Source organism: Desmodus rotundus, chromosome 3 (assembly GCF_022682495.2).
Source record: "Desmodus rotundus isolate HL8 chromosome 3, HLdesRot8A.1, whole genome shotgun sequence".
NCBI classification, from domain to species: domain Eukaryota; kingdom Metazoa; phylum Chordata; class Mammalia; order Chiroptera; family Phyllostomidae; genus Desmodus; species Desmodus rotundus.
In genome coordinates, this window is record NC_071389.1 from 69,533,367 (window position 1) to 69,677,545 (window position 144,179).

Consider the following 144,179-nt stretch of genomic DNA (forward strand, 5'->3'; position numbering starts at 1 on the left):
TGACTGGGAATTGACAGGCAACACTTTGGTTCACAGCCCATCCTCAATCCATTGATCAAGCCAAGGCATAATTCTGACAGTTTCTTCATGGAATCTTTGGGGTTCTGTATGTACACTATCATGTCATCTGCAAATAAAGACAGTTTTACTTCTTCCTTTCCAGTTTGGATACCTTTTATTTCTTCTTCTTGTCTGATTGCAGTGGTAGGATTTCCAGTATTATGTTGAACAGGGGATGTGAAAGCGGGCATCCCTGTCTTGTTCCAGTCTTAAAGGGAACAGTTGTAGTTTTGCCCATTGAGTATGATGCTGGCAGTGGGTTTGTGATATATGGCCTTTATTATGTTTAGGTATGTTCTCTCTATTCTCCCTTTGATGACAGCTTTTATCATAAATGGGTGCTGGATTTTATCAAGTGCTTTTTCTGCATTTATTGATATGATCATGTGGTTTTTATCCTTCATTTTGTTTATGTGGTGGATCACATTTATTGATTTGTGAATGTTGAACCAACCTTGCATTCCCAGAATAAATCCCACTTGATCATGGTGTATTATCTTCTTGATGCATTGCTGTATTCATTTTGATAATATTTTGTTGAGGATTTTAGCATCTGTGTCCATCAGGGATATTAGCCTATAATTTTCTTTCTTTCTTTCTTTCTTTCTTTCTTTCTTTCTCTCTCTCTCTCTTTCTTTCTTTCTTTCTTTCTTTCTTTCTTTCTTTCTTTCTTTCCTCCTTTCTTTCTTTCCTTCTTTCTTTCTTTCTTTCTTTCTTTCTTTCTTTCTTTCTTTCTTTCTTTCTTTCTTTCTTCCTTCCTTCCTTCCTTCCTTCCTTCCTTCCTTCCTTCCTTCCTTCCTTCCTTCCTTCCTTCCTTCTTCCTTTCTTCTTTCTTTCTTTCTTTCTTTCTTTCTTTCTTTCTTTCTTTCTTTCTTTCTTTCTTTCTTTCTTTCTTTCTTTTTGTAGTGTCTTTATCTGGTTTTGGAATTAGAATAATGCTGGCTTTATAAAATGCTTGGGAGTCTTGCTTCCTACTGAATTTTTTGAAATAGTTTGAGAAGGAGAGGTGTTAGTTCTTCCCAGAATGTTTTGTAAAATTCACCTGTGAAGCCATCTGGTCCAGGGCTTTTGTTTGCTGGGAGTTTTTTTTTTATTATTGCTTCAACTTCACTAGGTATAATCTGTTTATTCAGATTTTCTGATTCTTCCTGATTTAGCTTAGAAAGATGGTATGTTCCTAGGAATTTATCCATTTCATCCTGGTTGTCCAGTTTGTTGGCATATAGTTGTTCATAGTATTTTCTTACAATCCTTTGTATTTCTTTTGTGTCAGTTGTTATTTCTCCTCTTTCATTTCTGATTTTATTTATTTGGGTCCTCTCTCTATTTGCTTGATGAGTCTGGTTAAAGGTTTGTCAATCTTGTTTTCAGAACCAGCTCTTGAATTCATTGATCTTTTGTGTCATTTTTTAAGACTCTATTTCATTTATTTCTGCTCTGATCTTCATTATTTCCTTCCTTCTACTTACTTTGGAGTTTGTTGTTCTTTTCCAAGCTCCTTTAAGTATGAAGGTAGATTGTTTTTTAACCTTTTTTGCGTTTTTTTTTTTTTTTTTTGATTTAGGTCTGTAATGGCTATGGATTTCCCTCTTAGGATTGCCTTCCTTGTGTCCCATAGATTTTGGATTGTTGTGTCCTCATTTTCATTTGTTGCAAGGTATTTTTTATTTTTTCCTTGATCTTGTTGTTGACCCATTCATTATCTAATAACATGTGATTTAGCTTCCATGTCTTTGTGTGTTTTTCAGTGTTCTTCTTTTGATTGATTTCTAGTTTCATAGCATTGTGGTCAGAGAAGATGCTTGATATGATTTCAGTCTTCTTAAATTTATTGAGACTTGTTCTGTGTCCCAACATGTGGTCTATCATAGAAAACATTCCATATGCACTTGAAACATATATATATTCTGCTGCTTTGGAGTGAAATGCTCTGAAAATATCAATTAAATCCATTTGATCAAGTGTGTCATTTAAGGCCACTGTCTCCTTGTTGATTTTCTGTCTGGAAGATCTGTCCATTGAAATCAATGAGGTGTTAAAATCCCCAAGTATAACTGTATTTCTGTCGATCTTTCCCTTTATGCCCATCAAGATTTGCTTCACATATTTAGGTGCTCCTATGATAAGTGCGTAAATGTTTACTAGGGTTATATCCTCTTGTTGGATTGTTCCTGTTATCATTATGTAGTGTTCTTCTTTGTCTCTTACTATAACCTTGGTTTTAAAGTCTATTTTTTTGGATATAAGTACTGCTACCCCAGCTTTTTTCCCCTTTCCATTTGTATGAAATATATTTCTCCATCATTTTTGCTTTTAGTCTGTGTGCATCTTTCAATTTGAGATGGGTCTCTTGGAAGCAGCATATATATGGGTCTTGTTTTCCTGTCTATTCAGCTACCCTATGTCTTTTGGTTGCAGCATTTAAGCCATTTACATTTAAGGTGATTATTAATAGGTACATATTTAGTGCCATTTTATTGTTTGGCTATTTTCCTCTGGTTCTTCTTCTCCTCCCCCTCCCCTCCCCCTCCTCCCCCTCCTTTTTCTTCAAGCAAGCCCTTTAACATTTGTTGTAGTATTGGTTTGATGTTAACAAGCTTCTTTAGCTTTTTCTTGTCTGGGAAACTCTTTATTTCCCCTTCGATTTTAAATGATAGCCTTTCTGGTAAAGTAGCCTTGGTTGTAGGTTCTTGCTTTTCATCACCATGAATATTTCATGCCCCTTTCTGGCCTGAAATGTTTCTAATGAGAAATCAAATGATAGTCTAACTGGTGCTTCTTTATATGTAACCACCTGCTTTTCTCATGCAACTTTTAGGATTCTCTCCTTGTCTTTAAGCCTTGTCATTTTAATTATGATGTGTCTCCGTGTGGGCCTCTTTGACTCCAAGTTACTTGGGACTCTCTGAGCTTCCTGGACTTAAGTGTCTTTTCCCTTCACTAGATTAGGGAATTTTTCAGTCATTGTTTCTTCAAATAGGTTCTCAATCCCTTGCTCACTCTCTTCTCCTTCTGGCATTCCCATGATGTGGATGTTGTTATGCTTCATGTTGTCCAAAGTGTTTCTTAAGTGCTTCTCATTTTTTAAAATTCTTTTCTGTTTGCTGTTCTGCTTGGGTGTTTTTTTCTACCTTGTCTTCCAAATCACTGATTAGATCCTCTGCTTCATCTACCCTACTGTTTATTCCTTCCAGTGTGTTACTTATTCCAGATACTGCATTCTTTATTTCTGACTGGTCCTTTTGTGTGGTTCTATGTCTTTTTTCATGCTGAGTATCCTTATGATCATTACTGTAAACTCTCAATGTGACAAATTGCTTTCCTCCATTTCATCTAGTTTTCTTCTGAAGAATTCTCTTGTTTCATTTGAGGTATGTTTTTTGTCTTCCCATTTTGGCTGCTTCTTTGTATTTGTTTCTATGTATTAGGTAGATCTGCAAAGACTCTGGTGCAGACTTTTTGTCAGATGATGCTTGTGACTGGCCCTGGGCAACCTGTTTGGAGCTATCAGTGAACCACAGCATATGGCTACCTATTCTGGGCCTGTTTGTGTGCAAAAGAACCAGGCTGCACACTTTGGCTGGCTTTTATCAGTACCAGGCCCAGTGGAGAGTCAGCTAAAGTCTCAGAACTCCCAGATACCGCCTTAGCTGTTAGATTTAATCAATGATATAGCCTCAAGCTGTAATCAGCAGCCCAGCCCAGTTTATGCTCCACAGGGTGGGGCAGAGTAATTCCTGTGGGTGGAGCTATTGCTTCTCCTCAGGCTGATGCTGCTTGGAAGGGAGTGCTCTGCCTGAGAAAGATGGCCTCTGCAATATGGGGAAGGACACAGCATAAGAATTCTGTCATCCGTTCCTTCAGTTCTCTCTCCTCACATGTCTCTAGTCCACTCTGCCCTCCCTGTGTTAGAGACCAGGGTAAGTGGCTGCAAATAAAATTTTGTGTGTTGGCCCTTTAAGAGGCTATTTGAGTCTCCAGCCATTTCTCCTTGGTGGACAGAACCCCCACTGCTTTTCACAACTGGTTATTATCTGGGTTCTTTTCCTGGCTCCAGTGCTGTGGGCTGTGGAGCCTAGCTTGGTGTTTAGACCCCATACTTCTTAGGGGAACCCACTTATCCCTTTGTCACTTCAGCTGCCACCTGTGGAAGCCCAACCAGCCCTCTCACATCTCTGCACTCCCTACCAGTTACATTGTGGTGAAGTGGTTTCTTCCATATGTTCTTAGTCATTAGGCTTCTGTCCAGTGAGTATTCAATTGGTTATTCAGGATGATTTCTCTACAATTTAATTGTAATTCCAAATTGGTCCCAGAAGGAGGTTAGTGTAGCCTCCACTTAATCCTCCACCATCTTGGGTCTCCTCAATGTTGTTCATATTTAAAAAAATTTTTTTTAATTGATTTGAAAGAGAGAGAGAGAGAGGGAAAGAGACTTGTTGTTCTACCCATTTATGCGTTCATTGGTTGACTCTTGGATGTGCTCTGACTAGGGATCAAAACCGCAACCTTGGTGTATCAGAATGATGTTCTAACCAACTGAGCTAGCCAGCCAGGGCGATGCTGGTCTGAATATTTTATTCAGACCTGGTGTAGCCTGGAGTCAGGACACAACACAAGAATCAAGGAGATGGCCCTGAGTAAGCAGAAGAGCTTGGATGAGATTTTTAGAATTCAGTTAAAGAAAAATAAAAGACTCTTGGAAATGGACCTTCAGTACTTTTCATGGAAATTATAGTCACAGTTGCCTTGTTTTCACCATAGCACTTCTTAGTCCCCTTGAATAAGTCTTCCAACCTATGCCAACTCCCACCCCAACCCTGTGGAGGAGACAGTGTGAATGTTTATGTATGCAAACATGTGAGCAGCTGTGAGTAAAATTTGGTGAACGTAGAATGCTGTATCTATGATGATTTGTTTGAAGTATTCTATTTAAAACCGAGCTTAAGGAAAATAAACACCACTTGTACTTTAATTGAAAGTCAGGACATATGAATTTACTGAATTTGCCCCCCAATATTTTTTTCAATAATTTAGTTACACTGCAAACAGTTTAAGAAAAGCTATTTTGACTTACATTTTAGGAACATCTATGCCCTTTAGAGAAAAGAGTCCAGTATTGTAACACCATCTTAAGCATTTTCCTGATGAGAGGGAATAAATTCCTTACTGTGTAGCACTTGGGTAGGGTTTACCCAGGTAGTTAAATTCTATGTGCAGAGTATGAATGCAGTGAAATAAGCTTCAGGTTATGGAATTTGGAACAGAGAAGGGAAACAAGGTAGTATTTGGGACAAAGATGGGTCTAGGAACCAAAGTAAAAGACCTAAATATTAACACATATGCTAAGAGAAGAGTCTTGTGGGAAAGGAGGGAGCTTCTAAAGTCACAAGTCAGACAGAAATACCAGAAATACTTAATCTGCTTTTTAATACAAAGTAAATATTATCTTTCTCCTTTTGTGAAAGCAGTTTAATAGGAGATCAAGCATAGTATTTAATCACTGACATCTGCCAAGGTAAAGAGTCAGGGATAAAGATCAGCAATTGCCCCTAATCTTGAATGTTTTGTGTGTGTCTTTGTCATTGTTAACGTACTTACAACTTGCTTCCTGAGGCCATAATCTGTAAATCTCTCAAAGACAAAGCCCAAAACACTAATATTTCAATAGGAACAATGTCTTTTACCATGCTTTACAAAACAGTTGTATGAGTAAGCACCATACATATTTCAGAATACTGTAAGAATGTTCTAGATTTGCTTTTAGATTAAAGCTGATCCTGTTTCTAAGAGTTTTAACAGATACTCTGCAATGAAATTATTTTGCTTATGTGTTGGAAAGTGTGTGTTGACTTTGGAGCAGATAGACCATAGTGATCTTGTACATATTAGGCATGTAAGTTCAACCTCTATAAAATCATTCTAAATGGACAAAGAGAAGAATGCTATTTACCCTGGAGGATTATTATGACTATTCAATGAGGTGAATTCTGATTAACAAACATTTATTGATCACCCATTATGTGCTAGGATCAGTTTGTCCAACACCAGGAATAGACTGAAGGCAACACATTGTAAGATAGTCGCCTTCCATAGCACAGGAACTGAGGATCTCACATGGCTTAGTTTAGAGCTCAGAGGGAATAAAGAGATCATCTTGATGAATATCTTCACTTTTCAGATGCGTAAACAAGGCCAGGGGAGGTTAAATCAACTGAACAAATCACAACCAAGTGAGCATTAGAGCAAGAATTACAATCTTGGCCTCCTTGTGCCTAGCCTTGTTTGTTCTGCTGGATCCCGGCACACTATGTCCTCTCATTGGGGGTAGTGCATGGGCACATTGCTGTAAATAAAGACAGAACTGGGAAACATTTACTCCACACTTCCTGTTCTTTTTCTCAAATGGAATAGCATTTTATTAATGACCAGTTAAACATAAAAATTAAAAAGCTGGCGAGTTTTAAAATTCATCAATATACAGCCACTGTAATATTTTATCTGTTTCTTTTGTCCCTGACTATAGATACATGTATCAATATAGATCCAATTTTATTTATTGATCTTTTTACTTAATAAAAATAAACATCTCCTCTATGTTTCTAGAGTTTCATAAATATACTTTAAAGAATTAAGTTTATTGGTGTTTTCTATTGTAAAAGATGCTGCTTGGCCCTCTGTCAAAAATATCTTGACAGAGATATTTTTCATTGTAACATATTTAGTGATTGTTTGAGATTTCTGGAGGGAATTATGGCTTGGATGGGTTGGTAGAATTCATCTATGATGGTGATTAGTGCTGCTCAGCAATATTTCTGCTTCTCCTCCAAGGCATAGGGCAGAATTGTACTTCTTCATCCCCTTGAAGTCAGCTATGGCTTTAACCAATGGAATATTCATGGAAATGACATGTGTTAGCTCCAGGTGGAAGCACTTAAAAGCCAGTGCACAGTTGGCTATGTTTCTTTCCTCCTGCCATGGGGACCTGCAAAGGACCAGATGGTGGAATCTCCATCAGCCTGAGTTTTTGTGTAAGGATGATGCAGGACAGTGTCCATATATGTTTACTCATAAAAATATATGACATGAGTAAGAAAGTATATTTATTGTTTTAAGCCAGTGAGATTTGGGAGTTGTTTATTCCTGCAGCATAACCCTCGGCTATCCGGTTTGACGTTTGCTTGAATTTCTGAAGCATTCTACCCATCTCGCATTGAAATGACTGCTGGTTATAGGATGATCTGACTTTGACCCCTGCCACCCCATTAGTCTTCAGAAGTCATGTGAGTGTACCTTCACTCTGTTCGAATTTCATACATATCCTTTCCAAAAAACTAGAGTTCAGTGGGAGAGGATAATGTCAGATAGAAGAGGATCATTTTTTAATAAAAATGATAAAAATAACTGCACATTCTTTTAAAACCTGAAAACAAAGCAAATTTGGTTTTTATAGAGATTCGTGCCCTTTGTTGAGGAATCTGTCTGGAAAAATTCTATTACTTCCTATCTAAAGAACTCCAAGAATAGAATGCTTAGCACAGTCTCTGGCACATAAGAGATGCTAAGTATGCACTTACTCAGAAAGAGAAAGAGTAAAGTGGAAGAGAAAGAAGAGGAGAAAGGAAAGACAGACAGGGAGAGGGAGAAGAAAGACAATGAGGAGGAGGCTGAGGAAAGACACACACAGGATGGGGCAAGAGTAGGTTTATAGTCGTTCACATGAAAAATAATGAATCAATGATAATACAAGAATAAACTTTGTGTTTTGTGTACTCACAACTGTAAACCTACTTGTTCCCCCGCCATATATATATATATATATATATATACACACACACAGACACACACAAACACACACATGTATACATATACACCTATATATGTATATATATGTTATTTATGTCAGTATAAAAATTTCTAAATCACTAAATATTATAATAATGATTCCAAAATGCAGATAGTGGTTGAATATATATAAACACACACACATATATATTTTCATTTGGAATAATTTAACTTGCAGAAAGAGTGATATATCCACATTGGCATCACCTTAATCAACAACACAGAAATGTTCCCAATACCATTGGGCCTAGATAGTTATAAGGCCCCAGTAGCAGGACAACTTGCCCTGCAGCGGAACCTACAGAGTCTTTTCTTGCTCTGGACACCACTCAAAGCCGTGTGCTTGTTGTGTGTTACCTGCTAAAGAAGCATGCTCATGTATGGTATAGGTTGCCTGCAACATCCAAAAGGTCTTTTCTTTGTGAGAGCAGGTGCTAGGTGCAGTAACTTGTTTGTAATGTTTAGAGGATCTATGAACATGCCTTATACCACTGGACCCATAGAAACTCACTGGTGTGCCAGGCCTCCGAACCCTCTCAGAATTCATCTTCCACCCTTTGGCAAACATGTGTTTTTCTAAGGCATCCAGGGTGCTTGCTTCTTCCTGCTCACCAGATACAATTAGCATAATGTTATCATGTAATGGACAAGTGTGATAATCTGTGAAATATCAAAATAAAAAATTTCCCAGTGGATTCTATTATGACAGGAAAGAGGGGAGTGACGTAGTCCTGAAGTACAAAAATGATGGTGCACTGGGGACACCTTGTAAAGTATATGATTGTCTACCCACTGTGCCGTACGCCTGAAACAAATGCAAAATAATATTAATGTAAACTGTAATGGAAAAAATTAAAAATTAAAAAATGTAAAAAATTGACAAATAAATACACAGAATTTTTAAAAAGAAGGAAAATGATGGTATACTGTGCTCCCTGCCCTGTAAAAATAAACCACTTTTGATTACTTTTGCTAATAGGAACTGAATAAGAACATTATTTTATTTTATTTTAATTTTTTAATTTTTAATTTTTTTTACTCTTGTTCAAGTATAGTTGCCTCCATTTTCCCACCACCACTCTCCCCCACCCCACCCACTCCCACCTCCCACCCTCAATCCTACCCTCTTTGGCTTTGTCCATGGGTCCTTTATACATGTACCCTTCCCTTTCTTTCCCCGTCCTCCCTCCCCTCTGGTTACTGCCAGTTTGTTCTTTATTTCAGTGTCTCTGGTTCTATTTTGCTTGCTTGTTTGTTTTGTTGATCAGGTTCAACTTATAGGTGAGATCGTATGGTATTTGTCTTTCACCACCTGGCTTATTTCACTGGCCAAGCCCAACTGGCAACCTAGTTAATACCCCAGGTAGAGCCAGGACCTTGGGGCATAGAACAGAGTGTGAAAAGATGGCAAATGGTACTGAGAGAGCAATAAAGATCCTGTCCTCCAGTCAATTCCCCCTCTCCCCATTAGCATCCACTACAACTCTTTCCTTTTTTTCAGATGAAAAGCTAATTTCCCTAAAATATGTTACACACACAAATTCCCATCTGCTACTATTAGCATCCTTGGGTGATATTGATTCAGTTATAATTTCACCTGAAACCTAAGACACCAGCTACCAGAAGTGCTTTTCATGTAGTTTTGTAAAAAAGAAGAAAGAGAAATAATCAATTACACTGAAACATTGCTGCTATTGTCTACAATGGATAATATCCAGCACAGTGGTATTTTCCTCTGGCTCCTTCACATCTGTGTGACTCATAATTGCTGTGCTCTGACTATGAGGCAATTAGAGCTCCCTGGGAGAGAATGGTTACGAGGTGGAGATGAGGCCAAGAAATAATTATACACCAGGACAGCAGGGGCAGAGGACCCACCAGAAGACTCTGAGCTGGGTTGTATTCCATCCCAAGATCCAGTTTCACAGACATCAATCCTGATCAGCATGCTCTAGCCCATTTTCAGAGGAAAGTAGATTCCAGATCCATGTAAAGACCTAGTAAGAAGTAGGGTGAGGGGGTGGGTAGAACTCCAACCTGTCGAGCTGGTGTTCAGGGCTGGGTACTAATTCTATCTGGTAACATTACAGAAGTTGGAGTGCTCATGTGGAACCCTTTAATCAACAAATAATGAGTATTATTAGGTGCCAAGTACAGTCCTGAAAACTGGAGATGTGATGTTAAAAAGAAAAAGAAAAAGGAAAAAATCCTTGTCTTTGTGGACCTTAGGTAGACGTAAGGAAGGCAGAGTTCAGCAAAATTCGTTCCAACGGTTAGTTAATCACTACAGTGAAACACGCTGTGGAGAGCTGTGGGGTGACAGCGCACACACAGCAGGGGACCCTACCTAACACAGAGTCGGGAAGACTTCTCAGGAGACGTTCACCTCAGGCTGGCTCGTCGGTTGTTGTGAGAGCAAAAACCCACTTCGGTGAAAAAGCTCCCAGTCACTATCCTACTAGCCTGGCCTCTGCCGAGTTCCAGGCCTGCACGGGAGAGTCAGAGGGACAGCTGGCCCTGGAAGAGTCTAGAGGAGACAGAACTGCTGCCATAGGTGGGTGTGGTTATATGTGGTGGCTCTGAGTCCATTTCCTGTGTGAGTCTAAGATCTGCTCCCCGCCCCCCGCCCAAACACACACAGAGGGAGGGCGTGAGAGAGAAAACACTTTGCCTTTGTCTCCTTGCTATTTCCTTGTTTGCTCCAATGCCGGTTTTTTCAATCAGAAAACTAATCCCATCAACCATTAAAGTGAATCTCAGGTCCTTGAGGCAAATGCTAAGTTCTCTCTCAATATTCCTGCCTATATTCCTTTTCTTTCTCTTCTTGGTTCCTGCATCTGCTCAACTTTGGACTCTTTTTGTGTTGTGGCTATAAACTCGAACTCTGAGGTCACACAGATCTAGGTTCCAGTTCTGGCTTCCCCAGTTACCAGCTGTGAGGCCAGTTCCCTAATGCCCCTGAGCTTCAGTTTTCCCAGTTATAAAAGGAGATTCATGGTAATACCTACCTCACAGGGCTAGTGTGAGAATAAAAAGAGATATGCCACCACACATGGAAACTTTAGTTATTATATTGTCTTTCCATTTTCACCCCTGGGACCTGGCAACACCTCACTCCTGAGCGTGAATGCTCATCCTCCACTAGGACACAGACTGCAGGGCTTCTCACTCAGGGCGGCTTCACATAAACACCGCCCCCCCCAACCTCACTCCCCAGGTCACCGGAAGAAGGTTCGCCACAAAGTCAGCACCTGCTGGGAGTATCAGGCAGCTTCTCCTCAAGTCCCTTCCTCTCCCCTCTTTCTTTCATTTCATAAACTTCTTAACGTGGATAGTGTGTTTTTTGTGTTTTTCATATTTGTGAAACAATGTTATGTAAACTCTTCTTAATTTTAAAATCACCTGAATATAATGTCACACATTTCTATCTGTGAAAACCCCCCCACAAAAAGTAACAGCTGAAATGGCATTAAATTACTTTGTACTACTGCTAATGTTTCTCTGTGGGCTGTGGGCCTGGATGGGAACTAAACGGTTCCCTGGCCTTGGACGAGATGATCTCTCCAGGTTCCTTTAGAGAAATGAAAAGCAAGCTAATGACAAAATAATGAGCTGTAGCCTTATGCAATGTACCAGATATGTGCCCAGTCTTTGTTGATAGGTCTGAGATGTTGTTGGATGGTACTTCAAGAAAAAGATAGGAGTTGTCTGTATTTCTTTATGTTTAAATCTTTTTAAGGATTTATTTATTTATGCTAGTTTCTTAATTGATTTCTGGATTCAGCAATAAGGCTACTGATTAGACATGCATATTTTTAATTGTGACACTGAATACATTTTACGATCACATTTTCCTAACGTTTTTATTTTGAAACAATTTAGATATATAGATAAGTTACAAAGATAATACAGAATTCTTGTATATCTTTCATCCAGCTTCCCCTAATGTTGTTACATTATCTAGTATATTTGTCACACCTAAGAAATCAGCACTGCTATGGCATTATTAACTAAACTACAGACTTTATTTGAATTTCACCAGCTTTCCCATTTCAGCTCTTCTTCTGCTTCAAGATTTTGTAGTGATGACCACTCTGCAAGTTGTCATCACTTCTTAGTCTCCTCCAATCTGGGACAGCTTGTCTTCCCTCGTTTTTCATCAACTTGGCACTTTGGAAGAACACTGCCAGGTATTTCATAGAATGTCCCTCAGTTTGGGTTTGTCTGATATTTTCTCACAGTTAGACTGGGCGTATGGATTTTTTAGAATGCTGCAGAGATGAAGTGCCTGTCTCATTGCATCCTGTCGGGGATGCTAGTCAGCCTGTTACTGAAGATGGTAACCTTGTCCACGTGGTTAAGGTGGTATCTGCCAAGCTTCTCAACTGTAAAGTTAGTACTTCTTCACTTTTCATATTCTATTCTCTAGAAGCAGTTACTAAGTCAAGTTGATAACACTCTGCATTCCAGCTTGGGGTTCCCTGACATCCTGGTTTACTTTTTAAAGCTGCATGCAGTAAAGTTTGCTTCTTGTGGCAAAGAGTAGTTTACTAAATGCATGGAGCCATGTATCACCACTGCAGCCCCTTTGCAGTGACTCCTTCCCCTGCGCTAACACATTATGGTAACATTTTCAATAATAAATACTTTTAACTCTTAGGGATATCAGGAATCAACTTGTCCAAAACTTTTCTATTTTGAAATTTGGGGTATTTTAAAAATGTATAAAAGTAATACATATATATTTTTGTTTAATGGTAAAAAAAGGTAAAATATGAAAAACAGTTCTCTCTCAGTTGTTTGCATGTGTGAGTAAGTAAAGGTTTGCCTCCTTCTGTGATACTTTTTGTCCCCATCAGCATGTCCTTGTCTGGCCCAGTGTGGACTTTTAAAACTGGAAGTCTCTCCCAGTAGCTAATGGTTCCAAACCCCATTCTAGGAAGTAACTAGTATTGACCCTTTTATTTCACGTATAAGAAAGTTGAGAATCAGGTACTAGGGTCACACAGTTACTTATGATAAAACGTAAGGTGGAACTCAGACTCAACTCCCAGCCCATTGTTCTTGCTACTTCTTGGTGTTTTTGTTCAAAGGCATGTAGCCAGATTAATCTGCAACCCAAATATGGGTGCACGTGAAATGGAAAACTTGCAAAACACCCATGAGGTGGTAAGCAGGCTGCTTTGACCTCGGCTGCTGCAGCCGTAGATAAGAGACATTTGTGTGTTGACGGAGGGTCTTGATCTAGATGATTTTTACTTTCCATGTTATGCCGTGGATGGCTATAAAAACCTTTCCCCTCTGGCTGTAGCAGGCGCTTAGTAGGGATTTGTAGAGAAGCTCAGACACAAGGCATTAGTGAAGATTTTCTTACGGAAGTCCCTGTTTTGCAGTTTTGAGGGTTAGCAGTTAGAAGCATAACGTTCTAGACCAATAAAAGAATCATTGATAAAATCTGTGCCCTTCAAACTGAACGTTGACGAGCTAAAAAGAATGAGAAACTTCAGAATTTGTTACTAGCCAAGAAGCAATCCCACGGCCGGACCAGGTGGCACTCTGAAGCCAAAGAGGTGGGGAAAGAATCCGGGTGCTAGCCTGAACAAAGGCATGGAGCTGCCACAGGACCACACAGGACCTCACTGACTATCCTGTGGCTGGAGCTTCATCAGCATCCAGAGTAGCTGCCGCAGCTGTAAAACTCTGCTATCATTATAGCTGCAAGTACCCGCAGCATAGCACAGGTATTTAAACGTACATTCTTTCCACTGTGGAATTTAGTTTTTCTGAACTAATCCTTTTACCGCCTGAATAAAATGAACTCCATGTACTGTTAAAGATAAATGGCACTGGCCTGTGTGGCTCAGTTGGTTGGAGCGTCGTTCTGTAACCAAAGGGTTAGAGGTTTGATTTTTGGTCAGATCACATATCTGCTTTGCATGTTTAATCCCTGGTCAGGGCACGTACAAGAGGCAGCCAACTAAAGCTTGTCCCTCACGTCGATGTTTTTCTCTTTCCTTTTCTCCCTCTCTAAAAGCAATGTTCTCAGGTGAGGATTAAAAAAGAGAGAGAGAGAGAAATGCCTGAACTGGGTGGAACTTGCTAACGTGTGTGGTCGCAGCCCTGGTTGGTGCCCAGCATGGGCAGAGCGGGACAACATGCCCAGCACAGGATGATGCCCAAACAGGCCCTGATTCAATGAAGACATGCCACTCCTTACATGCGTGAAACAAACCCCAAGTAGCAAAATTTAGACATCCTTCCAGGAAGTGTAGCAATATATGCATCTTTCTGGATTACAAACTGGTTAGTTATGTTTTGAAATTAACTGTACATCTCACAGACATTCTAAATATTCTAAAGGTTGTTTGAGGGAAGGTTAAGATAAATGATTTTCCTGCCATGTTTTCAGGTATCTTAGGTCTTCTTAAAATACATTATTTCCCTTTCACAATTTTAGATACCTCCGGTTTTTCTGGATAGTATTAACACTGGAACAAATTCCAGGAACGTCTAAGTAGGTGCAGCTTCTCTTTCAACCTGAATTTACCTTAAGGAATTTTCCTTTAAAAAAGCAATTAGCTTGTTTGTTTATTCATTTAGTTGTATTTATAACTTTCATTCCCTAAGAGGCATAGATCTTAGTGTTCAGTCTGATGAGTTTTGACATTAATAAATACTCATGAAACCACCACCGAAACAAAATACAGAACATTTTCATTAACCCCCAAAAGTTCCCTTATGCTGGCTTCTCGCCAATTTTACTCCACTTTCGAATGCAATCACCTTTGGACTTCTATAATACACTTATTTTGTCTGTTGTTGCACCTCATTTAATCCTGTGTGTTTGTGCATGTATGTGTGTGTATGTGCAAGCACATCTTTCACTCTGTGTTTCTGAAATTCATCCATATTGCTGTGCTTATCAATAGTTCTTCCTGTTTATTGCTGAGTAGTATTCCATTGTATGGATATTCCACAACCTGTTCCTTCTCTCTCTCTTTTTTCTTTTTTCTTTCTCATTCAAGGGCATGTTTATTGATTTTTTAGAGAGAGGACAAGGGGAGAAAGAGAGAAAGAAACATTAATGTGAGAGAGAAACATTGACTGGTTGCCTCCCGTACCTACCCCAACCAGGGATCAAACCCACAACCTAGGTTTGTGCCCAGACTGGGAATCAAACTGGAGATCTTTCAGTGTGTGGGACAAGGCTCCAGCCAACTGAGCCACACCAGCCAGGGCTACTCCCTCTCTTGCTGATAGATAATGGAGTTTCCAGCTTTGGGCTGTTATGAATAAGGTTGCTGTGGATATTTGAGTTAATCTTTAATTTTTCTCTTAAAAAATGTATTATTGCGAAAGAATTTCAAACTTACAGAAAGTTGCAAAATTAAAAAGCACAGAACACTCATACTCTTTCTCCAGATTTATCTAGTGTAAATATTTAGCCTTCACTTTATCATATGTGTGTATATTCTTTGTGTGTGTGTGTGTTTCCTAGAACCATTTGAAGGCCTTTTACTCCAAAATGTGGCCCTTTACTCCTAAAGTTCAGGGTATATTTCTTAGAATATGGATATCCTCTAATATAATCATAGTATAGTTATCAATTTCAGGGAATTTGTCATCAATATAATATTCTACTCTACCAATCATATTCCAGTATTATCAGATATTGACCCAATTATTGACCCAATGATGTCCTTAGCAAAGTCCCCTACTCCCCCTGCCCCCCAATTCAAAAATCCAGTTTTGGGTTAGCTCTTGCTTTTAATCGTCTCCTCACTTTAGCCTTCTTTAATCTAGAATATTTCTAAAGCCTTTCTTTGTCTTTACAACATTGACATTTTTGACAAATACAGTACCCCCTCTTTTTTAAGAAAAAATATCCCTCGTATAGGTTCTGAGTTTCCTCGTGATTACATTCACTTTATGCCTTCTAGGTCAGAATACTGCGTAAGAGCTGTATCATTTTTTGTTTGTTTTTTATTTTCACATTTTTTTAATTGTTGTAAAGTACAGTTGTCTCCATTTCCCCCCACCCCCACCCCCTCCCAACCCCGAGTGGCTCATTTAGGGACATGAGATGTCCACCTGTCCTATATGATATTAATGTGGACTGTCCAGCCAAGATGTTGTCCATTTTCTTCACTATAAAATTACTATTTTTTCTCTGTTGCAACCAATGGGTGGCCTATGGGGAGATAATTTAGGATTATAAAAATATTCTGTTTCCTACCAAAACTTCCTCCTAGAGTTAGCATCTATTGGTAATTCTTGCCCAACTCAATCCTTACTATAATTGTTGCAAAATGCTAATTTTTCATTTGCATATTCTTCCATGTTTTCCAATTGGCCCTTGGCATTCAGCTGTATCTGCATTACTTATTTGTTATAGGTATGAAGTTTAATTTCTATTTCTTCAATGGTTTTTAATTTATTACTGTACTTATTTTGGTGCGTGAATTATCCCAGATTTGGGCAAAAGGAGTCTCTCGTAGATGGCTCTTTTGTTTGTGTGACACATCCCCATAATTTTTAAAATCATTTCCTTATTTTCTGGAATAATTAGATGTTCCAGGCTCATCTTATACTTACCTGTGCTGTCCAAGGAATTAGCTGAGGGTTTTTTTTTGACTAGCCCTGGTTTGTCTTAGTGAAGAATGGTATTAAAGAGCAAGATCTAGGTTTTAGGCATGATTTTGCTACCAGAGTACCTTTGCCTCTTGGCCCTTCCAATGGGCAGAATGAAGAAATACATAAATGTATCACACATATATATATAAATATACACCTATGTTGGGGTTCAGAATGAGTGACCCCAAGATGTGCCTCTGTGGTACATAGATTATTTTGAGTTAAAGGCAACTATGAGCTCAAAAGAAACTCTGCCCCTCCCCAACCTTAACTACCTAGAAGGATTTAAATTAGAGGCCTTGCACATAATAAGAGATTATCAGAGATAAACTTTCAACCTCTCTCTATGGCAGAGAAAACTACTAATTACTGAACATCTGCTCTTCTTATTGTTCTGCAAATGACCTTCCTCCCCTCTAAAGCCCCAAGGTTCTTTACCTCAGAATGTCATTGTTTTTCTTTTTATCTCTGAACCTCTCATGTATATGGGGCCTCTGACTCTCTTACACATACATATATAATTAAATTTGGTAATTTTCTCTCGTTAATCTGCCTCATGTAGATTTAATTATTAGACCAGCCAAAAGAACTTTGAAGGGTAGGGGAAAGTTTCTTCCTCTTCAAAACCTGCAAATACATATACATACATTCTTATTTACATCTACTTTCTGCACACATGCCCTACATACATGTGTTAGAAATCATAACTTCACACCTGAAATCGCCAGTTCCAATCCATCCCTTCAGAGTCCTTTCTTGTCTTCTTCCATTACATGTTTCTGTCTTTCTTTTCTACAGTTGTCCCCATTTCCCCCTCTCTCTGCCCCACTCCATCCAGCACCCCCTCTTGGCCCTTACCACATTGTTGTCTGTGTCCACAGGCTCTGCATATATGCACGTATGTTCTTTGGCTAATCTATTGCAGTCCCCCCAACTCTTGTCCCCTCTGAGATCTGTCAGGCTGTTCCATGTGTCCATGCTTCTGGTCCTATTTTGTTTATCGGTTTATATTGTTCATTAGATTCCACATATAAGTGAGATCATACACCATGTCCCTTCTTCCTCTTGAGATCTGTAGTTCCCAATAACATCAATACATTTACCGAATTCTATAATGTAGCCTAAAATAGCTTCAGAATCACTTTGCCTATATTACTAAAATAAACAAATTTCTAACATAAGTTCTAGATTCACTTGTAATACCCTCCTACCCTTCACCCTGCCAAGAAGACTGAGGGTGTATCGTCAAATATGTGTTTATAATTTACTTGGCTTCCTTCTATCTTTTCTTCATTTCTTAGCTCTTTTCTTTTTGTTTTTCCTCCCAGTTTGGGTTATAATATTCATTTGAAATACAATTAGGTTCATTTGCTTTGTTTTCCTTTCAGTTTTTCATCTCCCCCTCATTTTTAGTGGCTTAATTTAATTTTAGAATATGGAGAACATAAATGTTTCAAGAGTCAGAATTATGCAGAAAGATACTCTCAAAGAAGTGATACTCCCTTCACATCCCCTTCCACCCTGTCTCCCCCACCCCTGTATACCACTAATTTCACTGTTATCTGTTTTCTACTTCAGTGTTTCTTTTTAAATGATAAGCAAATATATATGTATGTATCCTTATTTTTCCCTTCTTTTGAACACACAAGGTAGCATTCTATGTAAGCTCTTCTGCTTTTTGAAACTTAATGATTCCATCTGAAATGACTTCATTTCAGTTTACAGGGAGTTCCTTTATTATTTTTTTTACAGCTGCATTAAGTTCATTGTATGCCTGTACCAAAGATTTTTTGATCATGTCCTATGTTTGATTATTTGATCGCCATTATTTTGTAATTTCAAATAATGCTGCAAGAAATAATCTTAAATGAAATTGTTTAATGAAACATTATCTATGGTGTCATTTTAAATTTAATTTGAAATAAGCCTGTTTTGATTATTAAAGCTTCAAGTTAATGACTTTAAGCAGAAATATCCACATCCAAGTGGGTACCAATATCGACTACATTACTACTCTGGGTCTGTCTTCCTGTAATTATAATACAGAGGAAGGAAGTAAGAAAGTATGAGGACAAATGATGCAATAAGAAAGGTCTGCCACAGTTTAGTCACAAAATATGGCCAAGTCACTTCATCTCCTCCTCAGTCAGTTGTTTCATCTGTAAATAAGGCCATGGGTCTGGATGTAAAGGTCCACTGTAGCCCTGAAGTCTGCTCATACTTGTCTTGTTATAGCTTCCCCCTCATAGTTGTCATTATTCTTTAAATGATGGCACCTGTTTCACAGAACAGGCACCAAGTAAATGTGAGAATAGATACCAAGGTGTAAATAAAGTAAATACAGTAAACAAAGTCAGTTGAATAAAGCACAATACTTAAATGTTCGTGGTAATTTTCCTTTTAATTAGTGCTAGCTTTCGGGCTTTAAAGACTGGCTCACACAAGCAAGGATCATGAGCGTACAACCAAGGATTATTAGACATCTGAGAGAAGGTTCTTACGTGGAAGATAAAGGCATGGTAGAAATAGCAACTAGGGTGAAAGAGACCTTATAGAGAGAGGACAACTTAAAAATAAAGAACTACCACGCATAGCCTAAGGGTAAGATTCTATAAAGGGAACATCACAGAGCAGAGAACTTTCCCCCATACTAATTCCACCCATATTAATCTGCTCCTTACTGTAACTTCTAAGGCATTTTGCCTGTGGGCAGTTTTACACTAAATCATAAGTCACCTCATAGTTTTAGCTGTTTTATGTTTCAGTCTTTTCTCCCTAAAGATCAATCATTGATAAATCTTTGATACATTTATAGTAATTAACACACTATAATATGAATTAATTTAGGTCCATATTTTTATTATAAGCCAATATATGTTTTTATTATTTCAAAAGTTATTACTGTAATATATAGCTATACTGGTGAAACTGCTCATTGCAGTCTTTTAAAAAATATTTTAATTTAATTTTAGAGCTAAAGGGAGGGAGGGAGAAAGAGAGAGAGAGAAACATCAGTGTGAGAGAGAAGTATTGATCAGTGGCCTTTGGCACGCACCCCAACAGGGGACCGGCCCACAGCCCAGGCATGTGCCCTGACCAGGAACTGGACCCGCGACCTTTCGCTATGTGGGATGATGCTCAGCCAGGTGAGCCACACTGGTCAGGGCTCATGGCAGTCTTTAAATAATTATATAAATGAAAATAATATAGACTCCATTGGTCTTTTTATAGCTGTTTTAATTTTAAAACTTCTGGCATTATTGTGGTTTTTCTGACTCACCAGGTTTTAGCAGCCTTTCTAAGTTTTTACTCTGGTGGATGGCATACAGCAGTAGAGAATCCAGGAGTCAGACAACAGCCAATTGTCACACAAGGGGACCAGGGAGAAGGATCCCAAGCTGGCCAAGTTATTGTGCAGTTCTGTTTCTGAGAAGGAAGCCTGATGGGCTCAGGAAAGTGTTTGACCCCGGCTGGGATCATTTTAGTCCCAAAGAGGGGGATGGTGGTATTGAGCTGAATAATGAGTCAAACCAGGCTTTATCAAGGCCCAGGAGCTCTGACTGGTTAACTGGACCCCATGTACGGTGAATGACTGAGCATTAAACCTGCTGGACAGAGCAACAGACTGTACCTACTGTCAGGATTTGCTTTACAATGCCTGGAACTGAGCATGATGTGTTGGGCACAGTAGACAAGAGAGGAGCCGCAGTAAATCTAAATGTAAAAGTAAATGTAGTAATACACAGAGTCAGAAACTTGCCTCATTGTAACTGCCTAGCCTGTATTAGCGTTTATATTGTTAATTTTAAGAGATTGCATACTCTCATTTACTGTCCAATTTCTTGTAGATAGGTTCCCAATATATATGCAGCAGGATAATTTCTTGAGATATCAGTTTATGTTTTCTCCCTATATAAGGTCTGTCTGGAAAAAGTCCAGGTATTGTGAATATAAGGGAATGGTTTGCGTGACATCGATGTAACCTGGCAGCCAAGGATAGTGGACTGAATGCACAGGTGTGAACAATGAGGACTTCACTGTACTAGTCAGTGGGGGTGGTAGACATGGTGGAGTGTGGCCGTCACTTTCAAAACGACTGAGTGAGTAGAGCAATGAATCTGCATCAAATTTTGTGTTGGGCTTGGACATTCCTCTGCAGAAACTATTCAGATGATTCATAAGGCTGCAGCTATGGGCAACTGGTGATTGGCAGCTTCATCACAACAATGTGCCCACTCATGCATCATGTCTTGTGCCACCCAGGTGACTCAGCCCCACTACAGCCCAGATTTGGTTCCCTGCAACTTCTGTTTTTTCCCAAAACTAAAATCACCTTTGAAAGGGAAGTGATTTCAGACCATCAGTGAAATTCAGTAAAGAATGGTGGGGCAGCTGATGGCGATTAGGAGAACTGTGTGAGGTCACAACGCGCCTACTTTGAAGGGGACTGAGGTGTCATTGTCCTATGTACCATGTTTCTTGTATCTTGTATGTTCTTCAATAAATGCCTCTAGTTTAAACATTACATGGCTGCATACCTCCTGGACAGACCTCGTCATTTCCCTCATTCAATGAGCAAACTCCGTGCTTCATTACCTCAGTTGGACTTGGTAGGAGGGCCTCATGATTTTTGATTGTTCAGCTTAAACTGAAACTGGAGTTTCAGGAGAATGAAGAGATCCTGCCAGAGACTGGAAAACAGAGGGATTCTTTAGTAGCATAGTGTGCCAGCTCAGCCGCATGCTAGGTTAGAAGATCCAAGTCTCATCCAAGATCTGCCCACATGGAAGAAACTGTGCAGGCTGAGGCAGTGATAAGGGCGGTTATAGCCAGTGCAGGCAGGGGACTGATAAATGGGGCGACCTCTACAATGCCTTAGTGATTTATCAGACTCCAGAACTTTGATGTCCTTGAGAAAACTAAGTTTATTTCTTTTATATTTAAATTTTATTTTAAAAATATAATAGGTTCAAAAACAGGGACAATTGGATATTCACATGCAAAAGAATGAAATGAGACAACTACTTCATTTCATATGCAAACATTAACTCAAAATGGATCAAGATCTCAATGTAAGAGCTAAAACTATAAAACATTTAAAAGAAAACGTGGTGGTGGTGGGGGGAGGGTGGGTGGGTGGAGCAGGGCGCGGTGTCTTTATGACCTTGGATTTTGCAATGGGTCCTTAGACATATCACTAAAAGCACAAGCAAAAAAGAAAAAGTAGATCATTTGGACTTGATCCAATTAAAAACTTTTGTGCAGTGCTCCCCAACCTTTTTGGCACCAGGGACCAGTTTTGTTGAAGACAATTTTTCCACATACGCAGTGGAGGGTAGGTCAGGTACGTTTTGGGATGATTCAAGTGCCTTATGTTCAAGCTCACCTCCGGCTGTGTGGCCCAGTTCCTATGAGGCCTGGACCAGTACTGGTCCACAGAGTTTGTGGATCCCTTCATTAGGGGACATTATCAAGAAAGTGAAAAGACAACCTAAAGAATTGGAGAAACTATTTATAAATCATATATCTGGTAAGGATCTACTATTCAGAATATATAAAGAACTTTTACAATTTACAAGAAAAAGACAACCCAGTTTTTTAAATGTTGAAGGACTTGAACAGACATTTCTCCAAAGAAGATACACAAATGGCCAACAAGCATGTTGGGAAATCATTACCAAAACAAGATACTAACCATGCCCTGGCCACAAGGCCCAGTTGGTTGGAGCATCATTCCATGCACCAAAGGGTTGCCTGCTAGATCCCCAGTTGGGTCGAGCATGGGAGGCAATGGATCAATGTTTCTCCCTCACACTGATGACTCCCTCTTTCTTCCTCTCTCTCTCTGTCTCTCCCCATCTCCCTCTCCCTATCCCTCCCCCTTTCTCTTCCTCCCACTCCCTTACTCTTTCTCTAAAAATCAATGGAAACCTGTTCTTGGGTGAAGACAAAAAAGAAAAAGATACCAATTCACACTCATGAGGATGTTTATAATAACAAACAAGGAAACAAATAAACAAAAACTAACAGGTGTTGGTGAGAAGGTGGAGAAATTGGAACCTTCATTCCTGGTGGGAATACACAATGGTTTAGGTGCTCTGAAAAAGAGTTCGGTGGCATCCCCCCAAATTTAAACAGAATTACCATATGTTTCAGCAATTCTACTCATAGGTATGCACCTAAAAGAATTGAAAACAGGTACTCAAGCAAATAATCGTACATACATGTTCACAGCAGCACTATTCATAATAGCCAAAAGGTGGAAACAACCCATTAGCTGACAAGTGAATAAATAAAATGTGGTTCACCCATACAATATAATATTACTTAGCTATAAAAAGGAGTGAAGTATTGATAAATGCTACAATGTAGATGAACCTTGAAGTACTGATAAATGTTACAATGTAGATGAACCTGCGTGAAAGAAGCCAGACACAGAATGTCATATTGTATGATCACACGTATATGAAAAATCTGGAATAGATAAACCCATAGTAGTTGCCAGAGGCTGGGGGAGGAGACAGTGGTGGGTGACTGGTTAATGGACACGGGATTTCTTCTGAGGCAATGAAAATATTTTTAGATCTAGGTAAAGGTGGTAGTTGGACAACATTGTCAATGCTACCAAATGCCACTGAATTGTTGGTTTTAAAATTTTATGTCACGTGATTTTTACTTCATTAACAAATGTTCTTTTTCTAAAAAGGTTTATTTTGTTCTCTTTTGAGAGAGAGGGGAAGAGAGAGAGAATCAATGGAGAAAGGGACACTGACCTGCCGGTTGCGCTCCCCCAACTGGGGCAGAATCGAGCTTGCATCCTGGGCGTGTGCCTTGACCGGCACTGACATGGCAAACTTTTGGTTACTGGATGACACTTCCACCAACTGAGCCATGCCAGCCAGGGCTAAAAATGTTCTTAAAAGTAATAGATGATATATTCACATGGTTAAAAATTTAAAATGTACCCATTTACTCAGTGCAAAGCTTTTGTTCTGCCTCTTACCCCACTCAGTTACTTTTCCTGCAATCAGTCAATATTATCAACTTATTGTATCTTTATAGTATCTTTATACTTATAGTATCCTTCTAAAGATATTATATTCATCTATAAGCAAATAAGTATATATTACTCCCCCTCTACTCTTTTTACGAATGGTAACACTTTACATACTAATATGCTCCTGGCTTTTTTCTGCTTCACATTATATTCAGAGGCTATTCCATATTAGCATATACATTCTTTTAATGGATATATAATATTGCATTACATTTGGTTAAACAGTTCTCCACTGATGGGGATAACAGGATGTTCCCAATTCTTTGCTTTTACAAAAATGCTTTATAGCTATGCCATTTCACTTATGTGGGAGGTGCATCTCCAGAGTCAATTCCCTGACAGAAACCACTGGGTCAGAAAGTATATGCATTTGCAAGTATTTTAAAGCTATTGATCAATTGTTCTAGAGTTTGTACTAATTTACCTGCCTCTCAGAAATATTAATAAAATATTACATATTATATGATTAAACTTTGGGATAGTTGTCCATCTGGTAAGTGAAAATTGTATTTCAGTGAAGTTTTATTTTCTACCTTATTATGTGTGATGAAAAGCACCTTTTCCTATGTTTGAGTCATTTTAGATTTTTATTCTATGCATATTCTTACATATTCTGTACGCATTTTTCTATTTAGTTTGTGGACTTTTCCTTACTGATTTGAAGGCTCTCTTAGGAAAATGCAACACTTGTCTATGAAATGAAGTGCAATTTTCCCCTACAGTTTTCATTCTGCTTCGTCTACAGTGTTTTTATTTTTGTCATGAGTAAATTATTTTTTAACAAGCCAAACATCAACTTTTTTTTCCCCTGTGGCTTCTGCATTTCAGTATTTGTAAAGGTCTTCTCCCTGCTAAGGTTGTGATAACTATTTGATGAATAATAACTCTTCACATGTTCTTCCAATAGTTTTATGGGGTCTTTAAATTTTGTTTTACTTTGTATTCTTTTTTGGAGCAATTTAGAAATCATTCTCTTCATTTTATTTAAAGCATAAGGTGTGGATCCAATTCTTTTTTTTTCTTCAGATAATGTGGGATTAAAGAAAAAGACTTAGACACTTCCCTTGTGATAGTTGCTGACATTTAAGTAAAGAAGCATTACAGGCACCATGATGGAAATCCGAACAGGATACAGTGGGGACACCAGGCAGAGGTAAAAGGAGTCCAGAAAAGGTTTCACGGAGGACAGTATCTCCAATACTTACTGATAATCTGATTTAAGATTCTTACACTCTTCTGGAAACCCTTCCCTCTTGACTGCCATGGTCCTCATGCCTCCAGGTTCCCTTTTAACCAGTACCCATTTCTCTCTGTCCTGGCTCCGTTTCCTTCCTCCGTCCTTCAAAAGTTGGGGTTTCACATGGTTGCATCCCTCTTCTCACCTGTCTGTTCTTTTTCATTCTTATTCAGTTCATTCAGTTCCAAGGATTCACCTATTTTGTATACCTGTAAGTCTTTCTATATTTTTCTAAATGTATATTCAAAGTTCTTACCACATTTGGAATTTTATATTTATTTGATTAATAACTGTTCTCCGACTAGACTGTTGTGGGAGGGCACTGTACTGTTTTCCTCACCCCTGCCCCAGGTCCTGGCACATTGTAAATCACCAACAAATATTTTCATATGAATAAATGTTTAGTATGAATCCTCTTTCCTAACACCTAGACCTTCCTTTTCTTACCTAGTGGACATTTTCCACTGGGCATTCCTCTCAGAACTTCAGAATCAATTCATTTAGTTTAACAAATATTTACTGAGTGCCTGCTATGTGCCAACATGCCACAGGGCTTGAGGATGTATGTACACACTGTAAAGACACAAGAGGCACAACTGTGTGTTCATACATTTTTAATCAGTATGACCTGCTTTATTAGTCTGGGGTGAAAGTCACATAACATTTCATATTTATTTGAAATTAATTTCCCAATTAATTCCCTTATGAGGAAATCCAGTATTTTGCTCCTGCCTCTCTCATCTAATTCACCAAAAACTATGGGAGCTAACTCAGCCCAAAGAGGTTATTAGACTTGTTTCCAGATAAGAGAGACTTCCAAGTAGTTTGTTGGTTGAATTTAAAAAAAAATTATTTATTTGTTTATTTTTAGAGGGAGGAGACGGAAGGGAGAGAGGGAGAGAAACATCAATGTGTGAGAGAAACACTGATCAGTTGCTGTTGGGAACCGCCCTGCCTGGTTTCAGAAGCTATAAACCCCCCATGGATAAGGCCAAGTCAAAGACCTTGGGACCATAAGCCACTAAGGAGACAAAGCTTATCTCCTTGGCAGGGGCGCTGCCCCTGCCCACTTTACTTTACCCTGCTTGGCCCGGAGCCTGACCAGTTAGCCAATGACGGGTAAGATTCCTCAAGGAAAGGATGACCAAAGACAGGCATGGTTACGAGGGGGCCCTCAGGGAAGGACTTGGGGGGCTATAGAAAAAGGGGGTGATGGACCCCTGCCTCTCAGTTTTGACATAGCCTGAGTCCTCATTCTATCTGCAAGAAGTCTCCTAATCTCTTGGCTGCCTTACTTCCCCTGCCTGACTTAAGCCTGAAACAATGACAGAGGGCGGTGCAGCCCGTTGCTGGAAAGGGTGGATTCCCCTGGGCAATCAGGCCTAAGAAAGAATACATAAAACCCTGTGAAACCTGCTTTGCTAAGAATGTCCTCAGTTTTCTGATAAGGGTCCAAGCATGAAATGAGTTTGTTTCCCAAAGTTTTAAGGCCCTTTAGCTAACTGACCCTGACTCAGAGTAAGCCCTCATAGTTCTTTGTATGTTATCTAGTGTTTGATCCTTACTGCCTGAATGATTGATGAGCTTTACCTGTATTCCTGTGCAAAATGAACCCAATAAAAGCCCATCGAGGAAAAGGCTCTTGGTCCTTCTCCTTTGAGAGATCGGCCACCTTTCCTCCCCAAGCAGATCATGTCTTGGTAGATTTATTTTTATCCGCGGTGGATGGGGGGCTCTGCGGGCAAAGCTCCCCTACAAGTTGCCTCTCTCGCATGCCTTAACTGGGGACCAGCCTGAAACTCAGGCATGTGCCCTGGCTAGAAATTGATCCAGTGACCTTTTGGTTTGTGGGAAAATGCTCAGCCAACTGAGCCATGCCGGTCAGGGCTGTTGACTAAGTTTTTGGCTAATAAAAATCTGGCTGCTAGCTGGTGTTGTCATTCCAAGTTGGCTCTCCTCAGTCCCAAGCACTCTTGTTTCACTGCTGCAGCGTACCAGGTGCACAGGTTGTAGAGTGGCTGTAGCATGGACTCCCCAAGGTTCTCTATGCTGGGACAATGTTCCCCGAAATACGGGTAGTTCCTAGGTGACTGAATTGGGATGGCCTTCATAACTTAACTCTACTGGTGGCCTTGGGGCTCTGTTGTTGAACTAGTTCATCAGCCCAGACTTCCTATCCCTCTTGAAGAGTTTCTCTTTAGGGACCTGTGCTAGTGAGACAGGACTATTTCAGTCAATCAGGAGGTCCTAAAAATGTTAAACCTCACAAAGAAAGGTTGAGATCACCATCTCTTTCCGCTTAGGAGGCTCTCCTATGCAAACTTTCCCCATTCAGGTTTGGGCTGAAAGTAGGGCTATTTGGAGGAGCAGTCTCGGGATGTCTTGTGGCATAGTTTCCCTGGTGCAGTGGGTACCTATCTATTCTTCCATTTGTATCAGTAAGGGGGACTTCTCAAGTGACTCCTTTTTAAGCAAAGATGATCTGTTCCTGGTGACTTGACATGTTTACCTTGTCAAGGTAATGAGAAACGATTGGCAGTTTCTCTTAAAAAAAAGTTTTAAGACCTGCTTTTCCAGATTCCCTACTATACATTAACAGAATGATATATGATACAGAAGGAGCACAAAGGAGGAAGTGATTAACTTGGCAGGAGTTGGGGGGTAGGAGGAAGTGGTCAGAAAAGAGAGTTTGGAGTAGGAGGCCATTAATACCTCACTTTAAAGGCTGAACTGAGTTGAGAGTGAGGATGTTAGGGCAGGAAGAGTTTGGTATTTCAGGCAGAGGGAAGAGCATAATCAAGGAAAGACAACAGAGGGGAATAGCAGCGTGCTTTCGTCTCCTGGGGCAGAGGTAGAACGCATACATCTATTGGAGGGGAGGAGTGCCAAGATAGGAATTCAAAGAGGTAGGCAGAGCTTATATCATAATTGCCTTTGTGTAAGATGCTAAGGATCTTGGAGTTGATCTTGGTGTTGAGAAACTAGTGAGAAATTTATTCATTTGCATCTCATTATCTTTCCCAATAAGCACACATCACGTTTCTGCCCCTGACCTCAGGTAAATATTATCATCCTCTCAGGCACTTGACCAGGAAATCTCAGAGTCGTTTAGAAATATTGTCCCCATTAAATAACTCACCCCCATCCAGTTTGAACCCAAAGTCCTTTCTTGTTTGGTCTGTGTTGTCCTGACTCAGATGCTTAAAACCTTTCACTTAGATTATTTCAAGAGTATTCAAACTGGTCTCTCTGCTTGATGTTTCCTCTTCCCATCCATCCTACTCACTGCCACTAGCATGGTCTTCCTCAGCTAAAAGCTGAGGTTACTATTCGTCCCAAACCTGAATTAAATATTAAACATTTACCTCCACTAAACATTGACCTCCATTACACATTTCAACGTTTTCTCCCATTTCACACCCTTCCTTGAACTTCCATCCAGACCAGACTTAATCATCTTCCTGCATCTGCTTTGCACCTGCTTGTCTCTGTGTCTTTGCTGTTATTATATCTTCTCTTAAAGCCCCTTTCTTCAGTCAATTTTTCAAAGCATGGCCTAAATCATATCAGCTACATAAAAAAATACCCCAAAATTTAGTGGCTTAAAACAATGATAAACATTTATTAACTCCTACAGCAGGAGTGTCAAACTCATTTTCACCAGGGGCCACGTCAGCCTCGCGGTTGCCTTCAAAGGGCCAAATGTAATTTTAGGACTGTATGAATGTAATTACTCCTTAACTGTTAAGTGAGAGCTTGGAGCTGCCGCAGGGTAGAAACAAAGGGCCTGGTGGGATAAAACAATGTGGAGGACCGGATTCGGCCTCCGGGCCTTGTGTTTGCCACCTGTGCTCTAACATGTAGGCTACTATAATATGTGTGTATATTATACAAGGTTTTGTGCTCATATTGACTGACACGCACTGCTTTTCTCCAGTTTCCTTAACCGAAGACAGGAACTCCGTTACTGTACATATGCCAGTCTAAACGCTAGGAATAACGATTTCTGCATAGTTAGGGCCAGACAGGAGAGGAATGCTACAATCTGTAATGCTCTTCAGATCCTGGGAGCAATGCCAGCTTTAACACAATGCACAATTGTTTCTAAATGTCTCTTTGCATAGAACAGTGTTTCTGAAACTTTTTGTTTGATAAGATCCACGTAAAGAAATACATTTCATGTCACTTACTCGGGCCACATACATACAAAAGACCTGGATAAAAATTTCAAAACAACTCCTTTACACGTGCATTCTGAGATTTTATATCGTGTTCTATTCTTTACAATTTCATTAAAAAACAAAAAGAGGTGGTCTGGATCTGCCAAACTCATTTCACTGTCCCCTGGAAATTATAACCCACGGTTTGGAAAACACTGGCTTGGAAAAAGGTTTTCGACTTGTAGTCATTCTTTCCAGATCTCCCTACATTTCCTCGGAGTTCCCGACGGTTGTTTTCATCTTTGATTGCCGAGCCCACAGTTTTATGTAAATGTTCTGTGATGGGGCCACGCCCTCCTTCCGGGCCCCTTTAAGAGGGTGGTAACGGCCCATCACCCGGCGTGGAGTGGCAGGTCCCGTAAAACCCCCGGCGCAGTCCAGGCCCGCTTTTCCAGTTCTTGTGAAAGCCTAGGCATGTGTGTGCGGAGGTGGGAGTAGGGGTGAGCCTGCTCCTGCCTCGAGCGACCAGGCCTCGGAGGAGTAAAGCAGCGCAGAAAAAGGTTACTTGACTTCTGCGCGCCCCCGCTGCCGGAGACTCTGCGGGGGTCCGCGCCTGCGCAGAGAGCACCCGGGACTGTTCCGGCCTCTGTGGCGCTGGCGCGCGCTCCCGCCGAGCCAAAACCCGAGGTGGGCTTCGGCGGCGGCGGCGGGAGGCGCGGCGGCGCGCGTCAGGGGGCGGTCCTGCGCGGCCCGCACCGCCCTCCCTTCGCGCGCTCCTCTCCTCCCAGTCACCCTCGCGCTTCCTACGCTAAGGCAATCAGCGCCGCGGCCCCTTCCCTGGCTCGCAGGCTCAGGCGGTGCCATGGCGGCCTTCAGCAAGTACCTGACGGCGCGAAACTCCTCGTTGGCGGGGGCCGCGTTCCTGGTGCTCTGCCTGCTCCACAAGCGGCGCCGCGCCCTCGGCCTGCACGGGTAAGAAGGCCCGTGGCGCGCCGCTTTCCCGGGCCCCTCGCGCGCTCTCCCGCCCCGCCTGGTGGCAGGCGGACCTGTCCCTTTGCCCGCGGGGTCAATCGCAGAGAGCGCGGGCCGCGGCTGCTGCCAGGCTCCAATGTCAGGGTGTCCGGGTGTGTCCGCGGCGCCGGCGTCCTTCGTGCTCCCTGCGCCCTTGCGGGCCGCACCGGCCCCTTACTCGGCCGCCCAAGTGCAGGTATTTCCTCTGCGCCCGATGGAAAACCTGTGCCTCTGTCTCCAGGCTGTCGCCCCCCACTCTGTCCCCAAACCACCTCGTTTCTGTTACTAACTTTCTGGGTGTGTACTAGTTTTGCCATCTCATCTCCTGCCACACGATGGCTTTGCTTTGTGGACGTGTGTTTGAGGATGGGGATTGGAGACTGTTGTCTAAGTCACTCGGACGATGTTTGGCACGATTCCCTAGCAGTTGCTTTTGAAGTCGCGAGAATGGTTCCTGTGAACTATCCTGGATCCACTTGGCAGAATTGCTTTCTAAAGTGTGTCGTCTTGGAGTTGGTCAGTGAACGCCCTGACATTTCATCGCGAAAGCAAGTTTCCCTTCCCTGGCTCTGCAGGTGTGATAGGCGAGGATCGAGATCCTTTTTGGTTATACTCCTCTGCTTCCCCCCTCGAAAGAATTTTAATGTTTAGGTTTAATTTAGGGAGGCTATAAGATTAGAGGAAGGCGGAGAATTGAGTTACTGTTGCGGGATTACAGACAACTTTTTATTTGCTGGGAGACCCTTGCTCTCAGCAAATGAATGAGGTTACTTCCCAAGCATTCTTTCCAGTCATTGGATACTTAATATTAACTTGGCATACTGCTTTCATGCATTTTATTTCATTCATCTCTCTGGGCAGGTACCGTTGCCTTCTGTTTCTGGTTTGCCTAAAATATCTGATTAGTAATAGACTTTGGACTAAAACACTGACAAGTGGCCTTTTCCATGAAGTTCTTAACCAACCTTCTGCTATCTTCTTTATCTTACTAAAGCCAAGCGATGGTCTTGCTCTTCCTTCCTAAATCTGCGTAACAAAGTTGAAAATGATTTGCATGTTCGAACAAAAGAGCACTGTACATTTTCAAGTTTATTTAATTTGCTTTTAAAAGGATTAATTCTGAGAAATATAAGCAGATTTTTCTGTTAGATTGTATACTTTGAGTCCCCAATTGCAAGTGTCTGATAATATGCCAATAGAAAGTGTTAAATGCTGTAAAATCACTTTGAATTTCATTGTTGCAGAGAAGTATTTCAGTACATAAAACAGGTGTTCGGTACTGGTGCGGGAATTTGAGGACAACCCTTAAAGTTTTGCTTACTTTTATGATTAAAAAAAAACCTTTGCTTTACTGGACTATTACTTATATGTAGAAAAGTACACATATCTTAAGTGTAGAGCTTGAAAAATTTTCACCAATAGAACTCACTTGTCTAATAAGCACTTAGGTCTGTACCCACATGAGAATATTATCAACTTCCCGGAAACTCTTTATGTCTCTTCTACTTACAGCTAAGGTAGCTACTGATTTATAAGACCATATATTATTGGTCTTATCTATTCATAGATTCAAAGCTAATCTATGAATAGCTCTTCAATTGCTATCTTTGGTATCACAGTTTGAAGATTAGAAAATTCTAACTTTCTTATTTTTAAATTTAAAAAAAAGATTTTATTTATTTATTTTCAGAGAGGGGGGAAGGGAGGGAGAAAGAGAGGGAGAGAAACATGAATGTGTGGTTGCCCTTCACATGCCCCCACTGAGGACCTGGAGAAACATGAATGTGTGGTTGCCCTTCACATGCCCCCACTGAGGACCTGACCTGCAACCCAGGCATGTGCCCTGACTGGAAATCGAACCAGCGACCCTTTGGTTTGCAGCCTGCTCTCAATCCACGGAGCTCCACCAGTCAGGGCAGAAAATTCTAACTTTAAATTTTCGTGGATTTTTGGGTGTATTTGTTAACAGGGCTAATTAATTTTATTCTCTGGTACTTAATTAAGGAACCTGTAACTTTTCAGCCTTCTTTTTTTTTTTTTTTTTTTTGGTCTATGCTATCAACAGTAGGTCTGCCTTAGACAATATTTCTTGGAATTAGGTAGGCAATAGAGCCAGTAAAACCACTTTAAAAGTTACAATGTCAATTACTTCAAATATTAAGAGAAGAGTAACTGAATGTTCTGAGTTACTTTTTGTTAATGCAGTTTTTTCACCCTGTTAAGTATTTTTTACACACACACACACACACACACACGACTATTTATTATGGAATTTTTCGCATATTACTTTTTAAAAAGTAGAAAAGTAGATGCAGAATAATATAATGAACCCGTCTATATTTTACCTGACAAGTACCATCAATATTCTGCAAGTCTTGTTTTATCTACAGCTCCTTGTTCCCAACCCCTTATTTTTACAGACTTTTAGGTAAAATTTGTATATACTCAACTGTACTAATCTTAGTTATATGTATTTTAAATAAATGGGTACAACAGTCTAACGTGTACATTTTATAAATTAGAACATTGTCATCTTCCCAGAAAGTTCCCTTGTATTCATTTCTTGCTGACACTGCTAATTATTTCACCTTAGTTTTGCCTAGTGATACATTTTATTTTGTTCCTCATTTATGGGGACTAGTAGAATATTTTTGTTCATGGATGAAGGAGACCAGGTGTTCAGTTCAAAGGCATTATTTGTTTCAGCATTTTGTATTACTATGCTAGGTGCTATGGGATGAAGAGGGTGGTATGTGTGTATTACACAAACATTAAAAAATTTTTTTTCCCTCAGGGAGCTTACATACTTGTTAGGGAGAAGAGATTTAAATGCAAATTAGGCAAAAATGTAAATTAGGTGATGACACAATGCAGTGTACAGACGGGTGTTCCATAAAAGTTCTGAGAAAGGAAAAGATTATGTGTTTGGGAGGAGTTAGGGAAGGCTTTATGAAGGATGCGAGCTAAGCTTAGAAAAGGGGTAGGAATGGATAACTAGAGATAAATTGAATGTATAGCAGCCTTTATCGGATTTTTGTTGTATTTTATATTAGGAAGAAAAAAAGCTTTGTGGTGCCCTTTCAATCCATCTTCTATTTTTTAAGAAACACAAATATGATCATGTTATTTTTTCCCATTAAAATCTTTCAGCTATTCTAAAATACAAAATTCTTAGCATGAGAGAATGGTGTTTATGATGTGGCATTTTACTACTTCTGTTCATCCAGCCACAAGGGATTAACGATCTCTGAGGACAAGGACCTGAGGACGGGGACGGCAGTCTCTGCCCAGCCCTTGCAGTCTGATGGTACTCACTGCCACCCCCAGGTCTTCTCCCCACCCTTTGATGTTTCTTTTCCTTTAAGACTCAGGTCAGTCCACACTTTCTCTTACGTGTTTTCTACCTTTTCCTGATCTCCAAACTGATGTTGTTGTCCTCAGCTCTCCTGATACTGTAAGCATCCTCTACTCTAGAAGCTACCACTGTGTATTGTATTAGATCATTTTTGTGGCTTCTGCCTATTTCAGACTCAGTTTCTTGAGGGTACAGATCGAGTCATTTTTAAATTCCTTGTTTGCACATGGCAGGGGATAGACCAATGATGTGGGATAGTTGAAGAACTTGCAGGGTGCTTGTTTGACAGGCATTTGGAGATGGGGGATCAGTACAGACATGAGTAGAGACATTATCTTCATAGACTTGATAGTTTTGTACTCGGGGTATGTAATATGAGCTGGGTAGTGGGAAATCAGTGGACCAATTTTAGAAGGCAGGAAAAAGGACCCATTGACATTGCCAAAGTATTTTATGATCTTAAACAAAACAAAAACTAAAAAGAGAACAAAGCAGTTCTTTTCCTTCTTATAAAATGCTTGTGAAAGTTCAGATTTCTCATCCTGGATTTCAGATCCTTTCTCCATCTGATCTCACCTTACCTGGCTAATCTTCTATGTCACTGCCTGCCAATGGGTAGTCTCTGTTCCAAACAGGCCGGTTGCTGCAATGTTCTCTGAACAGGCCACACTTACTCCTGGCTTTGGAGCTTTATTCATGATATTAGTGATACCTGGAATATCTGTATCTTCTGCTCTTCCATTCTTAACCTTTAAGGGTTAGGTCAGGGTCACCCCTCCCATGAAGTAATATTTAACAACTCTTGAATGATGATAATCCCCCTTTTCACCTTCTGAATCATGAATTTAGATACCTTTCTTGTTTTATCGATTACTTGCTTGACTGGGTGTGGTCTCTCTAGCTGTCAGTTATCAGGGGGTAGCCAAGTCCACCAGCTCATGGGGTGATCCTTCATCCTTTTCAAAGCTCCAAACTGTAGATGATCGGAACATAGTCTCCTCCCCCAAGTATTTCAGAGGAGTTTCAGGGAGCTTGTGTTTTTCTTAGACCCCCCTTACTTCCCTTCTTTGCTTCTGCTCTGTTTTAGATTCCACTTACATTTTGTCTTTTCAGTCTGTCTTTTTGATATCCGTCTTCATTCTTTTAAAGCATCAGTCACAGACAGGTATTTGTAGTAGAGTTTTATTGAAACTTTGGGAGTACTGGCAGGGATTATATTTCAGCATACTGAATAGCTGAAAATAGAGACATTCTTTTATTTACAAGTTCTTTAAACATTCCCACTGTTGGAAATCTGTTAACTGTTTTTCCCTGAGCCTCTCAGCCCTGTGGCCTGTTACTGGGCCTTCTTGGATGTTCTCATATCTGTAGCTTCTGTGCCTCGCGCTTTCTCCCCACTGTCCTCTCTACAATTTTCCTACATAATTTCCTTCCTGAGATCTCTTTTCAAATCAAGCTCTGGAAGGGGGTTCCACTTTTCTCATTTCCACAGTCCCACTGAATGTTTTGCCAAGTACAGGCATGAGTCAAGAGAGGGGCTTGTAGGTGCATGAGACCGTCAGGGTAGTGAACGGAGAGTACGTCTTGTAGGGGTGGGCTCTGGCCCCATTCGGATCCTCAGAATAAAAAGGACATGCTTAAGCAACCATAGGTGAAGAAGGCCTTAAAATATTTGCTAGGAAAAGCAGCTGTGTACTGAAACCCACTAATGGCAGCTCTGGTCAGCAGCAGTGTTCTCAGAACTGTGTCGCTGTGTGTGGTCTACCGGTGGGGGGAGGTGGGTACAGAATGTTCGATTAATCACACTTCTCAGTTTTGGGCACATTAGCATCATTGGCCAGGCATTCTTTTTCAGGGCTTTTGTACTTGCTGTTCGCCTGCCTGGAATGCTCTTTGCCCAGAAGTCCCCACTGCTTACTCCTCCGCTTTTCAATCTTTCATTAGACATCTCACAGCGAGACCTTCCATTGCCATTAAGTTTAAAATAGCATCTTCCACACATGTACTGTGCCCACTTTCCTGGCTTTGCTTTTTTCCTTAGCACTTCTCACTATCAAATGTGCTATTTATTTTACATATTTACCTTGTGTGTTGTATGTCTCTGTTAGAACTCATGCTTCATGAGGGCAGGAGTTTTTGTCTGTTTTTTTCATTGTTATAGTCCCAGTGGCTAGAACTGTGATGGCAAATAGTAGGCTCTCAAAAAATGTTTGCTCAGTGACTTTTAACTATGAAGTGTTCCCTTCTTAGGGCTCTGGTTAGTGTTGTTTTAAATAACACATTTTTCTTAAATGTTGTCACCTTAAGTATATTTCAAGCTCTTTAAGAGCTGGGCCCCTCTTACATGCATGGGTAAAGTAAGTCTTAGAAATTTCTAAAAATGGTATCATTATTTTGTAACTTGCTTTGACATTTAACAGTAGAGTGGAAACATTAAAGGCAATTTAAAAAAATAAAATATCATCTATCATGTCATCACCATAACACATGTTGTTTTATCTTTATTACTTTTATTCCTTATTAGTATCTTATAAGGTACATGTTTTGCTGTTTTCATTTAAACCGTACTTCCCTATGTTTTTACATGAACTTAAGAAGTATACTTTTAATGAAATACATAAATATTCCTTTGTGCAACTATATCATAAGTGTTGAGCATCTGTAATTTTTATAGGTAATATTATATATTTTTGCAAATGAATATTTCTGCTGAATTACTTCCTTGGAATATATTACCAGAAATAGGATTAATGAATGGAAGGTTATGAACTTCCCTTAGTGTTTGTGGAAAGTGTGTGAACATTCTGAGCTACAAAAATTCCACAAGAATTGTGCCTTAGAGTACTATGAATGAGTGCTACTTTAATACTGTAATCATCATTAAGGGATGTTTTAATTTTTTGACTAATTTAGTGGTGTAAAATAATGTTGCAAGATATATTTGCAAGAATGCACATTTTTAAAGAATATTTTATTTGTTTATTTTTTTAAAGAGAGGGGAAGGTAGGGAGAACGAGAGGGAGAGAAACATCAATGCACGAGATGTACATCATAGTTTGCCTCTCACATGTCCCCCAGCTGGGGACCTGGCCTGCAGCCCAGGCATGTGCCCTGACCTGGAAGTGCTGGGGACCTTTCGGTTCACAGGCCAGCGCTCAATCCACTGAACCACACCAGCCAGGGTGATTGTTTTGGAATGATTTTTATGAAGTATTAGAGTAGTTTAAAAATGGCATATTGTAGTTATTTCTACAAAAACAATTAGGCATCAGGTCTTTGCCTAAGAACATGGCTTTCATCAAAAAATTATTTTTATGAGGAAATCACTGTTGTTTTAGGCATCTCTGTCAAGAACATAGCCTAAGGATAAAATGCTTTGGATAACTGTTGGTTGTGCTCTTTAGGGGAACTATTACACATATTAAGATGATTTGAAGCCTCGTTAGATAAACTGTAGTGAGTATGTTAAAAGGTGTTTTTTAAAAATATGCATATGTTATCCTCTTGCTAGATTAGCAGTCCTGAATTAATGCAATTAAATTAAACTATAAAGTTGAAAATAAAGCTCATCAAATCATCATTATCTAATTGGATATCTGTGAATGTATCAGTATATAGCAGTGTCACATGCCACTGTGATGGTACCACAGTACTACACATAAACATAGATTATATGGTTTACTCTATGCTTAAGAAGTTATCTGTTGCCATTGAAAATGGATGTGCTGTGTGGACAGAGGCAGTGTCTCTTGGTAAGTTATAATTTAGTCATTTAATCATCATGCGTTGTTTCTATGTCACTGCATATCACTGTTTAAAACATTTTGAAAACTTTCATAAACCTGTGAAGTAAGCAACATGAGACATGGTGTCTCCACAGAAAGAAAAAGTATGGTCCTATAAGGTATCTTTAGTGAGTAGGACTAATTTGTTTTAAAATTAAATACTTTCATGCTTCAGTTTTAAAAATTAAATATTTTTGCTTTATCTGAAAAGCACACACTGAAAAATTTGAATACTAGAAAAAAGAAGGGACAAAACACCTGTATTGTTACCTGTATTGTGATTATTGTCATATTTCATTGATTCTAAGATGCCCTTTTTCACATTTAAATATATTTTTTTTTCACATTTCAGCTTCTCTGAAATTAGGATGTAATTTACAGCTGATGCATCTTAGCTTTGATTAATATGGCATTAGCATAGTGTTGCATTTCCTTTTTATGAGGCATATTTTAAACTTGCTTTTAAAAATACTACATGCCAATTTACATCAGTCTTCTCACTCCAAAGTTCAGTGTTACTGTCCTTCTTCAGTATCTCTTGAAGGTGAACTTAAGGTACTGGAAAGGAAGAAATTGAGGTAGAATCAGATTTTTCCTCATTCCAGAACAAGGATTGGAGGAAGTAGATTGGCCTGGGAATCAGTGAACCACTCAAAGAAAGGAACCCAAAGATCAGGCTGTGACTCAGAAAACATTGAGTGCCCTTCTGTGTGTCATATGATGGGTTCAGCATTTCGTGCTAGGTGCTGAGGACACAGTGATGGATAAGATAGGTCTCCTTCCTAGATGGATTGTATAGTGGGAGAAGACAGAACTGTTGAATGCTAGTTTTGTATTGGACACTTGGGAAGATTAAAACTTAAACAAGTTTTTGTGCAGTTGAGAAACTCACAGACTATTGAAAGAAAGAATCCTATGTTTTGACATTTCACACCAAATTTCTGGTTTAAAAAAAATCTGGTAATATTTTATTTACAATATTGTTCTCCATTGACCTATGAGTACAGTTTTGTTGCATCAAGAAATTAGATTTAAGGTGTTTTCAACTATAGTATCAATTTGCTTCCCCCCTAATAATGTCCAGGGTCTTTGTTGCTTAGTAAAGGAGTGGGGTGGTGGTGGAAACAAACATGGGACAGAATGAATGCATGGTATGGTCCCATGTTTTACATAAATATCAGATAACTTCCAGTTTCACAATTGATGGGTTAATATATTTCTGTATGTGTTTTATCACTGATTCAGCAAACTAGCTACTTTTTCTCCCCCCACTAGAGAAAATATCAGTGTGGGAGAAACATAACATTTATCCTTACCTTCTGTTGAATGTTTGTTGTGTGTCAGTAGGCGAGGCATTGAGATACCAAATTGAATGAACTCAAGTCTGTGGAAATACATAGAAAATGTGTGCAACTCAGTATGACTGGATGTGTGTGGTCGGAACAAAAGTCTGTGTGAGGGAGCACTGAATGGGGAATGTTTAGTTCTTCAGGTTGTTACCTGAAGAAATTGCACATTTACGCTTGTCCTTAAGAGAGATACATGTATATAGTGTTGTGGTGTGGGGTAAAAGGCATTCTAGGGAGGGAAAACAGCTTTAGCAAAGACGTGGAGCTGCAGGAGTTACGATTTGAGAAGGGACTGCAAGGACAGGGAGCTGGAGACAATACTGTTAATTGTTTCTTGAGCACTTATTCTTTTTTAGACATTATTCTACATAGTTTACATTTATTCCTCACAACAGTTTTTTGAGATAGTTGTTTTATAATCTTCATTTTACCAGTGAGGAATCAGGAAAATGGTACCTAATTCTAAGACTTCTTGAATTTGAAATAGCCATGTAGAAGGTAAAAGACAGAAGAAAGCATTTTAATCAAATCTTTCAGATAGAATTACATTAAAAAGAACAGTCAAGAATTATTCAGGGGTTAAAAAGTCTTACGTTAAATTCAAAGTGAAATTAATTGTTAAAATTTTATTGTAGTGAATTAATATTAAAATATATAGTCATGCTGTAATGCTCTAAGATTTTTAAACCTTTTTATTGTATATTATACCACAAATACAGAAAACTAAATAAAACTTAAATAATTTAATGACTTTTTTTAACTTGTTTTTTTTCCTGAAGGTTTCAATGTACTTTATTTCTGCAGTCATGCCATGTACTAATGGGTACACAGTGCTTTCACTTGTTTTTCTATGTTTCAGATGTATTTTAATGACTTTTTTTTTAAACAAAACAAATACCCTTGTAACTACTGCTCAGATCAAGAAGTAAATCTTTGCCATCCACTCTAGAAGCCTTCTACATGCCTCTTCCCGATCATAGCTCCTTCCTCTCCCCTAGTAGTAACTGCTATCCTGACTTCTAGAGTAATTGCATGTGTTTAGTTTTTTAAATTTTACTGCCGAAATGTGCATTCTTAAACACTTTAATTTAGTTGTGCCTGTGTTTTTGTTTTAAATCTCAATCTTCATGTCCCAATGCCATCTCTTCCTCCCTCTACCCCCATTTTACATTTTATTTGTTGAAGCAACCAGGTATTTTGACATACAGATTCCATAATCTGGATTATGCTATTTGCATAATTTTTCTTCATTCTTTGTATTTTCTGTAAATTGATAGCTGGATCTAAAAGCTTCATCAAGTTCAGATTATGTTTTTGGGTTTTGGACAGAAATGCTTCCCAGGTGCTGATGTGGTCTTTACTTGCATCAGGAGATGGATAGTGTGTGATTGTTTGTCTTTTTGTGATTTTAGCGACCACTGATGTGTGATGCCTACTAGATCAATGAATTTACTAGGGATTACAGAATGGCGATATTTGAGTGCTGTTATTTCTTTATTTATAAGGTGGAATGAGTCCATAAAAAACCTTTTTATCTACTATTTGGTTACCCAGTGGTACAATTCATTTAGAAAAGGCAGGGTAGACATTTGCTTCTTTACCAGTTTTTAAAATAATACATTAGGCCCTGACTGCTATGGCTCAATTAGTTGGGCGTCATCCCACAAAGCAAAAGGTCACTTTCTGATCAGGGCACATGCCTGGGTTGCAGATTCGGTCATGGTCCGGTGCGTAGGAGAGGAAAATGATTAGTGTTTCTTCCCTCCCTCTCTCCCTTCCCCTCCCTCTGAAGAAAAATAAATAAATACATATTTTAAAAATAATACATTAGTTCCTCTGGTAGTGACCAGTGAGTTCTTCATAAGTATCATTGTGAACCAAGTAAATAAGTATTTAATGCTCACTATTTTATAGATGTATTGGAGGAACCCTGTTTTATGCATGCAGTGACTCTTATAAATAAAATATGAGAAGTACCTTACTTATCACTCTTGCATTGGTATTCTATATAAATTTTAGAACCAGCATGTTGAGATTTTGATGAGGGTTGCTTCTAATCTATAGATCAATTTCTAATATTGTTTATATTGCCCTCTTGCTTTTTAAATTTTGATCAATCTTGCCATGAGTTTATAAAATGTAATTTTTTCAAAATCCAGCTTTTAGCAGCTTTAACCTGAGTCTTGGCTTCTCATCTTCCTCCCTGAACAACATGAGCTTCAGTACATGCTCCAGCTTCGCCACAAGCTACCGGACCCTGGGCTCCGTGCAGTTGCCCAGCTACCGGGTCGGGCCAGCCAGCAGCGTGGCCAGTGTCTATGCAGGCACTGGGGGCTTGGGCTCTGGGATCTTGGTGTCCTGCTCCACCAGTGTGCGGGGCAGCTGGGGATCCAGGGGCCTGGCTGCAGGGATGGCCGGGGGTCTGGTGGGCATAGGGGTCATCCAGAGTGAGAAGGAGACTATGCAATGCCTAAATGACCACCTGGCCTCCTACCTGGAGGGATCGAGAAGCCTGGAGGCTGGGAATCGGAGACTGGAGATCAAAATCCAGGAACACTTAGAGAAGAAGGGACCTCAGGTCAGAGACTGGGGGCATTATTTCAAGACCATTGAGGACCTGAGGGCTCAGATCTTTGCAAATTCTGTGGACAATGCTCGCGTTGTCCTGCAGATAGACAATGCCCATCTTGCTGCTAATGACTTAAGAGTCAAGTGTGAGACAGAGCTGGCCACATGCCGGTCTGTGGAGAATGACATCAATGGGCTCCGAAAGGTCATTGATGACACCAAAATCACTTGGCTACAGCTGGAGACAGAAATCGAGGCTCTCAGGAAGGAGCTGCTGTTCATGAAGAAGAACCACGAGGAGGAGGTAAGTGTTCTATAAAACCAGATTTTCAATTCTGGGTTGACCGTGGAGTTGGATGTCCCCCAATCTCAGGACCTTGGCAAAATCATGGCAGACATCCAGGCCCAGTATGATGAGCTGGCTCGGAAGAACCGAGAGGATCTGGACAAGTATTCGTCCCATCAGATTGAAGAGAGCACCACATGGTCACCTTGCAGACTGCTGAGATAGGTGCTACTGAGACAACACTCAGAGCTGAGATGTATGGTCCAGCCGTTGGAGATTGACCTGGACTCAATGAGGAATCTGAAGATCAGTTTGGAGAACAGCCTGAGGGAGGTGGAGATGTGCTATGTCATGCAGATGGAACAACTCAATGGGATCCTGCTGCATCTGGAGTCAGAGCTGGCCCAAACCCCGGGCAGAGGGGAAGCACCAGGCCCAGGAGTATGAGGCCCTGCTGAGCATCAAGGTCAAGCTGGAGGCTGAGATTGCCACCTACCGCAGCCTACTGGAAGAAGGGGAGGACTTAAGTCTTATTGACGCCCTGGACAAGAGCCCCTCCTTACAAACCATCCAAAAGACCACGATTCGAAGGATTGTGGATGACAGAGTGGTGTTTGAGGTCAACGACACCAAAGTTTTGAGGTGTTAAAGGCAGCAGAAGTGGGGCATCCCTTGGCAGGGCAGAAGGCCAATAAAAGTTCATTGAAAGATTAAAAAAAAATCCAGCTTTTAGTTTTTCTTTACTTCTATTGAGTGTATGTTTTTAATTATTTGCTGTTATCTCTATTCTTTTATCCTTTATACTTCATTTAATTTTGTTGTTTTTCTAATGTTCTGTAATAGATTACAGATTTTTAGCTTTTTTTCTAATGTATGAATTACAGGTTTTAATGTTTTCTCTAAACACTGCTTTAGTTGCGTCCCTTGGGTTTTTTGATATGTAAACCATATCATTTTACAAACATAATAACATTTGATATAAATATCAGTCGTTCCAACATATATTTTGATTTCTTTGACCCATGCCTTTTCACAAGTACATCTCTTTATGTCAGTTATCTATAGTTGTGTAGCAAACCACCCAAATACTTAAAAGAACTATTACCCTCCTTAAGTCTGTAAGTGGCTGGGCAGTTTCTCTGCTGGTTTTGTCTGGGTTTGTTTATGAGGTGCATTTAACTACAGGATTGGCTACACTGGAAGGTTCATATCTGGTGGTTGGTGCTGGCTGGTGACTGGGATCCCTTGGTTCTTATCTATGTGACATTTTATCATCTAGCAGGCTAGACCAGTCCCTCACATGGTAGTCTCAGGTCAGTGTTCTAAGAGGCGAAGGGGGAAGCAGAAACCCTTTCACTACATTCTGTTGAATTAGAACAAGTCACAAGCCTGGCCCAGATTCAAGAATGGGAAAATAGTTTCCTCTTTTTTTAGGAGCAGCACAAACAATTTGTCTCTGTATTTAATCTACCACAATTTCCAAAAGTTGGGAAATTTTTCTTGTACTATTTTCTTTTTTTTGTTGTTATGGAGTCTAGTTTGCTAGAGTTGATTATGGACTGGACATTTTATTTAAAATTTCTTACAGGGATGATTTTGAGGCTTATAGTAAACATACTTTGTGTTTAAGAGGAAGGTTTTTCTTAAGGTGCCTGGAAGCCATATCAGCCAGGAAACTACTTAAACCAAGTTCCCGTAGAGCACGTGCTAACATTTTTAGTATAGCATCTTAATAAACAGATACAAGATTCATATTTCAGATTTCATATTTTTGTTTCTCAAAGGAGTTATATCAAATGTCTTTCAAATCAACATGTCTGCTTTTGAACTTTATATTCAAAATTGTCTTCTGGCACTTAAAATTTATTTTACTAGAAGTTGAAATTTAATACTTTTATAATGAGGCCATTAAAAAGAAACATTCCCTTGAATGCTTCTTTACTGTTATTCTTTATTAAGGTTATTGGACTCAATGTCCTCTGGTCACTCAGGGTGCATTCTATTTGTGAGACCTTAGGAAAATGACCTTTGCCTTTCAGGGCATCAGTTTCAGCATCAGCTGAAGGTTTCTTTCTTTCTTCTTTTTTTACTATATTTTTATTGATTATGCTATTACAGTCATCCCAGTTTTTTCTCTTTGTCCCCATCTACCCGGTACACCCCATTCCCTCCAGCAGTCCCCCCCTTAAGTTCATGTTCATGGGTCATGCATATAACCCATGGAAACCCTTTGGCTACTCCATTTTCTATACTATTTTTTTAAACACAAGTTTTATGTAATTATTTTTAGAGAGAGGGGAAGGGAGGGAAACATTAATCTGTTGCCTCTTTCATTCCCCCAGCAGGGGACCCTGCCTGCAATCCAGGCATGTACCCTGACTAGGAATCAAACCAGTGACCCTTCTGTTTGCAGGCAGGCACTCAATCCATTGAGCCACACCAGCCAGGGCATTTATTATACTATTCTTAACAACCCCCTGTCTATTCTCTGCCTACCAATTTGTACTTCTTAATCCCTGCACCTTTTCCCCCATTCTATCCCTTCTGCCTCCCAACTGATAATCCTCCAAATGATCTCCATTTCTATGACTCTGTTTCTGTTCTGCTTGTTTGCTTAGTTTGTTTTTTAGATTCAATTGTTGATGTGTATTTATTGCTATTTTAATGTTCATAGTTTTGATCTTTTTCTTAAATAAGTCCCTTTAACATTTCATATAGTAATGGTTTGGTGATGATGAATTCCTTTAGCTCTACCTTGTCTGGAAGCACTTTATCTGCCCTTCCATTCTAAATGATAGCTTTGCTGGATAGAGTAATCTTGGATGTAGGTCCTTGCTTTTCATCACTCTGAATACTTCTTGCCAGCAAAGTTTTGAGAAATCAGTTGATAATGTAATGGGAACTCCTTTGTAGGTAACTCTTTTTTCTCTTACTGTTTTAAAGATTCTCTCTATCTTTAACCTTGGCCTTTTAATTATGATGTGTCTTGGTGTGGTCCTCTTTGTGTCCATTTTGTTTGGGATTGTCTGAGCTTCCTGGACTTGTATGTCTATTTCCTTCACCAAATTAGGGAAGTTTTCTTTCATTATTTTTTCAAATAAGTTTTCAATTTCTTGCTCTTTCTCTTCTCCTTCTGGTATGCCTATGATTCGAATGTTGGTATGTTTGAAGTTGTCCCAGGGGCTCCTTAGCCTATCCTCTTTTTTTTTTTTTTAATTCTTTTTTCTTCTTGCTATTCTGATTAAATGTTTTTTTCTCCTTTATGTTCCAAATCACTGGTTTGATCCTTGGCTTCATGCACTCCACTGTTGATTCCCTGTAATTTTCCCTTATTTCACTTAGTGTAACCTTTATTTCTGCCTCAGTCTTTTTTATGCTGTTGAAGTACCCATTGAGTTCTTTGAACATCCTAATTACTAGTGTTTTGACTTGCATCTAATAGATTGCTTATCTCCATTTTGTTTAGTTCTTTTTCTGGAGTTTTGTTCTTTTCTTTCATTTGGGCCATATTTCTTTGTCTCCTCAATTTGTCAGCCTCCCTGTGTTTGTTCTGTGTATTAGCTAGAGCTGCTTTGACTCCCTGTATTAGCAGCTTGGCCTGTTGTAGAAAAGTGCACCTGTAAGTTGGATGGGCAGGCCTTAGGTAATTGCCAGGGTGAGGCAACTTGTGTTGCCACTCTGTGGCGCTCTATGGAGAGGGCTCAGAAGGGGACAATGCCTCTGCCTGGCCTTTGGAGTTTTATACAGGAAGAAGCTGTCTCAACACTTTCCCTGATGCCAGTCACTTAAGTTTCTTCCTTTACGCCACTGGTGCCCTTCTAGTTGTTGCCCTGGTGCTGAAGACCAGAGGGAGTGAGCCTGTGTAAGTCTCAAGTCTGTTGTGGGCCCTTTAAGAGGGGACTCCTAAGAATCCTGAAGTTTCTTCTGCCACCCCAATCCCCCTGATTTTTACAGTTAGAAGTTATGGGGACTTATCTTCCTGGTGCTGGAATCCTGGGCTGGGTGGTCTATTTTCGGGCTGGGATCCCTCACTCCCGAGGTATCCCTCCTGATTTTTATCCACCACATGTGAATGTGGGACTGCCATTCTGTGTCTCCATGCCTCTCCATGCCTCTGCCTGCTCCCCTCCTGTCTGAGTGAATGTGGCTTCTTTAATTCCTTAATTGTTGGACTTCCATACATCTTGATTTTCTGACGATTCTGGGTGATAATTTGTTTTGTAGTCTAGTTGTAATTTTTGCTGTGATTGTGCAAGGAAGTGAGCTGTATTTACCTATGCCTCTATCTTGACTGGAAGTTTGTAGTTTTCTGATACCTCCTCTACCTTTATATAGTTCTTTAAGTCTTTGCTCCTCTTCTTTCATTTTCATATTCAGTTCCCAGCTTGTATCTATTTCCTCATCCTGTCATTTCTAGCAATTTTTCCTGAGTCTTTCTTTCCATTCTCATAGCCAGTGCCTTTGTGCAGGTCTTCATCATCTCTGGGCCCAGATTGACCTCAGTTGTGTGAACTCCAGGCCCACTTTGTTTAAAACCATGATACCAGTTAGGACCTATACCCTAATGACTCCCCAAATCTCTAGCTCCCTCTTTTTTCCTGAGCGCCTGACTTAAATATCTGTTTTTAAAAGTAAGGTATCTGTATCTGGATCTACTGAAATCATTTTAAACTGGACATGTCTTTGCCTGAATGTACCTTTATACTCCAAATCTTTTTTTACAACTTCTTATACTGAACATGGGCCCTAACTTAGTGAAGGCATCTTTAAGGCCTGGAGAGGCCTAGAGATAAGGGATCTAACAATGCATTATATAGGGTCCTCAAGTTGTATGAGAATTTTCTAATTTTGTCTTTTCCTTGTAGTGGTAAAGTATAAATAAATTAGTAGGAACACATTCTGAGTCATCTACATGACTACCATACTATTAAGAAGTTTGTGCCTATATTTACAGCTGAATTGTTGCTAAGTGATCATCTAAAAAGCCGCGTGTATGGTAAACAAATCTACTGCATTAGAACTTGCATTGGGCTAAAGCATAGCAATGTAAAACTAAGAAAATCATATTCAGCTTTTGTACTTATACTGAATTATTTTGCCATTAAATTTTTTTGTTGTTGTTGTGGCAATCTTTAGGTTAAAGATGTTTTTATAGAATTTGTAAGAAACTGAAATCGTGTAAGGAAGCTTTGGTTTGAAATCATGACAGTGACACAGAGCAGCAGTAAAGTACCATTTTAATTGTCACAGAGTGGTAAAAGAATAGAACTTACATGTAGATTATGAGTTCAGGCCAAGAGAAGGCCTTGTAAGAAGTCACAGTACACTCTGAACACGGTATGTCACAGAAGCTTGAAGAGTGAAAATTGATGGGAGAGCTGACTGATCATGTAGCCCTTTGGGAGTGTGTGTATATGTTTATACCTGTGTATGTGTGGCTGGGTGTATGTATGTAATGTATATGTATATGTGTCAAACATAAAGGTAAATACTTTTGTGAGCAATTGCATTACATAGATCCCCATTTGTCTCTATAAATATCAACTTTTAACATTTATTAGCAGTAAGTGCTGTCAATTTTCATTGAATATTTTAATTTTTAGGATTTTGTTTTAGGATATATTAATAAATTTAATTATACCATCAACATTAATAAAGCAGTGATTTAAAACCATTTTATTGTTTATAAAAAATGAAGATTATAACAAAATCTTGGATATCAGCTGCAACATGTAATACGTAATTCTTTCTTTTACCCTAGCTGGTGATTAGTTGTAGCAGTGTTATCTTACATATCACTTTAAATGAATGTTGATTCCATTTCTATTGGCTTTATAATTTTTGCCTGTTTTTAAATGATGAATTTTATTTTATGATGTAGAAGAGCTGTAAACAAAAGTTATGTAGTCTTAATTTTATGCTTATGTTGGGTTGGCCAAAAAGGCCATTACAAAAAGGCCGTTTTTTGTGTATAGTGGCTCTAGTAGTACTTAGTAGTCTTTAACTTCATTCAAAACAATTTTGTTAGATTGTAATGTGACAGCTGTCATATCAGCATGCATTTTAAAGAAAACTTATCAAAATTGGTGAATTTTTGTGCAGCCATTTTAATACTGAAGATGGAAGAAAATATAATATTTTCAGTGTATTATGCTTTATTATTTCAGGTAAGGTAAAAACTCAACTGAAATGCAGTAAACAATTTGTACAGTATATGGAGAAGGTGCTGTGACTGATCGAACATGTGAAAAGTGGTTTGTGAAGTTTCTTGGTACTGTTGACACTTGGCAAATTAATTCTCTGCTGTGGGACTGGCATGCATTTGAAGATGTTAGCAGCACCCTGTCCTCTACCCACTAGAAGCCAATGGTGGAAGATAGCTGTCATACTCAAAATATCCAAATCAATAAAGTTATTGGTGAAAGTAAAAATTGTCTTTTATTTTACAGAAAAAACCATATGGACTTCTTGGCCAATCAATACATATTTAAGAAGGCACCAATTTAATTTAAGGCAGTGCTAGGGTCTGTAGGAATTTTTTTCCTTCAGAAGAGGTTCATACATTACCCTGAGTCTGGGAAACACTGCTTAGAAAAATGAACTGAGGAAAGCATTGGGCTTAGAGTTACTGTCTGGTTAACTAAATTTTGATTAAAGTTTTCAGAATTTTGTTCTTTTTTTAGTTAGTCTGAAACTCTAAAAAATTCTGTATTTTAAGCCTTGGCAATTTCTTATTTTAGTCTCATAGTTTATCTCTACCCATCTGTAGGGGAAGTTCTTGCTTATTAATTTTACATATCTTGTTGGTATTATTAAGGAGCAGTAAACTCCATCTCTTTCTCCCTCACACCTCCAACAATAAACAACAAACAAAACATACAATTCTATTAGGTTTTTAGGAAAAAGCGTTTCCTAAGTTTTGATTAAAATGTTTTTTACAGCTTTATTGAAGCACTATTAAGGTACAATAAACTGCTTGTATTTAAAGTGTACAACTTGAATTTTGACATGTGAACACCTGTGTAACCGTCACTGTAATTAAACTAACGAACATTTCCAGCACTCGGGCCCCTTTGTAGTCAGTCCCCTCCCTGCCACCAGCTGGAGCAACTGCTGATCTGCCTCTGTAACTACAGGTTAGTTTGGGCTGCTCTAGATTTCTATATGAGAGGAATTATACTCTGTATACCTTTTTGCCTAGCTCCTTTCAGTCAGCATAATGATTTTGAGATTCATCCATGTTGTGTATAACAGTAGTTTTATTTTAACCCATTTCCCATTTGCCCAGACAATACTCACCAGCAGCCCTTGAGGCTGCAGCTTTTACCCCAAGATAATTTGTGGATTACAGTCCTAACCCACAAAATATCTTGCTTTTATTATTATTTTTGCATCACTCTAGTATACTGATAATCTTTGGAGACAAATCTTTGCTCAGAATTGCTAAGATTTTCTCCTAGAAATTTTAATTTTCTGGTATTTAGGTCTGTGTTGCATTTCAGATTGATTTTTGGATATGGTGACCAGTAAGGGTTTTTTTTTTTTTTTTTTTTTTTTTTTTTGCTTATAGATATTCAGTTGACCAGTAACATTTGTTAAAAAGATTATCCTTTCCCCCTTGAATTGCTGTGGCACCTTGTCCTGAATCAATTGGCCATATGTATGTGGGCCTTCTTCTGGACTTTTCTGTCTCTTTGATCTATATTTATACTTCAGTATCAAAGTCTTTATTACTATAGCTTTATGGTAAGCCTTAAAATCAGGTACAATTCCTGCAGCTTTGTTCTTCCTTTTCAAAATTTATTGGTATTCTAGGTCCTTTGCATCCATATACAGAATTTAGAATCAGCTCGTCACTCTCTACACAAAAACAAAACAAAACCTAATAGACTTTTGATTGGGGTTGCATTAAATTTCTAAATAAATTTGGGGAGAATTGACATATTAACAATATTGAGTCTTGTGATCCATGAGCATGCTGTATCTGTCTAATCTTTAATTTCTCTGCAGTGTGTTTTTAGTTTCCAGCATGCGGATCTTGCACATCTTTTTTCCTCCAAATTTATCGCTAAATATTTAATATTTTTTGTGGTTTTGTAAAGGGCATGTTTAAAATTTCAATTTGCAATTGCTCTTTTCTCGTATGTAGAAATGCAATTAATAGTTATGTATAGATGTTATATCCTAGAACCTGGTTGAACTCACTTAGCTTTTTTGTAGATTCCTTAGGATTTTTTGTGTAGATGTTTATAAAATCTGCAATAAAGATAGTTTTACTTCTTCCTTTTAATTCTGTGTACCTTTTATTTCTTTTACTTACCTGACTGCACTCTGTGTGTCCTCCAGTAACAATACTGGATAGAAGTGTTGAGAGTTGGCATCTTTGTCATATTCCAGATCTTACAGTCTTGGTGTTCAAATTAGTAGTGTGGTGGTGATAGGTTTTTGTTGATGTCCTTTAACAGATTGAGGAAGTTTCTTGTTATTCCTAATTTGATGAGAGTTTTTATGATGAATAGGTGCTAGATTTTTGTCAAAGGCCTTTTGTGTATCTATTGATATGATTGTTTTTTTTCCTTTTTTAGGCTGTTAATGGGATGAATTACATTGATTTTTTTCAAATGTTAACCTGACCTTCCGTATCTTGATAAAACCCTTCTATACATTTTATAAATAGTTGGTTATTGGTCTTTTCTCTTTTTTTGTAATGTTTTTACCAAAGAAAAACGAGAAGTTCTCACAAAGCAGTTCTTGCCACATACCAAAGTACAGAGGTTATCTGGAGGGAAGCAAGCACTTGCGTGATTGTTGAGTTGTGAACTGAACTCCTGCCACTGTTTTTATGGAACATCAGTTTTACTTGAAAGAATGACTGAATAACTGGTTTTTCAGCCTTGAATATTGCAGACATTTTCTGCAAGGCCTTCAAGCAAAAACAATTGGCAGTGCTTGTAGCTAATGTTACAATTTAAGTTTTCAGGTGAAAGTTAAAATTTGGAAGTCTCTGCTTCTGTGAGCTTGATAGCTTCCCAGTGCTTAAGACTTTTCTGGTGAGATTGGTGGCAATATTAACAAATGTAATTTTACAGAATATTGTATAATAAAATGTATTACATTAGGAAGGTCTACTACATAACTCATTGAACCAGTATTTTCCAACTGACCAATGCACGATGTTACCAAATTTTACGTGGTTACAATCCATTGAAAGTATAACATAGACCAATGGATTAAATTGTATCAGAGTACAAAAGTTCATTGATACGGTTTCAGACTGCATTGAAACATTTTAGTGTCACAGAAAAATATCCACAATTATTAAAATATTCCTGTTTTGCAATACCTACTTGTATTGCAATAGCTAGAAAGAATGCAGAATCAGATACGAGAGTCCATTTGTCTTCTATTAAGCCAGACATTAATGAGATTTGCCAAAATATAAAAACAATGCTACGTTTCTTATCTAGTTGTTTTGTTTGGAAAAAATATAGCTATTTTTAAAAAGTTTATTTTATATATCAGTTTTCTGTGTCTATTTTCTTTAAATGAGCAAATAAATACTTTAAAAAAATACTGAGGTTGGATTTCCACATGATGAATATCCATAGATATGATACAAATAAATAAAAGCTTTTTGGAATCTTGAGACCACGGTGTTTAAAAGATGCTGATCTAGAATAGTACCTAGCATATAGTAAGCAATTAGTAAACATCTGAATGATTCTTGATCATGTCACATTTAGAATTTACCTATCTTTTCAAGAGCACATGTATTTGATGTGTATCTTTTCTATGTACCTTTCTTTTATACTTTAGCAACCAGGTTTTTCCATATCTTGTCTTGGTACTGTGATTCTCTTTTCCTTGCCTTTGCTCAGGCAGGACTGTTGGGCAGTGAAAATCAATTCAGGGACTGCCATTATATTTTGGAAAATCTGGTGATTTACTGAACAAGAAGAAAATAGATTAGCAGCTCCCGACTGAACATACATTGCAATTGGTATAGACTGGTTATATAAATGGTCATGTTTCACATAGTCACAAAATTAGGCTTTATAATTGTTTCAGTTGGTTATACCATGAAATATAAGAAGGCAACTGATATTTAGTGATTGTTACAGATATTACAGGTACCTTGTCATTAATATGCATATCAATAATAGAGTTCAAATATGTTGAATACCTTTATTTTAATCTATTTAGCTGATAAATCGATCTTTTTTGGTAGCCAAAAGGAATACATAAATGTGGAAGACATGTTTGTTTGTTGTAGAGTCTTTTTAGTTTCATAGGATAAAAATCAAGAAAAGTATTGAATTTTTGTTAGACTTGAATCTGCCTGGCAGTAGATCATGTTTCTGCAATTAAATTAACTTCTCTCTAGTCTTTAGCATGACATTTCAAGTGAAAAAAATATGTAACCGATTAAATGGGATTCTAGTATACTGCTCTAATTTATCCTAGGTGATCTCTGTATATTTGTATAGCGAGTATCTTTAAAATTGAGACCATCTGTGGAAAACATTTAAAGAATTCCTTAAAAAGAGGATTTTAGAAAGCCTTATAAAAGGGGGCTCATAATTAACTGGGCGTATGTGAACATATACATAAATGAAAGGCATTTTCTGAAACAGTTTTGCAATCTCATAAAAATTTAAAAACAGATAATCCTGTAATACAAATGAGATTAGAAACAATAATAAACCTAAGCACTTTTAAAGTAAGAGCATCTACTCTTATTGTAGTTAAATTTGGCTTTCTAGCCTTGTTCAGTGACCTAGTATCTTATTACTGAAAATGTTTATTCTACAGATTCTTGGAGCTCAACTAGATGTTGAACACAGAGGGCTGAGTAATGTATGACCCCTCTATTAGGCACGGAGATATGCTACCCCGATTCCCCTTCAAAGAAGGTCTAGTCCAGCCATGAGGAGTGCAGACCAGGTAACCCTTTCTGCCCACACTTTAGGATCTGCCTTAGCTGCAGAGCTACCTTCCTAAGGCCGTGACCTCCCTGGAGCAGCATGCCTTTATATACTGAGCAAGGAAGATAGAATAAAGACCTGACCATTTTGGCCAATCACAGAGCACTCTGATGGACAGAACTTGGGGTGACAGCTTCCCACGTTTTTGGGTGAAATTTTGTTGGGCCTGCATCACAGTTTAAATTCTGCCCAAGCTTGCTTTTGTTACCTTCCTTTCACAGGTTTTGATGCCCAGTAAACACATTGTGCTCCCCACACCACCTCACCTATAGTTGGGAGAAGCCAACCTGCAATAGCTCTTAATCTCATGGAACTAATTTATTGGGAGGAAATGTATATTAAAGAAGAGATTTGAAATGTGATCATAACATAAGATGCTATGGTAGTGTATTATAAACAGAGCCTAAGCCTGGTCATTATATTGCTTAGGGGGGTGGCCTGGATCAGTAGTCAGGCCTGGGCTGGTGCCAGACTAACTACTTTGAGTAGCATGAATCTTGGACATACTACTTCCTCTTTTCCAAGCCAGTTTTTTCATTTGTTACATGGGAATGGAATATGGTCTCTGATCCTATAGGCAACTAACCTGGGATTACTTAACATTGCTGGGAAAAGATTCCCAGCATCAAGAGAGAGGGTCCAATGCACAGACATTTTCAAGCCCTTGCTTGCGTCAGTTGGCTAATGTTCCATGGGCAAAGCAGTTCACACAGTCAAATCTTGATTCAAGGATGGAGGGATAGACCCCACCTCTCTATGGAAGAATTTGAAAAATAAATGTGAAAAATTACCAACATAATGCCTGATAGTAGTTAACATTTATTGAACACCTTCAGTAAATTATATTTATTTAATAAGAGGTAACTTTACTATTATACTTAATATATTCTATGTATGATATGTGAACATTTGGAGAATATGGTATGTTCTTTTGATATCTGAAAACAATTTTTATGGTGGGGAAAGTTTGCAAATAAAGTGCTTTCTTTTTTCTTTTTTTCTTTGCAGTAAGAAAAATGGAAAACCACCATTACAGAACAATGAGGTAAAATTTCAAATCATTAACTCTTTAGAATTTTATGCATTTATTTGTTTTGTTACATAATTTTGAATTAGGACAATAATCATAGAATTTTAGAACTTGGGGGGTTTAATGTCATCTGGAATCCGCTAGATATTATAGGACTTCTTTCTGAAATGGGAATCCTTGGTAGGTGACTTCTGGTATTTGCCTGAATCTGTTCATTTGTTGGAGAGTACCCAGGAGGCAGGTAACTGTATTACTTCTAGCCCATGATGAGGCTCATCTTCCCTCTGTGGGCACTTAGTGATTGACCATTTTGTCTTTTGTTGCAACACAGGACAAGTCTACTCTATTTTCTCTGATAGACTGTCAGGCTGTTTGAAGATAGTTGTGTCTTCTGAATCGTTTTCCCCATGCTAAACAACCCTTATTTTTTCAACTGTTTCTCAGGTGATAGTGTCTGGTCCTTTTTCAATTCTGTATTTATTCCTCTGGACCCATACTCATTAGTTTCTCTAAACATTATATTTAGTACAGAATGTAGTTGACCAGACAAAGTCCTGCTGGCATCTCTTAATCTTTTTTTATGGTTATGTTTTATCTAGCTTTGACTATATCCAGCTGTAGCAAAAATCTAGTCCTTATTTCTCCATTAAGGCCCACTAATTTTATAAGAAACATCAAATTCCTTGATTAATTTTTAATTGTTATTAATTTTTCAAGAAATACCAGTTGAGCTCTTCATACATGCCTGGTATTGTGTTTGGCTCTGGGTGTATAGCAGTTATAAAAGTACATGGAGCTGACATTGTACATGCCCCCAATATACTAGTACGATACCCTCAAAAGGAAGAATATTAGAAGAGCTTGACATACCTCATTCACAGTAAACTCATGTGGGCTTATAGTGGTTAGTGTTTCTTAAGTATCCCAAATCTTCCATATTAATATCTATTTTCTGAATGTTCTAGAGATGGACATCAGAATTGCTCTTCTTTAGTTTCCATAATCTTTTCCCCAGGCTTTGAAAAATGGGACCAGATGTTTTTATCTCCAGTTGTCTGGCTTATCACCGTCTTCATAATTTCTTTCTTTTTTTTCATAATTTCTCATATCTAAATTATATGTGAGTAATCAAACCTTAGTTGATTTACAGGGGGTGGGCAAAAATTGGGATTATCTTTTGGAGGGTGGGCCCCCTGTAGTATAGGCTTCCCCCTCTAAGTAAGTGAGTGTTCTAGGACCCATCTGTGTCAGTGTACCAGCTAGTGTTGTTGTGAGAGGCTGTGTTTGGCTTCAGTGAATTTTTTTTGAAGACTCAACATGTTTGCCCATTTCATGATGGGTGATTTACAAGCCCCCACTATGCTGGGGGTCAGCAGTTTTTGACCAAAACCAAGCTGCACGTTCAGCAGTTTTACCCACCCTCCCTATTCACCCGATCATGCCCTGAGTGACCTTTTAATATTTTTCTGGATGAAAAAAGTCCTCAAAGGGAAACTTTGTTGATGTGGTAAAACTTTGGTGAAACAAAAAAAATGGCAGGAGCACTAAAAGGTATTAAAAAAATGAGTTCAAAAACTGTTTTGAGCAGGTGGAAAAAACATCTCGATAGGTGTATAGCATCCAATGAAGAGTACTTTGAAGGTGACTGAAGTTAAAACATGTAAGAATAAATACACAATTTTTAATAAATATATTCTGGGTTTTGTTTTTTATTCACCCTCCTTGTATATCAAACCTTAGACTTATATCTACTGCCTGCGAATTATATCTGCAAGTTTTAGGACATCAGTGAAACTTCATCAGTTAGTACAGCTAAGTTCATTCACTTGTTTTTAATTTTTTTGTACAGTGTTTTTAGCATATACTTATTTGCTGGTCATATTGTGTGAGCAAGATAAATTTAGGTTAGATTAAATGGTTGGCCCAAAAAAAGATATAAGGCATTATGTACACTGATACCACATTTGTAAAATTTATTAGGGGAACACACACATGCACAATTATACATATGTGCTAGACTGAAATCTGGTTGGATGTACGCTAGTTATTACAGTTGATATCTCTAAATAGTAGGTGTAGGCTGCTTATTTTTGCTAATCAGAATTCTCTAAGTTTTTTTCAGTGAATATGTTCCTTAAGAGGAAAGCAATTAAGAAGGAATTTTTTTTCCTGTGGAAATTTGTTATAATCTGTTGTAAGATGGGGTGGGGTGAGACAGTTTTCATAAGACATGAGATTTAAGAAGGAGAAAAAGATTTAATATAGTTAGAAAATAGTATAAAGAGATTCTTGACTTGATTTTAAAATACTTTTTCATTTAATTTTGTTGTAATGTACATGGTATAAAATTCAAAACATATAAAGGTAAACACTGTGCTGGGTTTGGTGATTGGCATTCCCATGTGCATTTTTGTACTTTTGAAGTATAGCTATGAATATCGCCACCAACAATATGAGTAGAATTATTTTGCATTTGAAATATCATATAAATTGAGTCATTGTATTTTTCATTCCACTTTTTTCCAGCATGTTTTTTAGATCTATGTTGATAGCTATAAACTAATTTAACTGCTCTGTTGTATTCTGTTGTTTGACTATATGCTGCTTCCTTTATACAATTATGTAGATTTTTACATAAATTTACTGTGAGGTTTGTAGTATCTTCTATTGATGTACATGTAAGTTTTTAATTTTATGGTATAAATATTGTGCAGGTTATTTTTTTACTTATGTGTTTAAGCATATATGTAAGAGTACTTGTAGAATAAGTCCCTAAAAGTAAATTTGATAGGTTGTTTTACATTTTATAGTCAGTGTACATTTTACATTTGATAGATGCAGCAGAATAGTTGCACCGGTTTACATTTTCCCCAACAATATAGAGGAATGCCTACACTCTTATCAGCACCATATGGCCTTTTTATTTTATTGGCTATTTCAAACATCTGTCTTTTTGAGTCCTAGTTCATCTCACCTGTCTAAGTGATTGACACATTAATAGGAACTTCTCAGTGCCCTTTGACCTTGTTCCCTCCTGAATATTAGCTACATTTTTTCTGGTTGCATTATTACTTCAGCTTCTTATTTCTGGTTGTATTATTACTTCAGCTTCTTAAGTGGTCTTTACCTAATGGTTTATTTGCTTTTTCTATCATTTAAATGTTAATTTTATAGCATCAGAGTGGTTTGATGCTATAAAAACTTGTCTTTGAATTTATGAAGAAGAGAGAATGAACTGGCAGATTGCATATTGGAAATGCTAAATGATAAATTTAGGCATCGGAGAGTTCCCTGTAATTAATAACAGGGAAATTCGTGTTCAAGATTTAAAAAACAAAAAAAAACCCTTACTGTTTTGGTAACACCCTGTTTTGTTGAAAATATGTTTGAGTATGAAGAGCAGTACAAGTCTTTGTTCTCTAAATTTAATATCATCTTGATAATTGTTTATATTGACTTAAGTGATACATGGTTCTTTAATCTTATTTGTTCTAGATTTGTTATAGCTATATTAAAAGCTTTCTTTTTTTAATGTAGAAAGAGGGAAAAAAAGAACGAGCTATGGTGGACAAGGTGTTTTTTTCAAGGCTCACAAGGATTCTTAAAATCATGGTTCCTAGAACATTTTGTAAAGAGGTAAGTCTTATGAAATTATAATGTTAAGTGTTAAACTTTAGAGGTTACATGTAATAAGAACAATAAAATTATAAAGCAAGACTACAGGTCAAATGTTTTCACTGTAGGTAGTGAAGACTACAAAATTTTTGTCTTAAATCATTGTCTCTCATGCAAGTAAGTACCCTTGTTATTCAGTGCCAGTTTTTAAATAGTTTTTTAATGAAATATTATTTTATTATTTTATGTGACATTCTAGAGTACTTTAGTGCAGCTCACCTAAGTGGTGTTGCTTTATTATAATATAATGAAAACAACCTTAAGTTTACAAAGGAAAATTTTTTATTTAATTAAGATGTTAACAATTCACATTGATATGGGTTATATTTAGGGGCTACTTCATATTTAACTGAATATGTTTTAAAGATACCAAAATGATATCTAAAGTTTTCAAGTATTTTCAGGAAGTGAGCTGGTTGTTGGAATAAAGTTTAAATAAAACTTTATCTGTATTCGATGTGTTTTTAATTATTAAAAATCAAATCACCTCAATATTCTCCTTTTATAGAACTAAAAATATCACCTTTGACTCTTTCTTCTTCCTGTACCTATCCTTTCAGTCACTGGGATCTGACAACTTTTTCTTCTAAATATTCTTGCCTGCATGTCACGGTGTTCTTTAATTAGTCTCACTTCAAAGAATCTCCCCTTCTAATCTTTTATGCCAAATTTGTTTTCTTCAAATATAATATGTTTCCAGTTGTACAAATTTAAAAAACCATTTGCCTTATAATCTATTAATAGCTAGAAAAGATAAGATGCCTCAAAGCGCTGTAGTTCTCGGATGAACGCTCCCCCAGCACGCTGGACTGCCTTTCCTTTCCCCTCACTTCAGATCATACTGCGGTAATTCCGCCCTTACGAACCTCCAATAAATAATAACAGTTGTTTATTTCTGATTAGAGATAATATGTGTTCCTTAAAGAAAAATTGAAAATCGCAGGTAGATGCTTTTTTCTTTTTAGTGCCAGCTAGCCTCCCTCTCAGAGAGTATTCATGTCATTATTTTGGTGTGTAGTCTTGTGTGTGAGCACATAATAAAAGTGAGGTCACATTGAAACCTTTAAAATTTGCTCTCTCATACAGGGTGGGGCAAAGGTGGGTTTACAATTGTTTGTATGGAAAAGGACAGTAATAATTAATAAACAATAATAAAGAGTAAACTGTTTCATGTACTCACAACTGTAAGCCTAGTTTTGCCCCACGCTGTATTTTAAATGTTTTTTTCCAAGTATCCTTGAGTTTCTCTTAAATCAGTCTCTTTCTATTTCTACTGGATTATTATAATCTCTTAATTGGTCTTTTTGCTTCTTCTCCTTTTCTAACAAGTCTTCTTTCTAAAACCCTAATAAATATATTTTACTTCTTTTTTCTTATAGAGTAAATCACATCCTGACTTTGACCTTCTTTTCAATACATCTGCCTAGAAGATTCTTTGCTGTTTTTCAGTCAGTGTGCTGTCATGACGTCATGTTTATGACAACCTGACCCCACCCCCAGCAGAAACAGATGTGTTTAAAAAAAAACCTTGATGCTCATTGTCTTCTTTGTGAAGGTTTCCCGTGACTCTTTGGGCACAATTAATCATTTTCTCATTCTATAACCCACCTGACTTTGGAGAATCCTTGTATAAAGTACAAGCTTTTCTGGAAAGATTTATATATTACTCCCCTTATCAGTTAACAGCATAATGACTTGGCCAACCTGCCAGTTTTGTTTAGGTGAAGCCATACCACAGAGTCATGAACCATTTTTGAGTAATATCAAAATCCAATTTTAACCCCAGTTCAAGAAATTGAAATAAACGCCTATAGAAATCACAAAAGATTGGAGGTCGAGATAGATTAACTGATTTATGAAATAGAGAAATGAACATATTGCATATGATGAATATATATGGAGTTCACATATGTCACAAGGCGAGGGCGAGCCCAAATCAGTGCAAATCTTTAATTTCTGTCATAGTCTGTGAACCCATTACTAATGAGAGTACTGGTGATTCTAATGACATCTTTTGTATGAAGGCATTTCAGGACTGTCAGTAATAAAAGTTTGCCAGATTTTGGTAAAGTGAGACAAGTAAACTTGATACTTTCTTTCAGGATAAATTAAGCCAAGAACATAAAATGAAGGAAAAAAAAAACTATCTTTGTCTAATGTTATCTATATATACCTCAGATGATTAGTTTAGGGTTGAGACTGTATGTAAGGTCTGAATTAAAAGTTAACATTTCAGTTAAAGTGACATATAGACAGCATTTATTTAAATTAACAGATCGTTCTGTTTTCAATTGAATGCCTAACTTTGAGATGATAGGGTGGGGTAGAAAGATGGTATGTTTCTTGCCAGGAAACGTGGGGGTAGCAGCTGTCCTAGCACAATCACGGATTTTCTTTGACACTGTCCTCTCTCTTACAGCTTCATTTACTCTATGTATATTTGTGACTCCCTGCCTTGTCTTTCACTTAAAGAGCTGTATTTTCAGTACCTTCACCTTTTGTTTTTATCTCATCACATTCTTTATTCTTTTGTAGACTGGAAGGTTATAATGACTCTATGTTGTATGAATAAAACATACAAAAGGTGATTTTTTTAATCACCTTTTTATAAAACAATATTTATTTTGCAAAAATTATATAAGTATTAGATGCAGTTGTCCCTCTATTCTGTAACTTTGAAATTAAACACATTATTCAAATGTCCTTCCTGTCACACACCCTCTTCTCTGACTTCAGCTTCTATGTTACTGTCAAAGTCTTCCAATTTAGAAAGTTTAAGGTCAGCTTTGAATGTGTGTTGGAGGGTGGAGGGTATTCTCATTTTGCGCAGAGAGATGATTGATTCCTAGCCAGCCACTCAGCGCCTCTTCTCTTTCCCCTTGATAACCCATCTTGCACAGCATTATTTAAGTAATGTTTCCTAAACAACACTTTTGAACATTTTGTTCTACCCAGAAGCTTTCGGTAATTTGATATGGTCTGTACTCTGCTGGATATGCTATGCTTATAATTCATATGGTTTTAATCCATTTCTTATTTTCCATTGAATTATTCATCTTACCTGGTCTAGTTAATATATTTCTAACGTCATAATCCTCTTTTGCTACCCCAGGCCTTTTCCTCTTGTTACTTAGCACATGAAGTAATGCAAATATACCTGCGTTGGTCTGTTTTCTTATATTTTTAGTATAAATCTTGCCTTAATAACTAAAATGAAAGCCCTGTGAGTACAGGGGCACTCTCAGAGATTTTCCTGACAAACTGAACCAAATTTATTCTACTTAGGTAAAATTTTAGGCTTCAGTATTTGTTGTTTAATTGCATATTGACAATTTTATTGTCATTTTTCTTTATCAGTCATGTATTAAAAATATAAGACAATCACAGTACATGGTGATTCAGGTAATCTAAGATATACTACTGGTTTCTCTCATTGACCGATTGTATGAAGGCAAGTCATTCGACCTTTTTGACCAAGTCATTTGACCTGGGATTCACTTTTGAATTCTGGATAAGAAAGTTAGAATAAATGATCTATAAGGCCTTTTCCATTTATATTTAAATTTTTTTAAAGTATTTTAAAATTTCCTATAGATAAAATGTCAGCCAACTGTATTAAAGCTAGAATGAAATCTTAAATTTAGAAATAACAAACCTCTGCCAAGGTAATGTGTTTTTTTTAAAACTTTCTAAAATGCATTTATTTAATTTACTATACCTGGTTTATTTTAGACAGGTTACTTGGTACTTATTGCTGTTATGCTGGTGTCTCGAACATATTGTGATGTTTGGATGATTCAAAATGGGACACTCATTGAAAGGTACTTTTCTGTTCACCTTCCTCCAATGTATATGAAATACTAATTTGTCTCATATTTAAGCAATATCTTAATGAGCAAGAAGTAGATTCTAAATTAGGTGTAAATACTTAAGTCAAATTATTCTCTGTCCCTTTACTTGGAGATGAACTCTGTGGTAGGGATGTACTGGTGACAGGAGGGACCCAGCCCTCCCCGCATGGAGTCCTGCAGAGCGGACAGTTTGTAAAGCACTGGAGACAAGAAAGAGGAAAATTAAAATGCAGTATAATAAGTGCCTTATTGGAGGTTTAAAAAAGTCTCCAAGTTGGATGACTAAAATTAATGAGATAATTAGGAGGAAAATATCAAAGTATATTAGGGCATCACATTGAGAATGTTTATTAAGAGGAAACAATTCTTAGACATTTCTTTCAGTTTCTGAAGTTAGTGTTTATAAATTTTTTTCATTTTAGTCTTTCTATATATCAATTATTAATCATTGCAATTGATAATTTTGGACCTAAAAACAAAAATAACAGCTGTTAATAAAGAATTTATTCCTCAGGATACTAATTTGAATACCAGAGTAAAATTTTTCTTGAAATTTTGTTTACTGGTGTACAGTATTTTATCAGAAAATGTCTTAAATACTTAATCTAAGATAACTTTTGAATGACAGCACTTAAAGCTTTAAAATGTGCCCAAATTTTGAAATGAAGAATTTTTTTTCTTGTACCCTTGATTTGCTTCTTATGGGATTTATAGGACAAGAAGGATGCTTTATGCATATGTTTTCTGACTCGCCCGCCTGGGAGAATATAGGTGATCTCCATAGGCTTAAAGCCCTAACCACATGCTTCAGAATACGTGTAAATTGTGTAGGCTCCTGCATTGAACACAGGTGAGAGACCTGTGGTTGGTCCTGGGCCTTTTAATTTTAATCAAAGTAATATGTGAACAGCTTCAAAAATAATACATGAACATAGCTTAGTGTCAGTCTTGCAGGTGTTAGTCACAGACATAGCAGTCCTGCGCACCATTTCTCCCACTCACAATTGTCATTCCTGGAGCCAGTCACTTTCTGTTCTTTTTGCTGTTTCATCTCTTATTTTATCTCAGCATTTTAGTGTGACATACTTGTGTTACTGTTTCTAGTTTTAGAGAGTATATATTTATTGCCTACTTTGGAAGATGAGATTAACTCTTTTACACTCTTACCCACACCCATGCTCATCCTTTGGGTGTTGTTATATTGCAGTATTTTGTTAAGTCAGAGTTTACTGTTTACATGATTTTGAGTATTGTTTACAGCTGAGCCACATGGCATATATTTTGGTAGTTTCTTTTATATACAGCCTTTCGATTTTCCTGATATTTATAAATTACAAGGTTTTGTGTGCTTTAGTTTTTTGCCTACTTCTTACTAATTTGACTCAAGCTTATTGATAACACTGTGAAATCTCAGTATTGTAATATCGTCAAACACACTGTGAGAATCTATTGATTTTTATCTATTACCACCCACCCCATGCTTCTAGTTAGTTTCCTGTCTTCCTGCTCTAATCAGGATCGATTGAACTTTAGACCCACTTAATAGCAGTTATGTTTGAATTTGCTTTTATCATGATCTTGGGAATTTCGTCCATGTTTCTCTTCCGCATTAAATAACCTATTTTCTGGATCTTTGGCTTCCCCCTTTCTCAGTTTACTCTCATTTTGGCAGATGCAGTCTTTTTCTGAGAAATGGTGTAAAGGAAATACATTTTTGAGAGCTTTTAGATCTGATAAAGTCTTCTACTCTAACACTTGATTGATAATATAGCTGTATTTATACATTCCAAGTTGGAAATTACTTTTTGTCAGAATTTGAAAAATATCACCTTGTTGCTTCTATAAAACTCACTGATTCTCAGCCTCGGCTGCAGGATGATTAGAATCTCTGGGCAATTCTGAGAATTAATGACTGGGCCCACCCCTGGGTATTCTGATTCAATTAAACATCCCTTTTTGAAACATCCCAGGTGATTCTGATGTGCAGCCACAGCTAAAAACTTTGTACAGATCCCAGTGCCACATGGACGATGGGGCCCATTCCCTTGCTTGTTGCCCTTTCTCAGCAGCAGGTCTGTTTTTCCTTCCCTTTGGAAGCTTTTATAGTCATTTGTTATTGATGTGTCGCTGGTGTTTGGGAATTTTACTGAATGTTCGTGTGATTTCTTGTTTTACTCATTGTGCTGGGCATGAGGTGGGCTCTTTTCAGTCTAGAAAGTCATTCTTCTTTTTCCTCTCCTTTTTTAAAATTGTTTTTCTGGGATCCTTAATAGTTGAGTGTTTGGCCCCCTGGATCGGTCATCTGATTATGTTATAATTTCTGCACTGTTTTTATTACTGATGTTTTATATTCTAGGAAATTTCTTTTAACTATCATCCAGTGAATTTTATTATAATTTTATTTCTAAGAGTTATCTTTTTGTATGAATGTTCATTTTTGTAGCAATCGCTCTTTCAAGTCGGTGACTTTTTTTTTACTCCCTGCATTGTTTATTTCCTTTATGATCCTTTGTTACTCTTGTTAGAAGTTTTACGCAAGCAGTTTGTCACTCTTGGCTGTGTGTTCATATTTAAAAGAGAAGGCCTAAAAATCTTGTTAGAAGCCAAGTTGAGGGCTTGTTGAAAGTCTGGTCTCCCGGGTTTGTAGGTGTTTGTGGTAGGAGTGTGGTCAATTTTGTGTGTCTATGTCCCCTAATAAATTTGAAGAATTTTGGCATAAATGTAGTTGAAATATTTGTTCATTGTTGCTAGCATATCAGCTTTAGGAGGATTGATTTTATTCAAAGTTCTGTCTTTATGAGCTGTGTGTGCAAGTATTTGAGTCCTTTGTATAATTAATGTAGAGAAGACATTTATGCTCTTTTACAATCTTTATAGAATTATATACTTTTTTCTTTGATGGCTTTATTATATAAATGTTTTATCTGTTACTAAAAATAGACTCCCCAACTTTAACATTGTTAATTACCTGTAGCAAAAATCTATAGATTACATCCACCGTGAGCGACCTCATATTAAATATCTGTGTAGAATCCATCACATATTATGTATAAAACCCTGCATAATCATGGTATAGTATAGAAGATTAAAAGTTTTCCTCTTTTATTCAGATTTTGTGATTTCATGTTTTTGTAATCCAAAAGAATAATACTTACTTTTCTAAACTGGAGATTTCCAACTTTAAGTAGCTGCTAATAAACATTTTCTCAAAGACATACTGTCTTTCAAAAAATGCTTTGCAAAGAGTAAGTGGTGTTAATTGGTGATGATGGACAGAGGAAAGTTACTATGTAGCATGAGCCAGCTTGTAATTTTGCTAGAGCAATCGACTTGTTGGGTACCGAGTTTTAAATTTTAATTATGAGCTATAGAAACAATTTAAAAAATTAAGAATTTCTAAAAAACACATTTTGATACAATTTAAACTTACAGAAAAGTTGTAAGAATAGTACAGGGAACTTTCTTATACTTTTAACCCCAATTCACCAATGTGAAATGGTCATTTTAAAGTTGATTAACTTTCTCCTTAATAAATATTTTTGAGCTTCTGCTATATAGGAAATATTTGCTATTTGGCCAAATTATAAGTTTTAAAATATTGTGAATCCTACCATGGAACAAATTTATTTGAAAAATGTACACATTTCTCTTACTAGTAAAGCTACATTGTGAATGGGTTTTTCTGGCCTTTCCATTTTGCCTCTTTCAGAGTAGGCCTAGATTCATTTATTTCTGCTATGACCCTTAGTGTACTTCATTTTAATATTCTTTACATCTTTTTGGCTTATTTGTTAGCAGTGGCTAATGACTTTGGGGTGTGGGCAAATTTTAATAGGACAGACCTTTTCTTTAATGGAGGACAATCTTTCTACCTTATTGCTGCTATATGTAATCATCAGTATATATCTTTCACCTATTTGGCTAAAAGTAGCATCTTTATCTTTTATAAGATTCTTACATGTATTGAAAGTAATAATGATTGGGGTTACTATAAAATTATTCTTTACTATTTTTTTTTGCAGTGGAATAATAAGCAGAAATAAGGCTTTATTCAAGAAACCATTTTTTAAATTTATAGCTGCTATTCCAGTGGTAAACCATTGCTGAATGATAGCATGTGTTTTACCAGAGTTTTATAATTTTGTGTGTTTCGCAGCTTGGGCAGCACTAAAGCACTTGGGTTTATGTAAAGTTTGGTTCAAACAATTTTAAATCTCTAAACTTTTGTTTTGTCTTAATTGCTTTTCGTCTCTAATATTCTTATTGCTATAAAGAGCATTTTTGTGTGTTTCTATTTTAACTTTTTTCCCAGTTCAACTTATTTTTTTCTTTTTAGCAGTTATATCAAAATTGGACTATTAATTTTTCTATCACTCTAAAGTAACATTTCCCAAAGTATGTTCTGTGGAATGCTATTATAACAGAGGAAATGCTACATGCTACAAAGCCCCCTCAGAGAGTTACAATGGACATATTATACATGAAGCACTGAGAAGGTCTTTGATAAAGACATTTGTTAGCTTTGTTTAACCCAGATTTTCCTAAATCCATTTGACCATGGAACTTTTGTTGCTCTAAAAGACCAACTAACATTACTTGGCATTATTACCTACTCCTTCATAAAACAAGCAAATTATTTCTCTATCTTATACCCATTACTTTTGTGTGTGTATGGAGTTAGGTTTAAATCATGTAGTGCAGTATTTTTAAAAATACATTTTATTTATACTTGAGAGTATTAATAAAGGTTATTTGGTGAAAGAGTGTGTGATCAAGTAAATTATACCTTTTTACTGGAGCTGAACTCAAAGAGTCTTTACTTACATGATATAATGGTTTTCAAACCTTAAAAAAAGTAGAGGAACTCTCACTTTGAAAGTTCTTTATAGATATTTTAAAAACAGATAAATATACAAAATAAATTAAAAACAGATTAGAAAAAGAGGAGCTGGTTTAATTGAAGTGTGTGAACAGACCTTGAGACTCTGAGGAATCCTACTGATCTACTTTTTCAGTTATCATTTAGTCCCGTGGTCGGCAAAGTAGACCTGCAGGTCAAACCAATACTATCTCTGTTTTGGTAAAATTTTATTAGGACACAGCATTTTTCATTTTTGGCTATTTTCGCTCTACAATAGCAAAATTGAGTGTTTGGCCACAGAGAACCTATGACCCACAAAGCTTCAAATATTCACTCCTGGGTCTTTATAGTAAAAGCGTGATCTCTCGTTAGTCTGTCTCTCTAGAAATTAATTCTACAAATGTGTTCATACAAATGAGAATCAAAATGTTCAAATATTTTAACAACAAAGAAATACTAGTTTGTTTTGTCCATAGTAACCCATTCCCGGGTCTGTAGAGTTAATTGTTTTGCCATATAAACCCCTTTTTTGACAGCCTAAGCCTTTTTTAAAATACCATTTTTATGAGGGAAAGAACTGGTTATTCTTACTTAATTTTGCCATTTATATAGGTTGATTTTCAAGCAAGCTATTTAAACTGACACAGTTTCAAAAGTTGGAAACATGTTTTTATAAGAAAATATTTCTTAACATCTTTTTTATTGATTCTTTTGATTCAGTAAAAATTTCCAAGAGTAATTTTAGAGCTTTACAGAAGTTTTCTTAGTGTTAAATATTGCTTCTTTTGCAACTAATGCATTGCATGTGGTGGTTTGCAGTGGTATCATTGGTCGTAGCAGAAAAGATTTCAAGAGATACTTATTCAACTTCATCGCTGCCATGCCTCTCGTAAGTGGAATTCTTTAAATTTACACAGGGAAAAACTGCATCTTTCTAAAATCTTTAAGGATATTTACTTACTAAGTTCTTTAAAGATTTATGATACTAAGTTCCTATTTTGGATTTAGTTTTGTAATTTATAGTGGAATATTTCAATGTACACCTTTACACTAGATAGAAAAATTAAAATGAATTATCTTTGGTTCAGTTATATATATGTGGATGTGTGCATATATGGATTTTTTTAAGTTAGGGTTTCTCGAATCTTTAGTACATCCCACTAAATGGCAGTAGTTCCCACCCCTCCCCGAAGTGTGACAACCAGAACCTCATGGGGCAGAGGTTGGGAGTTGTGTGGGGGCCAGATCACTCTGATTTATATTTACTGTTTTAGACCACAATATTATAGTAAATTGTATTTTAAGTTAAATTGGAATTTATTATCTGAATTTATTAGAAATAAAGGTAAGCAATTGGCCTAATTATAAGTGATTTTCTTAGCTTGGCTTTTTATTTTATTGGCACTATAAGAATTTTAGTATTTTAAATGTGGGAGTAAAAAGGAGGAGCTTGATTGTAAAATTCAATTAATTAGATTATATATCAGATTTAATAAAACTTGAGGGTGGACATTGATGGTTTTTAGACCTTTTAATATAAAAAATTGAGATAGATAGCTTAGATATCAAAAAGTGAGATTCAGCAAGAAATCAGTGTTTTCTTAAGAAAAATTTTATGTAAACATGACTTTGGAACTATGGAAGAATTAATTTTGATATAATGATGGAAAAGAGTACTAAATGTGACTCTAGAAATAATCTGGAAAATGGCATTAGTAGGTACAAGACTTTCATTACTTTTTTCAACAAATGCAAATGCATTATGTATAGAATTCCATTGTTTGGGGTTGTAACACTGGTAGTAGGAAGCAGAAAATATAAACATAAAAGTCAGTACTCCTAAAAGCAAGCCCTTTACATTAGATAGGTGACTTAGCTTTTTTGGGGGGTACAAAAAAAAGGTAGCAAGATGCTTCTTATAATTAATGATATTAACATATTCTAAAATTAAGTTCCAAGTAAAGTTTAACATATCAGGATAATAGAGCTTTTGGTTCAGTATGTTCTCTTGTCTCTTTGTAAATTTTAAGTAAAACAGAACTGAATTATATAAATTTTTACTGTTATAAAAATCACAGGATTTGGAGACATAGCCAATGACAGAGAAATAATTTATGATTTAGTAAAGGAATGAAGCAAAACCAATAATATGTGTTTGTTTGTTTTAGATCTCTCTGGTTAATAACTTCTTGAAGTTTGGGTTAAATGAGCTCAAACTGTGCTTCCGAGTAAGACTAACTAAATACCTCTATGAGGAGTATCTCCAGTAAGTAATAACCTATTTTTATATTAAAAATACTTAAATTGGACAGTAATACCTAGCATATTGAGACATAGAAGTTTTTCTTTTTTGTTGGCTATGTTTTTCAAGAAAATTGCCCTTAGACCCAGAAACATATAGCAAAAGATTCAGTATTTAGAATCTATAATTCTGGCTCTTCCATTAGTTGGTAAGTCATCCTTCTCTAGAATTGCTTCCTCATCTTTAAAATAAATTAGGACAATCTGGGGCCTCTTCCAGCTCCAGAATTTTCTGTTTCTATTAATTTAGACTGTGTAGGATAATGTGAGTTTTTAAAAATATCATTTGTTTTAAATTTATTTTCTTATTGCTATTTTAGAGCTTTTACATATTATAAAATGGGAAATCTGGACAACAGAATAGCTAATCCAGACCAACTGCTTACACAAGATGTAGAAAAGTTTTGTAACAGTGTAGTTGATTTGTATTCAAATCTTAGTAAGGTAAGTTTCTCTCTTTTTCTTTTTTTATTATTAATCTGTTGAATTTTGAATCTAAACAAATTTATGTAGAGTTGATTTGATGGGTATAACATCGTCATATAAATATTTAATGCTTTTATAAGAAAATCAGAGTTATAGTTTTAACTACAGTTATTTAATTTTTAATATTATATTTATGAGATGCTTTAACCAAGAACTGAGAACTTAATGTCTCTTAAAGATTTCGTAAGAATATTGCAGGCCGATTTCAGTCAAACAACATAAATTTAAATGTTTATCTTTTGACCTGTGTGTACTTTTGGCAATTGTTAGAGATTGGCGGTCAATTTAAGTTTTCATTCTACATCCATTAACAAACATTAGCTTCTTCCTGCCCATTTCTCTCCTTCAGTAGCTCTAATTCTATTAGGTCATTTAAATAATAGTCAAACCTTTCATAAGGTATTAATTTATTTCAGTTGTTTAATTATTGTTTCTCCCCATTTCCACAGTATTGCCAAAGCTCTTGATTCAGGTGATGGGCCTTAATCACTTTTCTTCCTGCTAATTTCTTCAGTTCTTACCTATCTCACTCATGTTATCTCACCCCCCAGACAGCTTTTGCTGTAGTCTTCTCATTAAGCCATCTTCTTTGCCATTACCACCCGCATTGACTAGGACATGTAGTGGCACCTGTAAGACTGTGTGCACTGCATTCCCTCCCTTCCCTCTTCATTTTAGATGATGCTTCATCTCCCACTTCAATCCACGTGACTGCTCTTGGTCCGGGGTAGGAGGTTGTCTTGGACTGGACCATTTATAGTATGTTTGCCTCCGGCCATAACTGATGCAGATATCCACATACAAGGGGGTTGCACTGTAAGACTAGGAGTGCTCCGCTTCAAACGTGTGGATGGAGGGAGGATAGGCAATTCTTAGAAAAGTCACACATATCCATAAGAGCTTCACCCCTCCTGACAGGCCCACTACCAAGGTACCTTTTCACTTCATGCCAAACTTTGTTGTTTAGTCAGCTCTCTAGAAGCCTTTGCTAACTGATTCCAAACTCTAGGAACTCTGACAATTACAAATTATTCAGTAATTCAGCTTTCTTTTCTGTTCCCATTACCACATTTTAAAGTTTATTCTGTATCTATGTGATTGGGGGGGAGGGTGGGTGTAGATAACATTTTTCATGTATTCTGTAGGTTTGTAGTCTTTACATCTTGGCAGTTGAGCAGGTCTATAGCTTGGGTCTTGTCACATCTGCAATAGGATAAAATATCAAATTAATTGGAGTGGTGTTATGCACTATAATATATTTACTTTTAACATTACCTAATTTTTTGAAGTCTGACATATGTCATTTTTATCAACTTTTAAATGTCCTTGAATTTCACAAGTATGTCTAGCTTCTTGATAATATTTATAAGGCAAAAAGAAAAGGATCACCTTAGTACAAGCCAATTAGTAAACCAAGTCACCTATCCTAGTGTGTACGTATTAGTCAGAAAGTGGTGGCTGTCGCCTTAAGTGAATGAACACAATTTGGGTTTCTTAAAAAACACTTTAAAAAACTCTTTTAGTATGCCCTGGCTGGGTGGCTTGTTTGTTTGGTGAGTCATCCTGTATAACAAAAGGTGGTGGGTTCGATTCCCTGGTCAGGGCACATACCCACGTTGAGGGTTTGATCGCTGATCAGGATCAAAAATAAGAGAGGCCACCTGATTAATTTTTCTCTGTCACATCTGTCTCCTCCAAATCAATAAACATATCTTCAGGTGTGGATTAAATTTTTCTTTTTTGAAAGAGCTCTTCAATTATTAACAAATGTTACCCCAATAAGGTCAATAAAAAGTAAAAGGAAAACCCTACTTTTAGTGTGTCAGTTGAGCTGTCTCTGTGTGAGAACCTTAATATATTGTTTTAGTTTTAGAAGTGTGAGTTTTACATCCTAAAATTATATTCATAGGTAGCTCACTCAGTTACTTCAACATGTAGATGTTATGATAAAATAATAGAATTAAACAGTATTAAGAGCACAGGAAGAACCTCTCATTTTTACAGGTGAAGATCCATAGAAACCAGAAAAGCTGGTAGCAGATTTGGGGTTATAACCTGGGTCATTTTATTTAGTGTCTTTGTACTACCTTAGAAATTAGTTACTAGTGGTCAGTTATCACAGTAGAGATACCTTAGTTGATGGGAAGTGATATATGCTTTTCCCATTTGTCAGTAGACATTGGTCAGGCGGTCTCCATTTTTTGTTTCTTGACAATAAGAACTATCTTTTGTGTATTTATTCATCTACTTGCTGTTACATTACACCTAGTTCTTTTTAATTTTGTACCTTCTAATACTTATTTTACAGCCATTTTTAGACATAGTTTTGTATATCTTCAAGTTAACAAGTGCAATAGGAGCTCAGGTGAGTTTACTTTTATTCTGCCTTTCAAATTGATATAATGCTAATTATGAATAGCCAGATGGCTTGTAAGAATTTTTTTTATATCTCAAGAACATGTTTTTACAAGATGTCCTAATAAAGTCTGGTTATAAAATAATGCTGTACTGAGGATTTGAAAATTACTCTAATTTGGCTTTTTACTTTTCCTTAAGTCAGATGCTTGGAAAACTTTTGTGATGTTAATAACCATAAGTGCAGTGTTTAACATTGAATACAGGTACTTATTGTTGCAAAGTAATGACTAAAAAGAGATTTGGAGACTGCCATTTTAGTATGAAATTTGAATGTTAAAATATCAGGAATACCTTTAGAATGGCAGCTGTGCCAGTTTCAAGACTTTTTTACGATAATGTAAATGGTTGACCATCCCATGAGCCTTATTACCCAGTCTCTGATATTCGTGCTGGTGAGAACGCCCTTTACCTCTTCTCTGTATATTCTTACTGGAATTTAACTTTGGTCATTTAATATGTAATGTTAGTGTTATATATTTATAATGACCATATAATAGTGTAGTTGGTTTATGTATAAATATGTAAACATGTGTATGTATATACATTTTGTAGTTAATAGACAGTTTGTACAGTGGTTTTCTTGTTCCTTTCCAAAAAGCTGGGAAAAGCAGTTTTTGATCTGAAGTTTATTGTCTACCTTCCTTTTTGCTATGTCATGTCCAGATTTAATGATTGTTATAGCATGTTTTTGTTGTAAGAGGGAAATAGGCCTAATGCCTCTTTTCTCTGTGTTGCAATTCTTTTTATGGTACTTACTTGATTTTTATAATACTTCAACATATCTGTTGAATATATATCTCCACATATATTGAAGTATTTCTGTTATCTGATTCTGTATTTCTTGAAGGTAGAAACTATGTTTTAGTTACCTTTTTGCCTATACTTGTAGTAATTGTTGAAATGCATTGACTCAATCATAATTAATTTAAAAAATCTTGAATATACACTGTGTTCCACACTTATTGTGCTGCGTAGTAGGAATGAAAAGATGAGTAGGACAGTTATTACTGGGGAGGGATTATGATCTAGTAACAGAGATATTCAAGCAATTGTAATGCAGAGTGCTAAATCCAATAATAGAAGTTTGAGTAAAGTATTTGGTGTTGGAAGAATTGGAGGTGGTATTTGAAGTGCTTTGAGGAGGATGAGTAGGCATTTGTTAGATTTGCCAGGGTTGCCAGACATAAGAACAAGTTCATTGAAGTGCATGTTCAGGAAACAATTATTTTAGTATGGCAGAACGTAGTGTGTATATAGAACTGAGGAAAGTAATTGCCTGTGATGAGCTTGGAAAAGTCAGCTTGAAGCTTGTGACCTGGGGTGGTCAGTGGGTGATGAGGTCACTGGAAGCAAGATGTATGAGAATGGAAAGGCAGATGGAGCTTATTTGGGGGGACAAAGCTTGAGGCTCTACAGAGCAGTGAGGTGAAAATGAGTAGTACTTATTTGGAAATAGTGTCTTGGATTCTTAGGAGTGATGGGACTAGAGATGTAAATTTGGGCAAAGAGAGCTAAGGAAGAAACCTCAGAGAATATTAATATTCAAAGAGAAACTAAAAAGGAGATCTGAGTTATTGTGGAATCTTGAGAAAATACCAAGAAGAGTTCCATCAGAAGAGTTTCAGATGCCTTAGAAAGAGTGTTGACAACATTTAGGAGTTTTAGGGGAGCATATTCAGGAGAGCTGGGCGGTGAGTGTCAGTGGTGGGTGGAGGAGTAGATAAATAGCAAAGCATAGAAGTCCAGTGTATATTTTTTTAGAAAAGAAACAAGGGGAAAAATTAGTCAAAAATCAATATCTCTCAAAGTCAAGAGTTAACTATATAAATTGTGCATGTTGCTTTCAGTAGATTTATTAGATATACTTGAACTCTGTGTCTTTCCCTTGCAATAATAATAGGGCCCAGCGAGTATGATGGCCTATTTACTTGTTTCTGGGCTATTCCTAACTCGACTCAGAAGACCCATTGGTAAGATGACAGTAACTGAGCAAAAGTATGAAGGAGAGTATAGATACGTTAATTCCCGGCTGATCACAAACAGGTAAGGAGAAATGTATTCAATGTATTTATCTGTACTAAAAATTTATTTTTATGGATATTGATGTCATGTAAGTTCACTTCAAAAAGTCTAGTAACACTGTTACTGAAATTATGTGTGTGTGTGTGTATTTACCTCTTATGAAAATGTACATTTTGAAAGATACCAGTTTTATAGTCCTTTTTCTAGTTAGATTTAACTATGTATTATCTGATACACCTCTTCATGTTGTTTACTGACTAATTTTCTGTTAATTTCACTTTAAACATAGTCAAAATACAATTCAGATTTACATATAATACTTTAAAGTTTTGTCTCAGTGTATCTTGAAGTATTTTGATTTGAGACTATGTTTAGAATACTCAGGAATTCAGTCTCACTGCCTGTGCCTCTACCTATCTTCCAGATGTTTAAAAATCCAAAGTAGGAAAAAAAAGTATTGTGCTTTGGAACCAGCCTGACTCTTTTCAAAATCTACCTCCTCCATTTATCTATTACATATTCAGTGATTTTTGGCAAGTTATTTATATGGCTTCACTCTTCTTGTTTATAATAGGTAGATAGCATAGGGTTATTGTAAGGTTGAACATGAAATATATGTAAAACTTACAGCACAGCTTTTGATGTGTAACAGGTACTCAGTAAATTTTCTCATATATCAATCTGTCAACCGTAAGTCATTTTTAGGGTCCTAATATTTACTTCCTACCCTATAGGCATTTACAAAATTACTTAGGAAATTACTCTTTTAATAGTTCCCTCTTCATTTCCTTGGAGTGCTAAAATGATCCCAGTTTTAAATATGGTTTTAAGCTCTAGGGAGGCAGGAGAATAGGTGGTTGAGTAGAGAGGTGACTTGCCAAGTGACTGAAATAGGGTATCAGCTAGGATTCTTTCTGTTGGAAGAAACAGAAAACTCTGACTCAGAGGGCCCTAACAATAGGGACATTTACTACTTCACACAGAACTCTTAAGGTAGAACAGTTCCTGGCACAGTATGATCAGGGCTTTGATTCTTCTTCTTTTTTTTTTTTTTAATTGTTGAGACACTATTACAGATGTCCCCCATTTCCCTTCTTTTGCCAACTTCCACCCAGCCCCGACCCTCCTGGCTCTTTGATGTTCTCCTTGTTCTGCCCTCCTTTGTGTATTGATCCTTTCCTCAGCCTCATTTTCCCTGTAATCACAAGATATCAAAAGCGGTTCCGGATCTCATGAACCTCCCTTCCCTGCAAAAAGTCCAGAAACAAAAATGGGGCCATCTCTTCTGCTGTAAAAGAGCAAGGAAACTTTCCCAGAAGCCCTACAGCCGACTTTCTTTTACATCTCATTGGCCAGAATTATTATTTGCTCATTTGTGCCTAAAGCAATTACTGCAGAGTGATTGGCGTTGACCATTTGGAACTCATTCTCGGTAGATGGGGTTGAAGCCGTTACCAAGCCATTTGGATGTACAGAAAAGGGTAGACTCTTTAAGAAAATTTGAGTTCTCCTAGGAGAATGATGAAGAAGAGAACAAATGTTGGATAGGCAGCCATCAGTGCTCTAGGATGTTTTGTCCCTTCAGGTTTTAGAATAGGGCTAAAATGACTCAGTCCAGGGGAAGTGGAATTCTCACCTCATCTTCCTCTATAGACTTAAATTTGCAGAGGAGATAGAAAGAAGTAAGAAAACTAATGTAGGTGCAGAATTGTGTTTCTTAAACTGGGATTCTTACCCCTTGGAGCTCTGTATCATTGTGTCAAGAGAACCATGAAGCAGGTCAAACATGATACATCTTTATGGAAAGTTAATTTTACTCGAAGGGGTCGAAATGGGAGTTACCTTGTTTTTGTGTGGGTAGAAATACAGGTATATTTTGGAGTAGAATATAAAAACTATTGAGAGAAAAGAGACTCTGAAGAAATATTAGGTATTTGTTGAAGGCTGTTTTAACTGTGCCTTCAGAACTTCTGTGTAAATCTTTACTCTTCTGCTGGAAGAGGAGTTTGCTAGGAAAGTTTACATCATACTGAATAAAATGGAAAGACTTGACTTTAGGGTCAGGTATGGTCAATTATAATCTCAGCTGTATGACTTTAGCAAATTTACTTAACTACACTGAACCTTTTCTTCATCTATAAAAACACCGTTTCATTTCTAGTTAAGATTCTTGTGGCACTTGTGGGTCCATTCTGACCAGCTTGAGAAAACGGAAGTAGTTGTGTGGGTGTGAACAAGAGTAAGAACAGTTATGCAGCTAGGTCTCCTGGGAGCTGGCACTGTGAAGGCATGAGGTCCTACTTACTTTGCTTTTCTGTCTTTCAAAGGCTGTATGTCATGGCATCACTTCCTATCTTTTCCTAGCTGTTGGTTTCTCCTCTCCTTCCTACCTGACTCTGTACTCAATCTGTAATCTTTGATGACCGTCTCAGCCATCCCTTCCTGCATATCATGGCAGCTTCCTTCTTATTTCTTTATTCCAATTTCTGAAAATTAGCCCAGCACATTTTTTTCTAGCCAGGTTCCATATGGCACATGCAACACATAGGCGCAGTCTGGTCTGTGATCTCGTCAGATGTGTGTTTCTGTGTCTATGCTCTGATCAGCTGAGCTAGGAGCTGGGTCTAGACCAGGTGTAGACCATGGCTTGAGTGGTACCTCATAAGGTCTTCATCACAAAATGTCATGTAAATAAAAATATTCAGTCATAAAATACTGTATACAATAATATTTAGGCTTGGGTAACATTAAAATTAATTGCTAAATTATTTTTTTAATAGTGAAGAAATTGCCTTTTATAATGGGAATAAAAGAGAAAAGCAGACAATCCACACAGTCTTCCGAAAACTGGTAAGATAACGTGCGTGAGGCTCATGTATTTGTGGAAAGATTTTTTTGGGGGGCTTATGCCAAGATGCAAATATATATCTTTAATTTTAAGATATTTATTTTAAATAGCTATACAGGATTTTTATAATGTGTTTTCATAAAAAATATGAGAATAAAAGCTCTCATATCAACATGTTAAGTTATCTAATTATAAAATGATAGATTTATTAAAATAATTGTCAGTGTATTTTTACAGAGATTGAATAGGAGTCTCCCTATGGGAAATTTGTTCCTGTGGCATTCATGAAAATACTGTGGAGATTATTATTTAGAGCAGGGGTCAGCAAACTTTCTGTAAACGACATGACAATACGTACATAGTTTAGGCTTTTCAGGCGTTGTGGTCTCTGTTGCAAGTGTTCCGCTCTGCCACTCAAATGTAGCTGTCTCCTATATGTAAGGGAATGAGTGTGTCTATGTTCTATTCAGACTTTTACTAACAAAAATAAGTAGCAGCCTAGATTTGGGCCATAGTTTGTTGACCTTTGATTTAGAATATAAACACTTTGTCTTGTGGAAACTATATTTCACTTTTTATTGACTTGCCACTTGGAAAATTTGAATTCAAGTAATTTTATTTATTATTCATTCCAAAGATATCGAGTGCCACTTAGGTGCTTGTGCTTGTTCCAGGTGCTAGTGTGTTAACAGTGGTGAACGTGATGGCAAGAGTCTGGCGTATGGAGCTTATATTTTAGTGGACACTGGTGAAATTAAATAGATATTTGAAGTGATCTAAAAAGATTAAAGTGGTTATTTTAAATTTTCATTAATTGGATTTTTGCCTTATTTATATTTAACATGACTGAACTTTGGTAGTGCTCACTAAAATGCATTTAAGAATTTTTCCAGGGACCTGCTGTTCACCAGCCCACTCTTCACACGGCTTGGTTATACTTAACGTGTAGATTTCAGCCCCCAAATTTACACCTTGTTGAGGCCTTGCCTTCTCTGATTAGTCTATCAGAAATGGCCTCCACCAGTTACTTTCCATTTCAATGGTCTGTTTCTTTAAAAGCATATATTGCAATTTATAATTATCTTATTTGTTTATTAGTTTGTCTTTTTCATTAGAATGTGAACTCCATGAGCTCAGGGACTTTGAAGTATTTTCAGTATTGAGCATGTAACACATAGCATTCATTGAATAAATGTTCCAGCCATTGTTCTTTTGCAGACGGTAGCAAAAGCAACTACCTTGTAGTCAGGAAACGCACATTTTAGTGGAGGAGACCATAAACATGAACATAACTGGATATTTGATATGATTTCAGATGGTAACGAATTCTATGACCAAAAATAAAATGGGATAAGTGGTAGAGAGTATGATGGAGGCTGTTACCTAGCTATTTTAATTGGGATGGCAGGAAGGTCTTTCTTGAGGAGGCGGCATTTCATCAGAAACCCACTTGACATGGGTGTGTTAGTTACAAAATATCAATATCTGGACAGCATTCCTGGCAGAGAGCATAGTACGAGGAAAGCCTTAAGGCAGGAGCATGTTTGCTACTGGAACTCAGTGAGAAGGAGCAAAGTTGAAGCAGATGAGGTTTGAGACAGAGCCCAGTGCCAGATCATGCAGGACCTTGAATAATCCGATAGATGGAAAATTTGAGAACATTATAAAAGCAGAATAAAGAACATCTTTAGACTTGTAATTTTGAGAGAATGCATGCTCAGATTAAAGCTATGGACTCAGGCTGTGTGTCATTAATTTACATGAGTTAATATAATTCATTATAGACCACCTGTCTCCGACTAAAGCAAAGCTCGAGTGCCAATCTGGACTGCTAGTGTTTCCCCGAATGAACTCATCCTTCTGTTTTTGTTTGTTTGTTTAGATTATTATTGATCAATAAGCTAAACAAAACAAAGCACATATGTCTCTGACGGTATTGTGAACAAATATCATTGTACTATTACATGCAAGGGACACCACACTAACATTCTTTATGTATAATTTCGATTCTGTGTGTATAGAAATGGTTTCATGAAGTGTTTGGTACCTGCTCTGTGATCATCATTGTGCTTGATGACACGTGATGTACAATATAATCAGAAATCATATGCACTCAGTAAATATTTGTTGGATAAATATATTACACAGTTTTTTAAAACGCGCATGGTAGATTCATTTTTTTAACACATAGAAAATAATTATTTTTTGGTTTTGCTTTCTGCCAGGTGGAACACCTACATAATTTCATTTTCTTTCGGTTTTCTATGGGCTTCATTGACAGCATAATTGCCAAATGTAAGTATGCTTTAAAAGAGACGGTGGAATGAAATTTGTGGGAAAAGTGAAGTATGGAAATATTTTAAATTGTAATTGTTTTGTTTCAGATCTTGCCACTGTAGTTGGTTACCTAGTTGTTAGCCGTCCTTTCCTAGATTTGTCTCATCCTCGACATCTCAAAAGTACACATTCAGAACTTCTAGAGGTAAAGAAGTAGTAATGATAATAAATTGAAAATTTAAATATAAAAATAAATAAAACCTAGTTTTTAACCTTAGAAATTACTGTATTTTGCCAGGCATAATGCTCTCCCATGTATCATGTACACCCACGTTTTTGGCCCAAAGTTTCAGGAAAAAATATCTTTCATTTTAATTTTTAAACTCAATTTTTTATTTATATTGAGAAACAAAATTGATTATTGTATTACAGGGTATTATTTTGTATACAGGTACTGTTATTGCTTTCTAGAGTTACACTTAATGCATATGCATAAATAGAAGAATTAACATTTATATAGGTAGAGAATTAGTACTACCCATGTCTAATGTGCATCCTTATTTTTCCCTCAAAAATTTGAGCAAAAAAGTGCACATTGTATATGGCAAAATATGGTAAGTGAAAATATTTATTTCTATTTAAGGATTACTACCAAAGTGGAAGGATGCTTTTGCGAATGTCTCAAGCTCTGGGTCGAATAGTTTTGGCTGGCCGTGAAATGACTAGATTGGCTGGGTAAGTAAGATTAGTAATAATGAGCAATTGCAGAGAATAATTTTTTAAAAATACATTACCCTTAATCATTGCGCCCAGTTGAGGTTAAGATCAGTGATAATTGAAGCTGCTGCTCCTGAAAGCTGGTTTTGATAAAGAATTAAGATTTTTCTCTAATAGTGAACTTTTCAAGTTTCCTTTAGAAAGTTTTTTGAGCTTTAAACTAGGTTAGGGGTTCTTAGACTACTTCATGGGCACTTGGTATTAAGTAATTTGGGAAATGTTTAATCATGACAGTCTTTTATTAATTCATAGAAAATTAAGTTAATGACTAGCATCTTCTCAATTTGAACTTTCTGTCTCCCGCTATACATTTTTTTTCTTAAATCTTTGATATTGGCAACTGAGCAAAAAATGAACAAAGATGAAATTGGTTTTAATGGAAAAAGAAAAGTTACCTCATATCTTTAGGTACAGTTGTAAATATGGCCATATTGCCTAGTAAAATTGTTCTTAGCTTGTAAAATGGAATTAAATATTTCAGTATGTCAAGCTCTAATATAAAGGGTAGGTATGGTATGAAAAACATTCCCTTGGTCGTATTGCTCAGTGGATTGAGCACCAGCCCATGAACCAAAGGGTTGCCAGTTCAATTCCCAGTCCGGGTACTTACCTGGGTTGTGGGTCAGGTCCCCAGTAGGGGGTGCACGAGAGACAACCACACATTGATGTTTCTCTCCCTCTCTTCCCCTCTCTCTAGAAATAAGTAAATAAATAATCTTAAAAAATTGTAATGTAAAAAAGCACCATAAGTTTCAGGTCATCTAGAGGAATTTGATGGCTTAAGATCTTTCTCAGGCCTGTGATTCATCTGCACATTTCCTCTTCTTTATTCCTCTTCTTCTACTCCTGTGACAGTTAAGGTCTTCACAGCAAGAGAGAAGTTGTAAACTACCATGCCGAGTCCCTTTCACTTGAGATGCTGACATTCTTTGTACTTGTTAATAACTTTTTTGTACCTTTACAGTTCATGGCATGTGGGGTGCTTCTGTTCCTTTAGGAAATTGCTGCTTATTATTCACAGAAAAATCCTTTTTTGTGTCCCTGGTGTAGAATGCCTTCTTTTTGGCCATCATGTCATTCTTATGTGCCTCAACCTCTTGTCATTAGTTTTGATTTCTCTATTGCTGCAGTGATTTTCATCTAATATTAAGAATACTGTATTTTTTCCTTTCTTTACTATAAGGGAGTAATCTTCCATATCTTCCATGTTTACAGGGAGGTAGCAGGCATGTGGCATATATATAATAAATACCTTCATTATATAGCAGGCCGTCTTTATACAAGGCTTTATAGCTCTCTCCAGTGGGACTTCAGGGTCCATACTTTCTGGGCCTGTGGAATGCACTATTACTAGTCCTTTTGTAGTTACATACTAGAAACTTCCTACAATTCTGGCAGCAAACCACCTTCTTGACTTACCTACTAAGAAGTATCTGTTGAGGCAGGAATCCTATGAAACCTCTTCCTTATCCCCATTTTTCTGCTCTCTTGCTGAAACATAATAGTGAAACAAGCATACTATAATATTTTATGTTGATGAGACTTGTTATTTTATTTAAATTAAATTATAATTTTAGAAACTTTAATTAAGCCTATATAAAATAAAAAGATATGAACTTCCACAATGTTATATGTCAATTTTACCTCAAAAAAGTAAACACATAAATAAATAAGTAATGTGAAAGGTATGATAGCCTTTGGAAATTTGATCATAGTTTTTTTTTTTTTTAAATTTTAAATTTCAGTTTTACTGCTCGGATTTCAGAATTAATGCAAGTACTAAAGGATTTAAATAATGGAAAATATGAACGCACAATGGTCTCGCAACAAGAAAAGGGTAAATATGAATGCACTAGGTTGCATAGTTTAAGTTTCTGCTTTAATACATGATATGATTATGATGTTTTAACATTTATTTTCCATTTAAGGAGCACAAAGCATTCCCTTGATACCTGGTGCTGGAGAAATCATCAATGCTGATAACATTATAAAGTACGTACGGAAACATTTGTTAAACTACATAGTACCCTTTCAGCTACATTTACTTAGTGTTTAATCTAAAATTATCCTTTTTTTTTATTAATTCCTTCTGTAGATTTGAGCGTGTTCCTTTAGCAACGCCAAATGGAGATATCTTGATCCGAGACCTTAATTTTGAAGTAAGTTTTTAAATGAGTGTATAAAAGCTGAACTCATCTTCAAAATGTGAAATGAAAGGTGGTTATCTGAATATTTAAAATAATTTTCAGATTTCCTCTCTGAATCTACAAAATTGCTTTAAAAAGTAAATGTTAGAAATAACTTAGAAATCTTAATTTTCTTAATTGACAGGATTTTAAAGTTTCAAATATTAGTATAAAAAAATCTTTGGCAAATAAAGTCCCATGGCTAGTGCAGCTGAGGAACTGAATTTTAAATTTTATTTAATTTTAATAAATTTGCGTGTGACTAGCGGACAACATAGGGGAATATTTTAATTGGTAAAAAAGATGGTGGGTCAAAGCATTTGTTGCTCCATTAATCCAATCCAGGAACCTCAATAATAAAGTGTTGTTATAAATTCAGTTTTCAGTGAAAGTTACCCTTGACTTTTAGTTTTAATTCATCCCAGAAAAAATACATTTTAATAAATCTTTATTATGGAAAAATTATCACTGGCTTACCATGACTGATGTCATAATTGGAAAGTTCTGTCCAACATTACCAAAAGCCATGGAGTAAAAAAAGTTAATGTTGAATATAAGACATTTGGGCATAAGAGAGTACCTAAGAATGTCCATAAGTCCCATTATTATTTTTATACATCATTATAAATTTGGTTTCAGGGTTTCATGGCATATTCAAACAAATGTGTGGAGAAGTATTGGATACCAGGGAAAATTATAATGAGCAGTGAGGGGCAGGGAAAAATATATAACATTACTCAAATAAAGCATAGTAGTAGGGAATCATTTAATTAACAGGCCTCTGAACCGTAGGAGCTTGTAAAGACGTCACTATTTTAGTAGAGTAAAATTATTCTATATAATAACTTTGTACTATTAGGAATATTCATTGTATTCCATTTTACAAGAAAAGGAAATAGGTAATTGCACATAAAGAAGTCCATCAAAATGATTCTTTAAAATAATTTCTCAGTTCATTCATCTGGAAAAGTCATTCAGAATAGTTTATTCTCTAACAGTGATTGCAAAGATGTGGTCACCTATATGGTAGGCCAGTAATTCTCAACCTATTTTTAGAAGCTCATTTTTTCTCTGTTTTATTGTGGTAAAGTATATATAACATAAAATTCAACTCTTTTAACCACTTTTTAGTGTACAGGTCAGTGTCATTAAGTACATTATAGTGTTGTGCAACCATCACCACTATCTCCAAGACTTTTTCATCATAACACACAGGAGGTGTGTACCCATTGATCAGTAACTGCTCCTTTTGCTCCCCACCCCAGGCCCTGGGACTCTTCCTTCTACTTTCTGTCTCTATGAGTAGGACTGCTCTAGGGACTTCATATAAGTGGAATTATACAATATTGGTCCTTTTGTGTCTCACTTATTTACTTAGCATGTCTTCCGGGTTCATTCAGGTTGTAGCATCTTTTAGAATTTTATTCCTTTTTAAGGCTAAATAATATTCCATTGTATGTTTATGCCACATTTTGCTTATCAGTTCATTTTCTTGAGTCACTTCCATTTTTTTACCATTGTGAATAATGCAAATAACTCATTTCATGACAGCAAAAGCTTTCAAAAATCCTTTCAGTGTCTTAATATGCCCTGTAGGATTTGCCTGCCACTACCCAGACCCCCACCTCTCACCTCTCTTTACTCATTTCCTACTACTGTTCTCTCCTGCTCATTTTTCTTCAGCCAGATCAGCCTCCCTTCTTCTTTTTGACCAGAACAGGTGCATTCCTGCCTCAGTGCCTTTGAATCAGCTTTTTGTGGTAGGGTTGAGGTTGAAACAGTCTTGTCCAGATAAATCCCTAATTCATTACTTCTTTCAACTTTTGTCCAGTTGTCTGTCCTGGTCCCCTTAAAATGCAGCCTCCTCCACCACTCCCAGGTCTCTTTACCCTGGTCTGTTTTTTTCTCCATAGAACTTACTTTCTGACATTTAAGTAGTTCATTTCTATGCACCTTTATCGTAAGTCTGTCCCACTGGAATGTAGACTGCTAAGGAGAGGGTTTGGAGTTTTTTTGTTTGTTTTGGGGGATTTTTAGTCTCTCTTTTGTTTAACTAATGAATCTCCATTGCCTAGAATAGAGCCTGACACTGAGCATTTAATAAATATTCATTGAATTAAAAATAGGCTCAACAGTTAAAAATTGTCTAAGGTAGGTTCCACACCTCAGGTAACTCATGTTCTTTATTGTCTTCTTTCCTTCTGTGTACATTGCTGTATAATGTGTAAGCAAGATTATAAGCCAAATTTTCTCAGTCTTTACAGGGTTAACACTTACAGAACGGTAAGCTTAGAACTTAACCGGTCTTTTTTACATTTTCTCCTTTAACTTTATGTTGTGGCAGAACAGTTTGGTGGCACTTGTAAATATTTGTAGTTTATATACACTTTGATCCAACACTTATTTCTGAGAATCTGAATTATAGAAACATTCCTCACTAGTGCATGAGTTTGCGCACAGTCACGCAGGCTCATTGTACATTACGTAACAAAGTGCAGACAGCCTAAATATTTGACAGAAGGGGAGGATTTAAATAAATCATGGCACATCCTTGCTGTAGAATACACTGTAAGCATTAAGAGAAAAGAATGAGAGGACTCTGAACATACTGACCTGGAAGAATATATATGATACATTGTGAAATAGTAACTACAACACCTATAGTATGATTCCACTAAAAAAAAGATACATAGCATCGGAATTATAGTCAATAATATTGTAATACTGTGGATAGTGCCAGGTGGAAATGTCAGTATGGGAGGGGGGATCACATTGTAAAGTATATGGTTGTCTGACTACTATGCTGTACACATGAAATTAAAATAAAATAATATTGAATATAAACTGTAGTTGAAAAATAAAATTAAAAACTGCATATACATACATATTTATTGTTTTCAAGAACTCTCAAATTTTTAAGCTTCAGCTTTTTGTATTCTGATTGAGATTAAGGTGATAATATCAGTAATGATTTTTAAATTAAAAAGTAAAATTTGAAAGTAAACAAAAATAAAAGGTCCCTTCACTGCTTCTACCTCATATCACATTTATAGACAAAACTTATCAAAAGCGTATCATTAGCAAAGAACAATTGAACTCTAAGGAAATATTTGTTGTGCATAAATGTACTCTAATTATTTAGTTTAATTAAATCTATTTAAATTATTCATTAATTCATAATTTTCTTTCAGGTTAGATCTGGGGCCAATGTTCTAATTTGTGGTCCAAATGGCTGTGGAAAGAGTTCACTTTTCCGTGTTCTTGGTGAAGTAAGTACAAATTGGCCTCAACATTTTGCGGTTTTCTTTTGCCGTATGTTTTTCCACAGTGTGAAATTTGCAACTGCTCCTCCCCACCTCTTCCCTCTTATAGTTATGGCCTCTTTTTGGAGGACGTCTCACTAAACCCGAGAGAGGAAAGTTATTTTATGTTCCTCAGGTGAGACCTTGTTTGAGTTATTTTGTAATTTTTGATTTAAAGATATTTTTATTTATTGTTTAAAAATTAACTTCCAATAATTTTTGCTCCACTACTGTCAGAGACCTTATATGACCCTTGGAACACTTCGAGACCAAGTGATATATCCAGATGGAAGAGAAGATCAGAAAAGGAAGGGGATATCTGACCTAGTAAGTAAACGTTTATGTCCTAGACCTGCTGAAAATACTCTGTTTCAGATACTTTTTCTTAATCAGTTATGCATTTTTAATACCAGGTAGTTTATCCTAATCTGTAAAGCCTTCTAAATCATTGACATTAATTATAATTTCCAAGTCAAGGTAAGATGTTAACCACTTTGCTTAAATATGACTTCTTGAGTGTTTGACCTTGTCATTTAATTATGTACAATAGTATTATTCTTTCTAAGTTGCTGTATATATTTTGTCAAAGTTAATATAGCTAGGAAGTAAAGGGTTCAACGGCTTTCTTTGTTCTACATTCTTTTGTGAACTGTTTCTCTTTAAATGATATTGACAACAGAATTCCAATAATTTAGTTTAAAAACAAAAGCAAGATAGAGAATGTTGGTTTATGTTAAGCTTGATTTCATCTTTAATCATTTTGCTGCAAGGTACTCAAGGAGTATTTGGATAATGTCCAGTTGGGTCATATCCTTGAACGTGAAGGAGGCTGGGACAGTGTTCAGGATTGGATGGATGTACTCAGTGGTGGAGAGAAGCAAAGAATGGCAGTGAGTATACTCTGATGACATTTCACGGCACTGCCACTGGTTGATCAATCAAGGCACACCGTTTTATTTTAATCTGTTTAATGAACAATGTTATAGATTAGTTTAAGTGATAGTAAAGGTGCTTGAAAGAAACTTTGCATGCAGATTTAGAATTCTGAAACATTTTTTAATTTTCCTGTGAAAGGAAAAGCTTTAGATCCAATTATATACCATTCATCCATTTTTTAAAAAGTTGAGGAAACTTTGTACCTCATTGGTCCTGGGGACATATGGTGATTCTGGTTGGGTTATGAGATCTTATTCAGTATCTTTTTTCAGTAGACATCTCTTTGTCTTACTCAGGCTATTCTCTGTCAAGTAGTCGAAGATATTAGAGAAGACGAACCCTAATTTTATTACCATTTTATTCTTTGTTCTTGCCCTTTCCCTCTGACATTATATGTATCCTTGTTTCAGGGCTCACTCAGTATGTACCACCTAAAATGGTTTAGAGTTTTAAAATTTCCCTGCTCTAAAAAAGTGTTCGGAAGGAACTATTTTAATTTTATGATTGAGACTAAACTTATCCCTAATCAAACATGGCATAAAACACTAGGTATTAAGAATGATACTTTGAGTTTTCTGTTAAGAGGGATAACTTTTAAAGAGTCATTTTCTAACTGTACATACTATAGTTTGAGCAGATCCAGAGGAATTTTTTTTCCAGAATATTAATCTTGTGGAAATTAAAGGAAACTGCAGCCAAGGAAAGAGAGCAGAAAAAAATGGCTAATTGCAGAATTGCTTATTCTTTATCTTCAGGTTATATTGTACCTTTTTGTTGCCTTCTACTCCCTGATTTTTGCATGTTGTTTTTCCCAAAATCATACCCATTCTGTATGAACTTAATATCAACCTAATATTGTGATTAGTTTGGCTAGTGCTCTCATAAGAGATAAATTTAGAGTGAAGAATGAACAAAAGGAGAGAGAGCTGCCAGCCATTCTCAAAGTGGAAATTGGGCTGAAATAGTGAGAATTTGAAGTGATTGGTCATTTCTTGAATCAATTCAGAGGATGGCTATGAAAATAACTGCAAGTCAAAATAACATTTAAGTTTTGGTACTATGACTTCAAAGAAAGTGGAAGGGTAGTCAGGATTTATAAATGGACACAGCGGACACTCAGAGAAAGCAAAATTAATGTGCATAGCCCTGTGTGTGTGGTGTACAGGTACAGAGGGGACAGTTTGCATTTGAAGGTAAGGCATTCAAGGACTAGAGGAGTGGGAGGGTAAGTTGAAGAGTAGGGGGGGGAGTGGAGAAGGCTCACCCGTGACACTGCTGCCTGACCAAGCCATGGACTGGCTGGGTGTGTCCCGTGTGGGCCGGTGTTTGGAAAACTGAGCGTGAAGTCTGAAAGGCACAGCATACTGTTCCGCTACTTTCAGAGGGTTTGTGGGGACAGAGAAAGGCCAATGCAACATATACTAATATTGATGAAGTTGGGGGAAGAGTATGTGTGTCAGTTTACTGTTTCACTTTTTGGTAGGATTTAAACATTTCAAAGTAAGAAGTTGAGTGAAGAGAAGACAGTTTTTATAAATTATAAACATTGATATTCATAAATTATAAAAGTTAGAACTTTTAGGAAAAACATACTTGAGAAGTTTAACCACTAAAAATAGTGAATTTCTAAGAGTGAAGGTTTGTGTAAAACAAATGAACCAAAGAAATCTTTGGGTAAGGAGAGTCAGGATTTGAATTTGAGGAAGTGGAATAATGCTATTGAATAAAAGGGAGTTCTGGTGACAAATTGTAAAAGTTCCTCCAGTATAAATATAGAGAAATATGATTACCGTTCCATTATTTTCACAGTAAAAAGTCTAATTTAATTATGGTATAATTTCCGCAGAGTTCAGTATTAGTCAGGTGTCTACCCTTACAGTCTAGTTAGGAGATGCAAATATTCTCACCTAACTGTGATGCAAGGCAGTCTTACAGCTGCAAAGAAAGTGCCCTGGGATAATGATGAGGAAAAGTTGATTTCCAGTGTCAGATCCTGTTTAATCCTACCACCCCCCCCCCACCTCCCCACCCCCACCCCGTGAACTAAGGTCCAGATAAGGGAAAGACTTGGTGAGCTTAAGCAGCTTACTAATGATACACAGCTACCGAGTGGCAGAACTGAGATTCAAGTGCACGTGACTCTGACACCCGTACTCTTGCTTCTCACCAGTACACGGTAGCCTTCAACGAGCAGGTGCACCGCCCAGTTCTTGTCTCTCATTGTCCCTTGAGGTCATATCCTTCTCTTGCACCTAGTTGGCCCCAGCCATCACCAGCCTGGGTCCTCCGCCTAAAATCATAAGTTGGTATGTCTTATTTCTCTGAATGAGAGTTACCTTTCCCACTTCACTGTTTTTGTTCTTCTTATTTAGTAATGGATTTTCTTATTGTGAATTATATGACAGAGAAGTCTAAGCATTTATAAAATTAAAAAGGAGGCCCCAAACCCCCTTACCAGTGATATCTGTGTCATAAAAGCCTTAGTATTTTTTTAATCCTTGTAATTACAACAGTTCTACTTTTACCTAATTGCAAAATATCCTCCTCCTCCAAACTCACTGAGAGTTCTTGAATATTGACACTCCCTTTTCTTATATGTGATCAGTTCTCTTCTGACTCTGCCTCTTTTCCTGTCTAGTCCAGACTTAGTAATCCAGGGCCTTGCATGGGACCTGGCACAGTGGAGGGGTTCAGGAGGTATTTCTCTAAGGAATAAACAAATGATCTCTTCCCCTTAACTTCCCTTTTCATTTTTTGTTTCCTTCTATTACCTAAGCCCCCACTCAAGAGCAGTGGTTTGCCTTGGCATTTCTGTGCACGCAGCTGAGAAAACCAGAAAGAATGATGCGGGTCGGTGCCCCTGCTTTGTCACGGTGCCCAGTTTTGCAGGTGCTCACAGCAAGACCTGGCAGTGCTTTTCGTTAGATTTTCTCTCTCTCTCATTTTTCATGAAAGTTGTTTAAAAACTACCAACCTGAAGCTTTCTACCCCATTCCCTTACTCCACCGCTCTCAGCAAAGTAACTTGCCTCCTGATTTTTACAGAAAACATCAGAGAAGCTGTTCAGTGACATGACAGCTCATTGTTATTGGGTGCTTGGTAGGGATAGAAACTATGCTAGGCACTTTGCACAGATTATCTCATTTGATTCCCACAAGCCCTGTGAGACAAGATCTGTGAATGCCCCGTTTTACAGAAGAAGTTGAACTGTAGTACAGTTAAGTAGTGCGCCAAGCAAAGACAGCTAATTAAAATGAAGGCTCGTGGGTGGCTTGTCAGGCTCAGGCAGCAGTGTGATTGCAGCGTTCATACGGGCAGGGCAGGGTTAGGGTTGCAGTTGTCCGTGTGGAAAATAATACAATAATAAATTGTAATACAAGCATAAACTTGCATACTCACAACTGCAAACCTGCTTTTGTCCCGTCCTGTACTTATTCACTTTACAGTCTTCTTCTATTGTCGTATCAAGTAGCTGACAGCAGAGGGGGGAGAGACACACAGGAGAGTATTCCCACTCAGTGTGGTAGGTGTGGTGATGAAAGAGCGCAGAGAGCTCCTGGGAACACAGAGGAGGGGCATTTGTGGAAAACCTTCAAATAACCGCTCCTCTTAATTAACTCAGCACTCGGCTGTTCCGACCTCCCTACTGCCACTGCCTGCGGAGGCTGTGCCATGCTACGCCTTGAGAAAAGCTACATGTCTTCATTTGTGTTTTTGGACCCTTTCTCCTCTGACTTTATCGCATCCCTTTCCTTCAGTTAGACAGACACGTGCAGCCACACACAGATGCACCCTATATTTAATTTCTCCAGTCTTTCTCTTTCAAAAAGGAATTTTCAGGTTTCTCCAATCGAAAAAGCAAACTTGGCCTTAATATACCTTTGTACAGCTGAACTTGTAGGTAGTGTCCGTACTTGCTGTTTCCCCTTCCTCACCTCATACAAATAGCTATAAACCCCGAGATACCTGTTTTGTATGCTTTTAGTCATTTATCAGATAGTTGAATGTCTTCATGTATAAAGTGTTGGGTGTACTGGACGGATTAAAATGGGGTTTCTGCTGATGTGAATATTCTGGCCTAGGGAAGTCGACAAAGAAACAGATACCATACAGTTTAATTCCCAGTGTAGGAAGTGCTGCAGAGATGTTAGGAGGGGACCCACTCGGATTGACGGGGAGGGGTCAGGGCAGGTTGCCTGAGGAGGTGACCTTAGCAAAAATTTGAAGGATACAAGAAGCAAAGTAAAGACTTGGCAACATAAGGAGAGTGACTGTGCTAACTAAGCCTCTAAGACCTGAGACCAGACCTTGTGTCCTGGTCGTGGAGAGGAGTTGGTGTTGACTAGAATGTGGAGTTAGAGAGTGAGGAGGAATAGGATTGTGCGGGGCCTTGTAGGCCATGGTAAGGAATTGGAGTTTTATTTTAAGTGAAATGGGAAGTTGTTAAATGGTTTTAAGCAGAAGAATGAAATTCTGTGATTTACGTATCTGAGACCCTCTCTGGTGACATGGAAAATGGATGGGAGAAGAGTAAAAGAGGAAGTAGGAGCCTATTTAAGATCATCCAGGCAGATGATTGTGTTCCAGGCTAAGGGCATGATTGCAGAGATGGGGGAAGAGTGAGTGGGCTACGTGTGCAACGGAATTTCTCAAACAGGCGGAAAATGAGGGGCGTGGGGAGGTGAGAGGGAGGAGGAATAGCGAAAGGTCAGGAAGGACTCATGGCTTTCTAGCTTAATCAACTGTTTGATAGTGTCATTTTCTGAAATGTTTAATAGTGGGGATGATGGGTGAATGGATTTTAAGGGGAAATCTATAGAATCTGTATGAATTTTAGATGTTTAAAGAGCCCTGTTGAGATATCCAAGTAGAAAGATCAAATAAGAATTTGTATGTATCAGTCTAGACATTAGAATAGAAGTATAAATGAGAGATATGTTTTAGAAATTTATAAATGTAAATAATATTTGAAATAATGAGATTTGATATTACTTAGAGAGATACAATATATGAAAAAGAGAAGATGACCTAGGAGTTAGCCCTGAGGAACCGCAACATTTAATGGTTATGTAGAAGAGAAAGTGCTGGAAAAGAAACTGAGAGAGCAGCCTAAAAGGTGCGAAGGAACTTAAGACCATGATTTTACTGTCCCTTTCTCAAGAAGAAGGGAATGGTCACCTTAGTTGAATTTCGCAGAGAAGATAAATTGGGTAACGGTAGAAAAGTGTCCATTGGTCTTGCAGCGTGGAGATCGTTGTTAGGGGCGGGTGACAGATTGGAATATCTGTTAGACAAAGGGTCAGAAATTCCCAGACAATAAACCACATATGGAAAGTAAATGTTAGAAAATGTCCAGCATTCCTGCTAATCAAAGAAATGAAAGCGGTAACAATCTTGATGTTAATTTTTACTTATAAATTAGCAAAGGCTTTAAGAAATGAACAAGTCTGTAAACTCAAATGGTGGGAATATTAATTGACAACTTAATATTAATGGACATTACTTAAGCAACAAAATATTTAAAGACAGATACATTTTTGCACCTGAGCCATTAATAAGTCTGAATGCTAAGATTTGGTGAAAATAAATACCCTGTAATCTTGTGTAGAGAACTTTTTTAATATTAGTTTAAAATTCAGTTTCACCTTATATCAGTCCTAAAAGTTTTATTTTACTATGAACAATATTCCCCCTGCATTACATTTCTCTGTTTGTTTGGGAAGACAATAAAAACAAATCAGTATATTTATATTGTTTTTATTTCTGGGAAATAGATTTTTTTGAATTAGAATAATTTTCATGCTTCCTTTATAAGGCCGTAAGTGCATACTTAATTTAAAGTAAATCTATTTTAGCTTATTAACTTCTGCATTATACAGAAGTTAATTCTGTATAATACAGTATGCATTAAGTTCTGCATTAATGTGATTATATAAAATAATGCTTTTTATGTTTCAGATGGCAAGATTATTTTATCACAAACCCCAGTTTGCCATTTTGGATGAATGCACAAGCGCAGTGAGTGTGGACGTGGAAGGCTACATTTACAGTCATTGTCGAGAGGTGAGCAGGGCAGGTTCTCAGGTTGAGGGTCCACGTCCCCCTTCCTGGTTTACTCTGTGTCCAACCAGGTACCTGTCCAAAGAGAAGATTCTAAGTTATTAAGTAACAAAATTACTATCAACAGATGATATCTTACTTTAGTAAAGATTTTACACTGATAAAAGATATGAGTAAAAGAAAAAGTAAATATATCTAGGCTGGTGTAGCTCAATAGTTTAGTGTGGGCCTGTAAACCAAAGGGATCACCAGTTAGATTCCCAGTCAGGGCACATGCCTGGGTTGCGGGCCAGGTCCCCATTGCGGGGTGCACCAGAGGCAACCACACATTGATGTTTCGCTCCCTCTCTATCTCCTTCCCTTCCTCTCTGTCTAAAAATAAATAAATAAAGTCTTTAAAAAAATAAAGTAAATTTATTATCTATATAATTCCCTTTAGGCACCTCTTAGATATGAAAGAAAGAATGTATTTAAATTTATTTCCCTTTACCTCATTCCCTGTTCTCAGAGTTCATAAATTGGTATTTTCTTAATTTGTTCCATTAACTTTACCTAAATGTCATTTGTTTTTTCATCAAGAAAAGTAAGCAATAATCGTATGGCAACTTTAATTTATCCATTTTTTCCTCTGGCCTGGGCTAGTGGCCTTTCCCAAGTGTCTACATCGGTTCCATTCTTTCAGTAGTTAGTCAGTAGTCTCAGTGTTGTCTTGTTTTTCCCTGTGAGGAATTGTCACTGTCATCTATAATCTTGTTGAATTTTTCTCAAAATTTTGAGCAAATTCCAAAAAGAATTTATGTAAGTAAATGAAGTACCAGAGTCTTGTAGCATTTTGTAACTGTTCTTTGGGAATTTACAATAGATATAAAAGGTCATGTTGCACATAAAAGCATGAATTCCTGCTGGTCCGAGTGTGGTCAGGGCATCAGCATCCCATGTGCTTGCTGGGAATGCAGAATCTCAGGCCCTTCTAAACCAGAGTCTGTGTTTTAACAAAAATTCCAGACGATTCAAGGGCACAGTAAAGTTTGAGAAGCATTAATGTACTGATGAAAGAATAAATTTGCTACATTCATCTGTGTAGGAAGACTCTAAGTCCTGATTTTGTTTTTTGGATAATTAGTTTTCTTGAGCCAGTTTTGGTGATTTCTTACTTTTTAGACATTTGTCTAAATAGATTTTCAGATTGCGAGGTCTTAGAGACGTTTGTGTTATTCTCTTTCACATAAAACCATGTGGTCTCTCTTTGATCAGTGACTTAGAGGCTCTTTGCTGGGCATTTTGATTGTGTGATTTCCTTTAACATCTAGCCATGGGCTCTAAGTCCCACAGAAGATGCAGTTCTCCTATTATGTATTTTGACTTTAGTGATTCTGTTACAAAGAATGCCTCACTAAGTCAAGATCTAATTCAATTATTGTAGAATCATGAAGAGAAATAATATCTGAAGTGAGCTTTCAAAAATCAGATAATTGTACTGTTGAAATGTATGTTGTATTAACAACTTTTAATATACTTATTTTGTCATGCAGTTTCTGGCTCCAATTTGAGAACCTTTCCACATGGCAGCCAAATTTATGATGCGTTTAAAGTTTTAAGTGATACTATTTTGTTGTCACTTCATATAGCATAAGTGTAAATATAAACTTCGGCACTTCAAGCTTGTGATAGAAGTGATCCAGAATATACTTAATGCCTTTTAAAAAATATCAAATGACTCTAAAGTTTAGAAGTCATGTTGGAAGTCTCCTGGATACCGAGCACATGCCTCTGTCAGCCCCCAGAGATCCATTCTGAAGAACAGTGATCCACAGCAGGATTTCTCAGTTGCGTCACTGTTGACTTTCCTGGCTGGGTAGTTCTCAGTCGTGGGGCTGTTCTCCGCACCATAGGGCATTTGGCAGCATCTCTGACCTCCACCTGTTAGATGTCAATAGCACTGTCAGTTGTAACAATCAGAAATGTCTACAGACATTGTCACAATGTCCCCTAAGAGATAAAATCACACATACCCAACCCTCCAGTTGTGAGAACCAGAGATCCAGAACAACTAGTTATGTCTAGTTGTTATTATATTAGTGCTTTTTTGGAAAATCTGAAGTTCAAATTTGAAAAAGCTTATTCAAAGTCTAAAAATCAAGTAAGCTATTAAAATGAAAAGATTTTTCATTATTTTCTGGCAAGCTCATTGGGTAGCCAAACGTGGCCTGGACTACCAAAGGATATTTGATTTATCTCTTCATCGTCATTGTCCACGTGTGCTGCTGTAGATGCATTTCTGTGTTTAACTATAGAATGCTATCCCAGAAGCCTGAGGCGTGGTAAATACTGTTTTTCCAAAATTTGAATTCCAAGACACATTCCAAAATGGGTTTCCGATAAAGGGTTATCGACTCTGTATTTGAAAAACAAATTGACTGCAGACCGTACTATGTTGATTTAATTTTCCTGACTTTGACCTTTTGCTATTTGTATCATTCTTATACTTTTCTTCATATATTTTTCATATATTTTTCACAATAAATAGAAAATGTGCCAGGATATTTATTTTATGCCCCAAACACAATAACACACAATCGCTAGTACTGGTCAGTTTAGCTTTTTTTCTCAATGAGGTTCTCGAAGAACTTCATTGATACCTATTAGTTTTTATTATGTGGTTGATGGCCGATACTCGTATTACCTTAAATATTTGGTGTCTGTTATAATGTTTTCTCAGACGTTGATTTTTAACTACAGCTACTGAAGACCATCATCTTAGTAGCTGAAAGGATGTAGAGTGGTTAATTGTGCTCTGCGCTGTTGGTACGTCCCTAAGTCATCTTCTTTGTGTTAGGTTGGCATCACGCTCTTCACCGTGTCACATAGGAAGTCTCTTTGGAAGCACCATGAGGTTTGTATTTCTTACACTGAATGATACTGCGAAAGTTTATTTGAATATGTGAATTCAGGTGATTATGGTTTTAGATTTCTTGGTGTATATTCCCATATATACATATTCCTTAAAGGAAAAGGGTGATTTAGTTTTATAAAATGGAATAGGATTTTCTTAAATATTATTGAAGTGGTCAGTTTTAAAAGCTACATACATATAAACAATGCCTTGTTTTAAATGAGAGATATTAGAGAACCAGTTAGTGGCTCTCCAGTCTTATAAATGACTGACTAAAATTTGCCAAATTTTATCACAACTGTGGCTACGTAACTGTGCCTACGTAAAGTTTTTGTCACCATCCAGTGTTGACAGAAGGAGAAAGAGTCCTAGGAAGGATTCGATCCCGAAATGTCTCGGGGCGTTTTTGGTGGGGATCAGGACTCTAGGGAAACTGAATCGTGTCAGCTGTGTTCCCCACTGCAGTGTGGTAAAGTGGACCTTGCTGGCGGTCACCGTAACTTACGAAGATACGGGCCACAGCAAGGGTCGCGCTGGCACAGACACTTTACTTCTTCTGCTGTTTCGGCAGCACTGTCCTCTGGGTGGCAGGCAGTTCTTTGCAGCTCTTAACGTAAATGATCAGACCCTAAACTGTAAACCTAGTTTGATTCATTTTGGGTTTTTTTCCTTCTTTTTTCCCTTTCCCCTTCCCTCTTTCCTTCCTAAATGACACAGAAAGTTTAGGTAAAAGAGAGGGTTCGGGAAAAGTTGGAACGAGGGTGTCTTGTCCCATAAGGCACACACCTGACTGAGCACCTTTTGTGCCAAGTACTGGGCTAAGCGTGTGCAGGGTGCAGAGAGCTGTCTTCACCCTCAGGAGCCGATGGTTTAGATGGCGCTGCACCAATGATGAAGTGAGGAGCATGGGGCTGAAGTCAGAAAACCTGGGTTCATACACCATTCATTGTTTCTGGCATTCATTGCTTCCTTCATATAATACAGTTATTGATTCTTGTCTACATGTCTCATAGATTATTTCCACAAGGATCAAAGAGATAGCTTATCTGAAAGCACTTAATAAAACATAGTGAAATTCTGTATGACTGCCTTTTAAAGATAATTTTGTTTATCTTAGGGCATAATTTGCCTGTATTTTCATGAATTGGATGAGAAATTGAATAACTAGAAATCAAAGCAGTTTAAAATATATCCAAGCCTTTGTGTTTTCCTTAGACGTTCATAAACTTAACAGCCATAGGACAGTGAGAGGACTTGGGTTTTACCTCTAGCAAAATACCCATCAGGCCAGTGGTCATGTGAAAAAGGAGTGACAGAAAGAACAGCAAAGTTAGAGGCCAGAACAGCTATGAAATAACAATATAAAACTGGGAAAACAGAAGTCCTTTCTGTAAATGAAAAGCCACTGAACAGAAGTCTTTATGAACCACTGTCCCGAGTGTCTTCATAGGACGGGATAGATAGGCGCGCTATATAGCTCTTTTCTCCTCTGCCCACTCCGAAAACAGAAAAGCCTCTACTTAGGTTCCACGCTGGTCTGGGAAGCATTATTAAGGAAGTATTAAAGCCTGCCTCTTTGAACAGACTGCGTTTGACTCAGTTTGACCTGTGGTAGAGCAGATCCTTCGTTATGGAGTTATAGAAACATTCTAATTTGTGGGATGCTTATAGATTTGGTTCTTTTAAAATAGTGAGGAGGTCTAGTATTGTAATTCTCAAACGGGAAAGTACTATATTCCAAGCAGAGTTATAGTGTTGCTATTTTTAAAAAGAGCAGACTTCTTCATTTAGTCTTACCTTGGAGAGCTGCATGCATTTCTGTATATAAACTTTAAAAGTTCTCGTGGCTTAAAAATAGTCATTTCTAATAATTTATTGTTATAATAATGTGTACATAAATTCTGACAAGAAGGAAATTCTCTTAGTCACTGCTGTCCCCCCTTCTTTCCCACAGTACTACCTGCACATGGATGGCAGAGGCAATTATGAATTTAAACAGATAACAGAAGATACAGTTGAGTTTGGCTCTTAGAATCCAGAGAACTGTACCTGCTTCAATGAAATAATTACAGAAGACACTTAGAAGTACAAAGTACATTGTGAAATAAAGTTGAGCTTTGTTTTTAAACAAAGCAACAAATTAACAATATAAAATAATCAAGAACAAGTTGTTAAAACATTTAATATTATATAGGATATTGCTAATTGTGTATATGTTGGTTTAATTATTAATATGTACTAAGAATGACCTTATTCTTGTGGTTGAAAAACTGCCTAAATTAAATTGGGCTTCAATCAGTGTAACCTGATTCATCCTGGGATGTAAACCATTTGAAGTCAGCTAATTTGACTTTATCGGCTCTATCTTTTCCTTCAATGAAGAACCCTATTTAAAACTGGGGTCATCACTTGTCCTGTCCTAACAAGATAGTCTGGAGTTTCATTTTCTTGTGCCCCATGATGGTGGGAAGCAAGCAAATCATAGTGTATTAGCAAAATATACAGCATCAATGCATACTAGCATGTATTACATAGTGGCAGGTTTCTTAGCTGCCACAGTTATACCCATTCCTTGTGTATGTCTTGGGGTGCATTTAACTCCAGGAAAGCCATCTGAATTTTCTTTGGCCAAATAATAAATATGCCGGTCTCCATCTGAAATACTGAGTTGTTCTGAGAGCTCTCTGTGGTCATACAACAAGAGTATACACAGTCTTGTTTACAAGAGGTCGTCACTATGCTTCACACCTAATCCTCCCAATGTTTGGGACGTTAACACACACTGTCCTCACATGTCAAGTTCCAGGTCTTACAAGAGGTTTAAATTTTTTTTTAAAGAATTGGATGGATTTGTGTGCAGTAAAGCCCAGTCATTAGAAGGGTGGTGGACACACGGTCTCTGACTAAGTCCATGTGGGCCCTGGAACGCACTACACGAGGCAGTGCACCGAGCACGCAGTGCTGCGCTGTCTGCGTGATGTCGTGCTTCCCAGAGCCTGCTGTGACCGTCACGTGCGTGGGTGAGTTATGTTCCCTCGGCACTGGTTTCTCTCTTTAATAATGTTTTAATATTTGGGCTATTATGTCGAACTCTCCTAAGAGAAATCAATTGCACCTCACCAAGCCACCACTAATGACCACATGTATTGTTTGCACAGGGAGACCTAAAACTGAATATTATCAGTAAGCTAGATATGAAATCAGTTTGATCACACTGGGGTTCAGAAAGGGGCATTTTTTACTCTGGTTTCTGCACAACTGGTTTTGGTTTTTGCAGAATTAGTGACAAGAATTATCAGCTACCTAAGTAGAATTTGATGTACTGATTCCATAATATGTAATGTTCAATTTTTACCACTCTCTTTAACAAACTTGTATACTTAATTAATCTCTGTTCAAATTAAAAAAGAAAATCAGATACCCTATACATTCTTTGCTTGTTCTTTTTCTTCTGGTATCTAAGTAATGGGTAGTTCATACATGGTCATACAGTCGACCTGAAAAACAAAAATAAATCAACATTCAGAAATCCTTTTTTGCTCATAATGTCTCTTTTTTGAAAAGTATGTCAAATGTGTTCTTAATGAAAAAATTTCTCTTTTAGAAAAGCCAGTTAGAATCTTTAGTGTATTCACAAATGCTACCAAATAGCCAGGAGACTAAAAATTATATTAGTAGTCTGGGGAAAGATTTTAAGGCATGGGGGAAGTTTGAGATTTTCAGATTTCTGGGTGACCCTAAACATAACAAGAGCTGCCTCTCAATTCCTTCTACAATAGATTCTTTCCATTAAAATATTTTCTTTATTTTTAAATTCAAGTGTTAAAGTACCTCACCACTTGAGTCGCAGAGGAAGACCCTCCTGGGGAGTCACAGTGCACAGGAACGGACTGATGTTTCGCAGATGTTTCTAAGAAGGCCCACAGTCAAGAAATCCCGTGTTTCCAAAACATTACTGACCAGGGAGCATCCTTTTCCACATAATCCCTGTTAGCATGTTTTATCGGTTGCACTGGGAAATGGAAGTTTAATCTATAGAATAAACTAAAGAATAAGAACTTCCATCCGTAACACGCTGCATCCCAGGTGTATCATTCTGTGCTGCGTACCAAGCTTCCACTCTGTATAATGAGAAAACGTGCATGTAAACAACTAAGGCTGTTTGCTGTGCATTAACAGAATAAAATGTACCTAAGGTTTGCTTCTGCAGGGGAGGCAGAATTTTACTTCTACCCTCTTAAAGTTTTTGGCTGGGCCTGAGAAGTAAGTTGACATAAGACTGGTTAACAGAAGAAAATCATACAAGTTTATTCAGCTTTATGTGACACAGGAGCCCTCAGAAGGAAATGAAGACAAAGAAGTGGCAGAACCTAAAGACTTTTTCATTCTAGGTGAACAAAGAGGTACTTGTGGAAAAGTAAACTACGGGAGGAGGCTCAAGGAAGGAAAGAATTCTTTTAAAAAAAATTATTTTTATTGTTGTTCAATTACAGTTGTCTGCATTTTCTCCCCATCTCTCCACCCCATCCCAGCCAAACCCACTCCCTCCCCTGCTTCCACCCTCCCCCTTGGTTTTGTCCATGTGTCCTTTATAGTAGTTCCTGAAAACCCTTCTCCCCACTATCCCCTTTCCACTCCCCTCTGGCTATTGTTAGATTGTTCTTAACTTCAATGTCTCTGATTATATTTTGTTTGCTTTTTTCTTTTGTTGATTATGTTCCAGTTAAAGGTGAGATCATATGGTATTTGTCCCTCACCGCCTGGCTTATTTCACTTAGCATAATGCTCTCCAGTTCCATCCATGCTGTTGCAAAGGGTATAAGCTCCTTCTTTCTCTCTGCTGCATAGAATTCCATTGTGTAAGGAAAGAATTCTTTTAATAAGCTTTGTATAGAATTCTTGGACTCAGCATCCTGCCCTTGCTGTGAAGAATGTTGCTTTCCTTCTGGTACAGAGAGGACATCTTCCATGGGGGCGGGGGGCGGTTATCTCCTGTGTTAGAGGAAAAAGGAGAGTCGGGGCGCCCTTCTTTCACCTGCTGCTTTCTTAAAGTGCCGTTAGTTCAAAGGAGTCCTCATGCCAAAGTGGCACATTTTGGGCTGGCATATTCTGCCCTCTTTCCCCTCCTTCCCCCTTTTTTAATGATTAGCATTTGTTTTAAAACTGTGGTGATATTATAGCATCTATCATTTTCTTTTGTGATTTTTTAACTTTTAAACCTTGATGTTTATAATTTCCCTAAAAGCAAGAGTGAATTTTCTTCCAACAGAGAGACTTTATTTAGCATCATTAGTTGTAGGAAACTGTTTACATTTCTACCTACATCAGTAATTTTTCTTTTGTGAAGAATTGAAATGTTTTGACCTACATACGTATCATATGCATGCCACTTAAGAAATATCTAGTACTGCCCTGGCTGGGTTGCTCAGTGGTTGGAGTGTCATCCCACACACCAAAGTGTTGTGGGTTCAATTCCCAGTCAGGGCACACACCTAGGTTGCAGGTGTGATCCCTGGTTGGGGCATGTATGGGAGGCAACCAATCGATGTTTCTCCCTCTCACTCTAAACTCAATCAGTATATTCTCAGGTGAGGATTAAACAAAATCTAGTGCCCCCAATTGCTGAATAACAGGTCCCTCCCTCCCCACCCCCTAGGGGCAACCATTTCTAACTTTAAATATTTTGTGGTAATTACTTTTTTATTTTTAAACAATATGTTATATAGCTATTTCTTGGTTTATCAGTTTAGACATTTCTACTGCCCATATTTCTGCCTCATCCCCCACATAGTTATATAATTTTTAAAAATTTGCAAGCACTTTATTGCGCTATAATACATATGCAGAAAAGTCCATAAACCTTAAACTCAATATTTTAAAAAATGTTTTATTGTTTATGCTGTTAAGTTGTCCCAATTTTTCCCTCTTTGCCCCCCTCCAACTGTCTGGCCCTCCCCACTTCCATACTCAGTCCCCACACTGTTGTCCATGTCTGTGAGTCCTTCATACGTGTTCTTTGATCCCTTCCCCTTCTTTCAACCTCCTCCCCTCTGACAGCTGTCAGTCTGTTCCATGATTCCATGCCTCTGGTTCTATGTTGCTCATTAGTCTTTTTGTTCATTAGATTGTTCATTAGATTGTTCATTAGACTTCCAAGTGACATCATATGGTATTAGCCTTTCTCTGATTGGCTTACTTCACTTAGCTCAGTATGTTTTTATAAAGTGTGCATGCTCATTCCCACCCCCAAATCAAGAAATCCAACACTGTCCCACCTGGAAGGCCTCCTTTATATCATCTTCCAATTACTAGCCCCTAAAAGCCATTCTGCCACATAAATTAATTTGCCTCCTTTTGAACTTTATATATATTAGACACCCTTTTGTGTATGGCTGCTTTTCTTCAGTTTATTGAGCTTGATCCGTGGTAGATGTGGCAGTAGTTCCTTCATTTTTATTGCTGTATCACTTAATTATAGGAATAGGCCGTACTTGGTTCATCTCACCAGTGATGGGCATTGGGTTTTCTGTTTGGAGCTTTTGCAAATCGTCCATGTAAACATTCTTACGCATGTGTTTCGGTGCACACACACGTATGCATTTTTGGAATGGACCATGTTCAGCTTTGTTATGTACCACCAAATTGTTCTCCACAGTACCATTTTATACTCGTTTCATAAATGCACAAGAATCTGTTTTCCCAGTCCTAGCCAATACTTGGTATTGTGAGTGTTCTTTTAAATTTTTATGTTTAGTTATGTATTTTTAGCCATCAACAGTAAGCCATTTGGTTTAATTTTGCATTTCCCTGATCAGTAATGAGCTTGAACTCATTTCATGTTTATTGGTCATTTGTATATCCTCTTTTTCATTTACATCTTTGGGCCCCCTTTTATCAATTGGCCCATGATATCATAGACATTTTTATATATCCTGGATATGAAGCCTGTATCAGATAAATGTTCTAATGTCAGACAAGGGAGACTTTAAAACAGTGATCAAAAATATTGATTGATCCAACAATTAACACACAAAAAACAAAAGCCCATGTAAATAGTTTCATGTAGCCACCGGCCTGACCTCAGTGACACACACCCTGCAGCTGCGGAACCCTTCCCGTCCCTGACCACGCCCGGTGCTTCTGTGTAGTTAAGACTTACGTACTTCCCATCTGTAAGGCTTTGTAGTTTCTGTGTAGAGGTCTCATCTTTCAGTAGCTTTATTGCTAGGCATTTCATGTTTGTTGATTCCAGTAATTGTATCTGTTCAACATGGCATTTTCTAATTGTTGCTACTGAATAGAAATGCAGTTAGTTTTTGTATATTGATCTTTGTGACTGAGTGTGTTCGCCAAGGACAGCCCCACAATATAGCCCATCCCCCATGCTCTTTAAAGTGTGGTGTCAACAATTCCTCCCCTGGAACTTTATTTGGGTGGTATTTGGACAGGATTGCATGAGAGGGGAAGTCCCTCCCAGCAACATTGTCTCAGAACACAAAAACTGACAGAACTAAGGGAAACTCGTTCCACAGATGGTGGCATGGAATATTACCCACTAGGGGAATAAGACGAGGGGACCCGCGTGGGGAAGTGGAAGATCCGAGGGCCTCGAGCATCTAGGTAATGTCGCTCAGTGGTGATTGCTCTGAAGGGCAGCGGTTTAGGGTCTTTATTGATCCAGCTTTGTCTCGTCTGTGGTTAGCAGATGTTCCATTCAGTTTTGTGAGGTATATAAAGCAGGTAGTCTCTAATTGGCTAAAAACATGGCTTTTTGGACTATAAAGCAGTTGGGTGTGAGGATTTGGGGTTGGCACTGGCAGGCTTTGGGCTGCTGGTCCTAGCCTACTGTGAAGAAGTAAACACGTGGGGCTGCTATAGGCTAACATGGAGGGGCCACCTCTGGGCCATTTATAGGACAGGACACTTCTGTAACCAGTGGAATGCAGCGGAAGTTCCAGTTAAATCATTTAAAATTAACAATCAGTGTTTGCTTTTTGATGAATGTACAGTAGTCTCCCCCTATGTCCTGTTTTGCTTTCTACAGTTTCAGTTACTGCTGTCAACTGTAGTCCAAAAATACTAAATGGAACATTCCAGAAGTAAACAATTCACAAGTTTTGAGTTGTGTGTGTTTCTGAGCAGCGTGATAAAGTTTTGCACCATCCTGCTCCATCCCACCCAGGACTGAATCGTTCCCCTCTGTCCAGCATCCTCACGCTCTAAACTCCACCCAACCGTTCGTCACTCAGTAGCCGCCCTAGTGTGCAGATTGGTGGTGGAGGCATCTCGGTGCTCGTGTTCCTGTGACCCTTATTTTACTTAATAATGGCCTCAAGGCACAAGAATGGTGATGGTGGTAATTTGGACATAACAAAGAGAAGCCGTCAAGAGCTTCCTTTCCGTGTGGGAAAAGACATAGCGGGCACCATGCAGGGTTCCAGGCGGGCACCATGCAGGGTTCCAGGCGGGCACTGTGCCTGCGGAGAGACTATTACATAACGTTGCTCACTGCACTGCCAAGCAGAGAAGTGCGTTCCTTCCTGTCTTTTCCCTTTAGTCTCTGATTGTCTTCCTTTTCAAGAAACCGTGCTCCATCTGCCATTACTCTCATAACATAATAATCCTTAATTACTTTTAGTTGTACCATCATACCAATATTCTTTTTCTGTCAAGAGATGACCTTCCTGGGCTGTCCTGTCCCCTGCGCCACGCTGGCCCGGAGGCCCACTGAGCTGTCAGCCTGACGCGGAGCCCTCTTGTGCTGGGTCCTGGGAAAGGGTGTGTGGCAGGAACATTCTCTGAAGTCTCGTGTTTCCGAAAATATCCTTATTCTGTTATACGTGGTGGGACGTTCAGCTGGAATGCTGAATTTAAGCTAAAGATCATTTTCTTTAAAAAAATTTTACAGTCCTTTTCCTCTTCTATTTGTTTCCTTATGCCCAGTTTGCTGTTGAAAAGTTCAGTGTCCTGATTCTTGTTCCTCTGCACTTAACGGGGACTTTCTCCGTCCCCCTCAGGTATCTCCTCTGCCATACCTGACAGTTCCTGATCTCCAAGAAAGCACGTTCATTTTCTTCCTCTCCTTGCCTCCTCTGCACACACAGTATGGCTTCCTTTTCCACGTACAAACATTTTCTATTTCTTCGTCCATCATTTACTGAAATCTCTAGTCCATTCATTTCCTTTCTCCTTTTTTCTTTGTCCACATAAATTGAAGCCTTTTCAGTTTCCTTAGTATCATATTAGTGGGGTCTCGGGAAGAAGAGGAGAAACACGTGTTTCATCTTTAACTGGAAGTCAGCATAGATTTTTTATTCAGAGCATAAACATTTATTTACTAACCAAGGGTGGGTCCTAATTAAACCAACACTCGGAAATAGTGACACGTGAAACATCTGTGACAAAGATAACTGAACAAGGTAATGGGGAGAAAAGCATGGGGAGGTTGGCCTGTTGAACGGAGCTTGTTTATCCTCTGGACAGAAGGATGATGGATTTTTCAGCTTTTTCATAGATCCGAGTACAGGTGACATTGTTCACGGTCCGTTCCACCACATCTCCCCGCCTTCCGGTCCTCACTCCCGCTTTCTTCCCATCCCATCCTGCCGCCGAACCGAGGCGCTGTTTACGAAAGTGCAGGTGGACTGAGGTTTTCTGCCACCAGCTGTAGTTTCTTCAAACTTTCCTCCCAGGTTACAGGAGAACTGCGTTGTTTTCAATGTGCTCGCAGTTTCAAAGGAGAGGTTTTGCCGTCGGAAGTGATGGTACAATCTGGTTTGCGCGCGGCACCCATTTCCCACAGAGCCATTCCCGTGCCTCCTCCACGTTCTCCGCGAAGCCCGTGCGCTCCCGGAGCGCGTCTCCCCCCAGCTGCGGAATGGTGGCCGCGGTGGGCGCGGGAGGCGCGCAGACGATCTGAGCAGCTGAGCGCGGTGCCAGGAGCCTGGCGGGGGCCGGTAGAGTTTTTGAAGTCCCTATACTTACGAATTTTTTTTCATGTAAGGTTGCATATTTTAGCAAAAATGCGGATAATATAGTTAAGAAAACTCAAAATGAGTAATTGGGCCATGATTCTGGGATGTTCCATGAAAGCATCATATTTCAGTGATTATGTAGAGCAGACTCACAATGCTTAATTTCTTAGGACTTTCTGTTGACTCAGGTATAGCTTCTTTTGCTAGTTTATAGAATGGAAGCGGGAACTCAGTGATCTGTCATCTTGGTTCTCTAAAAATGCTTTCAAAAATTAGAAAGCACCCTAAATAAAAAACAGGTATAACCTATACTTTAAACACTGCTTTTCCTTAAAAAGATAAGTTAATTGGCTCAACTCTCTGTAGCCAACGACATTTTGTGAAACAGCATTGATCTCTGGATGCTTGAGGCAACGAGACACAACATTTAAAGTCGAACATACACATTTTAGGTGTTATCCTGTGCCAAGGTGTGATTTCAGTGATGCAAGCATTTCACTCCCCAAACGCTCCCGCACTTTCTCCTCTTCCTTTTCGTCCTTTACCCGATTAACTTGGTGTCCTTTACCTGGGATTTTAGATAGCCCTTCCAAGTTCAAGCTAGATGGCCCCACATGAGTTCCCCCAAACACCCTATACTTTCTCTGTCATAATGTTTAACTTCTATTACCATTACTCGTTTGTTGTTTTACCATACAAATACATGAGCTCGTAGCAAGAGCTGGGATTATGCCTGTTGTATCTTAACCAAATCCATAATGCCTGTCACACAGTACATGCTTATAAGTATTAGAATAAATTAATGAATAAATAAGTGAATTCAAATGCATAAGCATTGTTCTTGCCAAAGAAATTATGATCTAGGAAAGGGGCAATGACAGATAAAAAGCTGTTCTGTATGATATTACGGGTCTAGAAGGAGTTCGAGAGCAGTAAGGAGGCAGGAAGAACGCACGGGGAATCGTGAGAGGAAGGCTCCCAGTCACATCCAGGAGATATTAGGAACCGTCTTGAGGGACGCGCAGGTAGAAGCTGGCACATGTGTCAGTGGAGCTGAGGCAGTGAAGCTTTTTGGTCTTTACAGAGCTGTGGATTAAGGCAGAGGTTGTTCCAAGTATTGTCTTTGGGAAATGCATAGTATTTTCAGAATGATCATCGTATTTACTCTTGGCATGTACTATTACCTTGCTGACAGTTAAGTCTAATAAATGGCATCTTCTCATCACGGCTGTGCAGGTCTGTGCATTGGTGAGGTGTCTGTGTTCCCTCTCCACCCCATGTCCCCTGCCCTGCTTTTGTGAAATTGGGGAGAGCCCAGAGCACAGAGCCTCTCATACTTCTCAGTGAGCACACACATCAGCTGGAAAACGCAGATTGTGCTTCTGTAGGTGTTGGTGGGGCCTGAGATTTTCCACCACTGACTTCCTCTCAGGAGCTACCACTGCTGTCCTCAGACCACACTTCTTAAGTAGCAGGGTCTGGGGTGGGAGTTCTAGTTGGGGCCTAAAGAGACCATCACAGGTTGAGTTGCAGCTACTTGGAGAAAGTCCTCTGGTTCAGTGATTTGGACCACTCCTCCTCCATGTTCATTCTTAATCATTTGCAGGGTTTTTGTCGTCGTTTTGTTTTTTACAATTCCTTTACTTATATAATCCAGTCGAAGCATTCTGGTCAAGTTGTCGATCCTCTCTGCGAACTGAAGATGGCGCCACAATCTTAGTTATGAAAGAGCCTCACAGTTCCAAAGGTTGCTAAAATGCAAAGGAAAAGCACTTCCCCGCCCCTCTGAACGTGGCATTTCTTATTCTCTGGCCCGATTTGTGCTTAGAGAAAACACATTACTTTGCAGATGGAGCACAGTTATTTGGTGGCTTTTGAAAATTAGGCTGGAAAAAGATTGTTATGTCAAAAAAGTATTTTTTAAAAAGCTTTTTTAGAATCCTATTTTTTAAAAGAACTTTAAATTTTATTTTTCAATTACAGTTTACATTCAATATTATTTCATAGTGGTTCAGGTGTACAGCATAGAAGTTAGACAATCATACTTTGCAAAGTGGTCCCCCGACATATAATTATAAATTATGTAAGATACCTGGCACCTTACATAATTATTACGATATTATTGACTATAAATCCTATATGGTACTTTAATCCCTGTGACTACCAATTTGTACTTAATCCCTTCACCTTTTCACCCAGCCCCCAACCCCCTCCCCTTTGGCAACCATCAGTCTGCTCTCTGTATCTATCCGTCTGTTTCAATTTTGTTAGTTCACTGATTTTGTTCTTCAGATTCCACATATAAGTAAAGTTATATGGCATTTTTCTCTCTCTGTCTGACTTTTTTCACTTAGCATAACACCCTCTACATCCATGCTGTTGCAAATGGTAAGATTTCATCCTTTTTATGGCTGAGTAATATTCCACCAGTATGAAGGCTTTTCAAAAAATTAGAATTGGAGCTGTCTTATGTCCCAGCAATTCCACTTCTGGGTATATATTTGAAGAAACCTAAAACACTAATTCAAAAGAATATATGCACCCCATGCTCATTACAGTGTTATTTACAATAGCCAAGATATGGAAGCAGCCCAAGTGCCCCATGAAGAGACAATTGAATAAAAGCATTGTGATACGTATATACACAATGGAATTTTAAAGCCCTATTTTAATGTTTATTAAATTTGGTATATTCAAGATGAATTGTGGATTCACTTTGAAAGTTTAAAAAAAAATTACCATTTTTTAAAATTAAAAAAATTCAGAAATTATTTTTAATTGTTAATTATTGATGTTCTAATAATGTTTAATTATGGAATTTAAGCTAAAAGGGGTTGAAGAGCTTTAGACCAATTAGTGCACTTGACAGAAGAGAAAGCAGCCTTTCCAATTTTGCTTAAGTTCTCTTGAAGAAGTTCCCGTTCATTGCAATGGGAATAACCCTGGCACACCCTTATGTGACAAACCTTCCCTGGGGAGCGTGTGGTCTACAGAGGGAGAACCTTGCCTATGCTGCGTGCGTTCTTAGTTTGATGTTGGCCTCACAGCAGGCTGCATTCTGACTGTCCAAGGTCTAGGAATGCCGCGTTTGGGCCTGTAGCCGCTCCCGGCTGCGCTGCAGTAAATAAGCGATTGAGCCAGTGGCTCTCCAACTTAGTTGTGCATTGGGATCCCTTGAAGGGCTTATTGTTAAACACAGACTGACGACCCCGTCTTACACCCCTCACAGAAATTAACTTGACATGGATTAATGACTTTAATGTAAGACCGAAAACCATAAAACTCCTAAAAGAAAACATAGGGAAAAGGTCCTTGGCATGGGTCTTGGTAATGAATTTTTGGAAAGCGTACTCAAAGCACGAGCAACAAAATCAAAAGTAAGTGGTACTACATAAAAATAAAAGGCTTCTGCACAGCAAAGAAACCAACAAAGTGAAAAGACAACGTATGCAATGGAAAAAAAAAGATTTGCAAACCGTATATCAGATAAGGGGTTAATATCCAAAATATATAAAGAACTCATCAACTCAATAGCAACAAAAAAGAAAAAAACAACTAAAAAAGAAGAAAACAACCCCAAACCAAATAATCCAATTTTAAAATGTGCATGTGTAAAGGAGCTGAATATATGTTTTTCTAGAGAAGATATATGAATGGCCCAACAGGTACATAAAAAAGTGCTTAACATCACTAGTGATTAGGGCAATGCAAATTAAAATCACAATGAGACATCACCTCATACCTGTTAGAATGGCTGTCATCAAAAGGCAAAATTTCCGAAGAAATCCAAACACTAATGCAAAAAGATACATACCCTGCAGTGTTCACTGTAGCATTATTCACAACAGCCAAGACATGGAGACAGCCCAAGTGCCCATGAGCAGAGGACTGAATAAGGAAGAGTCTGTACCCACACAATGGAATATTACTCAGCCATAAAAAAGAATGAACTCTTACCATTTATGACAACACAGATGGACCTAGAGGGTATTAGGCTAAGTAAAATTAGTCAGACAGAAAGAGAAAAATACCATAGAATTTCATTTATATGTGGAAACTAAAGAACAAAATAAACGAATAAAAAAACCAGAAACAGACTCATAGATACAGGATCAGGCTGAAGGCTGTCAGAGGGTAAGGGTTTGGGGATCTGGATGAAAGAGGCAAAGGGATTAAGAAGTACAAATTGGAGTTACAAAATAGTCACGGATGCAAAGCGCAGCACAGGGAATATACTCAGTAACATTGTGATGACTTTGTACGGGGTCAGGTGGGTACTAGAACTATCAGGGTGATCGCTTTGTAAATTATGAGTTGTATAACCACTATGCTCTACATCTGAAACAAATGTAAATAACAATAAAAAACCAGAAAATAGCAACAAGTAAGAGTGAGGCTGTCCCACCCCAGCTGGCAGGAGAGCTAGGCAGAGGGGAGTGGAGGGACCTAGAGCAGTGCGAGGGGGTGGTGGACTTGGGCAAACCTACAGGGAAAAACTGGCTGTTGTTGGGGGCGGGGGGCACTCTGCAAAGGTCTTGGAATGGTTTCTACACTCCAGTGGAATGGGAGCCTACATTTAAAAAATTAAATCAAGTGTTAGAAAAACGAGGAATGTTACAATCTCCGGGTCCGTGGCCTATTACTGCTATTTATACCACTCTGGGGGCCTTGTGTGTGGGAGGGCGTCGGGACTCGGGCTCAGGAGTACGGAGGGGGCCGGAAGGGGAAGGGCTGGGCAGGAGGTTCCAGCGCACAGACTGGTCTCTGCTCAGCAATCCTTGGGTCCTCACAGTGCCAGGGCAGCCGCCAGAGAACGCAGTGCTCTGCCGGGAAAGCTGGGGAGGCCGTGGGAGGAAAAGACAGTGTCAGCCCACACCCCCTCTTCTGGATCCCCACAGAAGAACGTGGTCACTCCCTCCCTGGACTCCCCGAGAAAGACCTGGTAGAAAGGCTTATGTAGAATTGTTCTTTCTGCATCTGATCCAGCGGGGTCAGAAGTCAGGAAGAAAAGCCAGTTACAGAGTCGGGGACGTGAGAACAGCCCGGGCTCTGCTAGGGCGTCTGCACCGGTCTAGTCCACCTTTCACCAGGCCAACCTTCGAATGCTGCTGCTCCGCTTACCCGCTCACACCCTGCGCACGGTTCTCTTTGGTTCACACGATCTAGAACCGCACAGGGAAAGACTCGGAAATGTGCTTCCAGATTCGCCAAACTGACACACTACCAAACTTTCCACTGAATCCTCATGCAGGGTCGAGAACAGTACCCATAAAAACACAATTTATATATTTCATTTTATTTTTATTTATTTCATTTTTTAAATATTTTATTCATTCACCCTTAGAGAGGAAGAGGGACAAAGAGAGGGAGAGAAACACCAATGTGTGGTTACCTCTCTTGCGCCCCCCATCGGAGGCCTGGCTGGCAACCCAGGCATGTGCCCTGACTGGAATCGAACCAGAGACCCTTTGGTTTACAGGCCGGCACTCAATCCACTGAGCCACACCAGCCAGGGAAAATTTACATATTTTAAAAGGATTACTCTGATTGCGGTGAGGAAAACCGACTGCAGGGGACCAAATGCAGACACAGGGACAGCGAGGACACTAGTGCAGTAACCTGGGGGATGATGGGAGGGGCTCGAAGGGGAGGAATGGTGGAGAAGAAGGTGGCCTTTGAACTGGGACGTGTTTCAGAGGTGGAGCTGACAGGCTTGCTGAAGGGATGAATGCGGCACGGGAGAAGGAAGGTCAATGATGATACCAAGGCTGCGGCCTGAGCCAAGGGTGGTACCATTTCTTAAATGGGAAAGATTAGGGGAGAAACAGGTTTTGCGGTTGGGAGGAATAGATTCTCGTTGGCTATATTAAAATTGAGATGCCTGTTATACATCCTTGTAAATTGTGTAAATAATCGGATCTACAGTTCCACTCTGGAGCGTAGGAGAGAGGCTGGGGGCGGAGCTGTACCTCTGGGAGTCATCAGCACACACACGCCATGGGCATGAAGCTGGCAGGGCTGGATGGTAGAGCCGTGGGCTTGGATGTGTCCCCTAGAGAGTGATTGTTGATGGAGGATAGGTTGGAGCAGGAAGGTAAGCCAATATTTAGAAGTTGGAAGGAAGAGGAGGGTATCCAAGGCATAGTGAGTGAGGAGGAAATCCCGAAGAGGGCTTTTATCAGGTCAAAGGAAGGTTATTTTTTAAAGAGGAAACACATTACAGTATGTGTGTGTTCCAATAAGAATGATGGAATAGTAAAGAAGAACCTGAAGTTGCCGGAAAGAGGAGATAATTTCAGTGTAAAGCTGTGTAGTAGTTGAGAATGGAATGTTATTTTACATTATGAGCTCTTCGTATTGTGAGCTTCCATTATAGGCACCCTCTTCCTCCATGTTTATATTCCATGGTCAAATTACACAGCATCAGTTAGGGTGCTTTCGACTGCAAGTCAATCAAGTCAAGAAAACCAGAATCAAGCTTGCGTAAGCAATTAATTGGCTTATATCCCGCGAAAAGTCCACCGATGGTGATAACTTCAGGCAAGGCTTGATCGGGTAGCTCCAGTGGCTTGGTGACTTGGTTTCTTTCCATCACTCTGCATTGCTCTGCAGTGTGCCAGCTCCTGTCGAGGCCGCTCCCTTTATGGTCTCAGGATAATTGCCAGTAGCTCTTGTGGTTACATGCTTTTTTTTTCATTATGTTCATCAAGAAACAGAGTATTCCAATACTCCCAGGGGGAAAACCACCCCTGAGATTTACCCTTCATGGACTAGGTCAGGCCATGTGCCGACCCCTAAACCAATTTCTGCAGCTGGGACAATGTGCTGAATGGCAAAGCCAGAGTCACCCAAACACCCAGCTGAAAGGCAGGGGCTGTGGGAAAAGAGAACTGATCACTGTATACATCACAACGAAGGTCCCATTGTAACACTAACAAACCTCCTCAGGCAACCACTGGAGAAAAATAGCACATGCTAAATACACATATCCTAAAACAGGTAAAAATTACATTTGAGAATGCGTTTATCTACTATTTGATGGGTAGAGACTAATTATTTATTCAACAGACAGGTACTTAGACTGGTGGCCGTTGGCTGTAACTAAGGTAAACTGTTTTTGGATTCCACAAGTATAAACTTCTTCTATGTAAGTCAAACTTGGTCAATTACTTAAGATGGCAAAAAAAAATCTCTCTTCAAAGCATGAAAGTTTCACTTAGTACCAGGTGTATGGGATCCTCTAAGGGCCAGGGTAGGCAATGCAGTAGAATCTGGCCCACTGGAGGGCGGCGTGGCTTCTGGGTACCAGCCAACCACTGATAGCATGGTTTTCTGCTCCAGTGCTCACGATGCTGTCAGCAGCGGCGGCTGTTTCGGCTCAGCGATAAGGAGGGCTGCGGCAACCTGAGACAGGGTTAAAACTTAGGGCATTGAAGCTTCCTGTCCGTCGCAGTGAGGCTTCATTGGAATCTGCCATGGATTCCTTCCCTGTGAATCGTCAGACCCTCTCATTACCACTCAGACCTGCTTTCACTTTGCCAGTATTTTCTTTAGTGGGACCATTAAAATTCCTTAGATTATGAGGCCACAGGGTTGCATAATGCTGCAATGATTCCTGGCAGGGAACAGCAGCCTAATGGAAGGGCCCTGCCAGACACCGGCTTCGGGAGCTTGTTTTACACTCGAGCAGTGCTAACTAAGCTCTTTGAGCTGGGTAGCCCAGGAGGCAGGAAGTCAAGATAATGGGCAAAGCACACTTCTTTCAGGACGCACCGCATCCAACCTTTCTTCTGTTGACTCTGCTGCACACACGCCCTCTCTTTTTCTGGCACAAGGCGCGCTGCCGCATCGTAGGGTTCACCCTCTCCAGCATCAACACATTGATTATTGCAAACCAACCAACAGAACCAGCTCAATCCATGGTCTGTTTTCCTGAATTTCCTCAAAACGTGTACCTTTTTTTCCTTTTCAGGCTACCATTTTTAGGGAACATCAAAAGTCTGTTTTGTCTATTCTTCCTTAGAACATAATGTTATATCAAACATCTCGTGTTTAGAGTTTTGTTGCCCATGCTTAGTTCTTTTCAGCAAAGGAACAAAATGGATTTAACATTATGAGTGGCTGGACAGTGAACCGAGCCTTTGCTCATTCCAACGCTTGCTCAGAGTGTCCTTGTGGGACCACGTCCCGGGAGGTGTGCCATCTGGGTGCTCTTCCCGGACCGTCCCAGCCCAGGCTTCCACCGCAGGGAGCAGGTCAGGCTGTGGCCCAAGGAGGTGCCAGGAGCCTCGTTTTCATCTGGAGTTAGAATCTTCTTTCAGTACAGATGAGAGAACAGGATGGTTCTGCTGTATTTTCTTTGTGTGTGAATGGAGGACTCACTGGTTTTGCCTTCTAGTGGGGGGAACGCACCCGACTCCACCAGGACTAAGAGCCCATCAGCACGGTCACCCTAGCAGAGCAGTAAACCTGAGCTTGGCCCCGTCCTGCCTGCAAAGAGCTTCTAATTAATCCTAGAGCAGGGGTGTCAAACTCATGTTCACCGGGGGCCACATCAGCCTCATGGTTGCCTTCACAGGACCAAATGTAATTTCAACTCCTTAACAGTTAAGGAATAGTTACATTTATACAGTCCTAAAATTATTTCAGCCCTTTGAAGGCAACTGCAAGGCTAATGTGGTCCCCGGTGAAAATGAGTTTGACACCCGTTCTAGAGATTCCACTCTATTCTCTCTCCCTCACATTGTCCTTGTATCCAATTTTCTTTTAAGACAATAATAAAAAATTTTTCTTTCTTTCTCCTCTCCAACTGTCATCTGCAACTCAAACTAATGTCTATGGCAAGGAATCTCTCCCTCTCAACCTGCAGTAGACTGTGCAAGTTTCACCTTCCCTGTGACACTATCCCACCCCTGTCCTGTGACTGTCCTGTGTGTGTGGAGGCAGGGTATTGTCAGGCTTGGTCACGTGTCTTGCTTGGGCCAGTGTCTTGGCAGCTGAAGTGACAGTGGGCCAACATGGAGCACGAGTTTTGAGAGGCGACTTAAAGCTTAAAGATGTGACTGCCTGTTTCTACCAGCTTCTTCTAGCCTTTCCTCTGCCCTGACCTGAATGAGGGCTTCCCTTTAGTTTGGGTCCTAGAATGAGAAGATATTAAAAACAGCTGCAGTCAACCCACAGAAAGCAAACTAATGTAAGTGAGAAATAAAAATAATACAAACATAATGCTGTGAGGACCATTGAGGATTTTAGGGCCCTTTGCTACTGCAGCTGAGCCACTAGAACGAGGGCGGCATCATAAACGATAGATGGGAGACACAAGACACGCAATGACCACAGTCCCAGTCACCTTCATGGACAGAAAAGTGTATTAAATAAATTACCTCAATATATACAAATGGAACAACATTACCTCTATAAATATAAAACCCCACATATACAGCCTTTCCAACAATTATATAAATATATACAACATTGACCACATAAGCTCGAAGTACCTTAAATCACAAACTCTACGCAGTGTGTTTGTATAGTACAAACACACACGCTGTAGTTAGCCGTCGCGTGCTTAATCGGCAGCACTGACGTCAGGTAAAGTGCTAAACGGTAATGCATATTAGGAACGTGACCAAAGTAGAGGTCTTCTGCATTGAATACATTCATATAAAACCTTGCTAATTGTTCTGAACTTCCAAAAAACCTCTTAAAAAAAAGAGAAGTACCTAAACACCACCTTAGAAAAAGACAGACATATGTTAGAAAAGTCCACCCAATTTCCATTTTACTCTCCCCCGCGGTTTAAAGTCAGCCTCTGGGAAGTTCTCCAAAAGTCCACCCAGGATTTTTTAAGGCATTTATTCATCGGTTTTCGCTCAGATGGCCTGGTTTCGTCTTGAGTGTAGAACATTCCGTCTAAAGCATGACATGTGCAAACGGTGCCATAGTGTTAAAAAAAGAAATTTAAAAGCCTTAGGATTGGTTGTACCGTTCATCACATTCCAGCGTGACAAGGGCTGGGGTTGAAACCAGAATGTCAATCGTGAGAACAGTCAGATAAAGGACTTTCTTTGGGCCCAAGTGCCTCCGTGAACACTTCTTTTTGTTTCCATCCATTCTGTTCTCTTAACAGTTCTTGCTCACAGTGCAACATAAACTCTGCAGAAGTCGGCAGCGCCAATGCCATGTGCTTTATGCGAGAGAGAAGGGGGAGCTCTTCTTGCTGCTTTGTCTTGCTCTGGCCTTCCTGCAGTAGTGCAGACACAGAGACAGGGTGGTGATGACGATGATGGCCACGAACACCGCTGCTCCGATGATGAAGAACTTGTCTGAAAAATAAAAGGTACCGAGTCAATGAGGAAAGAGAGCTCAAATCCCATTTATCAGAGGGCGGAATTGAGGGCTTAACCCCGAATTACATCATCCTGTTTTTGCGTAACTTGAAATGTCTTCCCTCCACTCTTTCTACCACAACACGTTTTGGTCAGGGAAGAATTTATCAAACCCTAGATGACTTAGGGCAATTGACAATGGCCAAAAGCATTAAGCGGGCCATTCAGTAAAAAATAATGTTCACAGTCTAGAGAAGGTACATGTAGGCTGAAGTAAGAACAGATGTTAAGAACAAGTGGCTAAAAATAATGCTGCGTTTGGTGGCGATGGTTATGGTCGAAGATGGACCATCCATGCAAAGAGACACAGAGTGCTGCCAGGATTCAGGTGCAGAGAGGTGGTAACTGGGTGAGGCAATCAGAAGGCTTCCTGGTGGAGGTGGCATGTATAATGGTTCTCCAAGTCTGCTGTCCATTTCAGCAGACAGACAGGAGACCTGGAAAGCAGCGCTCGGGGTGTGCATGAAGACAGAGGCAGCAGAACTGGAGTGGGTTTTAGGAGGATGGACGTGAGGGCTGTGGGTGTGGTGGGCCAGAGGGGCAGGACCAGGGTGAAGGAGAGCCCTTCCCTTCTGTCAAGGTCAATAAATGGAAGAGAACCTATTTTTAAGTGTTTTTAAATGTCTAAATCTCCTCTCAGCAAGGGGCTAGGTCATCATTACTACCCTTTGACTGGGGCTCCCTGAAAGCACTCAGAGCACTCTCCTTACAAAGCCTGGGAGACTCCCAGGCCGTTGGCCTCAGGTACGTGTCTGAACACCTATGGCAGTTCCAGCGAGGAGCCGCTGTTACCCTGTGGGGGCCCCAGTGTGTGCGTGTGCATGGGCACACGCACGTGGGCACGTGTGAGAGACTCGATCCCTTCCCTTTCTGGGTTAGACCATTTATCCGCTGTGGTCACAGCCCACTGTGGGTGCTCACAGCTGGTCCAGATGCTCCCCCAAGCCCCCAAGATTAGAATTTAAGTATGAAAACCTGCCCAGAGAAATCTGTGATTGATGCTAAACTCCAACATGGACTATGTGCCCAGTGCTCAGCAGAGAGCTCAGCCCATGGCAGATGCTCAAGAAAACACCTGCTACCATAAAGGAACAACATAGAAACATTTCTCAATGCCTGAAATTATGAGTACTCCGCCCCCCAACCCAAACCCTTATGGAAACAAGAAAAATCAAGACAGCTTTTCTCTGAATGAAAGCACATCCTGGTCCCGAGGGAGGGGCTGGTTCTCCGGAAGGCATCTGTGTGCCCGTGCCTGCTGGACAGAGCCACTCACCTGTGAACAGACTTTTCTCCTGGCTAGTGCACTCAATGAGACTTTCTGGACTATTCCGGTTAACTTTTCGTGATGGAATCACTGCTTGAACATTGAAACAGTAGTTTTCTCCTTTATCCACATCAATTAAAAACTCATCAGTGTTTGACTTGACTGTTTTCTGTTAAAAGACAGAGAGTTCATAATTCACCTGGGCTCCACGTGAGCTCTTCCTCCTTTACTAGCACTGTGCAGCAAAAGCCTACACGGACACGTGTGGCGTGTGCAGGGCCAGAAGTGACCGGGCCAAACAGTGCCCCATGATGACTGCTGGGATGCTTTTCCCGAGACTAGCTATGGCCAACTCAGCCCCTTTACAGGATACTTGCAGTAAAGGAAAAAAATGACATATTAATTATTGAATGGAAAACAAATTTTGTTTCTGTGATCTCAATAGAGAAAGAAATGTGAGACCTGATAGGAACCTTAGAGATTATCTGGGCCACCCTCTTGGCTGAAGAACCTGAGTGTCCATGGGGGCCCTGCCTGAAGTCACAAGGTCGCTCAAAGTCGGGCAGAAACAGGACAGCAGGTGCCCCACTCATCCACCCAGTTCTGCCATTTTTGAATCGGAGAAGGAGTGGGCTATAAAAATCAAGGACCCACGATTTAAAGCAAGGCACAAAATCCAAGGAAAGAATTCTCACCTTTCCTGTACTTGAAGATTTCCAGTAATAGAGTATGTAATTTAAGTCCTTGCCAAAAACATCCCGGAGGCTTAGGAAGGTGCCGTTCCCTTTGACTAAGGTCCGTGAGCCCTGTACAACCACATTCAGTTTTGTCCCGACTTGTTCAAAACTCTGAATTGCTGGCCGTCCGAGGTTTGCTAAACATAGAAAATAAACTTCGTTGGAACCAAAGAATCCCATTTAGTTATCACGGTTAGTGACACCCTGGTCATCCCTCATGAAACTCCTGCACAGAATCAGCTGCTTAACGACAGCAAGCTCAGTGGCACCAGAGCTGGACCCCGAGACCTCCTGGGCAGCGCTGCCTGTTGGAAATACAACCGGAGCCACCGAGGTCGTGGTACGTTTCCCTGTAGTCACATTAGACAATGTGAAAAGGAACAGGTGAAGTGAACTTCAATAATATATTTCATTTACCACAATATAGCGAAAATACTATCATTTTAACATATAATCAATATAAAAACTTTTGGGGATATTTTTCACAATGTAGTTAGTGTGTATTTTAGTCTTACAGCGTAAGTCTGGTGCTCAACAGCCACACGTGGTTAGTGGCTACTTTATGAAACAATACAGTTGTATAAGAGTCCAGTTTTAGGTAGGTACAATAAACTAGGGGCTGTGAGAGAACCCAGAAATGTCCTTGGTACCTCAAGGAACCAGTTTTAACCCTTGGGACTCTAATTGTCTTATGCACTTTGGTTGAATGACAGTAAAATCAATCTCAATAATTTAATGTAAATTCTATGCAAGTATGAAGCATACACGTGTAAAATACATTTACCTTGCACCCAGAAAGGATCTGAAGTGGCTCACAAAAACCTCGAGGACGAGGATGCCCTCAAAGAAAGGAGCAGGACAGTCCAGGCGGCAGAGAAGCTGGCGGGGCTGCGGACGTGGTGTGGAAGCGCCAGCCGAGTGCCAGCCGTGGCAGACACACAAGGGAAAACACTGCCAGTGTCTAAGGACAGGTTCTGGCCAGCGGGGGCTCAGGGGAGACCGCCAGATTCACCTGGGCAGAGGCTGCCTTCTATTTCCACCCTCAAAGTAGATACTGAAGGGGGAAGGCTGGCTGACTGTCCCTCCACCCCTTCTTGCCATCCCTGCCTGAGAAAGTGTTTTCTCTCACTGGGTGATTAGAGGGATAGATATAAAAGCACCAATAACACGACACCTTCACTTTAACCTTTCATTCTAGGTCTTCTTTAGAGACCTTTCAAGATTTAAAGACCTTAAAAGCTTTCACTCTTCCCAGTGTCCTACATGTTTATTTAAAATACCTACTTCAGAACCACAGTCATGACGAAAAATGCAATCTCCTGCTTGGCTGGAATGCTGTGCATTCCCCTGGGAGATGCTAAGGTCAGCATACTGGGGCAAAGGCTAGGGAGGAAAGCATTCAGCGCTTGCAAAAACCAGCGTGAAGGAGGCAGGCTGAGAGCTGGTCGGGCAAGTGCGGGCGCAAACCATGGCCAACTAATTAAAAAAGGTCAGCAAGTTGAGATGAGAGGGAAAGGAGACTTTCCCTGCACATGTGACCATGAGAAACCTTAAGCTGGGACTTCTGGTCGGACAGAATTTAGGACAGAATTTTTAGGATATTTATGTGTGCGTGTATATATACAATATCCCTGAAATACATGTGGAGAAACGCTGAAACCCCAGCCCTGGTGGATTTCCTAGTCCCCCAGGCCCCACCCAGTCTGTTACTGGTACAGTCTGGGGACAGACCAGTGGAGAAAGGTGCCCGATGAGACTGTTATTGACTCCAAAGTTCATGTTCTGTGAGCCTCTGACCACATCAGAATGAACGAGAGGCACTACCCAGTTTCCGAGAAAGAAAATGTGTTTATGGAGAAATGCTTTTTTATCTAGTGGCCCCTAAGGGTCATAAGCTCACAAAAAGATTCAGAAGCTTATAATAGCAAGAATGAAACCAAATACTTACTGTCTAAGTAAGGTGTGAACGCTGGGGATTTTGTGTACACAGGCTCCCCGGCATAATCGGTGGCATTGGCCGGCATGACAAGGACCCGCGCTGAGTATGTCTGCTTCACGTCTTTCACTATCTCATCAGTGAGGTCACACTCTGTGTTTGTTGTGAAGTAGCACTTGTTTTTCCAATTTCCTAATCTATGGCTAAAGAAAGGAAGGAAGAGAAATGGAACATTACGATTCGTATCCAACAAGACAGAAGGCTTTCTGGCTGCGGCACTGTTACAATAATAGCCTCCCCAACCCCTTGTGAGCAGGCACTCGCTGCGCTGAGCACCCCAGAGGCACAGCAGTCCTGGCAGTGACCTGGGACGGCTCCGTAACCATCTGTCGTCACAGAGGAGGTTAGTGCGGCAAAGTGAGATTAGGTGACCGGCTCTAAGTCACACAACTGGACTGAGAGCCAGACAGCAGTTTGACGGCTGGGTCTATGCTTTTAACCATGTTGTTAAATATCTTTCTTAAAATGTAGATGATTTTTTTTATTAAGACTCATTTATTACTTATTATATTGTACTATATTCTATTATATCACATTCTATAGTCTGTGGAATAGTCAATGTATAATAATGGAGTCTATATAATATATTCTATATAATATGCTCTATCATAACAATTATTGGTGTGGTTATTTAGCATATATTGAATCTACTATATGCCAAGTAGTACTGGAGTAGGCCTTTTACACAGGTTTCACTTGACACAATCCTTCTCAGAAAGTAGTGGATCTTTTTTTCACACAAGGACACTGAAGCTCAGAGACGCTAAGCGGCTTGCACAAGGTCACGTAACTAATGAGGTGAGACTGGGCCTGCTCCTCTCGTTCTGCTACACTTCGCCCTCACTTTTACAAGAGGCAAATACATCCCATTAAAGATTACAGAGGAACGGTCCAGGTGGTATCTCTCGAACAAAGTCTGAGACACTAAGAGGCTAAAGATCTTCCTTTGGTAAGACCTCCTTGAAGAGGAAACTATTTAAAGAATTTGTATAAGTTTAAAACTATTTTAAAGGACCAAACAGCCCATAGGTAAATGTCACTGCATCATGACCCATGTGCTTCTGTCCCTGTAAACTGAGGGCTACGCTGCTCTTCCCTTCTCTTCAGCGTCCTTCACTGCCATGGCCCCAGCCGTCATTTAAGGCCATGCTCCAGCCCCACTTCCCTCAGGAATTTCCAGGTCTCCTTGCCCAGAACTGCCCGCTCCCTTCCCTCTTCCCCAGCACTGGCATCTTCATTAAAGCGCTTCATGTTGAACATGGTCAGCTTGCTACCAGGGTCCCATGCCCCTGCGTTTGCCTTTAAGCAGCGAATCTGCAGGGCTTATGCACAGCCAGGCCTTGCTGAGTAGTAGAAGGTTGCATTTACAGGTTGAATCAGGGAGAAAACAAGCTGAATTCAATTGGCTGAATCCATACAAAAGAGCCGTAAATATGTATTTGCCAGAGAATCGGAGCTATAATCAGGTTAAGAGGGTATGGGTCAACATACGCTTTGTCCTAAAATTCACAAACTAACATTGATACATAAATATTTTGATTTCTTAGATTTCTCTGATTATCTGTATAAAAGTAGAGAGGCTGTCTTAATTCCAGAGTGATCGAAATGCATTTTACAAAAGTGCAGGGAAACATGATTCTTCTCCATCGCTACGGCAAACGTGTCATTCAGACGACAGGGGCAAGACTGGCGAGCTCTGCAACTACATTCCCACTGAGAGCTTATATTTGGCTCCTCCCAGCTCACACGATGAAATCCCAGTACTCTGTGGCAAAATGTAGCACAAGGACCTATGTCACTGAAGCTAGTAAAATCAGTAAAGTTGTGTGAACAGGTAGGTAATGAAGGGGCAATTCTGTAGTAAGTTCTGTGACCACTATTCCAAGGATTAACACTTTAACAGCCTTTGAGGGTCCTCTAGGTATTTATTGCAAAATCTCCTGATTTGGAAATAATAAAAGTCCTGCCTTAATTACTAAAAATTCCAGCAGAATCACTAATTTAGGAACAGGTTGTTTTCTCGGAGCTTTGGAAGTTCAGTTTTAGAATTCAAACATCCCCCTGAAGTCAATATTACAGGTGGTGGATGTTCCAGAGCTTGAGCCAACAACACTTTGCAACGATCACTGAAGCTGTTTCTAAATGGGAAACACAGGGCTGGATATCCAAGCAGGGTCTTCAGCTCCAGCAGTGGTGCCCCGTGGCTGGGAGAGGCTGGGAGTGGGCGAAGAGGAGTAGCAGGTTAAGACGCTTCCTCTAAAGAAGGAAAACTGAGAGGGAAGGTGGCCGCCGAGATGGAGCCTCACAGAAAAGCCTGAGAAATGAAAAACTTGGTGGTTTGGCACCAACCCTCCGTCCTCCTGCCAGTTGCGGGGCTTCACACTGACTGCCGCAGAGCCGCCAGAGAAGGCGGTGGTGGGGGAATACTGGGGAGACCTTGCAAGGTTCTGCACCTGGCTGGGCACTCACCATTAATGCAGTCGTGAACAAATCCCTCACTTCTCCGGGCAACAGTTTTCTCTTCTATAAAATGATTGCTGTGGTTCTTTTCACTCAGGAGCCCTGTTTACCCCACGGGGAGGACAGAGAAGAGTGAGGTCTCCAGCAGGAGGAGGGACTGACTGACTGCTCCTGTGTTCTCTAGCACGTGGGCAAGAGCACGGGAGAGACTGCTGGCTTCGCGAGAACCCCATGTCGCGAGCGCCCCCAAGCGGCAGCTCTTCACGGGTGTTTGCACATTAGGGGCCACGTTCACTTAAAATCGCCTTGGGAAGTCCAAGCACTGAGAGCTAACAAAGCCTTATGTTTAAAAATCAGGTAAATCATAAATACGTTTCCACATGTTCACCGAACGTAAAACTGAATATATTTAGGAGGCAAGCATTCCTCCTAAAATGCTACTTACACCCTCCAGAAGGAAAGTATCTACCAAGGTAAACTACAGCTCTGTATTCTTGAGTAGTGGAATCTGAATTGACAAATTTGACCACAATCATAATTATGACCTCAGGTTATGAAATTCCTTTCTCTCCCTCCTCTCTCTGTACACGCATTTGTGTGCACACACACAAACTCCCTTCTCTGTTGGTTTGGCAACAGTTGTCATTAAGTTCATTTTGAAAAACAACAACATCCACTTTAGAGACCCTCTTGATACTTAGGAGTTGCATTCCTAATGCTATAAAAGGCTTGATACAAGCTAAACCAAACCAAAAAAAAAGCAAAAACATTTTAAATTTAGCCAGTGCTACTTTTGTGCCTTTACACAATTAGTTTTAGAATAATTTCCACAGCTGCTCTCCTCTAATTAATAAGATCTCTAAGGAGCCTCCTAGAACCTTTCAGAAACCAGAAACTTGAAGGATATGGTGAAAACCATCAAGGAAGACATGTCGACATTTAGACTGAATTACAGGTGCTTGGGCAGAGCGGTCAATCAGAGACAAAGTTAAATGAGCAGAGCAGCCCTGAGAGCTGAGGGTCCAGAGAGGAGTGTGTCTTTCCCATTTGGTGATTCATGAAATTGACCTCCTCCGATATCACGTATGCAACTGGATTTTGAATCATGAATCCAAAGATGAATGCATAAACATTGCTTCAGAGCAAAAAATGCATCCGATTTCCCCCTCTTCTCTTCCCTAACACCTTAGAGCAGGCTCCCAGTCTAGACAGCCTGGAAACAGACGCATGCGCTTAGGTGAGGTTAGTTATCCATGTAGATCCACACCATCTATCGGTGCCAATATGACCGGCCTGAGAAGGCTCACCTCCCCACAGCTCATACTCCACTTAGGAATGTTTCCATCATCTCCAAAAACAATTACAATGTGTTATCAATGTAAGGTCTGGAAATGTTGTAGGCTTGATAGAGTATGGCTTTGGTCAGCAAATCACCAAGTCACCTATTAAGAAATCTCATCCATCAATCAGCTTTATAGGCATTTGTATTCGGCACAGGAAAGAGGAAACATCAAAAACCTTATTTTTTTTGTTTTGTACTTAGCTTACCTTATCTGAACAGTGTAGACATGATTGATGGGTTTGGGTTCCCACTCCAAAATTGTCTTGAAATTAGTTGATTTCCAAGTTAAATTATATGGTGCCACGACACCCCTAGTACCTTTAAACAGCAGAGAAACAGCTATTACTACATGAACTTCTCAGCACATGACTTCATACAGGTATAAAACACCTCCCCCCCAAACATCACCATAAACCTAACATTAACTTTTCCCCAACCACAAAAGCTGCAGTAATGAATTATCAAAAGAAAAAATCTTCAAATTTTTCCCAGTCCCAGAATTTCCTCATGGTAAGATCTTCCTTGCAATGTAAGGAAACAGGCAAGGATCTTGAAATCGTTGTTTGAAATCATTCACGGGGGACTCCCTGTGTTAACGTGACCTGGAAGCACAGCCTGGGAGCCACCAGTGCCCTAGGGTGCCCATGGCCCAGTTGGGGGACTTTGGGGTGGGGGCGAGGGGCTGGCTAGAAAAGGCCTTCCATAAGTTATGGAAAAGGGCAAATCCCACATGTGTGAGAGTTAGGGCTGCACATAATGACAAAGCCAAATCTTGACCTTCTTCATTTTTACCTATAATGTCTCTACATTGAAACTTCCACAGACTCCCAGGCAGACGTGCAGCCTGTCACACCAGGGGATGCACGTCGGTTAGGATGCTTTATTATTAAGGTCTGCTTTGCAATAGTCCCTGGGTCAGTCTCTGCCTGCCTCGCACACAGAACAGGCATATTGGGACATGCACAGTGGAATAACTGCTTCAGTCCAAGCGACGTTTTGCAACAGGACTGCCTCTAACTCAATCTAAAACAAAGACCATTAAAATTAAACGGAGGGCCGCTCTTTATTAAGTGAAGTTCACACATACGGATAATATCCAAACCACTGCCCTCTGACCCTTGCAGGTGAGGATCAAAGTCACTGGGAAGATCGCTCCCTAAACGTTAAAGCCGAAGCCACGAATCCACTTAGGTCACAACGCACCTCCGCGCAACCATCTCCGGCAGATGCAGGCGGGGTCCCCAGCGCGAACCACCTTCCCTCCAACTCCCGCCTGCGCGCCACCGGCCAGGTTTGTTCAAACCGCGGTGGGTGAACGTGGCTGAGTTCGGCAGGCGCTGGGGGCACCTCGGGGCAGCAGAGTCAGCCCGCTGTCAGCCAGGACTGTGCGCCCTCCTTCCGGCGGGGAGCCCCAGGACTTCAGGGAGGCGGGTGCCACTCACCTGAGGATCCGGCCACCTGGACGAGGACCCAGCCGAGGAGCAGTGTTCTAGAGACAGCGGTCTCGGTGCTGGGCAACCAATATCCAGTGGGAGTCGCCATGTCCAAGAGTTGGTGGCGAGATCTGGAGGATTCCGTTGCGCCCCGGGGTCCGGAGAGGTTGGGCTGGAGGCACCCTCTGGCGGCCGCAGAAGGCGGGAAGTGGCGCGGGGACCCTAAATCTGGGGAGGCCGGTGCCGGGAGCGCTATAAAGGCCCGCGCGGACGCCCGCGCCTCCCCTGCCCCGGGCGCAGCCCCGCCCCGCCCCGCCGCCCCGCCGCCCCGCCGCCCGGTCACTGCAGGCGCGCCGCGCGGCCCCGCCTCCTCTCCTTAGGAAACTCCGAGACCCTGCGAAGGGTGTGATTCACGCGTGATTCAACCGCGCCGGCGGGCTCCAGGCTGCCCCTCGGGCGCTGCAGGCTCCAGGTGCGGAGGGGAACCAGGTCTCCCGCCCCTGCACGTCCCCTGACCCCCCGGCCTCCCGGCCCCAGGCGCCCCCGGCGGGCGACTCGGCCGCCCCAGGGGAGCGCAGGTCTGTGGGCGGGAGAAAGAGAAGGAGTGTTGGAAAGAGTTCTGGGGCAGAACTCGGGAAAGGGAGTCCTCCTTCCGCTCGATGATACAGTGTCGTCCCGGCCAAGGGAAGCGGCGGGATGTGCCAAGTTTAATACCAAGTACGACTCTGGTCTCCTGCCTCCGCTCGGACGGCGGAGGCGTTTCGCCCGCGCTTTGCCCACCGCGGGGCTGAGCCTCGGAATCTGCAGCCGCAACCGCGGGGCGTTGAGCAGGGAGCGCCCTCTGCCAGCTGCGGTTTGGTCTTCGACTCTGATGGCGCAAGGATACCTGCCTTCCTACCCCACAGCGCCCTTAGCGGGGGTCTCTAAAGGCGGTGGAGATGCAGGTGTTTGGGACAGGTCTGAAGGTCAGTTATGCCTTTAGCGACCCCGGGTGGTGACCGCGAAAAGCAGCCCCTAACCTGGCATCTTGCCCCTGGGAGAATTCCAGGGTGACATCTGCAGCTGTGGTTTCGAAAGGATTGTTCTCACGTTGAAGAAGACATTTGTGCAACTGAGTTCTGCTCAAGTGCAGAGAAACAAAAAATGAAATTAAAATACATAGTCAGACTTTCGTGCGACTAATCTTAAATTTGGTTTTTCTGAATTAGTTTCTGGCTTCCTCTTCTGGGCTCTGCTGTAAAATGGCCAGGCAAGAGAATGCCCGCTCTTATTATACTGAGTGGCAGTGAACAGGGCTTGTCAAAGTACCTCCCGTCATTCATTATTACCCTGTAGTTGCCTACGAGACAGACTGAGGAGTTTTTAGCGGGAGAGTGTAGTCTTTTCTTTCTGTCCTTCCCTCCCACTGACCCCCACCCGCAGGGAAATCAGCTTTTCATTTTAGTGCATACTGTACACACATTTCCATGTAGCCTGCTGGGGCATAGCATCGCCCTAATTTTTTAAAGAAATAAAACTTTGCAAAAGCTTTATTTTGTCCCTTTGCCTGAACTGAAATAGCACATCCAGGTTTAGCTCTTGTAGTCCCTTCTTCCTGGAAACCGTGGGATGAACTTGCTGGTTTCCTCTCTGAGCTCTCTTCCAGCTCTAAGACCCACAAAGTTTATATTTGCAAAACTAAGGCATGCAATCCTCCTTTTTGCAGTCTCTCACCGGAGTCCGTTGGCCCCACGTGGAATGTGATTTTTTTGTACTGTGGAGTTGAAGGTAAGTGGGAGAAAATGTTACATTTCAATCAAGTGTGCTAGAAGACCCAAGGAATTGTTGCTCTGCCTACAGGTTTCATGTGGAACCACCAACTTTCCCGAAATCGTGAAGGGCTTTAAGTCATGTTAAGGCCAGCAATTTGATAAGAAAAATATGTTTAACATTAGATTGGGATACAAAAGTTGCCTTAAAGGTTGATAAATCACATGAATATGTATTTTGCACAGTCACTAACATGATCAGGCAGAAAAGAGAGGAATTTCTTGGGTGTTTGCATAGATTTTTGGAGTAAAAATAGATAACGTTCTGCAATACTTTAATAATGCTAAAAATTATTACTATTTTCAAGAAGAAGAGGAAGAAAACTGGCCATGATAAATAACATCTCACAGCAAAGTTTTTCCTGGTTGATCAGACTGTGGCCAGATGCTCCGCACCATTCGAAGTACATTTCTAAAATTTCACTGTTGATATTTATTGCACAGGAACAAATTGATTGTTAAAAAATTTCACTAACCTTACACAATTTTTTTAACCCCCTTCAGTAAAGTCAAGCGTACCAGTCACTAATGTTCTCTCCTATATGATACATACTCTGAGAAGTTTGAAAAGTTCCTAAACTATAGCAATAATCAGGCTGTCCTGCCCAATCCCTGTATGATTAGAGATTAGAATGTTGGCGGGCTGGGGCGGGGGAGGGGGGGACCTCACAGACATTCTTTCACGGGTGAGAGTGCTACAGCCACTGGGCCTGAGCGAACCGGCTTGCCTAACCTCACCTGTCAGATCTGATCTTCTGACCCCAGGAGATTTCTCTCGGTGGCCATGCTTTCTTCCACTCCCAAGGCATGGAAGTAAAATTAACCTCGGAGCCCAGGCTTACTGGATTAATTTATTCATCTATAGGCACTTAACAATGCTCTGCAGTGGGTGTGGACCACACCTGCAGTTTGGGCAACTCACTGTTCTCCAGCAGAAGTATCCTGATGTTTATGCTTTGAAACGTGTGCATGGAGACGTGGAGAAGCAGCTGTGCTGCCTGTGCTGCCCAGGAGGAGGTGTGGCCTGCGAGGGGTCTGAAGGTGACTGGGTCGCGGGTGCAGCCCTTCCCCGCGCTTTCACCGCACTCCCCACCAATGTCGCTGATGTGTTGTCTGTCTTTCCCACTACAGCTCCTTGGGGGAACAAGGACGACTTTTTCCCTTTACATCTCTCAACCCTTTGCACAATTAACTTGAATCAATGAATACTTTTTGGAATCATGCATGCAGCCAGATATTTTCATTGGTATTCAAGAAATGAAGTATTTCCGTCTCAGTGTGGCAGAAATATTTCTGGGCAGTGTGTGCTTCAAAATGCTACGATTGATAAGAAAGTGTAAATCCATTGCGGATTGCCAGGCATCACCTGACAGCCAGCTCCAGCTGTCTGTGTAACTGGTGAACATTGATCCTTACTACGGCCAGAAAATCTAATCAGGAAGAGCTGAAAGAGGAAACGCATGTGGAAATTTGGGAACTGGTAGCATTTTTCTAAAAGACTGGATTCTAGGGTGAATCAGGAGGCTTTTCAGTCACATGATGAGGCTGTTGAGAGCTGTTCTTGCATAGCAAGGCTTACGGACCTTTCAGAATGAATTGTACAAAATGTGTATCTCCCCAGGAAAAAGGTAGGTTAAGCTTATAATAGCAGGTGCAATTGAGAGTAATTCATCTGAAACTATTATATGTATATGAAATGGTAAAAAGAGCTATGAAACCATTTTACCCCAAATTCAGGTAAAAGGAAAAATATGAAAAAAGGCCAGAGGGAATTAAGAGTGGGAACACAGAGCTCTAGGGCAAAAGTGACTCAGCAGAATCTAAAACACATTTGGCAGGGTATGGCAGGCTATGGTTAGTCATGGAAAATTTGGCAGTCATGATAATGCATTTTGTAAAAATAATCATAGGCTAGTCCAACCACTGACATTCAGGCCCAGATTAAATAGTTGAAAGCCCGTGAAATGAAATCTATTATCCTCGCCATTCAAAATCCTTCTGTTAACGGTCTCGAATTGTTTAAAGAAAGCTTTGACAAATGGATGACCACATAGCACCAGTATTTTGAAAAGTATAACTTTAGAGAAAAAGCTTCCGGTTCAAATCTTAGACAGGGATTGGTATTTGCAGCACACAACCGTCTGTGTCAATCTAAGGCTTGTCGGGCTACTTCCGTTTTTATTAACAACGAGTCTGTATTATTTTACTCTCCACATACAACAGTGACTAAGTAAAAGCATGAATGTAATTGTGAATATTGTTCTAGTAACAAAAAGTCATTTAAAGTGAAAATATTTAACCTATTTTTTTCTTAATATAACACATATGATTTGAAAGTTTTTATATGGTATCATTTTATGTAGGTATCTCTTCATTCTCCATTTCTGTGACTCCTTATAGCTGACATATGTCCTAATTTGATGAACAGAAATTTATTCATTCAATTAATATTCGAATAGCTACCTGAGGCTGAGTTTTCTGCTAGATTCTAACTATACAGAATAAAACAGCCCTTTTCCTATGAAATATATCATCACTCCTATGTACTGTTTCAATCTTAATGGCTTGAATAATTTTCTGTCAGTATTTTGGATTAGATATAAAACAATCTTAACTATTAATTATCTATTAATATATTTTGTCTTACTATTAATATATTTTGTTCCATACAAATAAAAAAATGAGGTTTAGGTGGGCCACGGTCAGTCTATCAGACAGGTGTCTTCCACTCAGAAAATAATCTGTGAGCTTGAAGTCCATGGACTTTACCAATGTGAGTGCATTGATGCCCTCTCAAAGTTTTACACATAGAAAAAAAATCCCAGTATCGAAAGATGACTCTATAAAAAGGCAAGTCCAACAAAAAGATAACTAGGCATGGGATTCCTCAGATAGAGAATTAAAACGTTAGTGAAATAACCAGTGTAAAAGCTTTGTACAGGGGGTTTTATTTTGTTTAGGTAATTTGTTGATATTTTATAGAATAGCATAATTCACAGATGCTTCAAAACTTTAACCTGTTACTCATTCAGTCACTTGCTGCCTTTAATGGGTGACATTCCAGCCCGTTACACCAATTCCTCTGTCGGACCTTTCAAGCTAGGAAGTCATTCCTGGATAAAGAAAGTTATTTCCATCCTGGAAGCATGTGAATAATGTTTATTTATTGGGTAAACTGTATAGACAGCTGTTAAAATGACCAAATCAAAAGGACTGGTCTTAAGCCCGGACCTTAATTTTAAGAATAACATTTGTTTTAGAGCCCTTATCCTTTATGGACTTGTTAACCAAGAGCCTGCCTTATGTAGGTTAATAAATATTTACTGAGGGATTCCTATGCGTAGGGCAATGTGCCAGGGGCTATTTTATGAATCCCCTTTCTAAAGTATCTCGGAAGCTAAAATAAATATATAGGCTTCCTGAGGAGAAGGTGGTGTAAGTGAAGTAGGACATGCGGCCACGTCCCACACTAGCAGGTTGAGAGCTCTGTGCCAGCAGAGACTCTCTGGCACAGTGCCTAGCACGTAGTAGGTGTTCTATATCCATAAAGCTCTGTTTAAAGATCTAAAAGGTAAAGATCTAAAAACTCTCAGAAGGGAGAGTTTACTTTTCCCTGAGGGGAGTAGTATCTGAGCTGCATCACAGAGGAACACGGGGGGAAGGGATGAGCCAAGGGCTCAGGTGGGAGCAGAGAGGGACCATGCATGATGGGTTTAGAGAGCGGGGCTCTTGCCGAAGAGAAATGTGGCTGGAACCTAGAAAGATGCTTGTGGCCAGTTTTATGGGCTCCGCTAAGAAGTCTGAACTTGATTCAGCAGACAGCACCTTGAGAAGCTTACTCTTCTGGTCATGGTATGTCAGAAGAATTGAGTTGGGGACACATCAAGGAGCAAGGCCTCTACCCGACATGGTGGCGGAGGACCAGAAAGGAAGGACAGCTCTAGGAGACAGTATGAAGGAAGAAGCAGTAGGACTTAGTGCCTGATTGTGGGTAAGGCAGGAAGGAGAGAGAGGAGTTAGGTCTTGGGACAGAGAAAGGTGGACCCACAGGCAAAGAGAGAGCCTGGAAGAGGTTAGCAGCTCAGTAGTGATGAGTTTCAGACATATTGAAGTCAAAGGGCAGTGGACTTGCAGGAAAAATGCTCAGTATGGAGAGCTGGAAGTGGGGTACATACCCAGGCTTGGGAAGAGATTGAGGCTGGGAGTAGAAATTGGGAGCGATTTGCTTAGAGGTTTGGTCTAAGATGTAAAAGTGGACTGTGTCTCCAAGGGAGGGTCTGTAGTGACAGCAAGTCCTTTAGCAGGCACAGCAACCTGCTTAGCCTAGCTCACGTGAAAGGGGAATGTATAGCTTTATGAGTGTGGGAAGCTCATGGCCCAGTGGAAGGGCTGCAGAAGACAGGGCCTCCGAGACCGGGTCTCGCTTGCTCTTGCCTGCTCTCTCCCACCTCTCATTTCAGCTGATCTTCATTTTTTTTTCTGCAAATGAACTCCATGTAGTAGGGTTGGATGGTGCCAATGGCCCCAGAACCACACCCTCTCAGCTTCATCACACCAGGGTCTAGCCGTCAGTGGCAGGGAATGACATTGGTTGTCCCTGCTGGGGGCACATGCCCACTCCTGGGTCTGGGTCATGTGTCCACTTGGGTGCCAGGGGATGGGGTAGCTGCTGGAGCAAACAGGTTGATAAAGCTAGTGGTTTGACAGAAACAGTAAATACTGCTGGGGCGGGACCATGTTAGGCTGCTGGAGGAGGAAGGCCGCCCAGGTTAAAAATAGAGGAATGTCCAGAGAGATGGGGCGGAGAGGGTGGGACCCTAACACTAAAGGAGGAGATTTTTAGTGAGAAAGAAGAGGTCCTGGCAATTAAGCAGAAAACCAGTTACATATGTAATCTTAATGGATACTAAAAGATGCAATTCTTAAAAATAACTCGGTTACTGATCTTGGTAATTTTCTCCCTTTTTTGGGTTAAATAAGGTAAGAACAGCCTCTACATTTGAATAGGGAGAGACACAACAGGTTTTATCAGTCATTCAGATATTTCCATTAGCATTTACGGGCCCCCTACCCTATGTGCTAAGCATGATGTGAGGTGCTGGGGAACACAGAAATAAAGGTCTTTCTGCTCTAAAGATTAGGGGGCAAAGAACAACAGGAAACATACAACACAGCGCAAGCGCTGTGTTCCTAATTCTGCGAATGTTTGCTGAGCGTGCACTATGAGCCTGGCCTGTGCTGTGTGCCTGGGGGTGACAGGGCTGTTGAGGGTGCAGCCTTCCCCTTGAGCAATGGCCGGAAGCCCACGCTTTCCCTCTTACCGCATCCACTGCCCGTGTTGAGGTTGCTTTGAAGTCATTCTCATCTGCTGTGGTCTAAGTCTCACGTGGTCGTGTAGGTGGAACGTGTCTGCCTTGTTCCTTCACTGGAGGCCAGCACCCCTAATGCTTAGATGCTGCCATCAAATATTTACCATCAAATATTTTCCAAATGAATGGATGATAAATGAGACACAGTCTTGCTGTGATGTCACTTTCAGAGAATCCAGAAAATCTGCAAAGTAACTTTGTCTTCTCAACATTTAGTCTCTTTTATTTCCTTTCAGCTGATGTCACGATGCCAGTAGAAAAGCAAATGATCATTTGGAAATATTCAGCGGCCCTCAGTAACATAAAAATTCAGCAACATAAAAATGGCCATGAAACACTATTCTAGCACCCTTTAAGTAGTAACTTATTTAATCCTCAGGACAACCCTATGAGAAGTAGGTAGGATTTTATACACGTGAATTAACCCAAAGCCCAGAGAGGTTAAGTAAGTTGCCCAAAGTTATGGAGCTGGGAAGTGGCAGAGCTGGGGTTTGAGAGCAGACAGTTGAGCTCCCGGGTGCACCTCCCCAACTACCACGGGCAACCTCCACGTGGACTCGAGTCTCTTTTCCCTTTTCCCAACGTTCCTTGCCTTGTGAAGCTGGTCCTCTCTAAAGTTTCTGGCTTCAAAATAAGGGGAATTTCCAAAAGAAAGCAAGCCAAAAACCTGGTCTTACTTGAGAATAAAGGGCTGCTGCTTTTGCTTTGTTTCCAACGCATACAGTTTGATGTTTTTCCACATTCAGATTATTTTTCTTCTCTGGAGCAGAAAAAGAAAATATTCTGCCTGAAAGTGGCCCTTCCCCCTGCCCCCACCCCAGCAACATGAAATAAATTCTCAGTCTTCCTGTTATTCATTAAGAAATATGGATCGTGATTACAATGAATAAACTAGAGTTTAGGTTAGAAGGACCGTTCTGACGGACTTTCTGTTTATGGCATAACTGAGCCGATGAGTCACTTTAATCCATAATCCCCTCCGTTTATCCATCAGCCTTCCGCAGGCCTTTTCTTACGTTAAGTCCTGTTCGCTGTGATGATGCAAATGTCTGGGTGAAGGTGGAGCTCCTCCCTGCCTAGGGGGTCACTGCACATCACCTTTAAAGCAGCTTGGGAAAGTGTTGCTGGTGTCTGAAAACTCCTGACTGGGGGTGACCCCAGGTAAAGTCACCTTCCTATCAGAAACATTTCTATCACTTGGCAATCAGGTTCCAAGAATCATTAGGGCAGCCATGAGAGAAAAGTCCGATGGGGCAGCAGGAATTGAGTTAGTGTGTGTGATATGGGACTTGTGGGGGAAGACGGAGAGAACTTTACTTTTATAATTGAGAAGAATTTTGAGCTAACTGTACAGACGTGAACTATGAGTTCTTACTGGCTGCCTCCAAATATCCCAAGAGGGAAAGAAGCAGCTTGTGCCCTTATGTGAGAAAGTCTCTTTGCCTCCATCCACATAGGCCAGAAAAGGTCACACTGTACCTCCACTTCTACCTTGCAGTATTTGGATTCTGAGTCCCAGCTGCTTTTTAGCGCAGGGGGAGGGATGCTCACCAAAACCTCACACAGCAATAGTAACAATAACAACAGGTGTGCACGAGGGGTGATCTCTGAGGTTCTCTTTCACAGAGAACTCCACCCACTCTAAATTACCCGAGAGAGCGGCTTCCTTCACCGCAGTCTCAGCTCTGGGCACTGTGCTCTTTCTCCTGGTGTCTGGTGCCTCCCCAGATAACCGCCACTTACCTGGTCTCTGCCTTGATCTCTGACCTGGTACGCTGGCTCTCGCACGGGCCCCCGGAAGATCTGCTTCCTGGACCTCGCGCCTAAGCACTTTTCTTGCTAAGGAAGGGTGCATGCTGCCCTTCTTCTGTGCCTGTGACCTGTTGGGCAGGGCGCTTACCCTCTCAGTCAGCATTTCTGTAAGAAATTAAGAAGTTAGACCTTCAATTCAAATAGTTCAGTTCATCCCAGAGAAAAGCTCGGTGGACTTTGAGGCCTTGCGAACAGCTAAGTCTTACAGGGATCAGTGGTTGTGGGAATGTGGCCTGTGTGTGTGCAAAGCATTTGATTTCTCGGGTTTTCCGTTCCTGTCAGTGTAAGGTGGTCACAACGAAACCACGGTCCAGATCTCATCTTCTGTGTTTTGCTCACTTAGAGACTTGGACATGTGGGCTAAAGCTTATTTTCACGGCTGATACATACTCGTGTTGAATAGTTAATATTTCCAAACTTTCTGTTAAATTTTTAAATTGACAATTATCTTCTTCTAAGGATTATAGTTCATAGTTTCTCTGAACATACTGTCTCAATTGACTTACATGTAGTTCTAAATGTAGTTCAAAGCATCAAATGTTTCTAGGTATAAACTGGTTATGGGAGTTCAAGACCAAATTCAGACCTACCGTTTCTTTTTTTTTAATACTTAGAAAAAAATCCTCACCTGAGGATATATTTATTGATTTTAGAAAGAGAGGGAGAGAGAGAGAGAGAGAGAGAAACATAAATGTGAAAGAGAAACATCGGTCAGCTACCTCCCGTACACACCCTGATCGGGGATCAAACCTGCAACCAGGTTTGTGCCCTGACTGGGAATCGAACTCATAACGTTTTGGTGCACAGGATGATGCTCCAACCAAGTAAGCAGCCCTGCCAGGGAATACCTACCATTTCCTTGTCACTGGAATTTAATCAGATATTAGGGGTCATTTACTTGTAATTTTAGTTCAGCATTAGCACGTGCAGTAACTATGGTTACTGCAGTCCTGTCACTGTCGATTTTTACTGAGACCAGGCCGTACAGTCTGTGCACAATGAATGCACCGCCCTCAGGGCAGAATAACTTATGCAGGTACACCTGTAGGGCACATTACACATAGAGGACAGGATGGTTGATGTGCTGGGGGAAGGCTGGGTGGCAGCTGGGTGGCAGCTGGTTGCATGACAGGCTCTGCACCTGCTCCTCAGTGTTTATCCCCTTCCAAGTTCAGCAGGGGTGTGCTGTTCTGGCAAGTGCGGTGGAAAGGAGAGAACGTGAGAGGGACAGCTCAGAGAGGAAGGCACAGAGCTTTTCTGGGATTCTCCTACTTGCCTATGAGACTCTTCCAGGCAAATTCATCTGATTCTCCCTTCAACTAAGAGCTCCTGAAACTTCTTCAGAGGTGGTTTCCTCCCAGTACCCACTTCCTAACATTCCTAGCTCCTCTCCATGCCAGTCTAAATGAGTAGGTTTCTCTTGGCCAGTATACTGTTTTATCAGTATTGATAAACATTTCTGATTTTTAGAGAGAGGGGAAGGGAGGGAGAAAGAGATGGAGGGAAACATCAATATGTGGTTGCCTCTCCTACTGGGGACCTGGCCCGCAATCTAGGCAAGTTCCCTAACTGGGAATCGAGCCAGCGACCCTTTGATTCACAGGCTGGCACTCAGTCCACCGAGCCACACCAGCCAGGGCCCACCTTAAATGCTCTGAGTGCTTACTATCTCCTTGAATTATCTAATTTACTTCTCAAGACATTCCTGGGAAGCAGATACTATAATTTCCCCCTTGAGAAAACACTGAGATGTGGCAGAGCTGGGTCTCAAAGTAGGTTGTTTGGTTCCAGAGCATGTGCACTTGACCGTGATCCAAACTGCCAGCACCTCACCCTGAGCGCTCAGTATGCATCAGCTCAAGGTGAGGGACTATGGGGGCACCAGAGAGATCAGGATGTTCCTGCTGCCCTCAAGGGGTCTTAGGTAAGAAAGGCAGAAATCTGTGCGATAATTCAGGAGACACTGCCACGTCTGCGACTTGAGTGAAACCCAAACTGCCGCAGAGGCCCAAGAAAGCAGTTACCATTTCTGGGTCGGGAACTATTTTACCTTCGCAGTCTCATCTGGCTAGCTTGAATTATTGTAAATATGTTAAAATGACAACCAGGACTTTGAAAACTAGAAAAAAGATGCCTTTACAAAAAACAAGACGAAACAAAAAATGGTTGTATGGCTTTAAATAAAATTCCAGAGCCTATTCTATTTTTATTTTTTTAAATTTCATTTTTCAATTACAGTTTACATTCAATATTATTCTGTATTAGTTTCAGGTATAAAGCATAGTGGTTAGACAATCACATACTTTACGAAGTGTTTCCCCTCATATTTCAAGGACCCACCTGGCACCATACATATTGACTAATTCTGTCTTTGCAATATTATCAACTCTGTTCCCCGGGACTATTCTGTCACTACCGATTTGTGCTTCTTAATCCCTTTGCTGCTCTCACCCAGCCCCTGATGCCCTCCCCTCCGGCAACTGTCAGTCTGTTCCCAGAACCTGTTTTCTTGTTTGTCTTCCACGTAGGTGGTCCGCAGCAATGTTTGGAAACTCTTCTGTTCACGTTAGGTTTTTCTCCTATTGTCTATTCTCTTTTTCTCTCCAAGGGCACATCCAGCTTGCTTTGACAGCTAACTTCATTAATTCTCATGGCATGAACCTTGATATAAAATCTTTTAACATTAACACGGAGAAGGGCAGGTCCTGAAGCTAATCTTGCTCTCCTATACCTGCTAAACTCCTCGAGCTTCTTGAATCAACAAGCCAAAGAAGCAAACAAAACAAAATCCACCCAACCCTCAAGTGAAACCCCAAAGAACTGTTAGATTTATGTGTGATGTTCTGACTTGGTTGCCCTGGTCGATGACAATAGTGATACTGTTTTGATCCTGTAGAAAAGGCCTAAAGCCTCCCTGATGTCTCCAGGGGCTGAAACTGTTAAAAACCAAAATTCAGCTGAGTACATTTGAGTATTAAATTAGCTTTATTCAGTGATTCATGAATCAAGCAGCAACCCATCTAGGAAACAGAAAGGAACTCAGAAGAAGCTGCAGGAGAGGTTTTTAAAGGCAGAAACGGGGTAGGACAAGAAAGTCATCAACAAACGATTATTTTAGGCAAGGTCACCTTCCTTTGGAGGAAAGCAGGGTCTCTCAGGCAGGTTGCCCTACTAAGTCTAGTGCTGGCCAGGGAAGTCCGAATGACTGGTTTGGATTACACTGCTAGGAGAAGCTCAAGCTGTGATTGGGTTGGGTATTACATTTTGGTTTGCTAAGTGATTCCATTTGGGGCCTGTTGTTTCTTTTTAACAAAAGTAACAAAAATCCTTAGGTTAATGTCATGATCAAAATGCTGCTTAAGAGCAGATCAGGGTAGGTTAACTTTCTCCAGACAAACTCACTTAAAATGAGGCAGCAGGAAGCCACAGGTAAGACGGGCCAGAATAAGGAGAGACGCACCCTAAGCGATCTCACTGAGCTGCAGGCTGTGGAGGGTGGGGAAAGCCCTGAGGGACTCCAGCAGCCCTTATCTATTCTGGAAAACAAACAGATTGAGAGTTCAGTACAAATCCCTACGTGATACCCGATACTCCGTAGCTGTAGCTGTAGCCAGCCGAGTAAACAGATCCACCCTTGGATAACTAAGTCCCTCATTATGCTTAAAAATTGAACTTTCAAGGCAAACCTATTCCGGGAAGCAGACATTCTATCCACACCAAGGATATGCAGGGGCAGGACGCACAAGGTCGTGGCTTATTCTCTGTTATGAAACAGAGATGTATCTTTACTTTTAAGACACAACAGTGCTTTCCCAAGAATTCAGTTCTGAGCATAACATCAAGAGAAACAGTATCTTGAAGAATGAATTTTTCTTCAGGAACCCAGAGGAAACAGGAAAAAAAAAAAAAGATTAACAATGTATGAAACTCATTCAGATCAGATGTATCTTTTCCCCTAACTATTAACAAGTCAAAAAGTAAATTATAGTATTGGACTAGTTAAATTACTTAGATGTTTTCTGCAAATCTTTATTATGAAGGGGCAAATTAGACTAAAATATACTGGGGTCCTGTCCCTGCCCCGTTCAGTGGGCGGAGAGAGAGACTGTGAGGCCTCCAGGTGCAACTGCCTCAGGCCCCGCAGAGCCGCTCAGGGACCTGAGTCCTGTCTGGCTGGCTCTTCTAGGGAGTTTACTCAGCTGCTATCTTGCTGAAACATTGTATTTTTTGTCATTCCTTTAAAATTAATACTTTATTTTTTTAAGAGCAGTTTTAGGTTTACGGTAAAATCGAGTGGAAGGTACAAAGCTTTCCCACGTGCTTCCCGCACTCCACACAAGCACTGCCCGTCCCCAGCACATCCCCGGTCACTCCTGCTGTGCTTTCTGCGGGTTTGGGCAAATGTGTAAGGACATGTATCCCTTGTTAGGGTATCATACAGAGCCCTAAAAGTCCTCTGTGCTTCACCTATTCAAAAAATATGAAAATGTGCCCTGGCTGGTGTGGCTCAATGGATTGAGTGCTGGCCTGTGAATCAAAGGTTTGATTCCCAGTCAGGGCACAGGTCTGGGTTGCAGGCCAGGTCCCCAGTAGGGGGCGTGTGAGAGTAACCACACATTGATGTTTCCCTCCGTATCTTTCTCCTTTCCTCTCTCTAAACATAAATAAATAAAATCTTTAAAAATGTATGTAAATGCTTCATGCCAACCCTCTATTGTTCTACTATATGTGCTGCTGAAGAGAGCACTAAACTTTATGTCAGGCAAAGTCAAAAAGGCTTTTCTTTGTCGAAATCAGCCCACAGACATAGTCTCTGGAGGGCTGCAGCTGCCTCAGGTTGTCTACACTTGGCCCTGAGCGGTGCCCCCACCCCTCGGCCCCGGTGGGGAACCCCTCTCTACTCTCTGCAGGAACCTGTGGAGGCGTCAGGTCCCCCCAGCAATTTCCAGATTTGAAATTTGATGCACTGGCCATTCCTACTGTGCTGAGGGCAGGGCCAGCGCTTTTTAAAGAAAACGTTTATTGCTGTAGCTGCAGTTCTAGGCATTGAATTGTCACACAATAAATATTTGTTGAGTGGAACTAGGCGAAAATATCATTGTTCTTTGTAGTAATATCTCTATTAATGAAGCAGATATGTCCATCCCTATTGCACGTTTAACTGCCTTTAATGTGTCTCCCAGAATGAGGAATAACAGAAGGAGGATGAGTATTCTCTCTTCCCCCACCCTGCCAGGACTCGCCTTCCCTCCCTCTCCTCCGGACGGGGTGCACTGTGCAGCTTTGGCTTATACAAGGGTATGGGTGTTCCTACTATCTGTCTGTTTCTTATCTGCAGTGCTCAGAATAGTGCCCGGTACACTGCAGAGGTGCATGGTGGGAGTTCAGTGGAATGTCTGTGAAGTGAATGAGTAGCCATCACTTGACTACCCATCCCAGGGACAGGAGGGCTGCACGTAGCTGCAGCCTGGGCAGTGCCCTCTGCCATCCTGGACTTAGATGCGTGGGAGTCCCGATGTATGGCCTCCCACCCTCTGCTAGAGCTGGGGCTCTGCTTCGGCGGCTCCACATCAGTCAGCTGCTGCCTTCAATCTGCATTCTTCTAGACCAGCTTTATTATATTAAAGTGTTTGCAAAGGAAGCATGCATTGTTCTTTAATACTTCCTTGGAGTTTATGCGTCCTGGATTTTAGCCCATTATTATGGCCTTCCTCCTCACTTTCCTAAAAGCACTATATGTGATAATCACTTTTGTGGGGGATGAGCAGAAGAAAGTCTTTGCATGCTACCTACCCCTTTAATCAGTGGCCTACAGTAATACTTTCAGTCTCTCTTTTCTCCACCCCATCCTGCCCATCGCCACATTTGCAGCCTGTTCACCACCACGTCGTTGATTTCTGCACAGTGAATATTCGCTCTTGGATTCAAGATTGGTCCTTCTCTGTCCAGCCCTAAATGGTAGGGAAATGCATTTCCCAGGCTCCCTTGACTTCCAGCTTCTAAGTTCAGTCATTGGGAAGAGGAACTGGTACAAGAGTGGAGGGCAAGAGGAAGGGAGAAGCCAGGGTATTTCTCTCCATCTCCAGCCCTCACTTTGGTCAGCATGCCCATTGACGGCCTCACCTCACCCATGGACCCAGCGAGGCAGCCCTGCCCTGGGACCTGGCAGCATTGCATTTGCCCCTCCATCCCTGGGGATAGTAGTGGATATCTGCTTTGTTCCTCTTGAGATTTGGTTTCTCAGTTCTTTCATTCCTTTTGTAACCAGTTCTCTGGATTAAATCCACTCCATTTGAGAAGCCTAGGGGGATTTTTTGGCTTCTGACTAGACTCTATTAGATACAGCTTGCAAAAACTACTGCTGACTTCATGCGAGCTCCTCAATTTCCTTCTGACAGCCCTTGGGAATGAAACACCTACCTCATAAGATAATGTCATAATCAGTTGTTTGTGGAAGATCTCTGAAATCCTGGAATGGCTGGCAAGGTATGAGTGCATTATGTCACTAATTAGCATTCATCCAAATACTTTTTGCATGCTAAAGAATGGTTACTTTCTACTCCTTTTGGAGGAATTATTTAAGAAGTCCCTGATTGAAGAGACTGGATCACCCCCTTGACAACAGTCTTGCTTGCCTTCCAAGCCTAGATGTAGCCATGGTACTTGACTTGTCACACAGTCAGTGCTAGGCCACCTTGTTCCTGTGCTCAAGCCATTCCCCCCTCAGCTGGGGATGCCTGTGTGCATCCAAAGCCAGGTTCAGGGTAGATATCCCCAGATACCTGGCAGATGACTCAGGGCTGCAGGTTTGGGTTGATGAGACTCATCGGGAAGAGCATGGCCCTTGGGTTTGAATCCCAGCTTTGCATCTCCTAAGTTGTGTAAGTTTGGGAAAATTACTCCATTTTTCTAATCTTAATTTTTTTCTGCCATCAAATGGAAATAAGGCTTTACATGAGGTAGTTGCCTCAGAGAAAAAGGCTTGATTGTGGGCCCCAGCCCGTGTTTAGAAATCTAAGACTTAGCTACTGATAGCTGGCTCTTCTCCTTTCCTGCCAGCCCACTGGTATGTAATGTGACTCATGTTCTGTAAGGTGTATAAGAGCTCAAAGCCCATGCCTATCCAGTTCCAGGGATGTTCAGAAGTAACTCAAAACATAAGACATTTGTAGGAACCCAATAACTCTGTTTTCTTTCTTTCTTTTTTAATCTTCACCCTGGGACATTTTTTAATTGCTTTTAGAGAGAGAGAAAGGGGGGGAAAAGAGAGGTGAGGGAGGGAGGGGGAGAGAGAGAGAAGAGAAGAGAAGAGAAGAGAAGAGAAAAGAAGCATGTATCAGTTGCTTCCCGCATGTGCCCTGACCAGGGATTGAACCCAAAACCTAGGTATGTGTCCTGACCAGGAATCAAACCCACATCCTTTCAGTGTTTGGGACAATGCTCCAACCAGCTGAGCCACCAGGTCAGGGCAGATGTTTCTACTAAAATGTCAACTTCCCTAATTTATTTCTCATCTGTTTACTCATCTTGCCTATTTATTAAACACATGTTTGATGGCTTAGTCTTTGAAAGTAGGATATGAAAAGGAAGGGATTAGGAATATTTAACTTTGCATAGCTCTGAACTCAGACCTGGCAAATATTGGATGGTGTTGACAGGAATACAGGTCTTGTATGTCTGACCTTGAGGGTCTAGATGGGTGTTTTCCATTATGAGATGCAGCTTAAGGTCTGGCTTGACCAAACTCTAAGCTGGAAGGCACCATATCAACAAACTCACATCAGGGTGCTATGAGCTCTGTTGAAAGGAACTGATTTCTACCATTTGGGGGAATGGACAAACCAAAACTATACCATTAACTTAATTTTATTTAATTATTCTGTTAAATATTTTTAGTCATTGCTTTAACTACTTGACAGGAAAAATGTAAGCCAGTCAATTCACAAGATGATCTTCTGGAAAGCAAACCTAGGTAGACGAATGGGGGGAATTGGTGGGGGAGGGGTCCTCATCTTAAATCACCCTACTGAGTGCTGGTTTGCATGGATTTGAAAAGCATGGTTAGGAGAGAATCTGGAGCGCAGCTGTTCTAATGAGCTATTGCAGATTTAAGGACTGAGATATTCTGAGATTAAGAGGCACAGAACTTCCTAATGAGAATACCATGAGGACCCAAGCAAAATCGCCCTTATTTAGAAGAGATGTGATCAATATACTTAGCGTCTCTTTCTAGCTTTCTCCCCTGGTCTGTAGGTTCTATCGATTAGTCTTATAGAACATGTACATTTCCCTGTTTACTCTCATGGCCTGTGCTCAAAATGGAGATAAAATAGCACTCAGCTGAGCCTTTTTAGTTCTGCAGTCTGTCAAGCACTCTCGATTCTCCTGAGTGGAACTTCTTCAGCTCACTGTTTTTCCCTTCTCCTTACAAGCAGTCTACACAGCTCTCCAAAGTACAGGACTGTGATTAGCTGATTGGACTTGCAGATTCCAAGTTGGGCATCTTAGCCAGATTAGAACACGATTCTTTGTGCTCACTGTTGAAGAATATATTGGAAGGCAGTGGAATTTAGTAACACCGAGGGCTCTCATAGAAGAAATACACTAGTTGGACTGAGTGAATTTGCCACTTGAGTAAGTCTTGTAGTCTTGGAAACACAATTCATTTATGTGCTTCATTCTATGAATGAATTCCACGCTTAAAAAAATCCCATGAGAGATAACTATCTCCCACCATAAGTCCAATGAGCTTACCAGGCTGGAAAGATGTAACTAGTAGGCAGACTAGATAATCAAACTGAGCTCACTAACATGGTCTTTTCCATTGAAAAGTTGCACAGGAGGCCAAATTATCCACTTATGGATACTGGACTCAGAACCAGGGAACACAGGTCTAGGACGCAGCTCTTGGGTGGCCCAGGCTCTGACAGCTGGATGCATCCCCTCCACAGCTGGGAATTCTAAGCTGTCACTGGCTTCCAGACCACCTCCACTCAGGACACCCTCTAGTGTCGTGGGATGTGCTAAAGTTTGTTTCTGAAACACCTCTTTTCTGCTTCTATGGGTTATTAGCACATTCCTCTGTGAAATATGCTAATACTTCAAGCAAATCTTGCTCTGGACTCATTCTGTCTTATTGACTCTTAGATTAGACAAGCATGCAGAACATGAATAGATTTTGAGTGTTCATTCCAAGTTTACCTGTGCAAATGGCTCCTCTCTGATCACTTGGGTGATTTGACTTGATAGTTTAACTCTTCAGAGGGTATCTATTTTTCCCTTTTTACAAAGGTTTGGGATGCCCTTCTAATCTCCCCCAGTCCCTACCTTTGCTTATCAAGGAACCCCCAAATTCCGATGGACTGCTCCCCTGAGCAGAGCAGTGTCTCTCACAGGGAGCAGAGCAAAGGGACTCTGTGACCCAAACATTCTGATCCCCAACAATTTGTTTCTTCCTATAAATTGGGAAGAAATTAACCTTCCTAAAAGGCTGAGTTTCCCTTTAAGTGCGTATGGCCACCCCTGGTGGCCAAATTTAAATGAATTGTTCATTTAAACTTGAACAATTCAACTTGTTCCCCAAGTGTTTGGTCATTCCCGGGAAATGAAATGTTGGAAAGTCACTTTAGGATTAGGAGAGGTGTGGCCGGAGGTAATCACGTGAGCGGCGGTCTCCGTGAGGCCTCCCACCCCGTTTCCATACTGTAGCCTCACTTGTGTGAATCCATCGCCTTTCGAGACCTGTGTGGTGGATCCACCCAGGAGCGTTCCCTGTCCTCTCTAGGTTTGGGGTCCAACCCAAGACATATACAACTTAGGGAGGTGAAAAGATGAATTAGCAAGATACCAGCCAGAATGACCCAGAAAAACCTGTTCTTCTGGAACGTCACTGTTCTCACACCAAGTCGTGGAGAAAGTGTCCCTAAGATCTCAGCCAGGACATTTGTCCAGTACATGTTCTGAACCTGTGAGGCAGAAGACCCCAGGCCAGGGGCCCCTGCAAGGACAAAGCCAGCGTGGAAGAACCGTTTCACTATCTTCACGCCCGTGGGGCTGCTGAGGAATGTTCAGAACGCAGCTTTGGTGATGCAGGGTCACTGATACACGTTGACTGAATTCAGTCACATTATCTGTGTTTTGCATAACTTCGTTTATTAAAATCTGAAGACAGACAGTACATTTTATAGAAATTTTCAGTAAGTCTTGAAATAACAAAGGATTTCTTTGTATAATTCAGTTTATAATACCAGTGCTGTCCAATAGAAATACAGTGTCAGCCCCAAGTGGGAGTTACATATGTAATTTAAAATTTTCTATCAACCACATTTAAAAAAGTAAAAAATAAACAAATTTTTCTATCTACGTTTGTCATGTTCTAGTACAATATAAAATATGGAGGAAAACAGGTGAAAAGAAACAGGTGACATTCATTTCCAGAGTATGTTCTTCCAGTCCCGATGAGCACTTGCCTCCTCCCTATGGTGAAGATACCCCGTAGTCCTAAGTCTGGGTTCCATGAACCTTACCTGGGGAGAGCCTGGTCCGCCCATCACGGATGGCACTAAACTCTCTCACAAGGCCCGGGACCAGAGGTAGCGGGAGAAAAAGGAAGAACCTGTTACCAAAGGCTGTGACTTCATTTGGAAAAGGTCCTTTCTTAAAAGTGTGATGCTTTCCTTTATCATTACTTTGCCAAATTAACTCCTTTGAGATGAGAAGCCATGTTATTCTTTTTATTGCAACTGGTCTATCGGTTTCTCCATGAATGATCTTGTTAAGATGAACTGGTTCTCAATCATTCTGCGAGCAGCTTGCCAACAGCTTAGCATTCACGACCTTCCTTTCAATACAAGGTCAAGCATTTTCAAAGCACGTGTGGTGTGACTAACAGGCTACTGGGCCCTGTAGTGTATAAAGAAAGAAATATAAGCCCTGCTCATCTTGTTGTAGTCAGGCTTTTGCTAGAAAACAGTACAATTTTGAATAACATGCACATGCATGCTATATGTAATAAAAGAGCTGAGGAAAGGGAAAAGAGTTTGCTTTATCTAACCCAATATATCAATACGTTATCATTTCAATATGTAATCAGTGTAAAAGTACCAATGATGTATTTCACACTCTGGTTGTTGTTTTTAGTACTATGCCCTCGGAACTCAGTGTGATTTATACTTACAGAACATCTCGGTTCAGACTGAGCTGCATTTCAAGTTCTCAGGAGACACCTGTGGCTCGTGGCGGATACACCGCACAGTGCAGTCATGAGACGGTTTCATCCCCCAAACGTTCTGATTAATTGGAATGCTGTGGTTTTTTAATTTGACTCAAGGAACTCATC

The 144,179-nt window shown here is 39.7% G+C and overlaps 2 protein-coding genes, 1 long non-coding RNA gene and 1 pseudogene across 6 annotated transcripts; 3 read left to right on the forward strand and 1 right to left on the reverse strand.

The window, feature by feature from the left end:
• The first annotated feature begins 29,440 nt into the window (after window positions 1-29,440).
• On the forward strand, window positions 29,441-97,786 carry ABCD3 (ATP binding cassette subfamily D member 3). Of its 2 annotated transcripts, XM_045199452.3 has the most exons (24): window positions 29,833-29,965; window positions 52,160-52,291; window positions 53,341-53,377; window positions 56,900-56,998; window positions 60,770-60,858; window positions 66,569-66,638; window positions 67,918-68,015; window positions 68,371-68,494; window positions 70,845-70,901; window positions 72,855-72,997; window positions 75,757-75,826; window positions 78,050-78,119; window positions 78,209-78,306; window positions 78,745-78,836; window positions 80,624-80,715; window positions 80,807-80,870; window positions 80,974-81,037; window positions 84,256-84,333; window positions 84,437-84,502; window positions 84,604-84,693; window positions 85,137-85,256; window positions 91,261-91,365; window positions 94,199-94,255; window positions 96,210-97,786. In XM_045199452.3, the coding sequence occupies exons 4-24, from the start codon at window positions 56,924-56,926 to the stop codon at window positions 96,285-96,287; spliced, it is 1,800 nt and encodes a 599-aa protein (XP_045055387.1). In that variant the 5' UTR covers window positions 29,833-29,965; window positions 52,160-52,291; window positions 53,341-53,377; window positions 56,900-56,923; the 3' UTR covers window positions 96,288-97,786. The 2 variants fall into 2 exon arrangements, with proteins under 2 accessions (XP_024421130.1, XP_045055387.1); XM_024565362.4 differs by lacking the exon at window positions 52,160-52,291 and having other exon boundaries at window positions 29,441-29,965.
• LOC112309075 (keratin, type I cytoskeletal 18 pseudogene) lies at window positions 40,396-41,996 on the forward strand (annotated as a pseudogene).
• A 15,773-nt stretch (window positions 97,787-113,559) lies between the features above and the next one.
• F3 (coagulation factor III, tissue factor) lies at window positions 113,560-124,149 on the reverse strand. The gene is made up of 6 exons (XM_024565497.4): window positions 123,862-124,149; window positions 122,626-122,737; window positions 118,570-118,760; window positions 116,580-116,758; window positions 115,894-116,053; window positions 113,560-114,554 (listed from the first exon to the last, which is right to left on the reverse strand). The coding sequence occupies exons 1-6, from the start codon at window positions 123,959-123,961 to the stop codon at window positions 114,418-114,420; spliced, it is 879 nt and encodes a 292-aa protein (XP_024421265.2). The 5' UTR covers window positions 123,962-124,149; the 3' UTR covers window positions 113,560-114,417.
• A 68-nt stretch (window positions 124,150-124,217) lies between these two features.
• On the forward strand, window positions 124,218-128,185 carry LOC123480256 (uncharacterized). 3 transcript variants are annotated; one of them, XR_008426504.1, is made up of 4 exons: window positions 124,218-124,324; window positions 125,558-125,619; window positions 126,526-126,701; window positions 126,792-128,185. It is a non-coding gene; the product is annotated as an uncharacterized lncRNA (long non-coding RNA). The 3 variants fall into 3 exon arrangements; XR_011650985.1 differs by having other exon boundaries at window positions 126,526-126,677; XR_006656171.2 differs by having other exon boundaries at window positions 124,237-124,817.
• The last annotated feature ends 15,994 nt before the right edge of the window (window positions 128,186-144,179 follow it).

What these genes read in the sequence shown, in the direction of transcription:
- ABCD3 (XM_024565362.4), top strand. Translation starts at nt 29,856, where the DNA reads ATGGCGGCCTTCAGCAAGTACCTGACGGCGCGAAACTCCTCGTTGGCG. An exon ending in CTAGAACATTTTGTAAAGAG is followed by an intron (nt 56,999 to 60,769) that starts GTAAGTCTTATG and finishes GGTTTATTTTAG; the next exon opens with ACAGGTTACTTGGTACTTAT. An exon ending in TCATCGCTGCCATGCCTCTC is followed by an intron (nt 66,639 to 67,917) that starts GTAAGTGGAATT and finishes TGTTTGTTTTAG; the next exon opens with ATCTCTCTGGTTAATAACTT.
- F3 (XM_024565497.4), bottom strand. Translation starts at nt 123,961, where the DNA reads ATGGCGACTCCCACTGGATATTGGTTGCCCAGCACCGAGACCGCTGTC. An exon ending in GTTCACACCTTACTTAGACA is followed by an intron (nt 116,759 to 118,569) that starts GTAAGTATTTGG and finishes TTCTATGTTTAG; the next exon opens with CAAACCTCGGACGGCCAGCA. An exon ending in AATCTTCAAGTACAGGAAAG is followed by an intron (nt 116,054 to 116,579) that starts GTGAGAATTCTT and finishes GTCTTTTAACAG; the next exon opens with AAAACAGTCAAGTCAAACAC.